This window comes from Sminthopsis crassicaudata, chromosome 2 (genome assembly GCF_048593235.1).
Source record: "Sminthopsis crassicaudata isolate SCR6 chromosome 2, ASM4859323v1, whole genome shotgun sequence".
In the NCBI taxonomy this organism is placed as follows: Eukaryota; Metazoa; Chordata; class Mammalia; order Dasyuromorphia; family Dasyuridae; genus Sminthopsis; species Sminthopsis crassicaudata.
Genome location: NC_133618.1, coordinates 198,894,374 through 199,038,552, shown reverse-complemented (window position 1 = coordinate 199,038,552; position 144,179 = coordinate 198,894,374).

Genomic DNA, 144,179 nt, shown 5'->3' with positions numbered 1-144,179 from the left:
TTTAAAGGAACTACTAATAGTTAGGAATCTATCTGCCAAGTAAAAATCAGAAATTATATGAGCAAAACTACAAAACAAATTTCACAGAAATGAAGTAAGCTCTAAGCAATTGGAAAAATATTAAATGCTCTAGGATAGGGTGAGCAAATATAATAAAGCTGGCAATACTCCTTAAATTAATCTACTTATTTAGGCCTATACCAATCACACTCCCAAAATAATTTTTAATGACCTAGAAAAAATAACAACCAAGTTCATATGGAAAAACAGAAGGTCAAATATTTCCAGGGAATTGATGTAAAAAAAAATCAAATGAAGGCGGCCTAGCTGTACCAGATCTAAAATTATATTAGAAAGCAGCAGTTACCAAAACCATTTGTTATTGGTTAAGAAATAGACTAGTTGATCAGTGGAATAGGTTAGCTTCAAGGGCAAAACAACTTTAATAATCTAGTGTTTGACAAACCCAAAGACCCCAGCTTTTGGGATAAGAACTCAATGTTTGACAAAAATTGCTGGGAAAATTGGAAATTAGTAGAGCAGAAACTTGGCATTGTCCCACACTTAACACTGTACACCAAGATAAGGTCAAAATGAGTTCATAAATTAGACATAAGGAACAAGTTTATAAATAAATTAGAATAATATAGGGTAGTTTCCTCAGACCTGTGGAAGAGGAAGGAATTGATGACCAAAAAGAACTAGACATCATTATTGATCACAAAATTGAAAATTTTGATTATATCAAATTGGAAAGTATTTGTACAAACAAAACCAATACAGACAAGATTAGAAGGGAAGCAGTAAATGGGAAAACATTTTTACAGTCAAAGGTTCTGATAAAGGCTTCATTTCCAAAATGTATAGAAAATTGATTCTAATTTATAAGAAATCAAGCCATTCTCTAATTGATAAATGTTCAAGGGATATGAACAGACAGTTCTCAGATGAAGAAATTGAAAATATTTCTAGCCATATGAAAAGATGTTCCAAGTCATTATTAATCAGAGAAATACAAATTAAGACAACTCTGAGATACCACTACCTGTCAGATTGGCTAAAATGATAGGGAAAGGTAGTTCAGAATATTGGAGTGGATGTGGGAAAACTACATTGATACATTGTTGGTGGAATTATGAATACATCCAGCCATTCTGGAGAGCAATTTGGAACTATGCTAAAAAAGTTATCAAATTGTACATACCCTTAGATCCAGCAGTGTTACTAGTGGGCTTATATGCCAAAGAGATATTTAAGAAGCAAAAAGGGACCAGTATATGCAAGAATTTTTTTGGCAACCCCCTTTGTAGTGGCCATAAATTAGAAACTTGAGTGGATGCTCATCAATTGGAGAATGGCTGAATAAATTGTGGTATATGCATATTATGGCTTATTAATTTTATAAAGGAAATGACCAGCAAGATGATTTCAGAAAGGCCTGGAGAGACTTACATGAATTGATTCTGAGTGAAATGACCATGACTGGGAGATCATTATATACTTTAACAACAATACTATATGATGATCAATTCTGATGGACATGGCCATCTTCAAATATGAGATGAACCTACTCAGTTCCAATAGAGCAGTAATGAACTGAACCAACTACGCCCAGTGAAAGAACTCTGAGAAATGAGTATGAATCACTACATAGAATTGCCAAGCCATGTACTTTTGTCTGCCTGCATTTTTGATTTCCTTCACAAGCTAATTGTACAGTATTTCAAAGTCCAATTCTTTTTGTACAGCAAAATAACTGTTGGAGCATTTATATATGTATTGTATTTAACTTATACTTCAACATATTTAACATGTACTGGTTAAACAGCCATCGGGGAAGGGGTAGGGAGAAGGAGGGGAAAAGTTGGAACAAAAGATTTTGCAGTTGTCAATGCTGAAACAATATCCATGCACATATCTTGTAAATGAAAACTATATTAAAGAAAATAAAATCCCTTTTGTGTTTAAAAAAAAAAAGTAATACTGAAATGTTTTGCTTTTTCTTTTTCCAGTTCATTTTATAAGTGAGGAAACAAAGGCCAGCAGGATTAGTTGATTTGCCTAGGGTAACAGAACAATAAAGTGACAAACTGGATGTTTTCAGTTTTCCTGATTCCAAGTCTGGTAAGCTATCCATTAGGCCACATTTCTGTCCATATTAATACTTTATTGACATTATTATTATTATTATTATTATTTGCATTCCTCATTGTCAAGCAATATCTGGCATATATTAGATGCTAAATAAATACTTGTGAATTGATTAATTTACAGATGTATTGGAAGAACAATTAAGCTGTGGTTAGAAATAAGCACTTATTATTCCATATTTTCTGTACAATGCTTGACTTAAAATGTTCTATCTCCTTGCCAAACCAATACAATATTCATTTTCAGAGTATGTAGCCTAATTGATTTTTGGTGTGGAAAAAAAAAACAGTCATTTTATGTATAGATTGGCATAATTGAGCATAATATCAGAATTTCTGATACTGATTAAAGTCCAATTGAAATCATAATCTGTATAAAGAAAATTGGAAAAATCTGTTCCCCCTTCTAATTTTTTAATTCAATAAACTTTTTAATAAGACTTTATTTATACTCATTTATGTGTATATATATATATATATATATATGTGTGTGTGTGTGTGTATATATGTATATATATGTATATATATAGTATAAATATGTATATATGTGTAATGGGTACACAAGATGGCTACTCATAGCAATGAGCTTCATATCTCTCATAAACAGCCTGTGTACAACTGCTAATTTTCTGAAGTGGTTCAAAAACTCCAAGTTGCTCTCAAATTGATAGAACAAAGACCCCATAGGATAATCATAAACACATAGTTATAGGCAAATTTTCTCAGAGTCCTAGGAATAATACTATTACCCATGAAAGTATCTCTCATCCAATCAATAGTCAGCATTAAATGTCTCAACAGATGTGCTTCCATGTAGTATAAAATTAGTGCTTCATAGTAAGGGCACTTATAGAATTTAAATATAGCAATGTTCTTAACATTAAAGTAAAGAAAATTTCAATAACATTTAAATAATTCATATACTAGGACAAACTAATAATAATAAATACTCTTATCTATAATCATAACTAATATTATCAATATGTGACAAACATCAGTGTTCTTACAGTGCAAATGACAGACTAATTGGAAACTATTTGCTGATATCATACTTTTTAAGACAAACCATGATGGAGCATAATATGTGTCCTGTGGAAAGAAAATTTAATTTCCTCCCATTGATGCATCAGCAATGTGTTCTAATTTAAAATTATTGTCCATATTATGTGATTTGTTTTAAATCATTGATTGATATTATTAATTGGTTATTGTTTTTGCGAGAACATAGACCATACACCTGTGGCAGAAAAGAAGAAAGTCATTCATGAAGAATCTTTTTTTCTTGCTAAGTTAGTTATAAACATTATAAAAATGAAACAATATTTTTGATTGAATTTTGAATAATATATATGTCTGTGTATATATACATATATATATATATTCATTTATCTGATGTACTGCTTGTCAATAGCCATTAGAGAAGTAAATATTTGATAAAAATTGTTTTAGGTTATATATGTACATCAATTTTAAAATATTTTATATATGTCATATTGGAAGAGGAACATTGGATCAAATGGGAAAATCCATCAGAAAAAAAAACAAAATAAAACAGAAGAAAAGAAGCTAAAAACAGTATGTTTTTTTTCTGCATTTAGTCTCCATTGTTTTCTCTTTAGATGTTTATTGGATTTGACTTGAATCACTGAATTCCTGAGAAGAGTTACATCTATCACACTTGATCATTTCCTTCCTTATTTATTTTAATTGTATCTATTTTTGCTTATGCTTGATATGAGATCAGATTGCTAGCCCTGTCTTTTTTTTTTTTTACTTCAGCTGAAGTATAATGGATTCTGCTTCAGCCTTTTGCTTTACTCTGAATGTATACTCTGGCTTTTAATCCAGTCTGTTGTGTGTTTTCCTTTTATGGGAGAGTTCATGCCATTCACATTCACAGATAAAATTACTGACTTTTTATTTCCTGCTATCTTGTTTTTCCACAGTTATACTTTTTTCTTTCCTTTCTCCCTTTCCTTCCTCCCCAATATTTTGCTTCTAGTCACTCCCTCCCTCAAACAGTTCTCCCCTTTTATATCCCCTCCTCCCTTTTTAAAATTACTTTCCCCTTATATTTCTGTTTTCCCTTCTTTCAGCCTCCACCTTTCCTTTTCCCTTTTCCCATTTACTTCCCTATAGGGTAAGACAAACTTCTCTGTGAAGGTAAATCTATCTGATATTCTATTTTTAGCCAAATCTGATGAGAGTAAGATTCACACAATGCTCATCCCCTCCCTTCCTGCCCTACATTGTCCTTTTTGTTTATTCATAGGTTGTAAGTCACCCATTTTAAGTTAATCTTCCTCTTTCAGTATAATCATTTTGCCCCTCCAATTTCTTTTATATATAATAACAATAAATTCAAATTATATTGGTACCTTCTAAATATACCCAGAACAGAGATGCAGATCTCTAGAGTTAAATATATTCTTTTTCCCCTAAAGGGATATAAGGTTTTTAACTCTTAAAAGAAAACTATGTTTTACCTTTTTATGTTTCTCTTGTGTTTTGCATTTGAAAATTACATTTCCTATTCAGCTTTTTTTTTTTTTTTTTTTTTTTAAATCTGGAAAAAAAAGTGAAATTCAACCGTTTCATTGAATGTCCATCTTTTCCCCTAAAATATAATACTCAATTTTGCTGGAAAGTTGATTCTAGGCAGCAATCCAAGTTCCTTTGCCTTTTGAAATGTCAGAGTCTTTGCCCTTCTAACCTTTAAATGGAAGCTACTATGTCCGGGGTAATCCTGATAGTGTCTCCTTGACATTTAAATTGTTTCCTTTTTGCTATTTGCAATATTTTTACCTTGATTTTAATTCTCAAATTTATCTTCTGCAACAAGATACTTGTATAATTATGTATGCATGTTAGATTAAATATATGTTTTACCAAATTTTACATATATTAAATTACTTTACATCAGGGGTATGGATGGGAGGAAGTGGGGAATTGGAACACAAGATTTTTGAAGGGTCAATTTTGAAAAATTAACCATGCATATATTTGGAAAATAAAAAGCTTTAATAAAAATATTCAAAATATTTCAAGTGAGGATTTAAATAGTAGATAATAGGCTAACAGAGAGACTTTGACAACTTTTTAGTTGGTAGAGGTCTTTGGTTCTTTAATTCTTTCATCCAGATGATTAAGGTTTCTATAAGTTCAGACTCTAGATAAATAAATTAATGAAGGCATGTATTGTATTTTTATTTCCATTTCTTGAAAAAATACTCTGATTTTGGAATAAATATTAAGTCCCACAATTTCCAAAAAAAAATATTTAGGAAATATTCTAGCATAGTCTGAATGCTAATGAATGTGTGCTTCACTGCTGCTTCTCAAATTGTTTTAAGCTTTAAAAAAGGAAATGTGTCAAGAATAGCACTGGCTCACTTTCCTTGTATCCTATTTTCAGGGCTTTGGGCAAACTGCTACTGATAATATGAAGGTTTTATCTGGATATTCTATAACTATTTTGGCTGTTACTAAGTTGTATCTGAAGAAAAGCAAGTCTCAGATTTCTTTATAGAATATAATTGTAACAAGATTATGAAAGAAAAGAGAGAGCTTTGAAAAAGGAAAGTCATTCCTTAAAGTTTGAGGATTTGGTAGCTTATGAAAGGAAGAAAGCTTAGGTTCAGAGGGTTATTAGAAAATTCTAAGAGGCCCTGCTGGCAAAACTTCTGTAGCACTATTAATACCCAGACTTCAGTGGGAAATATGAAATATGAAATAAGATTTAAGAGATCACTGATAGAGAGGGCAAAGGTCATTTGCAAAACTGACTTTAATTAAATTTGACATGTGGGCCTAATGTGAAGAAATCTAACATGTGGAGAGGTTCACAAATTGACTGTTTTTGTATCTGCAAGTAGACCCTCTTTTATAAAAAAAAAAAAAAAAAAAAAATTGAAAAGCACATATTAAATTGTCTTTTAACATTTCCAGTATTTGGGGTTTAATTTCTTTTCAGGACTTGAGTGATATTACAATCTTTTCTCAGGACCATTATTCTGCTGATATTTATGTGTTGTGTTGAAAAACAAAAGAAAGCCCAAAATACAAAACACTGGATTTGAAGTTAAAGAAGATAGATTTCCACTCTAGCTTTACTACCTGTTTTCTATGTGATCTTGTACAAATGATTTTTTGTTGGGGATTTTTGGGGGGTGGGTTTTTTTGAATGAAGTTCCTTATTTTCTTTAGACTCAGTTATTATTGATAATCTCATCTAACTTTAAATTTTATGATTATATAATCCCTATGTGATATGAAATATCAGCATAAAATTCACTAGCTTATAATCATTCATTGCTTATAATACTTCTCAGAATTTTGAACATCAAAGAATACACCTTTTTGTAGGAGTTTTTCTCTATATTTTCTGCTATTCTATACATATTTTTTTTTTCTGTCTCAATCTTTTTTTTTTTTTCCTAAAATACAGATCATTCCTCACAGAAATAGAATTAGGTGGGTCCGTGAGTGGATTATTGAACATGAGTTTTTAAACAGCTAAGTTCAAATCAGTTCATTGAAGGTGGTCTAGCTGTGCTCTAAAACTATAATATAAAGCAGCAATCATCAAAACCACTTGGTATTGGTTAAGAAATAGACTAGTTGATCAGTGGAATAGGTTAGGCTGACAGGACAAAATAGTCAATAACTATAGCAATCTAGTCTTTGACAAACCAAGATGTAAACTTTTGGGATAAGAATTAACTATTTGACAAAAAATGCTGGGAAAAGTAAAAATTAGTATGGCAGAAATTTGGCATGGACCCACACTTGACACTGCACAGCAAGATAAGATCAAATTGGGACCATGAATTAGGCATAAAAATGAGAATATAAATAAATTAGAGTAACATAGGATAGTTTACCTCTCAGACTTGTGGAGGAGGAATGAATTTTTTACCAAAGAAAAACTAGCAATCATTAGTAATCACAAAATAGAAAATTTTGATTATATCAAATTAAAATGTCTTTGTACAAACAAACTAATGCAAATAATATTAGAAGCGAAGCAAAAAACTGGGAAAACATTTTTACATTTAAAGGTTCTGATAAAGTTTGAGGTCCAAAATATATAGAGAATTGACTCTAATTTATAAGAAAACAACCGATTCTCCAATTGATAAATGGTCAAAGGATATGAACAGATACTTTTCAGATGATGAAATTGAAACTATACTCATATGAAAGGGTATTCCAAATCATTATGGATCAGATAAATGCAAATTAAGACAACTCTGACATACCACTACACTCCTGTCATATTGGCTAAGATGACAGGAATAAATAATGATGACGAAAAATATAACGATGAATATTGGAGGGGATGCGGTAAAACTGGGACACTGATGCAATTTTGGAGGAGTTATGAATGAATCCAACCATTCAGGAGAGAAATCTGAAATTATGCCCCAAAAAGTTATCAACTGTGCATATCCTTTGATCCAGCAGTGTTATTACTGCACATATATCCTAAAGAGATATAAAGAAGGGAAAGAGACCTGTGTGTGCCAAAATGTTTGTGGCAGCCCATTTCATTGTGGCTAGAAACTGGAAAATGAATAGATACCATCAATTGCAGAATGGTTGGGTAAATTGTAGTATATGAATGTTATGGGATAATATTGTTACATAAAAAATGGCAAGCAAGATGAATACAGAGAGGCTTGGAAAGACTTACATAAACTGATGCTGAGTGAAATGAGCAAAACCAGAAGATCATTATACATTTCAACAATAATACCCTATGAGGATGTATTCTGTTGGAAGTGGATATCTTCAACTAAGAGAAGATCTAATTCAGTTCCAATTGATCAATGATGGACAGAATCAGCTACATTCCTAGAAGGAACATGGGGAAATGAATGTGGACTACGTACATTTTTGTCTTTCCTCTCAGGTTATTTTTACCTTCTGAATCCAATTCTTCTTGTGAAACAAGAGAATTATATGGTTCTGCACATATATATTGTATCTAGGACATACTATAACATATTTAACATGTAAGACTGGCTGCCATCTAGGGTAGGGAATGGTTGGAGGGAAGGGAAAAGTTGGAATAGAAGTGAGTGCAAAGGATAATGTTGTAAAAAATTACTCATGCATATGTGCTGTAAATAAAATGTTATAATAAAAAAATTTTTAAAAAAAGATAATGATGAAAGTTTAAGGGGATGTGAGAAAACTGGGATACTGATACATTGTTGGTGGTATTGTGAACAGATCCAACCATTTTGGAGAGAAATTTGGAACTATCCTCAAAAAGTTATCAAACTGAGCATACCCTTTTATCCTGTAATCTTACTACTGGGCTTATATTATAAAGATATCTTAAAAAAGGGAAAGGGATCCATACATACGAAATGTTTGTGGCAGCCCTTTTTTAAGTGGCTAGAAACTGGAAATTGAATGGTTGCCCATCAATTGGAGAATGGTTGGGTAAATTAAGGTATATGAAAGCTATGGAATATTATTGCTCTGTAAGAAATGACCAGCAGGATGATGTCAGAAAGGCCTGGAGAGACTTAAATGAACTTATACTGAGTGAAATGAACAGGACCAGGAGATCATTACATTCTTTAACAACAATATTATATGATGACCAATACTGATGGATATAGCTCTGTTTAACAATGAGATTAATCAAATCAGTTCCAATTTTTCAGTAATGAAGAAAAGCAGCTACACTCAGTGAAATGCCTATGGGAAATGTATATGGACCAATGCATTTCTACTCTTGTTATTGTCTGCTTATATTTTTTTTCTTCTTAAGTTATTTTTACCTTATTTCTAAATCTGATTTTTCTTTTGCAGAAAGATAATTATATACATATGTATAAATTTGTTGCACGTAACATATGATTTAACATATTTAACATGGGTCTACATGCCATCTAGCAGAGGGGGTGAGGGAAGGAGGGGAAAAGTTACAACATTAGATTTTCCAAGGGTCAGTGCTGAAAAATGACACATGCATATGTCTTTTTTTTTTTCAGAATATATATGCATGAGTAATTTTTTTATAATATTATTCCTTGTATTAATTTCTCCAAATTATCCCCTCCCTCCCCTTGATGACAGGAAATCCCATACATTTTACATATGTTACAATATAACTTAGATACAATATATGTGTGTAAATACCATTTTCTTGTTGCATATTAAGTATTAGATTCCAAAGGTATAAGTAACCTGGGTAGATAGACAGTAGAGCTAACAATTTACATTCACTTCCCAGTGTTTCTTCTCTGGGTGTAGTTATTTCTGTCCATCATTGATCAACTGGAAGTGAGTTGGATCTTCTTTACATTGAAGATATCCACTTCCATCATAATATATTATATTAATAGATTCTGCTCCAAACTTTTACCATTACTCTGTATGTATCTCCCTGCTTTAAGTGAGTTTCCTGTAAACAACATATTGTAGGGTTCTGACTTTTGATCCATAATCTGGGGATAATATGATGGCAGGAAATACAGAATTAGTAATTTGAACTGTAAATGTGAATGGGATGAACTCTCCTATCATAAGGAGACAGATAGCAGACTGGGTAAAAAGTCCTACAATATGCTGTTTACAGGAAACACACTTAAAGCAGGGAGATACATAGAGAGTAAAGGTAAAAGGTTGGAGCAGAATCTATTATGCTTCAGGTAAAGCCAAAAAAGTAGGGGTAGCCATCCTTATCTCAGATTAAGCAAAAGCAGAAGTTGATCTAATTTAAAGACATAAGGAAGGAAACTGTATCCTGCTAAAAGATAGCATAAACAATGAAGCCATATCAATACTAAACATATATGCACCAAGTGGTATAGCATGTAACTTTCTAAAGGAAAAGTTAAGAGAGTTGCAAGAAGAAATAGACAGTAAAACTATAATATCAGGAGATCTCAAACTTGCACTCTCAGATTTAGAAAATCAAACCACAAAACAAACAAGAAAGAAATTTAAAAAAGTAAATAGAACATTAGAAAAACTAGGTATGATAGACCTTTGGAGAAAACTGAATGGCAATAGAAAGGAATATACTTTCTTCTCAGCATTTCATGGATCCTATACAAAAACTGACCATATATTAGGACATAAAGATCTCAAAATTAAATGCAGGACAGCAGAAATAATAAATGCCTTCTTCTCAGACCACAATGCAATAAAAACTACATTCAATAAGAAGTTAGGGCTAAATAGACCAAAAAGTAATTGGAAACTGAATAATATCATCTAAAAGAGTGACTGGGTGAAACAGCAAATTATAAAAACAATTAATAAGTTCACCCAATACAATGACAATGATGAGAGACATCAAAGGAAAATCTGTTGGATGCAGCTAAAGAGGTAATAAGGGGAAATATTATGTCTTTAGAGTCTTATTTGAACAAAATAGAGAAAGAGAAGGTTAATGAATTGGGCCTGCAACTTAAACCCCCCCCACCAAATTAAAAACCCCCAACCAAAAATCAAAGTTGAAATACTAAAATTAAAAGGAGAAATCAAAAATATTGAAAGTACAAAGTCTATTGAATTAATAAATAAAACCAAGAGTTGGTTTTATGAAAAAGCCAATAAAATAGATAAACCTTTGGTAAATCTGATCACAAAAAGGAAAGAGGAAAATCAAATTGTTATACTTACAAATGAAAAGGGCTTCTTTCTACCAATGAAGAGGAAATTAGAGAAATAATAAGGAGTTATTTTGCCCAACTTTATGCCAATAAATTTGATAACTTAAATAAAATGGATGATTTCCTCCAAAAATATAGGCTTCCTAGATTAACAGAGGAGGAGATAAATTGCTTAAATAGTCCCATTTCAGAAAAAGAAATAGAACAAGCTATTAACCATATCCCTAAGAAAAAATCCCTAGGACCACATGGACTTACATGTGAATGCTACCAAACATTTAAAGTACAACTAACTCCAATGCTATATAAACTGTTTGAAAAAATAGGGGATGAAGGAGTGCTACCAAACTCCTTTTATGACACAGACATGGTACTGAAACCTAAACCAGGTAGATCGAAAACTGAGAAAGAAAATTATAGACCAATTTCCTTAATGAATATTGATGCTAAAATCTTAAATAAGATATTAGCAGAAAATCATCCCCATGATAATACACAATGATCAAGTAGGATTTATACCAGGAATGCAGGGCTGGTTTAATATTAGGAAAACTATTAGTATAATTGACTATATTAATAATCAAATTAATAAAAACCATATGATACTCCCAATAGATGCAGAAAAAGCATTTGACAAAATACAACATCCATTTCTACTAAAAACACTTGAGAGTATAGGACTAAATGGACTATTCCTTAGAATAATCAGGAGCATATATTTACAACCATCAGTAAGCATAATATGCAATAGAAATAACCATCATTAAATATCATATGTAATGGTGATAAACTAGAACATTTCCTTGTAATATCAGGAGTGAAAAAAGGTTGCCCACTATCACCATTACTATTCAATATAGTACTAGAAACGCTGGCTTTGGCAATAAGAGCCAAGAAAGAGATTCAAGGAATTAGAGTAGGAAATGAGGAAATCAAACTTTCACTCTTTGAAGATTACATGATGGTATACTTAGAGAACCCCAAAGACTCTGCTAAAAAGCTATTAGAAATAATTCAGAACTTTAGCAAAGTTGCAGGATACAAAATAAATCCACATAAATCCTCAGCATTTTTATATATATTACCAACACAATCCAAGAGCAAGAGGTACAAAGAGAAATTCCATTCAAAATAACTGTCGATAGTATAAAATATTTGGGAATATATCTACCAAAGGAGAGTCAGGAATTATATGAGCAAAATTACAAAACACTTGCCACGAAAATAAAGTCAGATTTAAATAACTGGAAAGACATTCAGTGCTCTTGCTTAGGCCGAGTGAATATAATCAAGATGACAATACTCCCCAAACTAATCCATTTATTTAGTGCTATACCAATCCGACTCCCAAGAAATTATTTTAATGACCTAAAAAAAATAAGAAAAGAATTCATATGGAACAATAAAAGGTCGAGAATTTCAAGGGAAGAAATGAAAAAAAAAAAAAAAATAAATGAAGGTGGTCTAGCTGTACCTGATCTAGAATTATATTATACAGCAACAGTCACCAAAATCATTTCGTATTGACTAAGAAATAGACTAGTTGATCAGTGGCATAGGTTAGGTTCACAGGGCAAGATAGTGAATAAAAATAGCAATTTATTGTTTGACAAATCCAAAGATCCCAACTTTTGGGATAAGAATTTATTTGACAAAAACTCCTGGGAAAACTGGAAATTAGTATTTCAGAAATTAGGCATGGACGCACATTTAACACCACATACTAAGATAAGATCAAAATAGATCCAACATTTAGGCATAAAAACCAATATCATAAGCAAATTAGAGGAACATAGGATAGTTACCTCTCAGACTTGTGGAGGAGGAAGGAATTTGTGTCCAAAGGAAAATTAGAGATCATTATTGATCACAAAATAGAAAACTTTGATTATATCAAATTAAAAAGTTTTTGCACCAACAAAACTAATGGAAAGGAGATTAGAAGGGAAGTACCAAATTGGGAAACCATTTTTTACAGTTAAAGGTTCTGATAAAGGCCACATCTCTGAAATATACAGAGAATTGACTTTAATTTATAAGAAATCAAGCCATTCTCCAATTGATAAATGGTCAAATGATATGAACAGACAATTTTCATATGATGAAATTGAAACTATTTCCACTCATATGAGTGTTCCAAATCACTATTGATCAGAGAAATGCAAATTAAGACAACTCTGAGATATCATTACACAACTGTCAGATTGGCTAAGATGACACGAACAAATAATGATGAATGTTGGAGGGGATGTGGAAAAAATGGCACACTGATGCACTGTTGGTCGAGTTGTGAAAGATTCCAAAAATTCTGGAGAGCAATCTGGAATTATGCCTAAAAAATTATCAAACTGTGCATACCCTTTGATCCAGCAGTGCTACTACTGGGCTTATATCTCAAGGAAATACTAAAGAAGGGACAGGGACCTGTGTTTGCCAAAATGTTTTTGGCAGCCCTTTTTGTAGTGGCTATAAACTGGAAAATGAATGAATGCCCATCTATTGGAGAATAGTTAGGTAAATTATGGTATATGAATGTTATGGAATATTATTGTTCTGTAAGAAATGACCAATAGGAGGAATACAGAGAGGCTTGGAGTCACTTACATCAATTGATGTTGAGTGAAACGAGCAGAACTAGGAGATCATTATACACTTCAACAACGATACTGTATGAGGATGTATTCTGATGGAAGTGGATATTTTCATTTTAGAGAAGAGCTAATCCTATTCCAATTGATCAATGATTGACAGAATCAGCTATACCCAGAAAAGGAACACTGCTAAATGAGTTAAACTGTTAGCTTTTTTTTTTTTTTGTTTTTCTCCTTATGTTACTTCTTACCTTCCGAATCCAATTCTTCCTTTGCAACAACAACAACAACAACAACAACAACAACAACAAAATTCGGTTCTGCACATATATGTTGTACCTAGGATATGCTATAACATATTTAATATGTAGGGAAATGCCTGCCATCTAGGGCAGGGGCTGGAGGGAAGTAGGGGGAAATTCAGAACAGAAGGGAGTACAAGGGATAATGTTGTAAAAAAAAAGTTATAATTCTAAAATTAATTTTTAAAAAATGTATTTTAAAGCATGAATCATGAAAATAATTTGGAATTGGATAAAAAACAGAGCAGTGGTTTTTTCTATAATTTATTAGCTATGCAATCCACAGAATTAAACAATCACAGTATTCTAGTTTTGGATAAGCACAATTGATTCAGACTTTTAGCATGATAAATCCACTTTTGAAAAAATTTAATGATAATTGCCATTCAATTTGGCAGAGTATAGACTAACACATCATACTCTATAACACGATAACATAAAAATGGATACATGATTTTGACATATTAATATTATAAGCAATTTAAGGGAGCATGAAAAAATTCGCCAATCAGATCTATGGACAAGTGAAAATAATTTAAACAAAAAAGACATAAAGATCATAGGAATTATAATGGGTAATTTTAATTTATATTAAGTTAAATGCAATGTAATGCAAAATTCATATTGTAGTCAATATTGGAAGAACAGGAGACTACAGAATATTTATTACAAGTGTCTCTGGTAAAAGTCTTATTTCTCCAATATATAAAGAATGGAATTAAGTTCATATTCAAAGCATTCCCAATTGACACGTAGTCAAAGATGGGAATAAACAATTGTCAGAAGAACAAATCAAAGCTATCTCTAATCATATACAAATGCTGAAAACTCTTATTAGTTAGAGAAAAGCAAATTAAAACAAGTTTGAGATTAGCCAGTTTGATAAAAGGTAAATTAAATATGTTGAAGGGGATGTGGAAAAATTGGTATACAAATGCACTGTAGGAGTTATAAGCTATTTCAAATATTATGTAAAGCAATTTGAAACTATAGACAAAAAAACTTTAAAATTGTGCATATGCTTTGATTAAGAAATACCACTCATATCTAAGACTTCAATGTAAACAGAAAAGGATTTATATGCACAAAATATTTTAGCAGCTCTTTTTTAGTGGTGGCAAAGTTTGGAAAATGAGGGGATGTCCATAATATGGGAAATGACATGATTTTGACAGAATACTATTGTGCCATAAGAAATGATGCTTTCAGAAAATTCTGGGAAGATATACGGAATTATATGAAGTGAAATGAGTAGAACTAGAAGAACATTGTACACAGTAACAACACTATTGTAACCATGATCAATTGTTACTGTTAATTTAAGAAAATTATAAAGATCTTGTGAATAAAAATGCTTTCTACCACTAGAGAAAGGACTAATGGAAATAGGAAAGATGGAAGGATAATTAAAAAAAATGTTTTAAAGTTTGCCTTGCCTTTTTTGCAATATGTCTAATATGCAAATATATTTTGCATTATATCACATTTATAATTTGCATTTCATTTTTTACTTTCTCAAGAAGAGGAGGTATAAAATTGAAAACTCAAAATTTTAACAAAATGTCAAAATAAATAATTAATAAGGGACTTCAAAAATAAATGATATAAAAATAAAGCTATTACTCAAATTACTAAAGGAAAAAATACTATTCTCACAGATATTTTAGTCATTGTCTTACAGTTGGTATATGCCTTTTGAATATCTCCATCATCATAATAGCTTTTTATAAGTCATTACTTGTTTCTCTTATTCTTCTGACCTATTTCTTGACTTTAGATTTAGGATTAGTCTCTGCTTACTAGTGGAGAAAATTTCTGGCCTGTTTCGATTGCTGCTTTCTTTGGCTTGTGACTCCTCTTTACAATAGAATGCCACTTGTAGGTGTAGGTTTCCTCAGTCCCATACCTGGACCTGGGAGCATATGGCAAAACTGTAAGTTGGTTCCTGCTCCTTCATACTATGGCTTTAGTTACAGACTCCTTACACTATTGACACAAGAGCAGTCATGGGTTTTGGGCTATATATAATAAGGAGGAATATCAGAAGCAAGTAGCCACCATCTCGTCCTTGTTCCAATATGAGTAGAATTTCAATCACTGGTAGCTTCTGTCCTTATATATGATACATTTTGATCAATATGTATTCTTTATCCAATTGTTTGGTTTGGTTTGAATTATCCAGGACTCTCTCCCTCTCCCCTCTTTCTCCCATCCCTCTTCCTCTTTCCATATCTCTTCATTTTCTCTCTCCCTTTCCCCTCCACCTCTCCTTCTTCCTCTTCCTCTCTTCCCCCCCCTCTCTCTCTCTTTCTCTCTCTCTCTCTCTTTCTCTCTCTCTCTCTCTCTCTCTCTCTCTCTCTCTCTCTCTCTCTCTCTCTCTCTCTCTCTCTCTCTTTCTCTCTCTAACTCTGTGTGTATATTTATTGAGAGATTGATCTCTTATCACAGGATATGGATCTTAATGAGAAAACACAGCATAGTATTTCAATCAAATCAATGTCATACATAAAATGGAACATTCCTTGTCCCTCATCTATAAAGTATCTATATTACTCTTCAATTCTAGGTAGGAAATCCATCATTCATGACATTGGCTTTTGTTCTCTTGAGAGTTAGTTCCCTATAAAAATGCAATCACCTATCAAGTACCTATCTTTATAAAAATGAGATATATGTTCACTAAAGATGATTGTAAATCTATAATTTATTGTATTCAAAGTTCTGTAGGGCAATGATAAGTGAAGTTATTTTAATCCAGTTATTTTTTGCTTAAAGTTAGCATTCTATCAACTGTGCTACACTGCTTCACTTTCTGTTGAAAACTTCCTAACATTAATTATAAAAAAATATTTTATAGTGATGTTTCTCATGATATAATGTTAGGATTACTAAGTGAGAACTGAGGTTGTCTGGACAGTGACAAGGTGAGAATTCAGGTTTTCTGGACAATTACAAGGTGAGAACTCAGGTTGACTTGATAGAGGGGGCAAGCTCATTGGCTGGGGTGGTTCTTCCCAGAAGCCCTTGCATCAGCCCACACCCATTCTCTGGGAGGATAAAAGAGACAGCACTGGGCGCAGAGAGCAGATCGGCCTGGAGAAGGATAAGAGCTGGAGGAGATTCAGAGCCAGGATTCAAGAAGAAAGACTCTGAATTGCATCAGGCTTGACGGGGCTCTCTGCAGGAAGGGAAGTCACTTCTTTGGACAAGAGTTAACAGCAACTGCCTGGAGACAACGGTTCGTTACAGGAAGAAGAATCTGTTGGAGAGATTTGAGTAGACACAGCAGATCTCTTCCCAGAGAGCGATCCAGCAGCTTCTGGAGACGACAGCTCGCTACAATTGGCGTCCACACGTGGGGCAAGGACTTTTGCTTATCCTGACAAGAGGAGCTAGACCAGACCTTTGCAATTTGGCGCCTGAACAGGGACAGACACAGTCCTGATTCCAGTGGAAAAGCTTCCGATCTAGATCTCAGTCTCTCTGACCCAGAACCGTGAGTAAGGAGGAAACTTTGTTAAAGATTAAGTGAGCGTGCTAATAGATAAACAAGGAACTTAACTTGTTAAGGGCTAAACCAGGAATCTCTTATAGCTGAAATGGGGCAGATGTTAGCTATATTCAATCCCTGGACCTCAGCCGACTCAACTCCAGCCCCAGAAGCAACTTCAGCTCCACCCCCATTCAGGAGTGGTACTATAGAGAGGATAATCAAGATAATTGAGGAGCAGAGTTTACTTGTAACCTGGGTACAGATTGCTAAACTCTTGGCTGCATTAAGATGCACATCCCCTTGGTTCTTAGAGGAAGAAAAGATAGATGTAGATAAATGGAAGCTAGTGGGATATGAAATGAAAGAATTTCAAGCAAAAAATGGGCCTCGTTCAATTTCTGCAGAAGTATTTTATATCTACAACATAGTTCAATTAGCCTTAAACTATCAAGCAAGTTGTAGGAGAAGGAAAAGTTTTAAAAATGAACAGAGGAGGATGTGTGAGAAAAAAAGGAAAGATCAAGATCTTGCCCTAGAGCAAGAAGATTTAAATGAGGAATTATGGTATGATTCTCTTGAAGAAGTTTCAACTCTGCCTAGAGAACAGATTATTGACAGGCCCACATCAACCCCACCTTCAGAGGTGGAGGAAGGAGGAGGGGAAGAGGCAGAAACACAAACAGAATTGCCTTTGAAGCAGCCTAAGCCTATGACAAGATTAGAAAAAGCATTGGTTAAAGCTAAGAGAGAAGGACAGGATATAAGTGATTTTATACATGCATATCCTGTGATTGAAAATACTGACTCTGTAGGTAAAAAAAGGAGAAGATATGCACCTTTAGATTTGAATAAAATTAAGGATTTGAAAAAAGGTTGTACCCTTTATGGGGCTACATCAGCTTATGTCAAAATGTTACTAGATGGTTTGTCTTATGAAGTCCTAACCCCGAATGATTGGAAATCCATAGCAAGGATATGCCTGGAACCTGGAGAAAATTTATTATGGCTTTCGGAATTTCATGAATTATGTAAAATTCAAGTCAGATGCAATTTGGAAATAGGAGTTAACACACAATTCACTTTTGAGCACTTAGCTGGTGAAGGTCAATATGGAGAGAATTCGGAACAGATTAATTATACCATGACAATATATGAGCAAATTGCTAAGGCTGCAATAAAAGCTTGGGGTGTCCTTCCTGGACAGAAAGATCGTGGAGAGGCTTTCACTAAAATACAGCAAGGTCCCAATGAACATTTTGCAGATTTTGTGGGACGTTTGCAAACTGCTGTCAAAAGAACTATTGGAGAAAATTCAGCTACAGAAATAATGACCAGACATCTGGCTAAGGAAAATGCCAATGAGATTTGCAAAAGAATTATATGGGGATTAGACAAAGATGCTCCTTTAGAGGAGATCATAAGACGCTGTGCTACAGTGGGAACAAATGCTTTTTACACCCGGACAATGATGAATATGGAAAGACAGGGTCCCTCCTGGCAAGGGCCTTCTAGAGAAACTCGGCGATGTTTTCAATGTGGAAAAATTGGGCATCTAAGAGCTCAGTGTAGGTATGGAGATACAGTGAGAAGACAGGGTGAAAGAAGACCTAAAACCCCATGTCCAAAATGCAACAGAGGACTCCATTGGGCATCAGAGTGTAGAATAATTCAGGGAAATGGGATGAGGGGCCCAGGTCCAGGGCCCCAGGCAAAAAAGACTTGGGGCATGATGGCAGCTGATGTTACACCCAAAGAGCCTTTAGAAGGTCAGGACTCTGATTTGATCAACCAGCAGAAAAGCAATCACATGGCAGAAAGGGATTACCTTGATAAGTCAGTCAAAAGGCAATCGGATTGCAAAAATGGATTACACTTGGGGAGAATACAGGCCTTTTAAACCAACAGGGCTGTGTCCAGTGCAAACAACTCCAATGTAATTGTCAGATGATGAGAAGAGATTTAGAAAGTGGTAAATAGAAGGAAATTAGATAGGTTAACTGCCTGGGGGAGAGGGTTTGCTTGTATTTCTTCAGCAGGAGAAGGAATCAGATGGGTGCCAACGAGTCATATTCGCCTTGTCCATCAGAGAGAGACAGAAAAAGAGAAAGACCTCAAAATAAAGAAGAAGATCTAAGAAACATCTTACACCGAAAGAGCAGGAATCATTGGACTTCCTCACCCAAGATGAGACTAATGGACAATGGACTTATGGACATTTATAAATTTTCAATTTATGATTATTTGATTATGATTATGTTATATACTTCTAGCATGTGTTACATTACTATGTTACTATGTGCTTATGTAATTTATGTAATTATCTGTAGTACTTCCCATATTGATGGATTTATGTTTCAAGGTCATGACTGTCCTATGTTCTAAATCAAAAGAAAGGGGGAGATGTTAGGATTACTAAGTGAGAACTGAGGTTGTCTGGACAGTGACAAGGTGAGAATTCAGGTTTTCTGGACAATTACAAGGTGAGAACTCAGGTTGACTTGATAGAGGGGGCAAGCTCATTGGCTGGGGTGGTTCTTCCCAGAAGCCCTTGCATCAGCCCACGCCCATTCTCTGGGAGGATAAAAGAGACATCACTGGGCGCAGAGAGCAGATCGGCCTGGAGAAGGATAAGAGCTGGAGGAGATTCAGAGCCAGGATTCAAGAAGAAAGACTCTGAATTGCATCAGGCTTGACGGGGCTCTCTGCAGGAAGGGAAGTCACTTCTTTGGACAAGAGTTAACAGCAACTGCCTGGAGACAACGGTTCGTTACAGGAAGAAGAATCTGTTGGAGAGATTTGAGTAGACACAGCAGATCTCTTCCCAGAGAGCGATCCAGCAGCTTCTGGAGACGACAGCTCGCTACAATTGGCGTCCACACGTGGGGCAAGGACTTTTGCTTATCCTGACAAGAGGAGCTAGACCAGACCTTCGCAATATAACTTTTAAGTAATATAGTATGGTCTTAATGTATAGATATAAGATTACTATAAGGCCACTGATTCTGAAGTTAGATAATTGGCTTCAAATCAAATGGGTTATGCTTAAGTAATCTTTGGAATATTACTTACACTCCTTTGATCTCAAATTCCTGAATTAGAGAATAATTGAGTGGTGGCAATAAATGGACTCTAACATCTCTTCTACTCCTAAGTCTGTGTGATACAATGAACTTGTGACTTCAATGAATATATGTGTATGGTTATATATACATATATGCAAACATATGTAAACTATGTATATACATATGCATATACACATATATGAATCATCCACACATATTTATGCATATATTGTGTTTATGAATGGAAGTCAGTTTGTTTCTACCTTTTTCATAGCTTTCCTTAATAAGAAAGATTAAAGTTTGGAGATTAACTGGCAACTTCCTGTCTTTTTTTCTTGATGATTATATTTTCTAGCAACTTTTTGATTTATGAAAAATATTCTCAACTAAGTGAATTCCTTTTTGAAATATATTGAACATTACTTATTCAATTTTTTCCAAGCCATGTTTCTTGAAATAGTCATTTCAACTTCACCTTAAAAGTTTCATTTCTAATTTCCTAAGTAACACATTAAATTCTGATTTGTTAAGAGTCCAAATATAAAATTTCCTATGTAGAGATGAGAGTGAACTTTTACAGCAATGTAGAAAGATTGATACCATTTATGTTTTACTAATCATCCATTCTATTTTTTAAATGAGTAGAATTAATAGGTTGTTTATTATTAAGTGTAAATTAATTTTCAAAAATATAAAACTTTAAATAATGTGAAATGTTTTCTTTCCCTCAAATTGAAATTTAGCATTCCAGAATCTCTGTTCCCTGGGGACCAATAAGGATAAGCTTAATTTCTCACATAATAGCACTTCATGTAACTCAAGATATCTATCATGTCCCACCCTTCACTTATATTCTATTCTATAAATAAAATATTCCAGTTCTCCCAATATATCCTCACATGGAAAAGTCTTCAACTACCTCATTTTTGGCTGAATTTGTATATATTCACTCAAAATTTTCAATGTCTTAAATAAGACATATGCAGAGCAGAATGCAGCATTACAGATGCATTACGATCAGTACAAAACACAGCTCACTCCAATTTCACATTTTTATAGAAGTATTTATGTGCATTATCCTTTGCTTATCTGTGATCTGTATCACCTCAAGAGAATAAAAATTGTTGAACGTAAAACTATCTTAGTATTAGTTTTATACCCAATGACTCTCATAGTGAGTGACAAATCAAAATAGAAAATTGTTTTCAATTTATTTTACTGTTGCTTCTGGCTTATTTGTTCTTGTATGTTTAAGTTATTTTTTGTTTGTTAGTTTGTTCTTTGTCTCAATGCATGCTACAGTCATCTATGACAATCTTATTTTTGCTGCTTCTATCAATTGTTTTAATTGTGCTTCATTACACTAAAGCCTTGAGTAATTCATAGAATCATAGAATCTCACAGACAGAAAGAAAAATATAAGCCACTTAATATAACTATAATACTTTTTGACAATGACATCTCCATCCTCAGTTACACAGATTTCAAACTATAGTTGTCTTTGACTTTTCCTTCTAACTACTTCCTATCAATTGCTAAATCCTATTGATTCTATTGCAAATATTTCTCACATCTGCCTTCTTTTGACTATAAGTCCTCATCATGTCTTTCCTGGATTCTAATATAATTAATCATTTTTATCTTGGCTAAACACTTCATCCAACATCCTTTCTTTTGACCTGCACTTCCAAGTGATGCTAAAATCATCTTGCTCATAGATTTGACTATTTCATTTCCCTCTTTAAAAACCTTTGAAGATTCTCTATTGCTTATGGTACGTAAAATATATTCCTTTGTTGTTGTTCAATCAAATTTTAGTGGTTTGTGACTTTTCTTTTTTTGTATAGCTTTTTTATTTACAAGATATATGCATGGGTAATTTTTCAGCATTGACAATTGCAAAACCTTTTGCTCTTGTATGGGTTTACGCTGTTATCCCTGGGGTAACTTGTTCTGTTGATCAGAAGATGGGTCAATTACTGTTATTAATACACTTAGATAGGTTAGTCTAGGTTATTTCATTCAGAGGTTATTTTATGCTCTGAGGTCACTCCAACCAAAGACTAAAATCTCATGGCTTTATATGTTTTTGTTCCAATAGAGTAAATGAGAGTTTGTGTTGAGTTATGTGTCTTAAGCTCCAACTTTTCTCCTCCTTTCCCCCCACCCTTTCCCCAAGATGGCAAGTTGAACAATATATGTTAAATATGTGAAAGTATGAGTTAAATACAATATATGTATACATGTCCATACAGTTATTTTGCTTTACAAAAAGAATCAGACTTGGGAATAGTATACACTTAGCCTGTGAAGGAAATCAAAAATTCAGGTGGACAAAAACAGAGGGATTAGGAATTCTATGTAATAATTCATAGTCATCTCTCAGAGTTCTTTTGCTGGGTGTAGCTAGTCCAATTAATTACTGCTGTATTGGAACTGATTTGCTTCCTCTCATTGTTGATGAGAGCCACATCCATCAGAATTGATCATCATATAGTGTTGTTGTTGAAGTATATAATGATCTCCTGGTTCTGCTCATTTCATTCAGCATCAGTTCATGTAAGTCTCTCCAGGCCTTTCTGAAATCATCCTGCTGGTCATTTCTTACAGAACAATAATATTCCACAATATTCATATACCACAAATTATTCAGCCATTCTTCAATTGGTGGGTATCCACTCAGTTTACAGTTTCTGGACAGTACAAAGAGGGCTGCCACAAATATTCTTGTGCATAATGGTCCCTTTTCCTTCTTTAAAATCTCTTTAGGATATAAGCCCAGTAGTAACACTGCTGGATCAAAGGTTATTCTCATTTTGTAACTTTTGAGCATAGTGCCAAATCAATTAGTCTATTTCTTAGATGATACCAAATGGTTTTGGTAACCACTGCTTCATAATATGATTTTAGATCTGGTACAGGTAGGCCACCTTCAACAGAATTTTTTTCATTAATTCTCTTGAAATTCTTGAACATTTGCTTTTCCATATGACCTTTGTTGTTATTTTTTTCTAGGTCATTAAATATTTTTGGAAGCCTGATTGTTATAGCATTAAATAAAGAGATTAGATTAGTTAGCATTGTCATCTTTATTATATTTGCTCTCCCTATGCAAGAGCATTTAATATTTTCCCAATTGTTTAGTTCTGACTTTATTTGTATGGAAAGTGTTTTGTAGTTTTGTTCATATAGTTTCTGAATTTCCCTTGGCAGATAGATTCCTAGCTCTGTTATACTATCAGTACATACTTTAAATGGTATTTCTCTTTGAAATTCTAACTATTGGATTTTGTTAGTGATATGTAAGAATGCTGATGACTTATGTGGGTTTATTTTGTATTTTCCAACTTTGCTAAAGGTGAGTATTATTTCTAATAACTTTTTAGTAGAATCTCAGGGGTTCTCTAAGTATACCATCATATCATCAGCAAAGAGTGATCAATTGGTTTCCTTATTACCTACTCAATTTCCTGTAATCTCTTTCTGAACTCTTCTTGCCAAAGCTAGCATTTCTAATACAATATTGAATTGTAATGGTGATAATGGGCAACATTGTTTCACTCCTGATCTTATTTGGAATGGTTCCAGTTTATGCCCATTACATATGATGCTTGTTGATGTTTTTAAATAGCTGCTACTGATTATTTTAAGGAAAAGTCCATTTATTCCTATACTCTCAAGGGGTTTTAATAGGAATGGATGTTGGATTTTATCAAATGCTTTTTCTGCATCTATTGAGATGATCATATTTTTTTTTGTTAGTTTGGTTATTAATATAATCAAGTATACTAATAGTTTTAATAGTATTGGGCCAGCCCTGCATTCCTGGTATAAATCCTACTTGAACATGGTGTATTATACTGGATGTGATTTTCTGTAGTCTTTTTGCTAATATCTTATTTAAGATTTTAGCATCAATATTCATTAGGGATGGCCATGATGAGAGTGGATATGCAAGATATAAATCTTACCTGAATACTTTCTCACTTGCTCTTGAAGTTCCTTAAAAAGCTGATATATATTAGAAGTTACATATTTTATTTGGGCTATGGCAATTCTTCCTACCACACTTACTGAATAGGACAATTCAGGTATTATATTTATATCTCCTGGATAATAATTAAAAGCTAGCATGATTGCATACAATTCATTCTGCTGAGAGGATTGAAAAAAGAGTTCTGACTACTCTCCTTGTATTGAAGTCATGAAAATATATACTATAAATGTTATGTTTGGATGCATCTGTACAGAGAGTTGTTCCTTTAAGAGGAACCTTAGAAACATTTTCTCCAAAAATCCATTGCCAATTATGTAATAATTTAATGGCAACTTGCCTCTAAAATTTGGAGCTTTGGCCAACAAAATTTGCCAATCTTTCATAGCATACATTAATTTGTGCAATGGTATATAAAAGGTGTATATCTTTTCAGGTCTTATCCCAGATAATTGTACTAGTCCCTTAATGGCCTTTGATAAAATTCTAGCCAAAAGCACTAGGTAAGGAGTAAGGCTTTGTTCTGGTTGTTCTGGGAGGATTATCCACTTTATCACACTGTCTCCTTGATGAAGGATTGTTGTGGGTGCTTACTTTTAGGGAAAACAGATATTTCCAAGGGTTTTTGAGTTCCTCTTTCTACCGCATTAGATAAAGCCAGTTACTAGGGAACTTTTAAATTTAGCCCTTATATACCTTATTGTAATTACATTATTACTGATTATGTTTGAACTCAGCAAATCATTACATCACCATGCTAAGTATTAAGAATATATGTGAATTAGAGAACCATCTCATCAATTCCACTTACTTACTGGCTTGTTTCAAGTATACTTTTCCAGAGTCCCAATCCTCTTGACGCCTATATTTGGAGGTCAAAAAGTTTATTTAGCTCTGGTCTTTTCATCAGAAATGCATGGAATTCATCTGTTTCACTGAATGTCCATCTTCTTCCCTGGAAGGAGATGATCAATTCAGTGGGGTAGTTTATTCTTAGCATTCCAAGTCCCTTTGTCTTTTGGAATATCAGATTCCAGGTCCTTTGATACTTTAAGGTAGAAGCTTCTAGATCCTAAGTAATCCTTATTGTGGCTGCTCAGTATTTGAATTGTTTCTTTTCTGGCTGCTTCTAATATTTTTCCTTGGTCCAATAGTTCTGAAATTTAGCCACAACATTCTTTGGAGTTCTAATTTTGGGGTCTCTTTCAGAAGGCATTTGGTAAATTCTTTCAATGGCTGTTTTACCTTTTGATTCTAAGACATCAGAGCTATTGTCCTTGATGATTTCCTGAAAAATAGTTTCCGTGCTTTTTTTTTTTTTTTTTTTTTAATGGTTTTCAGGGAATACAATAATTCTTAGATTGTCTGTAATAGTTAAGTTTTCAGGTCACTTGTTTTCCCAAGTAGGTATTTTACATTTTTTCTATTATGTCATGTTTTTTGTTTTGCTTGAATGATTCTTGATGTCAAATCAAGTCATTCATTTCTGTTTGTTCAGTTCTGATTTTTAGTGAATTATTTTCTTCATTTACTTTTTTAAACTTCTTTTTGTATTTGTCCAATTGAGTTTTTAAAGGATTTGTTTTGTTCTATGGGATTTTTTCCATGTCACAATTTTTTAAAGTGTTATTTTCTTTTTCCATTTCACAGATTCTGTTCTCCAGAGTGTTATTTACCTTTTCCATTTCACTATTGTGTGTTTCAGGGAGTGTTTTTTTTTTTTTTTTTCCATTTTATCAAATCTTTCTTTTAGTGGGTTATATGCTTTTCCCAGACTCTCTTGTAAAGTTTTCATTTCCTTTCTTCATTTTTCTTGTAGCTCTCTTTTAACATCCTTTTAAAAATTTTTCTAAGAGAGCTTTGTGTGGTGGGGAGCAGGTTATATCTCTCTTTGTGGCTTCATCTGGAGACAATGTGCTTTTAGTCTCCTTAGAGTTTGAAATCTGTTCCTTTCTTTCACCATAGAAACTAGGTGTAGTTAGAGTTCTCTTTGCCTTTTAACTCATTTAAAACAATAGGATCTTCTATTAGGGCAAGGGAGATTAACCCCAGCTTTCTCTACAGGTAGTAACAAAGCAGCCATAGCTGTGCTGGGTCCATGCTGAGTCAGTCATGGTGCTGGGTGGCCAGTTCCTGTGAGATTCTGGTGTTTTGGGGTTCACGCTTTAACATTTTTTTGGTTGTGCTGTATCCTTTATAACTTCTCTGATGAACTACTGGCTTACAACCAGGGCAGAGTGGCCAACACTGGTATAGATTTTGCCACACATATTCTCTACAACACGGAGTCTGCACTGCATAGTGGAGACCACTTCCTTCCCTGGGACTACACAGCGTGCACTTACTTTAATGCTCTGCCTAACTGCACCTGGCCTCCTCCTGCGCCCAACAGATACAGACCATTTCTGGTGATCTTTAAAATTATCTTTGGTTGAAATTTGCTGTACTCCCAGTATTCATGGATTCTGCCAGTACAGAACTAATTCAGAGGCTGAATTTTGTAATTAGTGTGAGGGCAATAGGAGAAGAAACATGTGTCCTCTCTTCTATGGTGGCTCTACCACTTTCCCATAAAATTTTGAGAATAGATTTGAAGCAATAAGAAAAATCAGATTGATTTTGCCTTTATGTTGCAGGTTTATAGGACTGCAAAAAGTGAATGGAATATTATAAGAAATCTAACATTTTAATCAATGTGTCCACATTCTTTCTATCACTTTAAAAATTGTTAATTTTTATTTATTCTCAAATATTTCAAAATTATATATGAATTTTTCATTGTTTTATTAAATCTTTTGTATTTTCAAAACATATGATTGGATAATTTTTCAACATCAACCCTTGTAAAACCCTATGTTCCAATTTTCTCCCTTGCCCCACCCCACTAAATGTCAAGTAATCTAATATATGTTAAACATGGTAACAATACATATTAAATCCAACTTATGCATACATATTTACAATTATCTTGGTTCACAAGAAAAATCAAATTTAAAAAAATAAGAAAAGAAATAAAATGGAACAAATTCGGTGGCTACAGTTGTATTTCTGGGTGTAGATGCCTCTTTTCATCATAAAATCATTAGAACTGACGGGGAACATCTCACTGGTGAAAAGAGCCATATTCATCAGAATTGATCAACATATAATCTTGTTGCCTTATACATGGATCTCCTGGTTATACTCATTTCACTCAGCATCAGTTCATGTGAGTCTCTCCAGGCCTCTCTGACATCATTCTCCTAATCATTTTTGATAGAATAATAATGTCCCATAGCATTCATATACCATAATTTATTCATCCATTCTTCAATTGATGGGCATCCATTCAATTTCCAATTTCTTCCTACTACAAAAAGGGCTTCCACAGACAATTTTGCAAATATGCATCCCTTTTTCTCATTTAAGATCTCTTTGGCATATAAATCCAGAAGAAACACTGCTGGATTAAAGAGTGTGCACATTTTGTTACAGCATTGAGTGCAATCCCAAATTGTTCTCCAGAATTTTTAAATCACTTCACAAGTTTACCAACAATCCATTAGTGTCCCAATTTTCTCACATATTCTCCAACATTCATCATTATTTTTTTCCTATTATGTTAGCCAATCAGAAATGTGTGTAGTGGTACCTCAGAGTTGTCTTAATTTGTATTCTATGATCAGTAGTGATTTAGAGCACTTTAATATGACTAGAAATGGTTTCAGTTTCCTTAGCTGAAAATTGTCTGTTTATATCCTTTCAACAATTATCACTTTGAGAATGGCTTGAATTCTTAAAAATTTAAGTTAGTTCTTTCTATATATTAGAAATGAGGTCTTTCTCAGAATGTCTGAATGTAAAAATATTTTCTGAGTTTATTGTTTGTTTGCATTAGTTTTGTTTCTACAAAATTTTAAATTCATATAATCAAAATTATTGATTTTCGTTCATTAATAAATTCCTGTCCTTCTTTGGCCACAAATTCCTTCCTTCTCCACAGATCTGAAAAATAAACTATTTTTGTTCTGTTTTGCTTATAATATCACTCTTTATGTCTAAATTATGAACGCATTTTGATTCTTATCTTGATATATAATGTCAGGTGTGGGTTAATGCCTAGTTTCTGTCACATTTTCCCAGCAGTTTTTGAAATAGTGCATTTTTATTCCAAAACATAGGGTCTCTGGGTGTTTCAAAAACTAGATTTTTATAATCATTGATTATTTTGGCTATTTTGTAAGATAGATTTAGGTCTGGGAGAGCTTGGTCACCTTCAATTGAATTTTTCATTAATTCCCTTGAATTTTTGATATTATGTCTTTCCAGATGAACTTTGTTATTGTTGTTCTTGCTCTGTAAAAGAATTATTTGAGAGCATGTTTGGTTTGGCACTGAATAAATAGATTAATATAAGTATTATTGGAATTTTTATAATATTCACTCAGCCTACCCATGAGCAGTATTTTTCCAGCTAATTAGACCCGACAAATTCTTGGCAGATAGGCTCCCAAATATTTTATATTATCAAAAATTATTTTAAATGGAATTCCTCTTTGTATCTCTTGCTGTTGGACTTTGTTAGTAATATATAAAAATGCTGATGATTACTGTGGATGTACTTTATATCTGCAACTTTGTTAAAATTGTGAATTGTTTCAAATAGTTATTTTTACTTTTTGGTTATATTAAATCTTTTTTATTTGCAAAACATATGCATGGGTAATTGACATATGCATATATGACACTTGCAAAACTTTCCATTCCCAATTTTGCCCTCCTTCCCCCCCCTCCACCTCCCCCCCTAGATGGCATGTAGTCAAATACATGTCAAATATGTTAAAATATATGTTAAATCCAATATATGTATACATATTTATACAGTTGTCTTGCTGCACAAGAAAAATTGGAATAAGAAAAAAAAAAAACTGAGAAAGAAAAGAACATGTAAGCAAATATCAACAGAGAGTTTGAAAATGCTATGCTGTGAACAACACTCAGTTCCCACAATCCTATCTCTAGGTGAAGATGACTCTTTTCATCATTGAACAATTGTAACTGGTTTGAATCATCTCATTGTCTTGTTGCTATATTTAATGATTTCCAGGTTCTGCTCATTTCACTTAACATCAGTTCATGTAAATCTCTCCACGCCTCTCTGAAATCATCCTACTAGATGATAATATTCCAATACAATAATATTCCAAAATATTCATATACCAAAACTTATTCAGCCATTCTCTAAATGATGGGCTTCCATTCAGTTTCCAGTTTTTTGCTACAAAAAGGGCTGCCACAAATATTTTTGCCTATGTGAGGCCTTTTCCCTGCTTTAAGATCTCATTGGTGTATAAGCACAGAAGAAACACTGCTGGATCAAAGGGTATGCACAGTATGATTACATTTTGAGCATAGTTGCAAAATGTTCTTTAGAATGGTTGGATGTACTCACAGTCCCACCAACAATGTTTTAATGTCAAGGTTTTCCCACATTCCCTCCATCATTCATCATTACCCTTTCCTGTCATCTTATCCAATATAAGAGGTATATAGTAGTATCTTAAAGTTGTCTTAATTTGCATTTCTCTGACCAGTAGTGATTTGGAGCACCTTTTCATATAACTAGAGATAGTTTCAATTTCTTCATTTGAAAACTGTCTATTCATATCCTTTGACCATTTATCACTTGGGGAATGGCTTGAATTCTTATAAATTTGAGTCAATTATCTATTTATTTTACAAATGAACCTTTACCAAAACCTTTGAATGTAAAAATATTTTCCCAGTTTGTTGCTTCCCATCTAATCTATTTTGTAAGGGCTTATATGCTTTTCCATTTCATCAAGATTGTTTTAAGAGTTTTCTTCAGATAATTTCTGGTTGTCCTTTTCTGTACTCTTGCAAAGATCTCATTCCCTTCCCCCATTTCCTTCTAACTCTCCTTTAAGACCATTTTTGAATTCTTCAAAGAGAGCCTTGTGAAATGGGGAACAGCTAATATTACCTTTTGGGACTACTTCTGGAGTTGATTTGCCTTTTGAATCCTCAGGGTTCTTCTCTCCTCCATAAAAGCTGTCTATATAGTCAGTATTCTATTTGCTTTTTTGCTCATTTTTTTTAAAGGTTGAGGTATGTCCAGCCAAGATGGAGGCTTAGAGGCAGACAACTGCTTGAGCTCCTTGTTTTCTCTAAGAACTTACTTCATGACAAGCCTCAGACTTAATGCTTGACCCAGAAAGAAATCCACAAATAATCACCAAGAGAAGCCATCCTTGAAAGTCGCCAGAAAAGGTCTGTGTTTGCTCGGGGGAGGGGCAGACTGAGGGCAGGCAAGCCAGAGTGAGATAGATAGCACACACAGCTCAGACCAGAGGGGGGAGAGTAAGATCTCTGCCGTTTCTGTGAAAAGGCTTTTACCCCAGTGTGGATACTCCGTCTTGGCAGCAAGCTAGGATCAGTGGAGAGGGTGTCAAAACCAGAGGTGAAGATAAAAAGCCCTGAAAGCTAGTGTCTCTAAGAACCAGGCCACCCCCAACCACCACCTGGACTGACTCAGAGCGTTCTCAGAGCCTCAGAGCGCAGACTCAGTACAGTCATCACTGTCCTGTTAGTGGCTCTCTGCAGCCCTATTCCCAGTCTGTAGAGGAAGACCATTAACACTATCCAGCTCCATCCCCCCCCAAAAAAAAAAAAAAAAAACAGACCAATTGTTTCTCTTGTCAATTTGTTTTCTTCAATTCCTACTGTGACAAAATGAACAAAAAATTCAAAAGGGCTCTAACCATTGACAGCTTTTGTATGGAGAGAGAGCAGCCGTCAAACACTGAGGAGACTAAAAACAGACTGTCCCCAGAGGAATCCCCTAAGCTGGATATGAACTGCTCCTCAATACAAAAGAATCTCATAGAGGAAATCAAAAAGGCTCTCACAAGAGAGCTAGAAGAGAAATGGGAAAAGGAAAGAGAAACTTGGCAAGAGAGCCTGGAGAAGTCATCCCATGCATTTAAAGACAGAGTGGATAAAGAAATCAAATCATTGAGAAACAAGATTAGTGAGCTGGAAAAGGTAAACAACTCCAAGGAAAAGAGGATTAATGAGCTGGAAAAAGAAAACAGCTCTCTAAAAATAAAATGGATAAAATGGAAAAAAATTCCATAGAAGATAAAAACTCAATTGGACAATTAGAAAGAGATATAAAAAAAGTGAGGGAAGAAAATACATCATTGAAAATTAGAGTCAAATAAATAGAAATGAATGCTTCAAGGAGAAATTAAGAGGTAGTCAAGCAAAACCAGAGAAATGAAACAATTGAAAAGAATGTCAAGTACCTTACTAGAAAGAAAACAGACCTGGAAAACAGATCCAGGAGAGACAATTTGAGAATAATCAGACTCCCTGAAAAATATGAGGAAAAAAAGAGCTTAGACACCATTTTCAAGGAAAATATCAAAGAGAACTGCCCAGACGTTCTAGAAACAGAGGGTAAAATAGACATTGAAAAAATTCATCAATCACCTACTGAAAGGGACCCTAAAATCAAAATGCCAAGAAATATAGTGGCCAAGTTCAAGAACCATCAGACAAAGGAAAAGATATTGGAAGCTGCTAAAAAAAAACAATTCAGATATGGGGGATTCACAATAAGGATAACAAAGCAGCATCCACATTAAAAGAACTAAGGTCCAGGAACATGATATTCCTGAAAGGCTAAGGAACTTGGTATGCAGCCAAGAATGATTTACCCAGCAAAAATGAGCATCGTTTTCCAGGGAAGAAGATGGACAATTAACGAAATAAATGAATTCCATCTATTTTTGATGAAAAAACCAGACCTACATAAAATGTTTGATTTTCAAATACAGAACTCAAGAGATTTCTAAAAAGGTAAAAAGAAATCTTGAGAAATATACTTCTGCCAAAAAAAAAAAAAAAAAAAAAAAAAAGTAAAGAAAATATGTACAATCTGTCTTAGAAACTACAGGGGGAATGGAAATTATATCATAAAAAAAGTGTAAAGTGGTGGTACTACATCTCATGAAGAGGCAAAGGTAACCTATTATATCTGAGAGAAAGAAAGGAGGGAGATGACCATAGTGGGTATCAATAGATATATTCCACTTATGGTGAAACCTCTTCCACTTCATTGAAAAGTGAAAGGAAAGGGATAAGCTAAGGGAAAGGGAATACAGAAATTTTGAGCAAAAGGAGTAAAATAAGGGGAGGAACTTTAAGGTGGGGGAGGGATACTAAAAAGGGAGGGCTGGGAAAAGCAAGTGGTGTTCACAAGTTTAATACTGGGTAGGGGGGTAAGAGGGAAGGAAAGGGGAAAAGAATAAGCAGGGGTTAATAGGATGGCAAGCAATATAGAATTAGTCATTTTAACATAAATGTGAATGGGGCAAACTGCCTCATAAAGAGGAAGCAGTTAGCAGACTGGATTAAAAGTCAGAATCCTACTATATGTTGTTTACAGAAAACACATGTGAAACAGGGTGATACATTCAAACTAAAAGTAAAAGGGTGGAGCAGAATCTATTTTGCTTTAGGCAAAACCAAAAAAGCAGGAGTAGCCATCCTCATCTCAGATCAAGCAAAAACAAAAATTGATCTAATTAAAAGAGATAAGGAAGGGCATTATATCCTGCTAAAGGGCAGCATCAATAATGAAGCAGTATCAATATTAAACATATATGCACCAAGTGGTGCAGCATCTGAATATTTAAAAGAGAAATTAAGAGAGCTGCAAGAGGAAATAGATAGTAAAACTATAATAGTGGGAGACCTCAACTTTGCACTCTAAGAATTAGATAAATCAAACCACAAAATGAATAAGAAAGAAGTCAAAGAGGTAGATAGAATATTATAAAAGTTTGATATGATAGATCTTTGGCAAAAGCTAAATGGAGACAGAAAGGAGTATACTTTCTTCTCAGAAGTTCAGGGAACCTATACCAAAATTGATCATATACAAGGGCATAAAAACCTCAAAATCAAATGCAGTAAGGCAGAAATAGTAAATGCATCCTTGTCAGACCACAATGCAATCAAAATTATATTTAATAAAAGACCAGGGGAAAATAGACCAAAAAATAATTGGAAACTAAATAATCTCATACTAAAGAATGATTGGGTAAAACAGTAAATCAGAGACATAATTAATAACTTCACCCAAGAAATTGACAATAATGAGACATCATACCAAAATGTGTGGGATACAGCCAAAGCAGTAATAAGGGGAAGTTGTATATCTCTACAGGCCGATTTAGATAAAATAGAGAAAGAGAGGTCCAACGAATTGGGCTTACAACTAAAATTGCTAGAAAAGGAGCAAATTAAAAACCCCCAGACGAACAAAACACTTGAAATTCAAAAAAAAAAAGGTGAGATTAATAAAAATGAAAGTAAAAAAACTATTGAATTAATTAATAAAACTAAGAGTTGGTTCTATGAAAAAACCAACAAAATAGACCAACCCTTAGTAAACCTGATTAAAAAAAGGAAAGAGAAAAAGCAAATTGTTAGTCTTGAAAATGAAAAGGGAAAACTCACCACTAATGAAGAGGAAATTACAACAATCGTTGGGAGCTACTTTGCTCAACTTTATGCCGATAAATTAGATAACTTAAATGAAATGGAAGAATACCTTCAAAAATATAGCTTGCCCAGATTAACAGAGGAAGAAGTAAGTAGTCTAAATAGTCCCATCTCAGAAAAAGAAATACACCAAGCTATTAACCAACTTCCTAAGAAAAAGACCCCAGGACCAGATGGATTTACATGTGAATTCTACCAAACATTTAAAGAACAACTAACTCCAATGCTATATACACTATTTGAAAAAATAGTGATTGAAGGAGTCCTACTAAACTCCTTTTATGACACAGACATGGTACTGATACCTAAACCAGGTAATGCTTATTGTGTAACAAGAAAATGGTATTTACACACATGTATTGTATCTAGGTTATATTGTAACACATGTAAAAAGTATGGGATTGCCTGTCATCGGGGGGAGGGAGTAAAGGAAGGGGGGGGATAATTTGGAAAAATGAATACAAGGGATAATATTATAAAAAATATATAATAATAAAAAAAAAGAAAAATAGGAATTGAAGGAGTCCAACCAAATTCCTTTTATGACACAGACATGGTACTGATACCTAAACCAGGTAGATAAAAAACTGAAAAAGAAAACTATAGACCAATTTCCTTAATGAACATTGATGCTAAAATCTTAAAAAAGATATTAGCAAAAAGACTTCAGAAAATCATTTCCAGGAAAATACACTATGACCAAGTGGGATTTATACCAGGAATGCAGGGCTGGTTTAATATTAGGAAAACTATTAGTATAATTGATCATATTAATAATCAAATTAATAAAAACCAAATGATCATCTCAATAGATGCAGAAAAAGCATTTGATAAAATCTAACATATATTCCTACTAAAAACGCTTGAGAGTATAGGAATAAATGGACTATTCCTTAAAATAATAAGGAGCATATATTAAAAACCTTCAGTAAACATCATATGTAATGGCGATAAACTAGAACCTTTCCCTATAAGATCAGGAGTGAAACAAGTTTGCAGATTATCACCATTAGTTTTCAATATAGTACTAGAAACGCTAGCCTCGGCAATAAGAGCCGAGAAAGAGATTGAAGTAATTAGAGTAGGAAATGAGGAAATCAAATTATCACTTTTTGCAGATGACATGATGGTATACTTAGAGAACCCCAAAGACTCTGCTAAAATCTATTAGAAATAATGCAGAATTTTAGCAAGTTGCAGGATACAAAATAAATCCACATAAATCCTCAGCATTTTTACAAATTACTAACAAAATCCAAAAGCAAGAGAAACAAAGAGAAATTCCATTCAAAATAACAGTCGATAGTATAAAATATTTGAGAATATATCTACCAAAGGAGAGTCAGGAATTATATGAGCAAAATTACAAAACTCTTGCCACAAAAATAAAGTCAGATTTAAATAATTGGAAAGACATTCAGTGCTCTTGGATAGGACAAGCGAATATAATTAAGATGACAATACTCCCTAAACTAATCTATTTATTTAGTGCTATAACAATCAGACTTCCAGGAAACTATTTTAATAACCTAGAAAAAATAACAACAGAATTCATATGGAATAACAAAAGGTCGAGAATTTCAAGGGAAGTAATGAAAAAAAAAAATTAAGTGAAAGTGGTCTAGCTGTACCTGATCTAGAACTGTATTATAAAGCAACAGTCACCAAAACCATTTGGTATTGGCTAAGAAATAGACTAGTTGATCAGTGGCATATGTTAAGTTCACAGGGCAAGATAGTGAATAAAAATAGCAATCTAGTGTTTGACAAACCCAAAGATCCCAAATTTTGGGATAAGAATTCATTATTTGACAAAAACTGCTGGGAAAACTGGAAATTAGTATGGCAGAAACTAGGCATGGACCCACATTTAACAACACATATTAACATTCAATGATTAGATCAAAATGGGTCCAAGATTTAGGCATAAAGAACAAAATCGTAAATAAATTGGAGGAACATGGGATAGTTTACTTCTCAGACTTGTGGAGGAGGAATGAGTTTGTGTCCAAGGGAAAACTAGAGACCATTATTGATCACAAAATAGAAAATTTTGATTACACCAAATTAAAAAGTTTCTGCACAAAGAAAACTAATGCAAACAAGATTAGAAGGGAAGTAACAAATTGGGAAAACATTTTTTACAGTTAAAAGTTCTGATAAAAGTCTCATCTCCAAAATATACAGAGAATTGACTTTAATTTATAAGAAATCAAGCCATTCTCCAATTGATAAATGGTCAAAGGATATGAACAATTTTCAGATGATGAAATTAAAATTATTTCCACTCATATTAAAGAATGTTCCAAATCACTATTCATTAGATCAATGCAAATTAAGACAACTCTGAGATATCATTACACATTTGCCAGATTGGCTAAGATGACAGGAACATATAATGATATATGTTGGAGGGGCTGTGGGAAAACTGGGACACTAATACATTGCTGGTGGAGTTGCGAAAGAATCCAGCCATTCTGGAGAGCAATCTAAAATTATGTCCAAAGAGTTATCAAAATATGCATACCCTTTGACCCAGCCATACTACTACTGGGCTTATATCCCAAGGAAATACTAAAGAAGGGAAAGGGAGCTGTATATGCCAAAATGTTTGTGCCAGCCTTTTTCATAGTGGCTAGAAGCTGGAAGATGAATGGATGTCCATCAATTGGAGAATGGTTGGGTAAACTATGGTATATGAATGTTATGGAATATTATTGTTCTATAAGAAATGACCAACAGGAGTAAAACAGAGAGGCTTGGAGAGACTTACATCAACTGATGCTAAGTGAAAGGAGCAGAACCAGAAGATCATTATACACTTCAACAATGATACTGTACGAGGATGTATGCTGATGGAAGTGGATATCTTCAACATAGAGAAGAGCTAATCCAATTCCAATTGATCAACGATGGACAGAATCAGCTACATCCAGAAAAAGAACACTGGGAAATGAGTGTAAACTGTTATTTTTACCTTCTGAATCCAATTCTTCCTGTGCAACAAGAAATCCGGTTCTACGCACATATATTGTATCTAGAATATATTGTAATATATTTAACATGTATAAGACTGCCTGCCATCTGGGGGGAGGGGGTTGGGGGACAAAGGGAAACAATCTGAACAGAAGTAAGTGCAAGGGATAATGTTGTAAAAAATTACCCATGCATTTGTACTGTCAAAAAAAGTTATAATTATAAAATAAAAAAAAAAAAAGGTTGAGGTATGTTCTTAAGGCAAAGGGTGACACCTGCTTTAATTTGTCCTGGGACTAGTACAAATGACTGAATTATTATGATGAGTAGGTGTGGCCACATTCCAGGGTTCAGGGGCTCACAATTCTCCTTTTTATTTTTTCTGGGTGTATTATATCTAATCTGGTGAACCACTGATTTGTAACCAGTTACATAATAGCCTAAAAGTATCCCAGTAGATTCACCAGTGTCTGGACATTGCAACTGCCCTAGATTCCCACCACAGCTCTATGCCCCAGCCTCCTTCCATTGCAGTCTAGGCTTGGCAGCCACTCTACTTGCCTGAGCTGTTCTTTCTGAAAATCTTCCAAAGTATCTTCTTTGGTAAAGTTGTTGTACTGCAAGTATTTTTGGATTCTGTCACTCCAAAACCAGTTTACAGGCTTAATTTGCTGTTGGAGTGAAGCTTGGAGGAGCTCACATAGATAGGTGTCTGTTCTCCAACATCTTAACTATAAATGCACCTTTTTTTAAAAAAAAACTTTTTTTTTAAGTTTTTTTGGGGACTTCCAGCCAAGATAGGGGACTTCCGGCCAAGATGGTGGTGTGGAGGCAGACAGCTGCTTGTGTGTGTATCAATAGAAATATTTGATTTATGGTGAAAGTTCTTCCACTTCATTGAAAAGTGAGAGGGAAGGAGTAAGCTAAAGGGAAGTGAATACAGAAATTGTGAGGAAAAGGGGTAAAATAAGGAGAGGAACTTTAAGGTGGGGGGAGGATCCTAAAAAGGGAGGGCTGTGAAAAGCAAGTGGTGTTTACAAGTTTAATATGGGATAGGTGGGTAAGAGGGAAGGAAAGGGAAAAGCATAAGCAGGGGTTAATAGGATGGCAAGCAATATAGAATTAGTCATTTTAACATAAATGTGAATGGGGCAAACTGCCTCATAAAGAGGAAGCAGTTAGCAGATTGGATCATAAGTCAGAATCCTACTATATGTTGTTTACAGGAAACACATCTGAAACAGGGTGATACAATCAAAGTAAAAGTAAAAGTAAAAGGGTGGAGCAGAATCTACTATGCTTCAGACAAAGCCAAAAAAACAGGGGTAGCCATCTTCATCTCAGATCAAGCAAAAACAAAAATTGATCTAATTAAAAGAGATAAGGAAGGGCATTACATCCTGCTAAAGAGTAGCATCAATAATGAAGCAGTATCAATATTAAACATATATGCATAAAGTGGTGCAGCATCTAAATTCTTAAAAGAGAAATTAAGAGAGCTGCAAGAAGAAATAAACAGCAAAACTATAATAGTGGGAGACCTCAACCTTGCACTCTCAGAATTAGATAAAACAAACAACAAAATAAATAATAAAGAAGTCAAAGAGATAAATAGAATACTAGAAAAGTTTGATATGATAGATCTTTGGCGGAAGCTAAATGGAGAGAGAAAGGAGTATACTTTATTCTCTGCAGTTCATGGAAACTATACAAAAATTGACCATATACTAGGATATAAAATCCTCAAAATCAAATGCAGTAAGGCAGAAATAGTAAATGCATCCTTTTCAGACCACAAAGCAATCAAAATAACATTTAATAAAAAGCCAGGGGAAAATAGATCAAAAATAATTGGAAACTAAATAATCTCATACTAAAGAATGATTGGGTAAAACAGTAAATCATAGACATAATTAATAACTTCACCCAAGAAAATGAAAATAATGAGACATCATACCAAAATGTGTGGGATACAGCCAAAGCAGTAATAAGGGGAAGCTTTATATCTCTACAAGCCTACTTGCATAAAATAGAGAAAGAGAGGGCCAACGAATTAGGATTACAATTAAAATTGCTAGAAAAGGAACAAATTAAAAACCCCCAGACAAACACAAAACTTGAAATTCTAAAATTAACAGGTGAGATTAATAAAATTGAAAGTAAAAAAACTATTAAATTTATTAATAAAACTAAAAGTTAGTTCTATGAAAAAACCAACAAAATAGACAAACTCTTAGTAAACCTGATTAAAAAAAGGAAAGATAAAAAGCAAATTGTTAGTCTTGAAAATGAAAAGGGTGAACTCACCACTAATGAAGAGGAAATTAGAATAATAGTTAGGAGCTACTTTGCTCAACTTTATGCCAATAAATTAGATAACTTAAATGAAATGGAAGAATACCTTCAGAAATATAGCATGCCCAGATTAACAGAGGAAGAAGTAAGTAGTCTAAATAGTCCCATCTCAGAAAAAGAAATAGAACAAGCTATTAACAAACTTCCTAAGAAAAATTCCCCAGGACCAGATGGATTTACATGTGAATTCTACCAAACATTTAAAGAAAAACTAACTCCAATTCTATGTAAACTATTTGAAAAAATAGGGATTGAAGGAGTCCTTCCAAATTCCTTTTATAACACAGACATGGTACTGATGGCTAAACCAGGTAGATTGAAAACTGAGAAAGAAAACTATAGACCAATCTCCTTAATGAATATTGATGCTAAAATCTTAAATAAATATTAGCAAAAAGACTTCAGAAAATCATCCCCAGGGTAATACAGTATGATCAAGTAGCATTTATTCCAGGAATGCAGGGCTGGTTTAATATTAGGAAAACTATTAGTATAATTGACCATATTAATAATCAAATTAATAAAAACCATATGATCATCTGAATAGATGCAGAAAAAGCATTTGATAAAATCCAACATCCATTCCTACTAAAAACATTTTGAATACACCAAAGTAAAAAGTTTCTGCACAAACAAAACTAATGCAAACAAGATTAGAAGGGAAGTAACAAATTGGGAAAACATTTTTTACAGTTAAAGGTTCTGATAAAGGCTTCAACATAGAGAAGAGCTAATCCAATTCCAATTGATCAATGATGGACAGAATCAGCTACATCCAGAAAAGGAACACTGGGAAATGAGTAGAAACTGTGAGCTCTGTTTTGTTTTGTTTTATTTTGTTTTTCTTAGCAGATTATTTTTAGCTTCTGAATACAATTCTTCCTTTGCAACAACAACAGCAAAATTCAGTTCTGCACATATATATTGTACCTAGGATATATTATGAGATATTTAATATGTATGGGAACTGCCTGCCATCTAGGGGAGGGTGTGGAGGGAAGGAGGGGAAAATTTTGGAACAGAAGGGAGTACAACGGATAATGTTGTAAAAAAATTACCTATGAATATGTACTTTCAAAGAAAATGTTATAATTATAAAAATTAATAAATAAATAAATAAAATGTTTTAAAACTTTTTTTGAAAAGTTTTTAAACTTAAAACTTTTAAACTTTAAAACTTAAACTTTAAAATAACTTGTTTTCTTAACCTTTATTGTGGCACCTTGGTATTTGAATTGTTTTTTTTTTTTTTTTTTTTTTCCTGGCTACTTGTAATATTTTTTTCTTAGTCTGATAGTTCTGAAATTTGGCCACAATGTTCCATGGATTTTTTTTTTCAGAAGGTATTCAATGAATTCTTTTAATGCCTATTTTACCTTCTGTTTCTATTATCTCTGGGTAGTCCTTTTTGATGATTTCCTGTAAAATAGAATCTAGGCTCTTTTTTTTTTTTTTTTTTTTTTTTTTTTTTTTTCATCATAAATTTTGGGAAGTTCTATAATCTTCAAATTGTCTCTCCTAGATCTTTTTTCCAGGTTTGTCATTTTGGCGAGAAGATAGTTGACATTTTCCGCCAGATTTTCATTTGTTTGATTTTGATTGACTGATTCTTGGTGTCTCAATGAATCATTCATTTCTATTTCTTCAGTTTTGATTTTTAATGAGCTATTTTTTAATTAGCTTTTTTTACTTCTTTTTGTATGTGCCCAATTGAGTTTTTAAATGAGTTGTTTTGTCCTATGGATTTTTTTTTCCATTTCACTAAATTTGTTTTTTATTGAGTTTTTTTTTTTTTTTTTCTTTTTCCAATTCACAAATCCTACTTTATTGGAAATTCTTTATCTTTTCCAATTCACAGATCCTACTTTCCTGTGATTTCTTTATCTTTTCCAATTCCCTAATTCTGTTTCCTTGCACTTTCTGTGAATTCTTTACCTTTTCCAATTCACATTCCAGGACATTGTTATTCTCTTGAATAGCTTCTCTTTCCTTTATCCATTTTTCTTCTAATTCTCTCTTCAGATTTTTAGTAGTTTCTGTTAGGAGAGCATTATTTGAGTTATTGTCTGGATTCTCTCTTCAGATTTTTAATAGTTTCTGTTAGGAGAGCGTTATTTGTGTTATTGTCTGGAGGCTGTCTGCTATTAGTCTCCTTAGGGTTGAAAACATGTTCTTTTTCTGCATAGAAGCTGTCAATCATTTTCTTCATTTTTTACTTACTTTTTCAAAGCCTTCAGGGTCTACCTTCAGTGTTAGGAGGTTACCAGCTTCCTCTGCAGAGCAAGGATGGGTTTATGAACAGTATTGGTCCTCTCAATGAGCTGCAAGGAATGGCCGAGATGCAGGAGGGCTCTGGGAAGAGCTCCACATGGAAGTGAGTGTGCTTGGGTATCACACAGGGCTGTGTAAGTGCCCTGTGAGGAGCCCCACTGTGAAGATTAATGACCCCCTTGGAGCTAGAATTTAAGGAGCAAAGGTATCACTGCCCCCCACAAAAGCCAGCTTTGAGTATTTCCATTTGTCCTATCCCTCACTTCACTGTAAGTGTATCTGCCTGGGGAGCACAGTCAAGCTGGGGAAATTCCACTACCCCCGGCCAAGCTCCTCACTGTTCAGATGAGAGGCTGTTCTGGGCTGTGCCCTTGCTGTGTGTGACTGCCCCCCAACAAGAGCACCTCGCTGTAGAATGCCACAAAGAGCTGTGTTATTGTCTGAGCTGAGTTCACTTCTGGCCTTGGGTGGACACGGCTAGATCCTCTTGGGCTTTGGCATCCCTCAGGGTACCCACAACCCTAAGCTCCAACTTCTCTGCTGATCCACTACTCCACCACTGAAGCAAAGCAATTAGGCTATGGCAGGGAGCTCTATGTAAACCTTCCAATAGCAGAGGCCACCTTGCTCCTGTTTCTATCCATGCTCTGCTCTGGTCTACTCCTGCCACCTTTGGTAAAATCTTTTCTGGTGATATTCCTGATAATCTTTCGCTGGTAAGTTTTTGTATTTTCAATCTCTGTGGGTTTTACCAGTCAAACGCTGTTTTTGAGGCTGAATTAAATAGTTGGTAGAAAGGGAATTAGAGAGCTTAAAAAGTTCAGTCTGGCTTCTCCACCATCTTGGCTCTGCCCCCACAAATCCTAATTTCTTGGGAATTCTTTATCTTTTCCAATTCACAAATCCTACTTTCCAGGGATTTTTTAACCTTTTCCATTTCACAAATTCTGTTTCCCTACACTTCCTGTGAATTCTTTATCTCTTCCAATTCACAAGGCAAGGAAGTAACCAGCTTCCTCTGAACAGGGATAAGTATATGGATGGCAGCTGTCTTGTGAATGGGCTGCAAAGGTATGAGGGTGTTCTGGAAGAGACTTTCCTTCCCTACTGGAAGTGATTCAGAGCTGGTTAGCATGGGCTGGGCTGTGGAATGACACAGTGAAGAGCCCCCGCTGTGTGGCCTAGTGACTGCCTTGAAGCTAGAGGCTGAACAGTGAAAGTGTCAAAACTCCAGGCCAAAGCTCCCCTTGGGGCCATGGATATTAGCAGCTGACCAGTGAATAGCCCCAGCTCACAGACTGGAAGTGTCTCTGCCCTGGGAAGCACAGTCACTGCTGCAAAGTTTTGCAGCTGTGGAAATTCCACTGCTGAGCCCCGCACTGTGAAGATTAGAGGCTGCCCCGGGGCTGTGTCCCCTTTCTGTGCAGGTTCTTAACTGCCTCAAGGAAAATCCCTGTACAACAGAATGGGACTGTACAGCAGTGCAGTGATCTGTGCTATCATTTCCGGTTTTGGGGTAGCTATAGGCAGAATATAGTTTCTGGCATTTTTTAAAGTAGCTTCAATTTCTCTCAAGATGTGCTGTTTTGCAAGAAGAGTAGAGCAATCAGCCTATGCCAGAGTCATCTATTTCTGTAGCTTTTCTAACCTCAGAGGTCTCCCCAGCCCAATCTGCACAATATGCTAGTCTAGTTCTATCACTGTCCTTGCCAGTCTTTTCCCGCCCCTCAGGACAGACCTTTGCCAATGAAATTACAGATTCTCTTCCTCTGGTGAGTCATTGTACTTCTAATCTTTGTGAGTTTTACCAGCCTAGTGCTATTTTTGAGGCTGAATTAAATAGTTGGTAGTAAAAAGTCACATGTGGCTTCTCCACCATCTTCTAAGACATTTTATCTTATTAAAATCCAAATGAAGTCTTTGGTGGTCAATAATGAGTTCCAGTCCTATGTTATTCTAACTTTCTTATAATATCACTCTTTATGTCTAAATCATGAACACATTTTGACTTTATCTTGAGATTTGGTGTTCGGTATGGGTCAATGCCTAGTTTCTGCCATTCTAGTTTCAAATTTTCTCAGCAATTTTTTGTGAAATAGTGAGTTGTTCTCCCAAAAGCTGGGGTCTTTGGATTTGTCATACATTAAATTGTTCACTATATTTTCATGTGAACCTAACCTATTCCACTGATCAACTATTCTGTTTTTTAGCAAGTATCAAATGGTTTTGATGACTGCTGCTTTATAATATAGTTTTAGGTCTTGCCCAGCAAGGCCATCTTTATTAGATTTTTTTTTTCATTAATTCCCTTGAAATTCCTGACCTTTTGTTATTCCAGATGAAATCTGTCATTTTTTTTCTAAGTCTTTAAAACAATTTCTTGATTTCATTGGTATAGTACTACTTAAGTAGATTAATTTAGATAATATTGTCTTTTTTTTAATTTTATTCACTCAGACTACCCATGAGCACTTGATATTTTTCCAACCAATTAGATCTATTTGTTTGTGTGTGTGTGTGTGTGTGTGTGTGTGTGTGTGTGTGTGTGTGTGTAAAATATTTTGTAGTTATTTTTACATAGCTCTTGATTTTATCTGGGGACAGAGATTCCCAAATATTTTATATTGTCAACAGTTAATTTGAATGGAATTTTTTTCTGCTGAATTTTATTAGTAATGTATGAAATACTAAGGATTTATGTGTATTTATTTTGTATACTATAACTTTAATTGTTTGTACTAGTTTTTTAGTTGATTTTCTAGGGCTCTCTAAGTATACCATCATATCATCTGCAAAGAGTGATCATTTGGTTTCCTCATTTTGATCAGCTCAAATTCCTTTAATCTATTTTTCTTCTCTTATTGCTAAAGTTAACATTTGTAATACAATATTGAATAGCAATGGTGATAGTTGACAACTTTGTTTCACTCCTAACCTCATTGGAAATGGTTCTACTTTCTGCCCATTACATATGATATTTGTTAATGCTTTTACATAAATGCCAGTGATAATATGAAGATAAAATCCATTTATTCTTATACTAGTGTTTATAAGAAGAATGGGTTTTGGATTTTATCAAATATTTTTTCTGCATCTATTGAGATAATAATATAATTTTTGTTAGTTTGGTTATTGGTTTAATCAGTTATGGTAATAAATTTCCTAATACAGAATCAGCCATATATTCCCAGTATAAAACCTATTTGTTCATAATGCATTATCATGGAGATCACTTTCTGTAATCTTACTGTTATATTTTATTTAAGAATTTTACGTCAATATTTATTAGGGAATTAGTATATTTCCATTCTCTTTTTTCACCCTACCTGGCATGTCTATCAGCACTATAGCTGTGTCATAAAAGAAATTTAATAGGACTCCTTTTCCCATTTTTAAAAATAATTTATATAGTATTGAAATTAATTATTCTTTGAACGTTTGGTAGAATTCACATGTAAATACATCTGACCCTGGATATTTTTTCATAGGGATTTGATTAATAGTTTCTTCTATTTTTTAAATATTTTTTATTTTCTCTTTTATCTAAATATGATAAGAGTAAGATCCACACAATGTTCACCCCCCTCTTTTCTTTCACTCAAATATAATAGGTTTCCTTTGCTTCTTAGTGAAATGTAATTTCCCTCATTTTGCCTGCACTTTCCCCTTTTTTCTAGTTGCAACCAGGACTGAATAGCCAACATAGCTGTAGATTTTTCCCTGTAGGTACTCTGGCACATGGACCCTGCACAGCTCAGGTCTGTATTGACTACACTGCTATTTGTGCTCAGCCTGCTTGCACTTGATCTGACTCCCTACCTATTGATTGAAATAGACCTTTTCTGAAAATCTTCAAAATTATCTTTTTTCTGGTAATTTGTTACACTCCAAATATTTGTGGGTTCTGCTAGTCCAGATCTAATTCAGAGGCTTGCGATGTCTGGGATAGGTCTCTGGAGGACCTTGGGATCAGCTTGACTTCTTGGATTTAGTGGAAAAGTGAAGGAGTCAGGAGGGCCAAGTGGCTGGTCGAAGATGAGAGTCTGAAATCTGGCATCTTCTCTTATGTCTGTGGCTGAGAGCTTAGAGAGAGTTTTTTATGTTTGAGACTTCCTTTAAATACTCCAGTACAATTATGTCACTACTACACACTGAGCATGTGCAACCACATTGAGCAAGCACAACTTTAACACTCTACGCATGTGGAAAAAAAAATGTCTTTAGATTTACCTGCCTATATTCAGGAAGGTTTTGAAAATAAAAATAAAATAAATGATGTTTAATTGTATGTAATTTAACTAGATAGGAGTAAAGAATTGTGAAATAGTTAAAAGTTGAATTTATTTTGCTTCATTTTCCAAAGTTTCACTCTTTTCAGTGACTAATAGGGGATCAATTATAGATTGATAGATAGATGATAGATAGATACACATACACACACATATTCTTACTCTAGTAGTCATTAGTTTCTTCCAGTAATTAAAAATCTCTCTGACATATGTGTTTATCTACACCTAAGTACAAAGAACATAAGCTGGTATATGTAGCCTTCTTACAACCAACTGTTATTATCACCAGTGTGAAAGCCAGAAACTTGAGCTGCTCCTATAGCTAGAATTCCCTTGGGAATTAAAGAGTCATCAGCATGTTGTCCTAATAGCAATTCATGTCCCAATATGAAAAACTGCTTGGTTGGGCTTAAGCTTTTAAGATTCTTTGCCAAAACCCATGGGCCATCTGCATGGAAGTCTGTGACCAGTTGGGCTGGCCTGATTACAAAATTCTGTATGGCACTGATTTGTGCAACTACTTTGAATTTACACCATCACTTCTTTGAGTGAAAAGTCCTTTATATCATGATGTCCTGACAAATGTTTTTGTGTGAGAATTTTAATAATATATTTTAACAAACTGTCATAAGTTGTTAAACATATGTATATGCCTGTGTACAGTTGTACAAATTGGGAAACCAATAAATCCTTAAACAATGAATAAAAAGATGAAAGTTAAACAATCCTTTCCTCCACATAACTTAGAACCAAGGCAGTGGAGACAGTCTAAGAACTTTGGGGACTATATAAGAATGAGGCACAAATTATACCTTATTCCAATGGAGTTTACTGCTGCTTATAATGTTTTCCTTCCATATCTTGTTTTATGAAAGTAATTCACTTCATTGTGTATGGTATGCCTGTATATTTCATAAACACAATTAATAACAGAAGGCTTGTGGTGTGCTGTGCAAAATAGGGAAAGGAGTTTTACTAAAGGAGAAATAAAATGTCCCTTTCTAAGATACTGTATTCTCATGTAACTTTTTTTTCTATATCCTGTCTAATAAACTGAATATATTTTTCACAATTTCACAATGATTATTCTAATTATCATTTGTACTCTATGTTTCTTGAAACACATGTTACTGAAAACATATGTTAAACTACACAATGCTCATTTTAATGTATGCATTTCCTTTTTTCTCTTAATTTATGTTTACTTCTTTACTCTGAGTTAGTTTCAGTTCATAGTTCAGAAAAATCAACATGAATTAAACAAACCCAGCTGTTTGTGTTAAAATTCTAAACTTAAACAAATACAGATATAATTTTGTACCTCCTAGTTCTGATTTTTTTTTCTGGTAAAGGTCAAGAAGTAGCTTTATTGGCAATGCAAGTCATAGCAGACCAGAGCCATGTGGCTGACAATATTTTCTCTGTAGGCCAAGTAGTCTCTGATCATAAGCAATTTCATCTATGTATGTGTGTATGTATGTGAAGAGATAACTCATATATACATATATGAAATTACATAATAGGGTTAGCATTATTATCTAGTATACAGTAGTTTGTATTTTCATTGTATATCCATTATATATTTATTGTATATTGTATGTGTAATATATAATATAAGTTGCATATCCATCATATATCCATTATATATTCATTGTATATTCATATCTAGATACATAAGTTAAAATATAGTAAGTAAAGTGACAGGGGAAGACAAAGGAATCAGATACAACTGGTTAAACAGCTCTTGCCAATGGCATTATTTGATCTAGATCTTGAAGAAATTCTGTCAATCAACAAGTATTTATTAAATACCTATAGTGTACCAGGTATAAGCAAAGTGTCAGGGATCCAAAGAAACCCCCCAAATAATTCCTGATCTCAAGGATCTCCCAGTCTAAAGGGAAAATTACATACAAACAACTATATACAAATGACAGCCAGGACAAATAAAACATAATCAGAGGAAAGGCACAAGTGTTAGGGGAGATTGAAAAAGATTTTTTTGGGAAAATATAGGCTTTTATCAAAAACTTAAAGGAATTCAGGAAAGTCAAGAAGTTTATAAAGATGTGGAGATTGAAGAGAGAGAGAGAGAGAGAGAGAGAGAGAGAGAGAGAGAGAGAGAGAGAGAGAGAGAGAGAAGACTGAGAGACAGAGAGACAGAGACTGAAACACACAGAAAGACACAGAGACAGAGGGAGAATGTTGAATATTGTCACTGGAAACAAAACTAAAGAGAATTAGTAAGAGGACTAATGAAAAGGTGTACAGGACTGCAGATAGTGGGGGAACTCTGGGAAAATTATAAGACCTTTCAGCCCAGATGAAACCTGCTAATAATATCCAGTTTGGCTCCCCACTTCCCTTTGGTGCTCTCATCCTTCCTGAGAAGTCAAGGAGGGCATGACCACCTGTGTTCTACTTGAAGCAAGAGATACTTACAGGAAAGAGAGGAATTTACATATCAGTAACAGGGTGCTTATAGTGAACACTTGCACAGTGTGTTGTGGTGATGTAATGCTACTATAATTAGCACTTGTTCAGTGTGATGTGATGATGTAATAGTTCTCTAGTTGGTACATGCTGCAATTATGTAATCATACTAAGGTATTTAAGTGCTGAGAGGACTTTAAATAGAGACATTCCATCTTTGGCCATCCTTGTGAATCTCCTACCTCCTTCACTCCTCTACTAAGATTAAGGCTGGTCTGGAGATCCTCAAGAGAGCTAGTCTGGACACTACAGAAAGGGGGGGGGAGAAGGAGAGAGGCAGAGAGACAGAGACAGACAGAGAGAAAGAGACAGAGAGAAACAGAGAGACAGAGACAGATAGAGATAGAGAAACAGATGGAGACAGAGACAGACAGACAGAGAGGGGCGGGACAGAGTCAGAGATAGAGATAGAGAAAATGGTTCTAGACAGAGAGAACAGTCATTAAAAATGTGAGATGAGGCATACTTAGTTTCTTATATGAGGACTGCATACATGTAGAGCATGATGATAAGAATAAGGTGTAAGGTAGAAGACTACCACATAAAATTGCAAGGTTTTACTAAGACTGTATGGAGAAATGATGAAGGCAGCAGATTAGTTTGTCCAGAAAAGGAATTGAAGTCTTGAAGGCTGAGATGAAAAATGAGGATGAATAATGGGGTTTGGCAATGTAAGGGAAAGGTAAAATAAAAACTGATTTCCATGAGATAAGAGGATTTTAGAGTTCATAAAGTGATTGCAAGAACAAGTGTATGGCCATCTCTTTGTGGCTGAAGGCAGAGAAGGAAGTCATAGGAAATGAGCAGAATGAGGAATGGGAAATTTTAGATGTTTGATGGAGAATAACTTTGTATGCTGAAATTCCCTAGTAAAAGGACAGGACTTAGGTAAAACAGAAAGACTGAGACCTAGGGGCTGGAGTCATTGAGGAAAGAATAGCATCCCAAAAATTGTCAGAAAAAAGTCACCAGGTCTTTAAGGGGTACATAGACATTGAGTGAGGATAGAAATGTTACTGGAACACATGGAAAACAGGGAAGTGGCAAAGACAAGAGGGGAAGTGTAAGAGAAATAAGACCCAGCCCTCACAGTGGTTGGAAAGGGGAAGGGAATGAGCATTTATAGAGCACCAATGGGTGCCAACCTAAGCACTTCACAAATATGCTTTCATTCCATCCTCACAACTACCCTGGGAAGAAGGCATTATTAAGATCCCCATTTATAATTAAGGAAATTGAGACAGATACAGGTTGCATGACTTAAGAAACCTGATTAGGAAGTGTGGTCCCTTCTTGTACCGTGGGGTGGGGGAAGAGGTAGAAGATTTTGTCATGCAGATCTTTTCTCAATGACTCCAGCCCCTAGGTCTCAGTCTTTCCTTGAGTAAGATAGATTGAAGAGGAGAAAGATTCAAAAAAGGGAGATCAATCAGAAGATTATTATCATGACTCAATCAAAAGATTATGTGGCCCTAAATTATGATGGTGAGTATGTAAGGGAAGCCTTCATTCTAAAGGGAGAAGACAAGACACTAAAGAGCTAAAATATATGTGTATATTTGGGGGATGGTATGTATGCCATATTATGGTGGTAAAATACATAGAATCACATCCATAGAAGGAATAGAAATGAAGGATGGCTACCCTTTGCGCCTCTCCAAAATGAAGATTCCATAAGGAACTCACAAATGGGAGACATAGACTGCTGTGGATGATTCCTCAGGGTGAAGAGGCTCAACACTAAAGTTAGGTCCAGAGCAAAAAGAAATCAGAATCAAAGTGGCAAAGTCTAGAAAATCAGAAGCAGAAGCAATATCATGAAAAACCAGAGAGAATAAAGTTATCAAGGAAAAGAAGATGATCAATAATGACACAGGCTTCAGACTAATCAAGGGCAAGAGGCATGAGGAAAACATGTGGCATTAGATTTCTTCATTTCTTAACTTTGGGGGGGAAAAAAGCAATCTTGGTTAAATGATACAAGTCTCTAGAGAATGAAGGGAAAAGAAGTTGCAATACCATCACAGGCTGACCCATAAAATAGAGGTGAGATGCAGGACAAAAAGTTCTGGAAGGAAAAGAATTCATAAAGTTAGAATTTCTTGGAATTGGGACAGATATGGGTGCATTCTAAGGAAATAGGGAAGTTCCAGTTAACATTGGGGCAACCTGTGGGGAGCTGGTTGTAAGTCATTAGGACCATTTTCCTTCATGATTTCCTTAAAGATGATTTCTAAGCTCTTATTTTCATCATGATTTTTAAGAAGTCAAATAATTCTTAGATTGTCTCTTCTAGATCCAATTTCCATAATGAATATCAGCAAAACAGATAAAACAGCTGATCCAAGCAAGGATCCATGTCATTGGGTGCTGCAGAATCAAGATACTATCCTTATTGCATGTCTTTTTATTGCTAAATGAATTTATTTTATTGGATATTGTATGGTTCTTAATATTATATGTTGTGCCAATCTTGATCCTATATTGTTGGACTGAATTGAATTGGTTATATCTAACTCCTAAATATATTGTAGTTTTACTCCTCTCAAGGTATCAATTTCTTTACTATATTAAACAATCAGATTCTGTTAAGAAGTTCTGATTTATATTTCAACTTTCCTAGATACTGTTTTGAAGTTGGATTAGAGAAAGGAACTATGTAATGCATACTACTGTTTCATCATTAAATTGATCTGTAATATTGTGGTATGTGGAATCTTACTCCCTGCAAATAAGCACTTAAAAATTTACTTGAAAATTTAACATATTTGAGAACTTTTTTGAGATCATTCTCTATAGAGTCTATTTTGCTGAGAACTGATTCCTTCTTTAATCTATTAATCTATTTAATTTGTACCTTTTATTTTCCTCTCTTTTTTATTTCTGTCCTTTTATTTTGCCCATTTGTATACCCAACTCTATTTTTCCAAAATATATTATTAAATCCATTATTCTATATGAAAATTTTCTCGAGCATGTCCAACAGAAGAGGAAATACTTTAGTATCAGTTGTGTCTCCTTCTTTAATCTGGCATCCAAAACTCTAGGAGTATAAATTATAATCATATTCAGTATAAACCCAGATTTTCAGCAATGAGAATCCACTGGATCATAGATGATATTAGGCTATCATTTTTTTTTCCTCTTTCTTTTCTTGGACACAAAGTACAATATGAATACATGAAATTGTTTAAATATTTATTGAGCTTACAATTTCAGTTAGAACCTCATTTAGATTCTAATTGTGATACCTCTGATACAGAACTTTATACTACTTAACCTCTTATTTTGTCCCCTGAATATAATATAATCCAAGGCCCCCAAATTAAACTCTTAGTTTAAAAATACCATATTTGATATAATTCTCATTGTATCAACTACCAGTGCAATCACATAAACACCATTCATGTAATTATGTAAACACTTTATCTTTTAGCTCAATAAATGAGCTCCATATTTTAAAGCTATTATAAACCTGTTCTATAACATCCCTCCTTCTCTCCTTTAACTTTTCACCACTCATTTTAAAATATTTCCTATTAATTATTATGGAAAATGAAGATTATCCATAAGCTCCCTCTTCTCCCTTTCTCATTATCTCAAAATGCTTTGACATCAACTCCCATTATCCCCTACTTTATTCTAGTCTGATATTGCAATGGCCTAGTGACCAAGAATAACAAATTGCTCTAAGTCCTGTTCATTTTTTAAATTAATTAATCCCTGATTTATCATTAAATAACTGATTTGCTTAGTTCTTTACATTTATTGTCCCATTTGATCATTGCAGTAGCAATAGGCAAGTGTTACAGATATTATTTCTGTCATAAATGTTATAAAGGTATGGCTCAAAGAGGTTAAACTGTTTTTAAATAGACATAGTCAATATTATAGGTCATATTTGAATCTGACACTGTCACTTCTATACAGTGCTGTCTCCTTTTACATGATAGGAAAGCTAAATCAAAAAGCCACCAGAGTCAAAATTGCTCTCCTTACTTCAATGAGTGTCCTTCTCCTTCTGACTGCAATTTCATCTGTTAAATATATTCTACTGCCCTACATGATTTCCTCAACGGAGAGGGAGTAGGAGGAGAAAAGGAAGAATGATAGAAGAAAGAAGAGATTTATAATAATCTATACATAGTAGAATAGAGAATTATTCTATAGAGCTTTTAAAAATTAAAATGTACATATATTATCTTATGAATTATCCTCAGTGTTCATTCTGCTATTAGTCATTCCCAGTATTTCCTTTCGAATATTCTCCTTTATAAATATAGTAGAAGAATTAAAAAAGTTTAAAAAATAAATATAATATAGGACCCAAAGCAACAGAGAGTTCTTGGTCATAAGGACATCTTAACATCAGATTAGAATAATGTAGGGGAGAATGAAAGTTGTTGTCTAAGCATTTTGAGATACTGAAAAATGGAGAAGAGGGAACTTATGATTAGTCTTCATTTTCCACAGTAATTAATAGGAGATATTCTTAGGTGAGTGGTTAAAAAGTTCCAAGAGGGGAGGAGAAATGTCACAGAGACTTAAGGATAGAAGAATCTGTTCGGAATGGGGACCATGGAGTATGATGAAGTAAAAAAAAAAAAAAAAAAAAAAAAAAAAAAAAGCATTGCATAATTATATGAAAGGTGCATTTGAGATTGCATTAGTAGTTGACATATTAAGTACCTTAAGGAACAATCTCTAGGTTTATTTAGCAGTGCATAACAAGTGAAATAGCATTAACAGTTAGAATTTGGCAACGTATTCACTTTAGAAAGGAGATATGACGCATCAGAGTTGAACTGCTTAAAGAAAGGATTGAGATTGCTAAGGGAGGAAAAAAAAAAGGACACCAGAATAAGGTATTTGATCTGGGGAAAAAACTGAGGAGTTGAGGAACTAGAGGTCAAAGTGAGTATGAAAAATTAATCTAAGAGAGAAACAGAAGAATGAATTTATTGATATCTCTTGTTTTAAGAGGATTGTTGTTAAAAAAAAAAAAAAAGCCACAAATTACTATGTAACTCCAAATTTATTAGTGGGTAAGCTAGATAAATAGATAAGAGTGTTGCTCAATTAATGGAGATCAGTCTATTTACCTATCTCTGTGTGTCTTCTGCAACTTATATTACATTTCTCTGCGTTCAGTAGGGAGTTAGCAAATATTTCTACAATTGAATTTTTAAGAGTTGATTCTAGTTATCACCTTCTGGCCTGAGTATTGAAGATTTTTTTTCTTTATGCCTCTTTTCTTTGTTTTACTCTTCCTTTTTTTGCAGAAAATTTCTAAGAGATTATTCAGCAATGATAAGAAAAGTGGGGGTGGGGACACAGGTCTGTGTGGTATGAAAATCTATATAAAACAAATCATGGAAATGAAGAGTCCTTCAAAGGGTCAAGCATTATACATTCAAAAAGCTTTCAGTGGTGAGTCAGGAAGATTTGCTAGAATACTGTTAACATAAAACACTTATTCAGAATAAATCAGATTTATTAATATTAATGCCCCCCTTTTCTAGAAAGCTGACAATGCTTTACATAAAATCTCATTAATTCTCACAACTGTACTTTAAGGCAGTTATCAGGTATTTTTCCCCATTTAGCAGATTGGGAACCTGAAGCGATGAAAAGTAAATAACAAGTGTTACATGCTCAAAACCTAGTTGTTCTCATGCTCCCAAATCACCTTCCACATTATCTTATGTGATGGATATAAAATAAATTATAATCACAAACAATGTAATCTACTTTCATTCAGTATTACTACCATCTTCATTTTTGTTTGTCATTTGTTTATGAAAATGTTTGATGACATAATGAGGTAATGTCTTGATTTCCTAGTGAACTGGACTTCAGGGAGTCATAGTTGCACAGTTGTCAGCCTCATTTTCTCTTTCAGAGTCATTGAAATCCAGTAGCAAAATAATAGATAGTCTAGGAGACTGACTGAGGCCTAGGATGCAGTGCATCACCTTGGTGTCTTTGATTAAACTCTTAGTATTCCACATTGCCTTCTTCAGATGACATTATGACCAAAGAAAGAAATTGTTTCTATCTGCTCTTTCTATCAGATTGAAGTCTCCCCATGAATGAGGAAGACACACCCCTAATTCACTGAAGAGTTTGAAGCCCTTAAATCCACTCAACCTGTTTTAACCTTTCTGCCAAGAGATTTTTACCAAGGTATGACCACTGTGTATAATATAGGAGAGAAGTGGTTGAAATGTGAACATCAAAGATGAATAAAAATCCCTGAAAAGAGCTTGCCAAGTCCTTGCATTGGTGGTACAAGTTTTCCCTGAATATTCCATATACTCCTTATCACTACCAATATTATTTTAAGTAGGGGGCTTGGCAAATAGAATATTAGACCATTAACATCTCCATTTTCCCTTAAGCTGAAATAATACCTCTTATATAAAATTTTTCTAGCTGCTAGTGTCTCTACACTAGAAATACTATATTTATTTTGTATACATTTATTGCCTACATGTCTCTGGGTGCCTTATTTCCTCCTTAATATAAGTTTCTTGAGCAGGATTGTTTAATCTTTGCTTTAAAAAATCTTCAGTGTAAAACATATTTCCTAGCAAATATTAAGCAGTTACTAGATTTTTGCTATTTTGTTTTCTTGCTTAATCTATTGGACCCAATATAAGGAAAATATGGGCTCATATTTTGTAACTGCCAGGAGAGCACGTTACAAATGGCGCTCAACGTGGACGCATAAGGAATTATCAGGTTTTGAAAATATTTAATATTCAGAATTAAGATTCTGAAAGATCCGGTAGAAACGCCACTTAAGAGGGAAGACAGAGAAGCAATATGGACCCAGGTAACTCTGGGATCAGGCTCAAGGACACAGCTGAACATAATGCTTATATAAAGAGGTTAAAGAGCCAGATGGAAGATCTTTTAACAAAGATCACCACTGAAGAACAGCAGGAAGCTTGTAATCAAGCTCCGAGAAGGCTATCCCCACACTTATTAAATATAGCTCGGAGAGGGAGCAACCTAGAGCTAATGCGTATGTATGACAGTATAGAGTATAAAATGCCACAGCAAGAGTTGCTGGAATTGCAGGTTAAACTACAGATTGAGATAGAGAAAGAAGAAAAAGCTAGGTTACTACAGATAGAACAGGAAGAGTTCAAACCAGTGGCTGAAACTAAGGAAGGAAATAAAGGAACCACATGGACTAAAGGTGTAGAAATTCTTCTTAGCATTTTGTTGGTTTACCTAGTGCATTGTTGTTTTAAGGAATTTATCGATTACTCTTCCATTGAGAAGAAGTTTAGTTCTTTTTATGTGCAAAGCTCAGGTTTGATTTTAAATCAGCCTTTGGGGGATTTTCCAATTCTTCTTCCCTCTGCCTCACCTTCTTGGGCCAAGGGAGAAGGGGGAGGAGGAAAAGGAAGGGCGATAATATCATCAGCACTGCCCATTAATCCATTCAAAACTCCTGTGTCTTCATTTCAAAGGACAGGAGAGGGCTTTATGGCCCAAGGCAAAAAGGAATTGTGGGGTATTGACTATAATCAGAAAAGTTTTAAAAATACACTTCAGTTAATTTCTAAGAAACCTTACAGGGATAAGACCTTACAGTTAGAGAGAGTGGAGTTTTATACTTGTAAAACTGCTAGGATAGTCTTTGGAGAGTTGGAACTCCTCTTTTCTTACCTCGTGGATTTTCCACTTCCACAGGTGAGCTTGATTTCCCAACCCCCTACGGGTATTTATAAAACAGTGTTTATGTCTAGAATGGGTTGGAAAATTGCTGTTTTAATCACTAGAATAAATAGACAGTGTGTGATCTTTGACCCAGGAGGAAAAGTAATCAGATTTATTGATTCACACTACTGGAGTACAATTCGGTATCAGAAACTCAAACTTTGATTTTTAGGCAAAAGAATTCAGGGATATAGCCCAGTGTTCTTTTTTCATTAACTGTATGAGTGGATGTTTTAAGACCAATGGACATTATGGCTTCATTCCAATCTGGAGAAGCAGCTAGACATGTGATCAACCATTTTTCTATTGTATAAATTTCACATGCATTTAAGACAGCTTATGGATTGGCTTACAAATACTTTGCCTTTAGGTGTTTTTGCATTGAATTTGACTTTGCCCATTCCATTGGCATTTCTTATAATCCTATTAGTAAAGTCATTACTGCACAGACTATCCCCAAGATCTTCTCTTCTAAACAAGAGAAGGGAATTTTGGGATATGTGATTGCTTACAATTTTAAAATTTTGATTTTACATTTTTAAACATTTTTGATTTTACATCTTCAAAGTATTTTGATTTTACATTTTAAAGTTATTTTGGTTTTATATTATTAATCTATTTAGGTTTTACACTTTTAAATTATTTTGGTTTTACATTTTTAAATTCTTTGCCTTTTACCTTAGCAATGCACTTCAGGCATACACAGAAAGTGCAGCTAAGTGACAGACTGACTAACTTTTGTCTGACTTTTATTAATCTTTTTGACAACAACTTTGTTTCCACTGTGATGTGGAAAGGCCTGGATGGCATTTGGAAAGGCCTAAGTTGGGCCCTGGGTACATTCCTTCCTACGTGCAGATCCAGCAGCAGAGTTCATCCCCACCAGAGACATTTGTAACCTGGGGATCCAAAAGAAGGACCACACAACAGCCCAGAGGGACCAGCCAGATATCCGCAGCCTTTCAGACGATGATGGCAGCGATGCCCCTCCTGACCTTGACACCAGAGACACCAGACACAGTTCCAGTGTTGCAGCTAAAATGGACTGTTTTGGGTGATACGCAATATAAAGACTGTAAATGGACAATGGGCCTGCTTGCTTCTCCTGTGGCTACTTGCCATATTGTGGCCTGGGGAGAGGCTTTGCCCTATGCTTTCTATTGAAGGACTATGTTTTTAAATTAGTGGGTGAAAAACCAACACACCCACCTGCCATTGTTATTGAGACAATGTTATTGGACATGGCTTTGCTTATGTGCACCTGTGAAGCTAGAATTGTTCTAGGATTGTGAAAAGTGCAATTGAGAATTGTGATAAGCTAGAATTGTTCTAGGATTGTGACAAGTTCAACAGAAAATTGTAAGAAACTAGAATTGGTCTAGAATTGTGATAAATGTAACTAGAATTGTGACAACCTACCTCACTGATATTTGTTAACTAGAATTGTGATGTTTTACCTTGTTGACTTCCCACCTCAGTGTTGACATCCTACCTCATTGGCATCCAACCTCTTTGGCTTATTATCTTGAGTATGACTTTGATGAATGGGTTGAACACTTGGGCCACTGTTGAGACTGGTTCTTATTGTCATACTTCTGTTTACTGATCTGCTGCTTTGTACCTCCTTGGGCATAACACTCTGTCATCTCATGGATCAAGCGAACTATAGCTGGTGCTAAAAGTTTAGCTTGGTGAGATGTGCGGTTCCCGCAAAACAAGAGAAAGGGAATTGTAAGGAGCCTTTAAATGGGCTGCACCACAGCGAATCATTGAGGCCCAGAAGTAATTTCTATGGATATTAGGACTGCCCTTGGGTGGGATCCTGTCCATTTTGAGATAGCTTCATAATGGGTGACTCTCTTGCTGATTGGCTGTGTGTGTGACCTCACAGGCCCTATGTAAGCCCACTGCAGGCAGCAATCGCCCTCTTTAACCTGGCATTCTTCACCTTGGCTTCCTAGCCTGGGTGGCCAAGCCAAGATGGATAGCCAAAAGAGGTAAGGGTTTTGGTAGTGAACACATGGGTCTTCTGACCAGGTGTTCACTCGGGAACCAACAAGTCAGGGCATCAGTTAGGGCATTATGTGAGTAGGTATAATCAAGGCTTTTAAGATTACACGTGGTTGTTCTTGAGTGCGCTACAGGTTATTAAGCTATAGATTCAAGAGATTGTGGCCAGAGACCTTAGAAGGCCTCAGAGGAGGCGAGCCGGGCAGAGTTCACACTGCAAAGGACAGTGGTCAAAGGTACTCTGGTGGGTCTAGGACAGACTAGTAATTGTAACTGCCAGGAGAGCACATTACAATATTTCACTTTTGATAATTATTAGCTTTAATATAAATAAATCTTTTAATGTATTTTATCTACATGTTTCTGAGGGCTGCTAGGTGACTCAGGGTATACAGTGCTGGGCCTGGAGTCAGGAAGATTCATCTTATTAAGTTCAAATCTGGCCTCAGATCTGTGCTAGCTGTTTGACCTTGGGTAAGTCACTTAACTCTGAAAGTGTCATTTCCTTGTCAGTAAAATGAAATGGAGAAGGGACTGGGAAGCCATTTCAACATGTTTAATAAGAAAACTCCAAATTTGGCAACGAAGCATTAGACAAAATTGAATATCACTGAGAAAAAATGTTTCTCATCTTTGTTTTCAGGTACACAATATAAAAATATGTGTACATAAGAATATATTGTAATGTTCTCTTCTCTAAAATATGATGTCCTCCTAAAGCAGGTTTCATGGAGAGCTTCTGGAGGCAGCCTTATTTTCAGTTCAGTTTCAATAATCACCTCAAATGCAGCCAGGAGTAAAAGTCCAAATCCTTTATTTTCTCGTTCAAAGTCTAGAATCTTTTCCTGGGGCCCAGTTAGCTTTAGTTGAGGCCTATCTTTCTCCTTGGTTCTGAGAGCTCTCTCTGAATGTCTCCAGCCAGCATAAAGATGGAAGTTGGAATGAATCTTGACTCCTCCTCCCAGAGAGTGGGTTTGTGGGTTTCTGACTTGTGAATCTCTTGGAAATCCAAGAGTGGGCTTGTTCTTTGGAGGGCTAGTGAACTCCTCCTTATATATGCTCTCTAAATGTATGAATGTGTGAACTAATGTGTTAACTCCTTTAAAGGTATGAACTAAGTACATAAGCATTAGCACCTTGTTTCAAGTTCTGGCCCCTAACAATATATAAATAATTATATATATAAATGGAATAATTAAAGAGTAAAACAAAAATATTTACAGTGTCTTGAGGTTTTTCAGGTATTATGCTCAAAACAAACCGATAAGATTAATATTGATCACACCTATTCTACTGGTAAAAATATTAGTCTCAAAAGAAGTGAACAAATTTGCCCAGAGTTGCCCAGTAACTTTCGCTGCCTGAGATTTGAACACAGATTCAGTTTTTCAACTATATCAAGCTATCTCTATTGAATAATTTATTCATCTTCTCCATCTCATATATACAAAAGGGAATAGAGATGAAAGGAATTAGAGTAGTTGAGGAAACCAAATTCTCACTCTTTGCTGATGATATGATGATATACTTAGATAACCCCAGAGATTCTACTAAAAATCTGTTAGAAATAATACACAACTTTAGCAAAGTTGCAGGATACAAAATAAACCCACATAAGTCATCAGCATTCTTACATATCACTAACAAAATCAAACAGTTAGAGTTACAAAGAGCAATTCCATTTAAAGTAAGTAGTAATATTATAAAATATTTAAGTATCTATATGTCAAGGGAAAATCAGAAACTATATGAGTAAAACTACAAACCATTTTCCATACAAATAAAGTCAGATCTAACCAATTGGAAAAAAAAAATATTAAATGCTCTTGATTAGGGCAAGGAAATATAATAAAGGTGACAATACTACATAAACTAATCTATTTATTTAGCTCTATACCAATCGGACTTCCCAAAAATATTTTAATGACCTAGAAAAAATAACAACAAAGTTCATATGGAAAAACAAAATGTCAATAATTTCAAGGGAATTAATGAAAAAAAAAAATCAAATGAAGTTGGCCTCGCTGTACCAGATCTAAAATTATATTATAAAGCAGCAGTTACCAAAACCAATGGAATTGGCTAAGAAATAAACTAGTTGATCAGTGGCATAGGTTAGGTTCAAAGGACAAAACTGTAATGTTCTGTTTCTCTAGATAGTAATCGTTCTCTTGGGGACAGGTTCCTTGGGGAGCTTCCTTAGCTTTAGTTTCAGTTCAATAATTCCAAAATGCAGGCAGGAGTAGTCCAGATCCTCTATTGTGTCCTTCAAAATCCTAAATCTTTTCCCCGGTCCTGGTGATCTTTCAGTCTCTAGATCCCTCTGAATCCAAAGCATCCAGCCAGCACAAAGGTAGATGTGGGAATGAAATCTTGACTCTGCCTCCTAAAGTATGGGATTATGGGTTTCCCAGAATTCAGTCCTAGTTGTGAATCTCCCAGAAGTCCATGAGCAGGCTTTTCCTTTAGACTTGTGAATCTCCTGGACTTGCAAATCCACTGAATCCTGGCTCTGAATCTCCTCTAGCTTCCCTGAAGTTCTACTCTTGACTGTCTCCTACCTTCCAGAGAGTTGACTTTTATATTTTTCCAGAGAATGGGCTTGTGGGCACTGCTTAAAGGACCAATGAGCAAACTCTTTTAAAGGTGTAAACTCCTTTAAAGGTTTGAACTCCTTTAAAGGTGTGCACTCTGAACTAAAGAATTGTTAAGTAACATGCTAAATTAGACAACTGACTTAGCACCTTGTAAGAATCCTAACACAAAACAGTCAATAACTTTAATAATCTAGTTTTTGACAAATGCAAAGACCCTAGCTTTTGGGATAAGAACTCACTGTTTGACAAACATTGCTGGGAAGATTGGAAATCAGTATGGCAGAAACTAGGAATTGACCCACACTTAACCCCATACACCAAGATAAGGACAAAATGTGTTCATAACCTAGGCATAAAGAATAACATTATAAAGAAATTAGAAGAATATGTAACAGTTTACCTCTCAGACCTGTGGAAGAGGAAAGAATTTATGACCAAAGAAGAATTAGAGATCATTATTGATCACAGCATAGAAAATTTTGATTATATCAAATTGAAAAGTTTTTGTGCAAACAAAAATAATACAGACAAGATCAGAAGGGAAGTAATAAACTGAAAAGATTTTTACAGTCAAAGATTCTGATAAAGGCCTCATTTCCAAAATATATACAGAATTGATTCTAATTTGTAAGAAATCAAGCCATTCTCCAATTGATAAATGGTCAAAGGCTATGAACAGACAATTCTCAGATGAAGAAACTGAAACTATTTCTAACCATATGTAAAGATGCCCCAAGTCATTATTAATCAGAGAAATGCAAATTAAGACAACTCTGAGATACCATTACACACCTGTCAGATTGGCTAGGATGACAGGGAAAGATAATGTTGACTATTGGAGTGGATGTGGGAAAACTGGGACACTGATACATTGTTGGTGGAATTGTGAATATATCCAGCCATTCTGGAGAGCAATTTGGAACTTTGCTCAAAAAGTTATCAAACTGGGCATGCCCTTTAATCCAACAGTTTTACTACTGGGCTTATATCCCAAAGAGATTTTAAAGAAGGGAAACGGACCTTTATGTGCAAGAATGTTTGTGGCAGCCCTGTTTGTAGTGGCCAAAAATTGGAAACTGAGTGGAATCCCAATAAGTGTAGAATGGCTGAATAAATTGTGGTATATGAATATCATCCAATATTATTATTCTGTAAGAAATGAGCAGAAGGATGATATCAGAAAGGCTTGGGGAGGCTTACATGAACTGATGCTGAGTGAAAAAAGCAGGGCCAAGAGATCATTATATACTTTGACAACAATATTATATGATGATCAATTCTGATAGATGTGGTCCTCTTCAATAATGAAATGAACCAAATCAGTTCCAATAGAGCAATAATGAATTGAACCAGCTACACCCAGTGAAAAAACTCTGGGAGATGACTATGAACCACTACATAGAATTTCTAATCCCTCTATTTTTGTCCACCTGTGTTTTTTTTATTTTCTTCACAAAATAATTGTACACGACTTCAAAGTCTTATTCTTATTGTACAGCAAAATAACTGTTGAACATTTATACATATTTTATATTTAACTTATACATTAACATATTTAACATCTATTTGTCAACCTGCCATCTGGGGAAGGAGTGGGGGGATGGAGGGGAAAAGTTGGAGCAAAAGGCTTTGCAGTTGTCAATGCTGAAAAATTACCCATGCATATAACTTGTAAATAAAAAGATATAAAAAAAGAATAAAAGAAAACCAAAAAAAAAAAAAAGTGAATGTTTCAATCCTTCTAAAACTCAGTGTCCCTTAATGATGTTTCCTGGCAGATATTCCTTTCTCTCTCTCTCTCTCTCTCTCTCTCTCTCTCTCTCTCTCTCTCTCTCTCTCTCTCTCTCTCTCTTTCAGAGGCAATTGGTGTTAAGTGGTTTTCCCAGGGTCACAGAGGTCAGAAATGTTAAGTTTCTGAGACCAGACTTGAACTCAGGTCTTCCTGACTTCAGGGCTGGTGCTCTCTCCACTATACCACCTAGGTACGATAAGACTTTCCTCATTCTTGAAGATGAAAGATGATTTCCTAAAATTCCAGTTTATCTTTTTAAAATGAAAAACTTCTCAAGTAAATACAAGCCTCTTCTCCTATTGTGTAAGGAGCTGTACTGTTTGGGGTCCACAGCCATTGGATAGTAAGAAAGATTATTAAGAAAATCAGGTCATCACCCAGAAAAGCACATTTGAATAATATTTAAATTTCAGAGAAATCTATAACCTGGGAAGAATGCTAATCATTTCTCCATGCTTTGGGGAGAGTTAGCTGAAGTTATAAATATTTCCTCAGGATATATCATAGAAGACAATTCAGTTACTGATGAGGCATGAATGCCTCTAATGGCATATTCTGTAGGGTGATTTATTCTAATTGTTACATTGGGACCTGTTATTACACAGTGTCAGGATGGGTCACTGCATTAGAAAATTAAAGCTGATGTAAGGCATTCATTTTTAGCCTGTTTGTAAATTCACACATTTGGATTAAAGAGATGCTGACTATATAATTACTATTTGCAATACCCTCAGCATCTACAAACTTGTCTAATGACTGAAACTAGAGTTTAAAAAGGCAGAGTGGTGGCCAGAGTTTAACTGGACTCAAAGTTCTAAAGATTTGTTCTACCCTTCAAGCTACTAGAGTCAAAAGACTGGATAAAGATGTTTATCTCAAACAGAGATGCATTAGGCAGAGATTCCAGGAAAATAATCAATGACAAAATGTCTAGATAGGCATTAAAATCGTGTATGTTCTCCCTGCTTCAGACAGTGAGAAATCTATTTCTAAAGATATTGTTCCTTGAAAGAAAAGGATTATACATTTTCAAACCGAGAGATTTACTATGTTAAACCTCTTACTTATGGAAGAGAAAACAAAATAATGAGGACCTTGATTGAGCAAGATCAAGTATGTATAAAATAGCAGAGAAAGGATTCATACATACTCTATTTTTCTGACTCCAAACCCAGTAGTCTTTTTTTAAACCAAGCCACCACTGTCTCCTTTTTTTGATCCTTCACCCAAAAAAGAGTGCAGATTCTGGAAAGCAGATAATGTAGATATTTCACTGTTAAAAAAGAAGAAAATAATCTAACTTTTGAGAGTCTAAAGATGGGAATTTGTCAGCAACATTAAATCTAATCACTTTACAAAAAATAAGAAGTGAAATGTCAAAAAGCCTTAGCTGATATTATACATAATTTCCAGATTCAAAGGAAATTGTGTGCATGAAAATGAGGAACCAGGTGTCTGCCATATGGAGTCTTGCCACAGTTATCCAAATTATACCTACTTTGACAAAGTGCACTCTTTTTTCTGCGTTATTTTATGAGTAAAGCTATCAACTCTCAAAAGCAAGCTTTTAAGTATAGCTGTTGTGGCTGGAGATTCAATCACCAAGTGTGTATGTATGTGAGTGTGTGTGTGTGTGCACGTGAGTATGTTCACGTGTGCATGCATGAGTGCACATAAACTCATGTGCTGGGATTTCTATGCATAAGTGCTGAATGCTAAAACTCTGAATAGCAAAAGTGGTACTGTTGACTAAAGGCCTGATGTCATCTCTTTTCCAAAGTACCATTAGAGTACCTAATGGCTGCACTTAGTCTTATATGCTTTATTTAGGAAATGTTTATGTCACATTAGTTCATTATTTAGAAATGAATACATTGAGTATTATTTTCTTCAGTATCAAATTCCAATAAAAGTGTTATATTGTTGTTGTTATTTTCACTTTCATAGAAACAGATTGCCAGAGCTAGAACAACCTTTGCTATATAAATTATCAGAGCTACAAGGATCTTTGAACAAAGAACAGAGAAAATAAGAGTTGAAAAGTATATAATAAATAAATTAATGAATCAGTGACTCAAAATGTGTTTATTAAGTTCTTATGTACATCAAATATTGATAAAGTGCTGATACAAATGTGAACATAGCTCCTGTCTACAAGGAATTCCTGTTCTAAAAGGAGATGACACATATAGGAAAGTGACAGAATATGTATATTTTGGTTTGCAAAGTTACTGTGTTGTTGAGTGAAAACAGAGGATAATGGATCAGTACAAATTTTCTAGGAGGAATAGCAAGTGATTTAAAAACTAGAAAACAGACATCAGAATATTGGTGAAAGGCCAGAGAGTGTAGTGAAAGTGTGGTCCTAGATGTAGTAGGCAATCAAAAATTTTTTTTAAAAAATATCAGAGCTCTAGGGCAAAAATGTTCTTGTATCAGCACTTATCTCTGTGTTTGGCACTTAGTAGGCTCTTAATAATATTTACTGACTGGTGATGAAAAGATTGTTTCAGGAAATGGTGGGGCAATGCAAAGGATGAGGTGAGTTTCTGAGAAAATATCCATGTAAAATATGGCTCAGAATCTGTATAGCATATCAGAAGTGGTAAGAATGCTAGAATATGAACATTTTTTGCTTAGTTTTATTTTTTCCCTGAATCACAGAGTGTTAGAGCAAGAAGGTTCATCAGAGAATAAAACAGAAAATCTAACATGTAGGAGTTTAATTAATAAATACTTGCTGGTTGATTGATTGAAAGATAATTTGAACTTTGAGCCAAGATGGCAGAGACGATGCACACATCTACTTAAACTCCGTATATTCTCTCAGACTAGTTTGTTATATGACAACTCTCAGAATCAGTGCTTGATTGAAAAAAAAAATTACCAAGAGGAGATATCCATGAAATTTGCCAAAAAAGGTTTTTGCTCGTGTGTGGGGATGGTTTTAGATTAGGCACAAATTGAAGGCAGGCAGCAGCAACACAGCAGAGTAAAGCAGGCAGCTCACAGCTGAGCAGACTGGAGTGGGGTGTGGTGTGATCTCAGCTATTTCTGTGGGGAGAGCTTTAATACAGTGTTGGCTACATTGCCCTGGCAGCAAGCCAGTAGACAATCAGAGAAGCTAAAAACACAAGGGGTGAAAACTATAACCTTGAAAAGCTAGCATCTCTTGGCACCTATCCACACCCAACCACAGTGTCTCAGTACAAACATAGTGCAGCCATTACTACCCTGCTAGTGACTCTCTGCTGCCCCCACTACAGCCTGTAGAGGAAGGTTGGTAATGCCATCCAGGCCAACCCAAATTAAAAAAAAAAAACAAAAAAAACAGACATTTGTTTTTCTTGTTAGTTTGTTTTCTTTGACTCCTCTTTGACAAAATGAGCAAAACATTAAAGAGCACTCTAACTATTGATAGTTTCTATATGGATAGAGAGCAGACTTTAAACACTGAGGAGACTAAAAACAGACTTAAGACAAATCCCCAAAGGGGGATTTGATCTGGTCCTCTCATAGAAGAAATTTAAAAAGGCTTTCACAAGAGAGCAAGAAGAAAAATAGGAAAAGGAAAGGGAAAGTTGGCAAGAGAATCTGGATAAGACATCCCACATATTTAAAGATAGAGTACATAAAGAAATCAAATTCTTGGAAAACAGAATTAGTGAGTTGGAAAAAGAAAATAGCTCTTTAAAAATAAAATTGGTGAAATGGAAAAAAATCCATAGAACAAAATAACTCACTTAAAAACTCAATTGAACAATTAGAAAAATATATTTTTAAAAAGGGAGCGAAGAAAATAACTGATTATAAATCAGAATCAAACAAATGGAATTGAATGATTCAAGGAGATACCAAAAATCAGTCAAACAAAACCAAAAAAAATGAAACAATGGGGAAAAATGTCTAATACATTCTAGGGAAAATAACACACCTGGAAAATAGATCTAGGAGAGGTAATCTGAGAATTATTGGACTTCCTGAAAAATAACGATGGAAAAAAAAAAAAAAAAAAGCACAGACACTATTTTCCAGGAAATTGTCAAAGAGTACTGCCAAGATGTTATAGAAACAGCAGGTAAAATAGACATTGAAAGTATTAATTGATCACCTACTGAAAGGAATACTAAAATCAAAACTCTAAGAAATATAATTGCCAAATTCCAGAACTATCAGACAAAGGAAGAAATTCTGCAATTTCCTAGAAAAAATCAATTAAAATATAGAGAAGGCACGATAAAGATTACTCATGATTTAACAGCGTCCACATTAAAGGATCAAAGGGCTTGGAAGATGATATTCCTCTTTTTTTTGTTTTATTTTGTTTTTTTTTTTAATTTTTATAATTATAATATTTTCTTTGACAGTACATATGCATAGGTAAATTTTTTTTTTTTTTTTTTTTTTTTTACAAAATTATCCCTTGTACTTCCTTCAGTTCTGAGTTTTTCCCCTCCTTCCCTCCACCCCATCCCCTAGATGGCAGGCATTCCCATACATATTAAATATCTTATAGTATATCCTAGGTACAATATATATGTGCAGAACCGAATTTTGTTGTTGTTATTGTTGCAAAGGAAGAATTGTATTCACAAGGTAAAAATAATCTGGGAAGAAAAAACAAAACAAAACAAACAATGCTCATAGTTTACACTCATTTCCCAGTGTTCCTTTTCTGGATGTAGATGATTCTGTCCATCATTGATCAGTTGGAATTAGATTAGCTCTTCTCTATGTTGAAGATATCCACTCCCATCAGAATACATCCTCATACAGTATCATTGTTGAAGTGTATAATGATCCCCTAGTTCTGCTCGTTTCACTCAGCATCAGTTGATGTAAGTCTCTCCAAGCCTCTCTGTATAACTCCTGTTGGTCATTTCTTACAGAACAATAATATTCCATAACATTCATATACCCTAATTTACCAACCATTCTCCAATAGATGGACATCCATTCATTTTCCAGTTTCAAGCCACTATGAAAAGGGCTGCCACAAACATTTTGGCACATACAGGTCCCTTTCCCTTCTTTAGTATTTCCTTGGGATATAAGCCCAGTAGTAACACTGCTGGATCAAAGGGTATGCACATTTTGATAATTATTTGGGAATAATTCCAGATTGCTCTCCAGATTGGTTGGATTCTTTCACAACTCCACCAACAATGCATCAGTGTCCCAGTTTTCCCACAGCCCCTCCAACATTCATCATTATTTGTTCCTGCCATCTTATCCAATCTGACAGTTGTGTAATGATATCTCAGAGTTGTCTTAATTTGCATTTCTCTGATCAACAGTGATTTAGAACACTCTTTCATATGAGTGGAAATAGTTTTAATTTCATCCTCTGAAAATTGTCTATTCATATCATTTATCAATTGGAGAATCGCTTGATTTCTTATAAATTTAAGTCAATTTTCTGTATATTTTGGAGAATATCAGAACCTTTAACTGTAAAAATGTTTTCCCAATATGTTACTTCCCTTCTAATCTCGTTTGCATTAGTTTTGTTTGTGCAGAAACTTTTTAATTTGGTGTAATCAAAATGTTCTATTTTGTGATCAATAGTGGTCTCTAGTTCTCCCTTGGACACAAACTCCTTCCTCCTCCACAACTCCGAGAGGTAAACCATCCCATGTTCCTCCATTTTATTTATGATTTCATTCTTTATGCCTAAATCTTGGACCCATTTTGATCTTATCTTAGTATGGGTTGTTAAATGTGGGTCCATGCCTAGTTTCTGCCATATTAATTTCCAGTTTTCCCAGCAGTTTTTATCAAATAATGAATTTTTATCCCAAAATTTGGGATCTTTGGGTTTGTCAAACACTAGATTGCTATTTTTATTCACTATCTTGCCCTGTGAACCTAACATATGCCACTGATCAACTAGACTATTTCTTAACCAGTACCAAATGGTTTTGGTGACTGTTGCTTTATAATACAGTTCTAGATCAGGTACAACTAGACCAAAATCATCTAATTTTTTTTTTCATTACTTCCCTTGAAATTCTCGACCTTTTGTTGTTCCATATATAATTCTGTTGTTATTTTTTCTAGGTCATTAAAATAGTTTCTTGGGATTCTGATTGGTATAGGACTAAATACATAGATTAGTTTAGGGAGTATTGTCATCTTAATTATATTCGCTGGGCCTATGAAAGAGCACTGAATGTCTTTCCAATTATTTCAATCTGACTTTATTTTTTTGGCAAGTGTTTCGTAATTTTTCTCATATAATTCCTGACTATTCTTTGGTAGATGGATTTCCCAATATTTTATACTCTCAACATTTATTTGGAATGGAATTTATTTTTGCATCTCTTGTTGTTGGATTGTATTGTTAATGTATAAAATGCTGAAGATTTATGTGCATTTATTTTGTACCCTGCAACTTTGCTAAAATTCTGGATTATTTCTAATAGCTTTTGAGCAGAGTCTTTGGGGTTCTCCAAGTATACCATCATGTCATCTGCAAAGAGTGATAATTTGATTTCCTCATTTCCTACTCTAATTTCTTGAATCTCTTTCTCAGCTCTTATTGCCGAGGCTAACGTTTCTAGTACTATATTGAATAGTAATGGTGATAGTAGGCAATCTTGTTTCACTCCTGATCTTATAGGGAAAGGTTCTAGTTTATCGTCATTACATATGATGTTTACTGAAGATTTTAAATGTATGCTCATTATTATTTTAAGGAATAGTCCATTTATTCTTATACTCTCAAGCGTTTTTAGTAGGAATGGATGTTGGATTTTATCAAATGCTTTTTCTCCATCTATTCAGATGATCATATGTTTTTTATCAATTTGATTATTAATATGGTCAATTATACTAATAGTTATCCTAATATTAAACCAGCCCTACATTCGTGGTATAAAATCCCACTTGGTCATAGTGTATTATCCTGGGGATGATTTTCTGAATTGTTTTTGTTAATATCTTATTTAAGATTTTAGCATTAAAATTCATTCAGGAAATTGGTCTATAATTTTCTTTCTCAGTTTTCGATCTACCTGTTTTAGGTATCAGTACCATGTCTGTGTCATAAAAAGAATTTGGTTGGACTCCTTCAATCCCTAATTTTTCAAATAGTTTATATAGCACTGGAGTTAGTTGTTCTATAAATGTTTGGTAGAATTCACATGTAAATCCATCTGGTCTTCGGGATTTTTTCTTAGGAAGTTGGTTAATAGCTTTTTCTATTTCTTTTTCTGATATGGAACTATTTACACTACTTACTTCTTCCTCTGTTAATCTGGGCAAGCTATATTTTTGAAGATATTCTCCCATTTTATTTAAGTTATCAAATTTATTGGCATAAAGTTGAGAAAAGTAGCCTAACTATTGTTCTAATTTCCTCTTCTATTTTATGCAAGTAGGCTTGTAGAGGTATAAAGTTTCCCCTTATTACTGCTTTGGCTGTATCCCATACATTTTGATATGATGTCTCATTATTGTCATTTTTTTGGTGAAGATATTAATTATGTCTATGATTTGCTGTTTTACCCAATCATGCTTTAGAATGTGATTATTTAGTTTCCAATTATTTTTTGATCTATTTTCCCCTGGCTTTTTATTAAAAGTAATTTTCATTGCATTATAGTCTAAAAAGGATGCATTTACTATTTCTGCCTTACTGCATTTGATTTTGAGGTTTTTATGCCCTATTATATGTTCAGTTTTGGTATAGGTTCCCTGAACTGCTGAGAAGAAAGTATATTCCTTTCTCTCTCCATTTAGCTTTCGCCAAAGATCTATCATATCAAACTATTCTAGTATTCTATTTACCTCTTTAACTTCTTTCTTATTTATTTTGTGGTTTGATTTATCTAATTCTGAGAGTGCAAGGTTGAGATCTCCCACTATTTTAGTTTTACTGTCTATTTCTTCTTGAAGCTCTCTTAATTTCTTTTTTAAGAATTTAGATGCAGCACCACTTGGTCCACATATGTTTAATATTGATACTGCTTCATTATTGATGCTACTCTTTAGCAGGATATGATGCCCTTCCTTATCTCTTTTAATTAGATCAATTTTTGTTTTTGCTTGGTCTGAGATGAAGATGGCTACCCCTGCTTTTTTGGCTTTGTTGGAAGCATAGTAGATTCTGCTTCACCCTTTTACTTTTAGTTTGAATGTATCAGCCTGTTTCAGGTGTGTTTCCTGTAAACAACATATAGTATGCTTTAATCCAGTCTGCTAATGCTTCCTCTTTATGATGCAGTTTGCCCCATTCACATTTATTATTGGAATGACTAATTCTATATTACTTGCCATCCTGTTAACCCCTGCTTATGCTTTTCCCTTTTCCTTCCCTCTTACCCCCCCTATCCAGTATTAAACTTGTAAACACCACTTGATTTTCACAGCCCTCCCTTTTTAGTATCCCTCCCCCACCTTAAAGTTCCTCCCCTTATTTTACCCCTTTTCCTCACAATTTCTGTATTCCCTTCCCCTTAACTTACACCTTCCCTCTCACTTTTCAATGAAGTGGAAGAAGTTTCACCATAAATCAAATATGTCTATTGATACACACTATGTTCATCTCCCTCCTTTCTTTCTCTCAGATATAATAGGTTACCTTTGCCTCTTCATGAGATGTAGAACCACCACTTTACACTTTTTTATGATTTCCTTTCCATCTCTAGTGTCTAGGACAAATTATATATACATTCTTTACATATTTTTTTATGGCAGAAGTATAGTTCTCAAGATTTTGTTTTACCTTTTTAGAAATTTTTTGAGCTCTGTATTTGAAGATCAAACATTTTATGTTGTCGGTTTTTTTCATCAAGAATAGATGGAATTCATTTATTTCATTAAATGTCCATCTTCTTCTCTGGAAAACGATGCTCATTTTTGCTGGGTAAGTTATTCTTGGCTGCATTCTAAGTTCCTTAGTCTTTCAGAATATCATATTCCAGGCCCTTCATTCTTTTAATTTGGATGCTGCTAGATCCTGGATTATCTTTATTGTGGCTCCTCCATATCTGAATTGCTTTTTTCTAGCAGTTTCCTATATTTTTTCCTTTGTCTGATGGTTCTAGAACTTGGCCAATATATTTCTTGGCGTTTTAATTTTAGGGTCCCTTTCAGTAGGTGATCAATTAATTTTTTCAATGTCTATTTTACCCTCTATTTCCAAAATGTCTGGGCAGTTCTCTTTGATAATTTCCTCGAAAATAGTGTCCAAGTTCATTTTTTCCTCACATTTTTCAGGGAGTCCGATTATTCTCAAATTGTCTCTCCTGGATCTGTTTTCCAGGTCTGTTGTCTTTCTAATAAAGTACTTGACATTCTTTTCAATTGTTTCATTTCTCTGGTTTTGCTTGACTACCTCTTGGTTTCTCCTTGAGTCATTCATTTCTACTTGTTCGAGTCTAATTTTCAATGATGTATTTTCTTCAATCAATTTTTTTATATATTTTTGTAATTGTCCAATTGTGTTTTTAAGTGAGTTTTTTTCTTCTATGGAATTTTTTTTCCATTTTATCCATTTTATTTTTTAGAGAGCTGATTTCTTTATCCAGCTCACTAATCCTGTTTTCCTTGGAGTTGTTTGCCTTTTTTAATTCACTATTTTTATTTCTCAATGATTTGATCTCTTTATCCACTCCGGATAACTTCTCCAGGGTCTCTTTCCAAACTTCCCTTTCCTTTACTCATTTCTCTTCTACCTCTCTTTTGAGAGCCTTTTTGATTTCCTCTATGAGATTCTTTTGTGTTGAGAAGCAGTTCATATCCCCCTTAGGGGATTCCTCTGTGGACAGTCTGTTTTTAGTCTCCTCAGTATTTGAAGTCTGCTCTCTCTCCATACAGAAGCTGTCAATGATTAGAGCCCTTTTGAATTTTTTGTTCATTTTGTCAAGAGCAGAATGGAAGAAAACAAATTGACAAGAGAAACAATTGGTCTGTTTTGGGGGGAATGGGGGCTGGATGGTGTTAATGGGCTTCCTCTACAGATTGGGGGTAGGGCAGCAGAGAGCCACTAATAGGACAGCGATGGCTGCGTCTGTGCTCTGAGGGTCTGAGAACTTGGAGTCACTCCAGGTGGGGTTTGGGGGTGATGATGGCTTTCTGGGGTTTTATTCTTCACCTCCAGTGTTTACACCCTCTCCATTGCTCCTGGCTTGCTACCAAGATGGAGTATCCATACTGGGGTAAAAGCCTTTTTGCTGAAATGGCAGAGATCGAACCCCTCTGTCCTCCAGTTTGAACTGTGTGAGCTGCCTGTCTTGCTATGGCTTGCTTGCCCTCAGTCTGTGCCCAGTCTGTCCCACCCTCCCCCGAGCAAACACAGACCTTCTCTCGCGAATTTCAAGGATGTCATCTCTTGGTGATTATTTGTGGGTTTCTTTTCTGGTCAAGCATTAACTCTGAGGCTTGTCATGAAGTAAGTAAGTCCTGAGAGAAAACACAGAGCTCAAGCAGCTGTCTGCTTCTATGCCTTCATCTTGGCCGGAAGCTAGAAGATAATATTCCAAAAGTCTAAGGAACTTGATATGCAGCAAAAATAACTTACCCAGCCAAAATGAAAGAAGATTGACATTCAACAAAATAAGTGAATTTAATCTATTTTAGATGGGAAAAAAAAAGCTAAACAAAAAGTTTGATCTACTAATATAGAACTTAAGAGAAAGCTAAAAAAGTAAAAAAGAAATCTTAGGAACTATATTTCTGCAATAAAGATATATAAAGAAAACATGTATACTTCATTCTAGAAACTAGAGGTGGAAAGGAAATTGTACCCAGAAAAGGGTAAAGTAGGGGTACTACATCTTACAAAGATGCAAAGGAAACCTATTATATCTGAGAGAAAGAATGGAGGGGAATGAACATAGTGTGTATCTTACAGCCATCAGAATTGGCTTAAAGAGAAAAATATTAGACACACTGGTTTTATGGCGAATGTTCTCACCTCATTGAAAAGTAGGAGGGGAAAAGTGAAAAGGGAAGGAGTTAGCTGAGTGGAAGGGAATATAGAAATTGTGAGGAGAACTCTAAGTTGGGAGGAGGAATACTAAAAAGGGAGGGCTGTGAGAACAAAGTGGTGCTCATAATTTAATACTGGGAAGTGGAGAAGGGGGAAGGAAAGAATTAAAGCATAAGCAGAGGTTAACAAGATGTCAAGTAATACAGAATTGATAATTCTAATCATAAATGTGAATGGGGTAAACTCCCCCATAAAGAGGAAATGGTCAGCAGACAGGATTAAAAGCCAGAATCCTAGAATATGTTGTTTACAGGAAACACATTAGAAGCAGGAAGATATAGACATAGTAAAAGTAAAAGGTTGGAGCAGAACAAAAACAGGGGAGACATCTTGAACTAAGATCAAGCAAAAGTAAAAATCAATATAATTAAAAGAGATAAGGAAGGGTACTGTATCTTGCTAAAGAGTAGCATAAATAATGAAGCAATGTCAATATTAAACATATGTGCACCAAGTGGTGTCTCATTTAAATATTTATCAGAGAGATTAAGAGAGCTGCAAGAAGAAATAGATAGCAAAACTATAATAGTGAGAGATCTCAGCCTTGCACTCTCAGAATTAGGTAAATTAAACCACAAAATAAATAAGAAAGAAGTCAGAGGTAAATAGAATTCTAGTAAAGTTAGATAGGAGAGATCTTTGGAGAAAATTAAATGGAGACAGAAAGGAGTATACTTTCTTCTCAGTAGTGATGGAACTTATACAAAAATTGACCATATATTAGGACATAAAACCTCAAACTCAAATGCTGTAAGGCAGAAATAATAAATGCATCCTTTTCAGACCACAATGCAATGAAAATTACATTAAATAAAAAAGCAAGGGGAAAATAGACAGAAATAATTGGGAACTAAATAATCTCATGCTAAAGAATGATTGGGTGAAACAGCAAATCCTAGACATAATTAATACCTTCACCCAAGAAAATGACCATAATGAGGTATCACACTTTCAAAATGTGTGAGATGCAGCCAAAACAGTAATAAGGAGAAATTTTCTATTTCTAGAGACAAACTTGCATAAAATAGAGAAAGGGAAGGTCAATGAATTGGACTTGCAACTAAAACTGCTAAAAAAAGGAACAAATTAAAACCCCCCAGTTAAACACTAAACTTGAAATTCTAAAAATAAAAAGAGACATTAATAATATTGAAAGTAAAAAAAAACTAGTGAAATAATTAATAAAAATAAGAGTTGGTTCTATGAAAAAACAACAAAATAAATAAACCCTTAGGAAATCTGATTAAAAAATGAAGAAAATCAAATTGTTAGTCTTAAAAATGAAAATGGAGAACTCACCACTAATCAATAGGAAATTAGAGCAATAATAAGGAATTAAAATGCCCAACTTTATGCCAATAACTTCTGTAACTTAAGTAAAATGGAAGAATACTTTCAAAAATATAGGTTGCCCAGATTAACAGAGGGAAGAAGCAAATTGGTTAAACAGTCCAATCTTAGAAAAAGTACTAGAAAAAGCTATTAATCAACTCTCTAAAAGAAAATCCCTAGGACCAGATGGATTTCCATGTGAATTCTACCAAACATTTAAAGAACAATTAACTCATATGCTATATAAATTATTTGAAAAAATAGTGATTGAAGGAGTCCTACCAAATTCCTTTTATGACACAGACATGGTACTGATACCTAAACCAGGTAGGTTGAAAACGGAGAAAGAATATTATAAACCAATCTCCCTAATGAATATTGATGCTAAAATCTTAAAGAAAATATTAGCAAAAAGATTACAGAAAAATCATTCTCAGGATAATATACTATGACCAAGTAGGATTTATACCAGGAATGCAGGGCTGGTTCAATATTAGGAAAACTATTAACATAATTGACTATATCAATAACCAAATTATCAAAAACCATATGATCATCTCAATAGATGCAGAAAAAGCATTTGATAAACTCCGATATCCATTCTTAATAAAAATATTTGAGAGTATAGGAATAAATGGATTTTTCCTGAAAATAGTCAGAAGCATATATTTAAAACTGTCAGTGAGGATCATATGTAATGGGGATAAACTGGAACTATTCCCAGTAAGATACAGAGTGAAACAAAGTTGCCCACTATCACCATCACTATTCAATATTGTACTAGAAATGCTAGCCTCAGCAATAAGAGCTGACAAAGAGATTCAAGGAATTAGAGTAGGTAATGAGGAAATCAAACTATCACTCTTTGTAGATGACATGACAGTATACTTAGAGAACCCCAAAGACTCTGCTAAAAAACTCTTAGAAATAATTCACAACTTTAGCAAAGTTGCAGGATATAAAATAAATCTATATAAATCCTCAGCATTTTTATACATCACAAACAAAATCCAACACCAAGACATACAAGGAGAAATTCCATTCAAAATAACTGTCATTAGCATAAAATATTTGGGAATCTACCTACTAAAGGAAAGTCAGTAATTATATGAGCAAAATTACAAAACACTTTCCACACAAATAAAGTCAGATTTAAATAATTAGAAAAATATTAAATGCTCTTGGATAGGCTGAATCAATGTAAGTGCATAATACTCCCTAAACTAATCTATCCATTTAATGCTATAATAATCAGACTCCAAAGAAATTATTTAATGACCTATAAAAATAACAAGAAAATTCATATGGAAGAACAAAATGTCAAGAATTTCAATGGAATTACTGAAAAAAAAAAATCAATTGTAGGTGACCTAGCTGTACTTTATCTAAAACTATATTATAAAGCAATGGTCAACAAAAGTATTTTGTATTGGCTAAGAAATAGATTAGATGATCAATGGAATAGGTTAAGTTCACAGGAAAAATAGTAAATAACTATAGCAATCTGGTGTTTGACAAACCCAAGGATCCCAACTTTGGGGATAAGAATTCATAGTTTGATAAAAATTGCTGGGAAAACTGGAAATTAGTAGGGCAGAAATTAGGCATGGATCCATACTTAACACTGTAAACCAAGATAAGATCAAAATAGGTCCATGATTTAGGCATAAAGAATGAGATTATAAATAAATTAGGATAACATAGGATAGTTTACCTCTTAGACCTGTGGAAGTGGAAGGAATTTGTGACCAAACACAAACTAGAAAACATTATTGATCACAAAATAGAAAATGTCGATGTTATCAAATTAAAAACCCTTTGTACAAACAAAACTAATGCAAACAACATTAGAAGTGAAGCGACAAATTTGAAAAACATTTTCAAGTTAAAGTTTCTGATAAAGTTCTCCTTTCTAAAATATATAGAGAATTAACTCTAATTTAAAAGAAATCGAGTCATTCTCCAAATGATAAATGGCCAAAGGATATGAACAGACAATTTTCAAATGATGAAGTTGAAACTATTTCCACTCTTATGAAAGAGTGTTCCAAATCACTACTGATCAGAGAAATGCAAATTAAGACAAAGCTGAGATACCATTACTCACTCGTCAGATTGGCTAAGATGATAGGAAAAATTAATGATGAATATTGGAAGGGCTGTGGGAAAACTGGGACACTGATGCATTGTTGGTGGAATTTTGAATACATCCAGCCAATCTGGAAAGCAATTTGGAGCTATGCTCAAAAAGTTATCAAAGTGTAAATACCCTTTGATTCAGCAGTGTTACTACTGGGCTTATATCCCAAAGAAATTTTAAAGAAGGGAAAGAGACCTATATGTGCAAGAATGTTTGTGGCAGCCCTCTTTGTAGTGGCTAGCAATTGGAAACTGAGTGGTTGCCAATCAATTGGAGAATGGCTGAATAAATTTTGGTATATGAAAAGTATGGAATATTATTCATCTGTAAGAAATGACCAATAGGATGATTTCAGAAAGTCCTGCAGAGACTTACATAAAGTGATGCTGAGTGAAATGAGCAGGACCAAGATATCATTATATACTTCAATAACCATACTATATAATGATCAGTTCTGATGGATGTGGCCCTCTTCATAAATGAAATGAACCAAATCAGTTGCAATAGAGCAATAATGAACTCAACCAGCTTCACCCAGGAAAAGAACTCTGGGAGATTACTATGAACCACTACATAGAATTTCCAATCCCTCTATTTTTATTCCCATGCATTTATGATTTCCTTCACAGGCTAATTGTACACATTTCAAAATCCAATTTTTTTTTGTCCAGCAAAATAACTGTTTGGACATGTACACATATATTGTATTTATTTTATATTTTATATATTTAATATGTATTGGTCAACCTGCCTTCTCAGGGAGGGGGTGGGGGAAGTAGGGGGGAAATTGGAACAAAAGGTTTGGCAATTGCCAATGCTGTAAAATTAACCACATATATATCTGGTAAATAAAAACCTATAGTAATAAAAAAAAAACATATATGCACCAAATGTTATAGCATCTAAATTCCTAAAAGAGAAGTTAAGAGAGCTGCAAGAAGAAATAGACAGCAAAATTATAATAGTGGATGATCTCAACCTTGAGCTTCCAGAACTAGATAAATCAAACCACAAAATAAATAAGACAGAAGTTAAAGAGGTAAATTCAATACTAGAAAAGTAAGATTTGATGGATCATTGAAGAAAACAGAATGGAGACAGTAAGGAGTGCACTTTATTCGTGGCAGTTCACAAGACCTATTCAAAAACTGACCATATATTAGGACATAAAGACCTTAAATAAAATGCATGAAGGCAGAAATAATAAATGCATTATTTTAAGATTATGATGCAATAAAACTAAGTTCAACAAAATGCTGGGGAAATTAAACCAAAAAGTAATTGGAAACTAAATAATCTCATCCTAAAACAAGTAATGTGTGAAACATTAAATCATAGACACAATTAATAAATTCATGTAACAGAATAACTATAATAAATCGTGATACCAAATTTTTGGGATACAGCCAAAGTGATAATGAGTGGGAAAAAAAACTGTATCTCTGTAGGCTTATTTGTTCAAAATAGAGAAAGAGAAGATCAAGTAATTAGGTTGCAATTTAAAAAGGTAGAAAAAGAGTAAATTAAAAACCCTCAAACAACAAACTTGAAATTAAAAAAAAGGAGAGATTAATAAAATTGAAAGTAAAAAAAAAAAAAAAAGAAAAATTAAATTTTTTGAATTAATAAATAAAATTAAGAGAGGGTTTTAAATAAAAACAATAAAATAGTCAAACCTTTGATAAATTTGATTAGAACAAGGAAAGAGGGGACTTCCGGCCAAGATGGCGGCGTGGAGGCAGACAGATGCTTGAGCTCCTTGTTTTCTCTCAGAACTTACTTCATGACAAGCCTCAGAGTTAATGCTTGACCAGAAAAGAAACCCACAAATAATCACCAATAGAAGACATCCTTGAAATTCATCAGAGAAGGTCTCTGGGGGAGGGTGGGACAGACTGAGCCCAGACTGAGAGCAGGCAAGCCAGAGCAAGACAGACAGCTCACACAGCTCAGACCAGAGAGGGAATGGGTAAGATCTCTGCCGTTTCTGGGAAAAGGCTTTTACCCCACTTTGGATACTCTGTCATGGCAGCAAGCTACGAGCAGGGAGAGGGTGTAAAAACCGGAGGTGAGGATTAAAACCCCGGAAAGCTAGCGTCTTACAGAACCCGCCACCCCCAACCCCCACCGGGAGTGACTCAGCGAGTTCTCAGAGGCTCAGAGCATTCTCAGAGCCTCAGAGCTTAGACTCAGCACAGCCATCACTGTTCTGTTAGTGGCTCTCAGCTGCCCTACCCCCAGTCTGTAGAGGAAGCCCATTAACACCATCCAGCTCCATCCCCCCCAAAAACAGACCAATTGTTTCTCTTGTCAGTTTGTTTTCTTCCATTCCGCTCTTGACAAAATGAACAAAAAAGTCAAAAGGGCTCTAACCATTGACAGCTTCTGTGTGGAGAGAGAGCAGACTTCAAATACTGAGGAGACTAAAAACAGACTGTCCCCAGAGGAATCCCCTAAGGGGGATATGATCTGCTCTTCAACACAAAAGAATCTCATAGAAGATATCAAAAAAGTTCTCAGAAGAGAGCTAGAAGAGAAATGGGAAAAAGAAAGGGAAGCTTGGCAAGAGAGCCTGGAGAAGTCAGTCCACACATTTAAAGACAGAGCAAATAAAGAAAACAAATCATTGAGAAATAAAATCAGTGAATAAGAAAAAGCAAACAACTCCAAGGAAAACAGGATTAGTGATCTGGATAAAGAAATCAGCTCTCTAAAAAATAAAATAGATAAAATGGAAAAAAAAAAACTGAAAAGAAGATAAAAATACAATTGGACAATTACAAAAAGATATAAACAAAGTGAGTGAAGAAAATACATAATTGAAAATGAGACTCGAACAAGTAGAAAAGAATGACTCAAGGAGAAACCAAAAGGTAGTCAAGCAAAACCAGAGAAATGAAACAATTGAAAAGAATGTCAAGTAACTTATCAGAAAGACAACAGACCTGGAAAACAGATCCAGGAGAGACAATTTGAGAATAATCGGACTCCCTGAAAAATGTGAGGAAAAAAAGAGCTTGGACACTATTTTCGAGGAAATTATCAAAGAGAACTGCCCAGATATTTTGGAAACAGAGGGTAAAATAGACATTGAAAAAATTCATTGATCACCTACTGAAAGGGACCCTAAAATCCAAACACCAAGAAATATAGTGGCCAAGTTCAAGAACCATCAGACAAAGGGAAAGATATTGTAAGCTGCAAGAAAAAAGAAATTCAGATATGGAGTATCCACAATAAGGATAACCCAGGATCTAGCAGCACCTATATTAAAAGAACAAAGAGCCTGGAATATGGTATTCTGAAAGACTAAGGAACTTGGTATGCAGCCAAGAATAACTTACCCAGCAAGAATGAGCATAGTTTTCCAGGGAAGAAGATGGACATTTAACTAAATAAATGAATTCCACCTATTCTTGATGAAAAAACCAGACCTACATAAAATGTTTGATCTTCAAATACAGAAATCAAGAGATTTCTAAAAAGGTAAAAAGAAATCTTGAGAACTATACTTCTGCCAAAAAAAATATGAAAAGAACATATGTACAATTTGTCTTAGAAATTAGAGGTGGAAAGGAAATTATATCATAAAAAAAGTGTAAAGTGGTGGTTCTACATCTCATGAAGAGGCAAAGGTAACCTATTATATCTGAGAGAAAGAAAGGAGGGAGATGAACATAGTGTGTATCAATAGACATATTTGATTTATGGTGAAACTTCTTCCACTTCATAGAAAAGTGAAAGGGAAGGAGTAAGCTAAGTGGACTGGAATACAGAAATTGTGAGGAAAAGGGGTAAAATAAGGGGAGGAACTTTAACGTGGGGGAAGGATCCTAAAAAGGGAGGACTGTGAAAAGCAAGTGGTGTACACAAGTTTAATACTGGATAGGGGGGTAAGAGGGAAGGAAAGGGGAAAAGCATAAGCAGGGGTTAGAATTAGTTCTTCTAACCATAAATGTGAATGGGGCAAACTGCCTTATAAAGAGGAAGCAGTTAGCAGACTGGATTAAAAGTCAGAATCCTACTATATGTTGTTTACAGGAAACACACCTGAAACCAGGTGATATATTCAAACCTAAAGTAAAAGGGTGGAGCAGAATCTATTATGCTTCAGGCAAAACCAAAAAAGCAGGAGTAGCCATCCTCATCTCAGATCAAGCAAAAACAATAATTGATCTAATTAAAAGAGATAAGGAAGGGCATTATACCCTGCTAAAGGGTAGCATCAATAATGAAGCAGTATCAATATTAAAGATATATGCACCAAGTGGTGCAGCATCTAAATTCTTAAAAGAGAAATTAAGAGAGCTACAAGAAGAAATAGATAGCAAAACTATAATAGTGGGAGATCTCAACTTTGCACTCTCAGAATTAGATAAATCAAACCAACCACAAAATAAATAAGAAAGAAGTCAAAGAGGTAAATAGAATACTAGAAAATTTTGATATGATAGATCTTTGGCGAAAGCTAAATGGAGACAGAAAGGAATATACTTTCTTCTCAGCAGATCATGGAACCTATAGAAAAATTGATCATATACTAGGGCATAAAAACCTCAAAATCAAATGCAGTAAGGCAGAAATAGTAAATGTATCCTTTTCAGACCACAATGCAATCAAAATTACATTTAATAAAAAGCCAGGGGAAAATAGACCAAAAATAATTCGAAACTAAATGATCTTATACTAAAGAATGATTGGGTAAAACAGCAAATCATAGACATAATTAATAACTTCACCCAAGAAAATGACAATAATGAGACATCATACCAAAATGTGTGGGATACAGACAAAGCAGTAATAAGGGGAAGTTTTATATCTCTACAGGCCTACTTGCATAAAATACAGAAAAAGAGGGCCAATGAATTGGGCTTACAACTAAAATTACTAGAAAAGAAACAAATTAAAAACCACCAGACGAACACAAAACTTGAATTCAAAAAATAAAAGGTGAGATTAATAAAATTGAAAGTAAAAAAAAAAAAAAAAAAAAAAAAAAAAAAAAAAAACTACTGAATTAATTAATAAAACTAAGATTTGGTTCTATGAAAAAACCAGCAAAATAGACCAACCCTTAGTAAACCTGATTAAAAAAAGGAAAGAGAAAAAGCAAATTGTTAGTCTTGAAAATTAAAAGGTGAACTCACCACTAATGAAAAGGAAATTAGAACAATAGTTAGGAGCTACTTTGCTCAACTTTATGCCAATAAATTCGATAAATTAAATGAAATGGAAGAATACCTTCAAAAATATAGCTTACCCAGATTAACAGAGGAGACAGTAAGGAGTCTAAATAGTTCCATCTCAGAAAAAGAAATAGAACAAGCTATTAACCAACTTCCTAAGAAAAAAATCCCCAGGACCAGATGGATTTACATATGAATTCTACCAAACATTTAAAGAACAACTAACTCCAATTCTATGTAACCTATTTGAAAAAAATAGGGAATGAAGGAGTCCTACCAAATTCCTTTTATGACAGAGACATGGTACTGATACCTAAACCAGATAGGATGAAAACAGAGAAAGAAAATTATAGGCCAATCTCCCTAATGAATATTGATGCTAAAATCTTGAATAAAATACTAGCAAAAAGACTACAGAAAATCATCCCCAGGATAATACACTATGACCAAGTGGGATTTATACCAGGAATGCAGGGCTGGTTTAATATTAGGAAAACTATTAGTATATTTGATCATATTAATAATCAAATTAATAAAAACCATATGATCATCTCAATAGATGCAGAAAAAGCATTTGATAAAATCCAACATCCATTCCTACTAAAAACGCTTGAGAGTATAGGAATAAATGGACTATTCCTTAAAATAATAAGGCTCATATATTTAAAACATTCAGTAAACATCATTTGTAATGGAAATAAACTGGAACCTTTCCCAGTAAGATCAGGAGTGAAACAAGGTTGCCCACTATCACCGTTACTATTCAATATAGTAATAGAAACTTTAGCCTCGGCAATAAGAGCTGAGAAAGATATCCAAGGAATTAGAGTAGGAAGTGAGTAAATCAAATGATCATTTTTGCAGATGACATGATTTTATACTTAGAGAACCCCAAAGACTCTGCTAAAAAGCTATTAGAAATAATTCAGAATTTTACAAAGTTGCAGGATACAAAATACATCCACATAAATCCTCAGCATTTTTATACATTACCAACACAATCCAACAGCAAGAGATACAAAGAGAAATCCCATTCGAAATAATGGTCGATAGTATAAAATATTTGGGAATATATCTACCAAAGGAGAGTCAGGAATTATATGAGCAAAATTACAAAACACCTGCCACAAAAATAAAGTCAGATTTAAATAATTGGAAAGACATTCAGTGCTCTTTCATAGGCCGAGCAAATATAATAAAGATGACAAGACTCCCTAAACTAATCTATTTATTTAGTGCTATACCGAAGAAACTATTTTAATAACCTAGAAAAAAATAACAACAGAATTCATATGGAACAACAAAAGGTAGAGAATTTCAAGGGAAGTAATGAAAAAAAATTAAGTGAAGGTGGTCTAGCTGTACCTGATCTAGAACTGTATTATAAAGCAACAGTCACCAAAACCATTTGGTATTGGCTAAGAAATACAGTAGTTGATCAGTGGAATAGATTAGGCTCACAGGGCAAGATAGTGAATAAAAACAGCAATCTAGTGTTTGATAAACCCAAAGATCCCAAATCTTGGGATAAGAATTCATTATTTGACAAAAACTGCTGGGAAAACTGGAAATTAGTATGGCAGAAACTAGGCATGGACCCACATTTAACAACACATACATACTAAGATAAGATCAAAATGGGTCCAAGATTTAGGCATAAAGATTGAAATAAATAAATGGGAGGAGCATGGGATGGTTTACCTCTCAGACTTGTGGAGGAGGAAGGAGTATTTTGTTTGTTTGTTTGTTTGTTTGTTTGTTTTTTCTTTCTGTTCTTTATTTTTTTTATATTATCCCTTGTATTAATTTTTCAAATTAACCCCTCCCTCCCTCCACTCCCTCCCCCCGATGACAGGTAATCCCATACATTTTACATGTGTTACAATATAACCTAGATACAATATATGCGTGTAAATACACTTGTTGCACATTAAGTATTAGCTTACTAAGGTATAAATAACCTGGGTAGATAGACAGTAGTGCTAACAATTTACATTCACTTCCCAGTGTTCCTTCTCTGGGTGTAGTTATTTCTGTCCATCATTGATCAACTGCAAGTGAATTGAATCTTCTCTATGTTGAAGATATCCACTTCCATCAGAATACCTCTTCATACAGCATTGAAGTGTACAGCAATCTTCTGGTTCTGTTCATTTCACTCAGCATCAGTTGATGTAAGTCTCTCCCAACCTCTCTGTATTCCTCCTGCTGGTCATTTCTTACAGAGCAATAATATTCCATAACCTTCATATGCCATAATTTACCCAACCATTCTCCAACTGTTGGGCATCCATTCAACTTCCAGTTTCTAGCTACAACAAAAAGAGCTGCCACAAACATTTTGGCACATATAGGTCCCTTTTTGCTCTTTAGTATTTCTTTGGGATATAATCCCAACAGCAGCAATGCTGGGTCAAAGGGTATGCACAGTTTGATAACTTTTTGGACATAGTTCCAAATTGCTCTCCAGAATGGCTGGATTCTTTCACAACTCCACCAACAATGTATCAGTGTCGCAGTTTTCCAAATCCCCTCCAACATTGGATGAATACTTTCCAAACTATAGGTTGCCCACATTAATAAAGGGATAAATGATTTGCTTAAAATAGTCCCATTTTAGAAAAAGAAATAGAACAACCTATTAATCAACTCTCTAAGAAAAAATCTCCAGGATTAGATAGATTCTCATTTGAATTCTACCAAACATTTAAAGAACAATTAATTACAATACCATATAACCTATTTGAAAAAATAGGGAATGAAAGAGTCCTATCAAATTCCTTTAATGATACAGACATGGTATTGATACCTAAAACGGGCAGGACAAAAATAGAGAAAGAAAATTATCAATCTCCCTAATAAATATTGATGCAAAAATCTTAAATAAAATATTAATAAAGAGATTACAGATAACCATCCTCATAACAACACACTTCCATCAAGTGGAATTTATACCAGGAATGTAGGGCTGTTTGAATATTAGGAAAACTATTAGCATCATTGATTATATCAGTAACCAAATTAACAAAAATCATATAATCATCTCAATAGATGCATAACAAGCATTTGATAAAATCAAACAACTATTCCTATTAAAACCACTAGATAGTATAGAAATAAATGGACTTTTCCTTAAAATAGTAGCATCTATCTAAAATCATGAGTAAGCCTAATATGTAACGGATATAAACTGGAATCATTCCCAATTAGACCAGGATTAAAACAAGGTTGCCCACAATCACATTACTGTTCAATATTGTATTAGAAATGCTAGCTTTGGCAATAAGAGTTGAGAAAGAGATGAAAGGAATTAAAGTAGGAAATGAGGAAACCAAATTATTATTCTTTTCATATAGTAGTATAGGATGCTTAGAGAACCACTGAGAATCAGCTAAAAAGCTATTAGAAATAATCCACAAGTTGCAGTATACAAAATAAATCCACATAAATCATCAACATTTTTATACATCACTAACAAAATCCAAAAGCAAGAGATACAAAGAAGAATTACATTTAAAATAATGATCAGGGATATAAAATATTTGGGAATCTATGTACCAAGGGAAAAGAATTATATGAGGAAAAACTACAAAAGACTTTCCACACAAATAAAGTCAAATCTAAACAATTGGAAAGATATTAAGTGCTCTTGGATAGCTTGAGTCAATATAATAAAGATGACAATACTATCTAAACTAATTTATTTATTTATTGCTATACCAAATAGAATCCCAAGAAACTAGTTTACTGACCTAGAAAAAATAACAAACAAATTCATCTGGAAGAACAAAACTTCAAGAATTTTAAGGGAAGTAATGAAAAAAAAAAAAATCAAAGGGTGGCCTAGCTGTACCAGATCTAAAACTATATTATAAAGAAGCAGTCATCAAAACCATTTGGTGTTGGCTAAGAAATAGACTAGTTGATCAGTGGAAAAGATTAAGTTAAAAGGGCAAAACAGTCAATAAACTTAATAATCTAGTGTCTAATAAACCCAAAGACTCTAGCGTTTGGGATAAGAATTCACTGTTTGACAAAAACTGCTGGGAAAATAGGAAATTAGTATGGCAGAAACTAGACATTGACCCACACTTAACCCTGTATACCAAGATAAGGTCAAAATGGGTTCATAACCTAGGCATAAAGAATGAGATCATAAATAAATTAGAGGTACATAGGATAGTTTACCTCTCAGACCTATGGAAGAGGAAGGAATTTATGATCCAAGAAGAACTAGAGATCATTATGATCACAAAATAGAAAATTTTGTCTATATCAAATTGAAGTTTTTTGTACAAACAAAGCAAATGCACATAAAATTAGAAGGGAAACAATAAACTGAGAAAACATTTTTACAATTAAAGGTGCTGATAAAGGCCTCATTTCCAAAATATGTAGAGAATTGACTCTAATTCATAAGAAATCAATCCATCATCCAACTGATAAATGGTCAAAGGATACGAATAGACAATATTTGATGAAGAAATTGAAACTATTTCTAGTCATATGAAAAGGTGGTCCAAATTACTATTTGTCAGAGAAATGCAAAGAAGATAAATTCTGAGATACCACTATACATCTGTCAGATTGCCTAAGATGACAAGAAAAGATAATGTTGAATGTTGGGTGGGATGTGGGAAAACTGGCACACTGATGGTGGAACTGTGAATGGATTCAGTCATTTTGGAATGTCATTTGGAACTATGGTCAAAAATATATCAAAGTATGCATACCCTTTGATCCAACAGTGAGAAATTTGCAACTATTCCCAAAGGGCTATTACATTGTTCATATACTTTGATGTAGTAGTTTGTTTACTGGGCTTGTGTCCCAAAGAGATCATTAAAAAGACAAAGAACCCCATGTGCAAAAAAGTTTTTGTAAAGTCAAGGAACTAGAAACTGAATGGATGATCATTAGTTGGAGAATGGCTGACTAAGTTATGTTATATGAATGTTAGGGAATGTTATTTTTCTATAAGAAACAATTAGGATAATTTCATAGAGGCCTGGAAAAACTTATATGAACAGATGCTAAGTGAAGTGAGTAGATCCAGCAGAACATTTTACATAGTAACAACAAGATTATATGATGATTGATTCTGATGGACATGGTTCTTTTCAACAATGAGGTGATTCAGGCCAATTCCATGAGATTTCTAATGGAGTCTCTGTATTTAGAATGAGGATTGTGTGGACTGCATATTGATCACACCATAGTTCTTAATCTAGATAAGTGTTTGAATCTTGATTCTTCTTTTTGTGTATTGTTTTTCACAAATTTAAACTAGGCTTCAATTTAGTCTTCTGGAAAATGAGAGGGCAGGAATATATAATCCTACTGGCCTCTTTTCAAGTATAAATGTATTCACTTTTGATTATTTTACATGGTTTATATTCTCCTAAAAATACTACATTTTCTATAATTGGTCAATTTCCTTGATAAAATTTGATTTCAAGATCAAACTTACCAGTTCCTCCATATTGTCATATGAGGAAGTGCTCTTGAAGGCCTGACTCAGCTGCCACCTGTGTCATGAGACTTTTTCTCATCCCTCCATCATAGAATTTACTTCTTCATTTATATTTATATATATATATATGTACATATACACATATGTACATATATATATATATATATATACATATATATACATATTTAATCATTTACTAATTTTATATTTAATGTTACACTCCCTCAATCTTTCTACCCATTTACAATATTATGTTGTTGTTTTTTTTTTTTTTTGTGAACAAAGAATGTATCTTGTTTTATCTTCACTATGGTCAGAATCTTGCATGGTTTCCTTTGTTCATGGTAAACAATTTAGTAACTTTATTGAATTAGATTGAACATTATTGAAAAGAATAATAGTGGAAAGAACAAAAGCTCTGGAGTTAAAGCACTTCAACTCAAATCCCCCATCATATATTTACTACCTCTGTGACATTGGATACGTTTCAAACTCCCAGACATTAATTTTAACATTTGTAAAATAAGAGATTAGACTAGAAGTCATCTGATACTCTTTGACTTAATCTTTAATATAAATTGAAACACTAATAATAACAATTATGATCATTATCAATGTCATCATTAATCCTTTTTGATCCTACTTGTTTGGTCTAGTTCTCTTTTGAACTTCTGGATCAATAGTAAAAGGAAGCAATAATTGACCTAACTGCATAGAATTCATTTAAATACTTGAAAACATTTACCATATCTTCTTTGGGTGAAACATTTGCAGTTCCTTTGAGCAGTCATAATATGAATCATCATGCAAAACAGTTTTAAATACCTTTTTTTTGGACAAATATCTTCAGCTTGCCCAGGTTGAAGAATGACAATAATTGGTTCCCTATTTAAAGACTAATGCAGTCTTTAATATGACTATGAAGAATATAGTTGAAAAGATGTTTCCTCTGGTCAGTTTGTGTTTTGAATTTAACTGGAATGTACCTTTAAAACTTTCTAATCTTTTTTTTTTTTTTTTTTCTGGAGTCTTAGTAACAGTTTCTCATACTTCTCAGCTTCATAATACTATTCAATAACCCCAGAAAAACAGAGCAAAATTAATTATTACATTTTATTTAGTTCTATGCACAGGAGGTATCTTTGCATAGTGTTTGCTTCACCACTATTCCAAGAAAAACAAACAGAATCCTTGATGACTACAAAATTTTGGTTCTTTCAGAATCACCAGATTCCAAAATTTAAGGGAATGGAAGTAACATTTTGAACAATTTCTACATGAATTAAAAATGCATTTTGGTGGTACCATTAATTCCCTATTAGAACCCTTCCAGAGATAGCAAATATATTCACTACATCATAAAAGAGATCCCTCAAGATTTGAACTACTCTGTTAAATAATTCTTTCTCAGACTAAGCCACAATTATATTCTCCTCAACTTTGGCCTTTTGTTTCTCGTTCTCTTTACTGGCTAGTCAGAGTTTGTGTGTCAAGATCACATAGTCACCTTTCTAAAATATAAAGACAACATACAGGAATGGATAGCAAGCTAGCTGTAGAATTATGAAGATATACATTAAAGGACAATTTCTGATAGGTACTCATTATATTACATTAATTAAATCACTTCATTTTCCCACATCATAAACCACTCTCAAACATAAGATTTCTCAACCATTCTTGTGTGTTTAATAGACTTCTTTAACATTTTATTAGAGAATTTGGACCCATTTTTAGACAAAACTTTTTAAATATTTAGAACATAATGAATAAGATCACAATGGTAAACAATTGTTCTGAAATAGTTATGAGGAAAAAGGATGGATATGTTTAGAGGGCCCTAGATAGTGGGGAAACCCAGAGGGAACCTGCTGACAGTGTCTGGTTTGGCTCCCCATATTCCCTAAGGGCTCTGACCCTTTCTATGAAGTCAAGGAGGGCATGACCACCTGTGTTCTACTTGCAAGAAGGAATACTTACAGTAAATAGGAATTTACATATCAATAGCAGGGTGCTTATAATTAGCACTTTGTGTTGTGGTGGTGTGATGCTACTATAGTTAGCACCTGCTCAGTGTGATATGGTGATGTAATGGTTCTCTAGTTACCACCTGCTTAGTGTGTTGTAATGATATAATCATACTAAGGTATTTAAGCACTGAAAGGACTTGAAATAAGGGATCAGTCTGGTGGATCTCCTACCTTCTTCCCTCCTCCACTAAGACCAAGGACTCGGGCTGCTCCCAAGATCCTCCAGAGATCTACTCCAGACAGTATATTTTGGCACTCCAGCATGGGTGGGGTCTAGAAAGTATAGTATATTTTGGCACCCCAATTTGGGGGCTCTAGAAAGGACACTACACATATGTGTGTATGTATATGTATATATATATATATATATATATATATATGTATATATATATATATATATACATATATATGTATATATATATACATATATATATGTATATATATATATGTAAAATGTATATATATTATATACTCTATATAAATAAATACTATATTTAACTATAAGTTCTATCCATAGCAGGGATACATTGGTATAAAAGGATTTTTTTTTCTCATTGAGAATGACCTTAAATAAATAAAAATATATGCATTCCTCCCAAAATTGTTCTGTCACTATACTGCAACACTTTTTCCCTTTTTCTATATTTTATTTTCTATATACCATTTTCTAGATTACTTCAACTCAGTCACATACAAGATGACTCCAAGACACTTCACTATTCTAGATATAATTCATTACTGATTGGACTACTCCTTTGATTGTTGGACTTCACTTTACTTTTCACCTAGAAAATGAGTGGAGTTACCTATTGAGAAAATATTCCATGATATTCATTTTCCTCAGAGCCTTGAGACACTATTTTTTGGTAAGCAAGACTTGCTCCTGATCCAAAACCAAAGGACTGAAAAGCCAGAATATTGGTGGTCTGTTAAATCTCTGGATTTTGTTGAGGTTTTTCAGTTTTTTGACACACTGCACTCCTTGATAGCACATTGCCAAAAAAAATATACCCTGACAAATTTTAGGTTATTGTAGCCATTGATTACTTCTGGCTTCCAGTGGGTTTTTGCCTAGTGCAGATTGACACAGGCTGTGCTGACTTGGTAAAATAAATTCAAAGCTGGGACAGGCCTAAGGCATTTCTACAATATTACTGTCAAATTATTGAGTTCCCTAGGCAACTACATCAGGGAAGGGACATTAAGGATGAACTCAAGAGTTCTCTTTCCTCTACTCTACTCTCACTCTCTCTTCTCCCTTACTTTCCTCATTGCACTATTAGAAGTTCTTTAATTTTTCTGATCCTTGGAGCATTATGCTTTTACAGACAGAAAAAACTTTAGAGGTCATTGAATTCAATCCCATCATTTCACTGATGAAGAAAGTTAAGCTCAAATGAGTTAAGAGACTTCCCAAGTGTCATACAACTTATGTGTTATATGTAGAATTTGAATATGTGTTCTAACTCCAAATTCGGTTCCCTATGCACTATACCTTGTCTCTGCAACAACAGCATATGAGGAGATTAACATAAATGATCTCTGATGTTCCTTCTAGTTCTACCTCAACAAAAACTTCTTAAAATTATTCTAATTCATGTTAGTTTTTTTTGGTCATTTCTACTTGCTTTGAGTGATAATGTGCTTCGTTTTTTAAAATTTCCATATCAATATATTCCTCAAAACTCTCTCCTAAAAGAAACTTGTATGAAAAGCCAGTAGTTTCCCAAGTAAACTAGATTTAAAAATAAAATCATCCAATAATATCATCCATTGACAGATGTCATAACCAACTCCCACAATGGATGTAAGTATCAAAGCCTTATATGAATGATTCCATCACTATAGCAGGTTCAAGGGAATACTTTGAGTCAGTGAATCAATAGTGTCAGTAAATCAGTATTATGTAAACTAATGTCTGAATCTGAGTATGACTCCAAGGTACATTACATTTCTAAAAGCAAAATCAATATAATCACATGCGATTTCTCCACAAGAAAATTAAATTCAAAATTCAGTCTCTGATATAAAACATGTCTAAAAATGTAAAAAAAAAAGTCCCAACAAATTAAGCTGAAATGATCAATTACTGCCTGAAATCATTGATTTGAATCACACATAATTGTCTCAGTTGAATGAAGTTTCCATACGAAACAATTCAGTTTTAATAACAAGGCATTTTAAATGTCTTACAATTATAAAGGCCCAGCTGTGATTGTATTCACCCTTAAATGAGAATATAATCTTCAGTCTCAAGCAAAATACAATTCTGTTTATCCTATGTTGTTAAAATAGAAGCAAAGAAGAAATCTAGCAGAACCAATCCATATTGACAATTTAATGGAATGGAAAGCATCTTCATGGCCATTTGTGAGTTAAGAGCTATAATAACTAATCTATGACACAGGTGTATCTGCTCTGTCAATGAAGTTTATATAATGCAGATATTCTGCCTTCCTGAGAATGCAGAATATGCCAAGTGAATTGGCGTTCTTTATATAGATTTCACCAATTTTTTTTTATAGTAATCATTGTGTATTTGAAAAGATCATATTCTATGTGTAGACTACAATCTGTTTCACATCTGTGCCAATACACATCTGTGGCATTTGTAGTTTTCTTCCTAAAATCCTTGGTTCTAATTTCTGTGCTGTCAAATTATCTTCCTCTTATCTATAATCAAATTCATGGCCTTCACAAGGGCATGACAACTTCCTATTTCTCTTTCTTTTCCTTTTTCTTTTTCTTTTTTTTTTTTAATTATAGTTTTTGTTTTTGTTTTTTATTTACAAAATATATGCATGGGTTATTTTATAGCACTGACAATTTCCAAGCCTTTTCTTCCAATTATTCCCCTTCCTTCCCCCCACTCCCCTCCACCAGATGGTAGGTTGACCAATAAATGTTATATATGTTAAAGTATAAATTAAAAATAATATATGTATACATGTCCAAAGAGTTATTTTGCTGGACAAAAAGAATCAGACTTTAAAATAGTGTACAATTAGCCTGTGAATGAAATAAAAAATACAGGCAGACAAAAATAGGGGTATTGGGAATTCTATGTAATGGTTCATAGTCATCTCCAAGAGTTTTTTTGCTGGGCATGACTGGTTCAGTTTATAACTAGTCTATAGGAAGTGATTTGGATAGTTGAAGATGGCCATGTCCATCAGAATTGATCATATATAGTATTGTAGTTGAAGTATATAATGATATCCTGGTACTACTCATTTAACTCAGCATCAATTCATGTAAGTCTCTCCAGGCCTTTCTGAAATCATCCTGCTGGTCATTTCTTACAGAACAATAATATTCCATAATATTAATATACCACAATTTATTCAGCCGTTCTCCAATTGATAGGCATCCACTCAGTTTCCAGTTTCCGGCCACTACAAAGAGGGCTGCCACAAACATTATTGCACATACAAGTCCCTTTCCCTTCTTTAAAATAGGATATAATCCCAGTAGTAATACTGCTGGATCAAAGGGTATTCACAGTTTGATAACTTTTTGAGCATAGATCCAAATTGCTCTTCAGAATGGCTGGATGTATTCACAATTCCAAAAACAATCTATCAGTGTCCCTGTTTTCCCACATCTATTATCTTTCCCTGTCATTCTAGCCAATCTGACAGGTGGGTAGTCGTATCTCAGCATTGTTTTAATTTGCATTTCTATGATTAATAATGACTTGGAGCATCTTTTCATATGGCTAGAAATAGTTTCAAATTCTTCATCTGAGAAGGGTCTGTTCATATCATTTGACCATTTATCAATTGGACAATGGATTGATTTCTTATAAATTTGGGTCAATTTTCTATATATTTTGGAAATGAGGCCTTTATCAGAACCTTTGGTTGTAACAATGTTTTCCCAGTTTATTGCTTCTCTTTTAATCTTATCTGCATTAGTTTTGTTTTTACAAAATCTTTTCAATTGGATATAATCCAAGTTTTCTATTTTGTGATCAGTAATGATCCCTAGTTCTTCTTTGGTCATAAAGTTCTTCCTCTTCCACAGGTCTGAGAGATAAACTATCCTATATTCCTCTAATTTATTTATAATCTCATTCTTTATGCCTAGATCATGAATCCATTTTGACCTTCTCTAGGTATACAGTGTTAAGTGTGGGTCAATGCCTAGTTCCTGCCATACTATTTTCCAATTTTTTTTTCCAAACATTAAGTTCTTATCACAAAAGCTGGGGTCTTTGGGTTTGTAAAACACTAGATTATTAAAGTTATTGCCTTTTTTGTCCTTTGAACCAAACTTATCCCACTTATCAACTAGTCTATTTATTAGTCAATACCAAATAGTTTGGGTAACTGTTGCTTTATAATATAATATTAGATCTGGTACAGCTAGACCACATTCATTTTTTTTTTTCATTAATTCCCTTGAAATTCTTGACCTTTTTTTTCCATATAAAGTTTGTTGTTATTTTTTCTAGATCATTAAAATATATTTTAGGAGTCTGGTATAATGCTAAATAAATAGATTAGTTTAGGTAGAATTGTCATTTTTATTATATTATATTAGCTCGCCCTATCCAAGATCATTTTATATTTTTTCCCATTGGTTAGATCAGACTTAATTTCTGTGGAAAGTATTTTGTAGTTTCTGATTTTCCCTTAGCAGATAAATTCCTAAATATTTTATTCTACTGGGTAATTACTTTACATGGAATTTATCTTTGTAACTCTAACTGTTGGACTTTGTTGGTGATAGATATATAAGAATGCTGTTGACTTATGTGGGTTTATTTTGTATCCTGCAACTTTGCTAAAGGTGTGAATTATTTCTAGTAACTTTTTAGTAGAATCTCTGGGGTTCTCTAAATATACCATGATATCATCAGCAAAGAGTAATAATTTGGTTTCCTCATTACCTACTCTAATCATTTAATTTCTTTCTCAACTCTTATTGTCAAAGTTAGCATTTGTAATAAATTATTGAATGATAAAAGTCATAGTAGGCAACCTTGTTTCACTCCTGATCTTACTGGGAATGGTTGTAGTTTATCCCAATTACATAAAATGCTTACTGATTGTTTAAAATAGATGCTACTGATTGTTTTAAGGAAAAGTCCATTTATTCTTATACTCTCAAGTGTTTTTAAGAATTTTGCATTTTATCAAATGCTTTTTCTGCATCTATTGCAATGATGATAATTTTTTATTAATGTGGTTATTAATATGGTCAATTATATTAATAGTTTAAATAATATTGGACCAGCCCTGCATTCCTGGTATAAATCCTACTTGATCATGATGTATTATCATGGGGATGCTTTTTGATAGTCCTTTTGCTAATATCTTATTTAAGATTTTAGTATCAATATTCATTAGGGAGATTGTTCTATAATTTTCTTTCTCGGTTTTCAACCTATCTGATTTAGGTATCAGTGCCATGTCTGTGTCAAAAAAATGAATTTGGTAGAACTCCTTCATTCTCTATTTTTTTTCAAATAGTTTATATAACATTGGGGCTAATTATTCTTTAAATGTTTGGTATAATCACATGTAAATCCTTTTGGTCCTGGGGATTTTTTCTTAGGGAGTTGATTAATAACTTGTTCTATTTCTTTTTCTGAAATGGGAATATTTAGGCAATTTACTTCCTCCTCTGTTAATCAGGGAAGCCTATATTTTTGGAGGTAGTCTTCCATTTCACTTGGATTATCAAATGTATTGGCATAACATTGGGCAAAGTAGCTCCTTATTATTTCTCTAATTTCCTCTTCATTGGAGGAAAGTTCTCCCTTTTCATTATTAAGAATAATAATTTGATTTTCCTCTCTCATTTTTCTAATTAGATTTACCAGAGATTTATCTATTAGATTTACCAGAGATTTATCTATTTTATTGTTTTTTTTTCATAAAACCAACTCTTAGTTTTATTTATTAGTTCAATTATTTTTTTTTATTTTCAATGTTATTATTTTCTTTTTTAATTTTAGAATTTTAAGTTTAGTATTTGATTGGGGGTTTTTAATTTGATATTTTTCTAACTTTTTAAGTTGCAAGCCCAATTCATTGAACTTCTCTTTCTCTATTTTATTCAAGTAAGCCTCTAAAGCAGTGGTCCTCACACTTTTTTTAAATAGGGGGCCTGTTTACTGTCCCTCAGACTGTTGGAGGGCCAGACTATAGTAAAAACAAAACCTCACACTCTGTCTCCGCCCCTCAGCACATTTGTCATAACCTGGCAGGCTGCATAAATGTCCTCAGAAGGCCACATCTGGCCCATGGGCTTTAGTTTGAGAATACGTGCTCTAAAGATATAAAATTTCCTTTTATTAATGCTTTGGCAGCATCCCACAAATTTTATTTGATGTCTCATCATTGTCATTATCTTGAATGAATTTATTAATTGCGTCGATAATTTGCTGTTTCACCCAATCATGCTTTAAGATGAGATTATTTAATTTCCAATTACTTTTTAGCCTATGTACCCCTAACTTTTTGTTGAATGTAGCTTTTATTACATCATGATCTGAAAAGAAAGCATGTGCTATTTCTGCCTTCCTGCATTGAATTTTGAGGTCTTTATGTCCTAATATATGGTCAATTTTTGTATAGGTTTCGTGAACTGAACGTATACTCCTGTCTGACATCATTCAGTTTTTTTTTTCCCCCAACGTTCTATCATACCTATATTTTTTTTCCTAATATTCTATTTACCTCCTTAACTTCTTTCTTATTTGTTTTGTGGTTTGATTTATCTAATTCTGAGAGTGCAAGTTTGAGATCTCCCAATATTATTGTTTTGTTGTCTATTTCTTCTTGCAACTCTCTTAACTTTTCCTTTAAGAAGTTAGATGCTATAAAACTTGGTATTGATATTACTTTATTGTATATGCTATCCTTTATCAAGATATAATTTCCCTCCTTTTCTCTTTTAATTAGATCAATTTTTGATTTTGCTTGATCTGAGATAAGGATGGCTATCCCTGCTTTTTTGTCTTTACCTGAAGCATAGTAGTTTCTGCTCTAGCCTTTTACTTTTACTCTGTATGCATATCCCTGCTTTAAATGTGTTTCCTGCAAACAACATTGTAGGGTTAGGACTTTTGATCCATTCTGCTATCTACCTCCACTTAATTGGAAAGTTCATCCCATTCACATTTATGGTTAAAATGTATTTCCTGCCATCTTATTATCCTCATATTATGCTTTTCTTTTTCTTGCCCTCCCCAACCCTCTTTTCCAGTATTAAACGTATAGGCCCCACTTGTGTTACATCACTCACCCTCTTTAGTAACCCTTTCTTCCCCCTTTGAGTCTCTTCCCATTCTTGTACCCTTCCCTTATTACTCTTTTCCTTTTCCATTTTCCTCTCCCCTTTTTAAAGGAGGTGCGAGAAAATGCTCTGTAAAACAAATTTCTCAATTATTTTCTCTTTGAGACAACTCTGATGACAGTAAGATTCACACAATATTCCTCCCCCTCTCTAAATTTCCTCATATATGATAGGTTACCTTTGCCTCTTTGTGGGATGTATTTTCCCTCTTTTTATTCCCTCTTTCTCCTTTTTCTGACACTATTTTCTTTCTATTTCTACTCCCCTTGTTATATCAGTAAAATCAAATTACATATGTAGTTTTTATGTATATCCACAATAAAAATACAGTTCTCAAGAGTTCCTTTTACTTTTTTCTGCTTCTCTTGAATCCTATGGTGGGAGATCACATTTTTTGTTTAGATCTGATTTTTGCCTTAGAAACAATTGGGATTCATCTTTTTAATAAAAATGTCCATCTTCTTCCATTGACAAAAATGCTCAGCTTAGCTGGGTAGTTTATTCTTTGCTGCATTCCCAATTATTTTGCCTTTTGGAATATTAGATTCCAGGCCCTTCCGATCCTTTAATATGGAGGCAGACAGATCTTGAGTGATCCTTATTGTGGCACCATGGTATTTGAATTTTTTGTTTGTTTGTTTGTTTGTTTTCTGGCTTCTTGTAATATTTTTCCTTAGTCTGATAGTTTTGAAATTTGGCCACAATATTGCTTGGAGTTTTTCTTTTAGTGTCTCTTTCAGAAGATGTTTGATGAATTCTTTCAATGCCTACTTTAACTTCTGAATCTATTACATCTGGGCAGTTCTCTTTGATGATTTCCTGTAAAATAGTATCTAGGCTTTTATTTTCATCATAATTTTTGGGAAGTCCAATAATTCTCACATTATCTCTCCTAGATCTATTTTCCAAGTCTGTTGTTTTTCCTAGAAGATATATAATATTTTTCTTTAATTTTTCTTTTCTTTTTTTTTTTTTTTTGGTTTTGCTTGACTGATTCTTGATATCTCAATTAATCACTTTTTTATTTGTTCACTTATGATTAGTTTTTTTCTTTTTCTTTTTGTATATGTCCAATTGAATTTTAAAATCCGTTGTTTTTCTCTATGGATTTTTTTCCATTTCATTATTGTTTTTAGTGAGTTATTTTTTTTTCCAATTCACAAATTCTGTTTCCCTGTACTTCTTGGCAATTCTTTACTTTTTCCAATTCACATTTCAGGAAGTTGTTACTCTCTTGCATAGTTTCTCTTTCCTTTCCCCATTTTTCTTCTAACTCTCTTTTTGAGTTTTTTATTAGTCTCTTCTAGGAGAGAGTTCTTTGGGGTATTGTCTGGAGGCTGTTTACTATTAGTCTTCTTAGGGTTGAGAACCTGCTCTCTTTCTGTATAGAAACTATCAATTTGATCTTTTTTTAGTCATTTATAATAGCCTGTAGGGTCTGCCTTCAGGACAATGAGGTTACCAGCTTCCTCTGCAAAGCAGTGATAGGTACCAATTGCACCTATCACATAGGAGTGAGGTACAGGAGTGCACTGGGAAAGAATTCCCCACTGGAAGTAGTTTAGATTGTTGTGCTGTGGAAGTGCCCAGTGAAGAACTCCCCTGTGGAGATTAGATATTTCCCTAGGGCTAGAGACTGAGCAGTGAAAGTGTCACTGTCCCAAGTCAAAGCCTGCTGTGGGGCTGTGGGTATTAGCAGCTGACCAGAAAATAGCCCCTTGCAGATCAGAAGTGGCTCTACTCTGGAAGCACAGTCCAGGTGTGGAAGTACTATTGCCTCAGGCCGAGCTCCCCACTGTGCAGACTAAAGGCTGCCCCAGGCTGTGCCCCACTGCCATGCAGATTTGTAACTGTCCCGAGGAAAAGCTTGGTACTACAGAACGAGGCCATACAGCTCTGTACTGTTATCTTTGTTGAGTCACTTCTGCTTTTGGGTGGGTATAGCCAAGTCCTGTTAGGTTCTGGTGTTTTTTTAGAGTACCCTCTGCCTTTGGCTCTAATTTCTCTGCTGGTCTGCTGCTTTACAACCAAGACAAAGCAATCAGCCTATGCCAGAGTCATCTCTGTACTTGTTTCTAACCACAGAGGCCAATCCCTCCCCCTATCCACTCTGTTTGCTAGCCTCTCGCACCTCCCGATTTGTGCTGATCTGCTCTGGCCCCTTAGGAAAAACCTTTTCTGACGAACTTCCAGATTACTTTCTGCTGGTGAAAAACTTCTAGTTTTAGTGAATTTTTCCAGTCAAGCGCTATATTTTAGGCTGAATGTAACTATTGGTCATGAGGTATGAGAGGAACTTAGAAAGTAGATTGTGCCTTCTCTTCCATGTTGGCTCTGTCCCCTTCCCATTCTTTTTCTTAATGCTAGTTTCCTTTTGTTAACTCTTTCAGTTAAAACATAAATTATTGCAGAGTTTGAGTTGTACACTTATTTTGCTCCTCAAAGCTTAGCATCATGTATTAGATGCTATTTACTGTTATGATTTTTATTCATCTGTATCTCATGAAATTATGCTACCTTTATAAAGTTATATTTGATATATTCTCAATGAAGCCTTAATTAACTTGGCTAAAATCAATTATTATACAGCATTACCCTCAATCCTCAATTTTACTTATTCTATATTTTATAAATGATTAGGTATTAAAGTTTAAAGTATAAGAAAAATTCAGGAGGACTGTATTCTAATCTTTCTTTTCCTATTTTCTTGCTGAGTGGACATATTGCTTGATTTTTTTCCTCATCTCTGAAATAAGAGGGTATGTGCTAGATGTTGTTTCCTGACAGTCTTACATTCTGTGTTTACGCTATAACTTACTTAAATCTGTATGTGTCTTATGCTCACTCTTATAGAATAAGTTCAGAAGACAAGAATGGTTTAGATTTTCATCTCTCTATCTAACTAGTGCCAACCCTAGAGCTTAATAACTAAGAATTAATTCATAAATTTTGTTGATGTTGTTGTAGTTGAATTGCACAGACAAAAACAATTCTAGTATTTGAATGATAATTTCCAGATTTTATCATTTTGGGGAGGCCCATATTACCCTTTAAAGTAAGTTTTGAAATAAAAAACAAAACAAAACAAAACAAAAAAACAAACAAACAACAACAACAACAACAAAAAAAAACAGTCCTATTACAGCTTGGTAAAATGATTACTTTGAGAATAGAAATGCATTTCTCCTAAGTCTAGAATGATATTAGGTAGATAGTGTGATACCAGAAGGAAGAAATAGGGCTAGATAAATCTAAGACCCAACTTAAAATTTCAAGTTTTGAAGAACACTCTGACTTGAATATCATTGAATAATTAGGAAATAAATTGCAAATTATTCAGCAAAAGAAGGTAAGTAAAAATTCCCTAAAGATAATTCTGGGACTTACAGCCAAGATTGTGTAGAGGAGGCACACAGCTGCTTGAGCTCCATGTTTTCTCTCAGAATTTACTTCATGACAAACCTCAGAATTAATGCTTGCCCGGAGGAAAAAAACAAACAAACAAAAAAACCCAACAAAACACAAATAGTTGCCAACAGAAGACATTCGTGAAATTCACCAGAAAAGGTTTGTTTTTGTTCAGGGGAGGGGATGAACAGACTGGGCACAAACTGAGGGCAAGTAGAAGAGTGAGGCAGGTAGCTCACACTGCTCAGACCAGAGGGGGGAGGGGTGCGGGGTGCAATCTTTGCCGTTTCTATGGAATGACCTTTATTCCAGTAAGGTATTCCATCTTGGCAGCAAGCCAGGATCTGCAAAGAAGGTATAAACACCGGATGTAAAGAATAAAACCCCAGAAAGCTAGCTCTCAGTACCCAGCCAACCCAACCCCCACCCTGAGTGACTCAGCCTATTCTTGGAGCCTCAGAGCTCAGATGCAGGACAGCCATTGCTGAACTGTAGTGCCTCGCTGATGTTTCCTGCTGTTTGTAGAGGAAGTCTGGTAACACCATTCAGCCAAGGAGAAACCAAGAAGTAGTCAAGCAAAACCAGAAAAATTAAACGATACAAAAGAATGTCAAGTACTTTATTGGAAAGACAACAAGCCTGGAAAACAGATACAGGAGAGACAATTTAAGAATTATTGGAGTCCCTGAAAAAAAACAGCCTGGACACTATTTTCCAGGAAATTATTAAAGAGAACTGCCTAGACGTTTTGGAAACAGACGGTAAAATAGATATTGAAAAATGTCACCGATCACCTACTAGAAGGGACCCTAAAATCAAAATGCCAAGAAATATATTGGCCAATGTCAAGAACCATCAGATAAAAGAAAATATATTGGAAGCTGCTAGAAAAAATCAATTCATATATGGAGGAGCCACTATAAGGATAATCCAGGATCTAGCAGCATACACATTGAAAGAGTGAAGGGCCTGGAATATGATTTTCCAAAAGACTAAGAAACTTGCTATGCAGCCAAGAATAACTTACCCAGTAAAAATGAGCATCTCTTTCCAGGGAGGGAGATGGACATTTAACGAAATAAATGAATTCCATCTATTCTTGATGGAAAAACCAGATCTACACAAAAAGTTTGATCTTCAAATACAGAATTCAAGAGATTTCTAAAAAGGTAAAAAGAAATCTTGAGAACTATATTTATGCCATAAAATATGTAAAGAACACATGTATAATTTGTCCTAGAAACTAGAGGTGGAAAGGAAATTATATCATAAAAAAGAGTAAAGTGGGGGTACTATATCACATGAAGAGGTAAAGGTAACCTATTATATCTGAGAGAAAGAAAGGAGGGAGATGAACATAGTGTGTATTGATAGACATATTACATTTATGGTGAAACTCCATCCCCTTCATTGAAAAGTGGGAGGGAAGGAGTAAACTAAGGGGAAGACAAAAGAGAAATTGTGAGGAAAAGGGGTAAAATAGGGGGAGGAATTTTAAGGTGGGGAGGGATATGCTGTGAAGGGAGTGCTGTGAAAAGCAAGTAGGGCTTACAAGTTTAATACTGGGGAGTGGGGTAAGAGGGAAGTAAAGGAGAAAAATATAAGCAGGGGATAACAGAATGGCAATTAATATAGAATTAGTCATTCTAACCACATAGGTGAATGGGGCAAACTCCCTCATAAAGAGGAAGCAGTTAGCAGACTGGATTAAAAGTCAGAATCCTACTATATGTTGTTTACAGGAAACACAACCTGAAACAGGGTGATACATTCAAACTAAAAGTAAAAGGGTGGAGCAGAATCTGCTATGCTTCAGGTGAAGCCAAAAAAAGTAGTGGTAGCCATCCTGATCTCAGATGAAGCAAAAACAGAAATTGATCTAATTAAAAGAGATAAAGAAGGGCATTATATCTTGCTAAAGGGTAGCATAGATAATGAAGCAGTATCAATATTAAACATATACACCAAGTTGCTGCAGCATCTAAATTCTTTAAAGAGCAATTAATAGAGCTGCAAAAAGAAATAGACAGCAAAATTATAATAGTTGGTGATCTCAGCCTTGCCCTCTAAGATTTAGATAAAGCAAACCACAAAATAAATAAGAAGTCAAAGAGGTAAATAGAATACTAGAAAAGTTTGATATGATAGATCTTTGGCAAAAGCTAAATGGAGACAGAAAGGAGTACACTTTGTTCTCAGCAATTCATGGAACCTATACAAAAACTGATCATATACTAGGACATTAAAAAACTCAAAATCAAATGCAGTAAGGAAGAAATAGTAAATGCATCCTTTTCAGACCACAATGCAAAGAAAATTACATTTAATAAAAAGCCATGGGAAAATATACCAAAAAATAACTGTAAACTAAATGATCACATACTAAAGAATGACTGGGTCAAACAGCAAATCAAAAACATAATTAATAACTTCACCCAAGAAAATGACAATAATAAGATATCATACCAAAATGTGTGGGATACAGCCAAAGCAGTAATAAGGGGAAATTTTATATCTCTATAGGCCTACTTGCATAAAATAGAGAAAGAGAAGGTCAATGAATTGGGCTTACAAATAAAAATGCTAGAAAAGGAACAAATTGAAATGCCCCAGACAAACATGAAACATGAAATTCTAAAAATAAAAGGAGATATTAATAAAATTGAAAGTAAAACAAAAACCAAAAATACTATTGAATTAATTAATAAAACTAAGAATTTGTTCTATGAAAAAACCAACAAAATAGACAAACCCTTAGTAAATCTGATTTAAAAAAAAAAAAAAGGAAAGAGGAAAAGCAAATTGTTAGTCTTAATAATAACAAGGGAATCCTCACTACTAATGAAGAGGAAATTAGACCAATATTTAGAAGTTACTTTTTGCAACTTTATGCTAATAAATTCGATAACTTAAATTAAAAGGAAGAATATTTTCAAAAATATAGCTTGCCCAGATTAAAAGAAGAAGAAGTAAGTAGTCTAAATAGTCCAATTTCAGAAAAAGAAATAGAACAAGCTATTAACCAACTCCCTAAGAAAAAATCCCTAGGACCAGAAGGATTTACATGTGAATTCTACTAAACATTTAAAGAAAAATTAACTCCTATGGTATATAAACTATTTGAAAAAAAATAGGATTGAAGGAATCCTACCAAATTCCTTTTATGACAGAGACATGGTACTGATACCTAAACCAGATAGGATGAAAACAGAGAAAGAAAATTATAGGCCAATCTCCCTAATGAATATTGATGCTAAAATCTTGAATAAAATACTAGCAAAAAGACTACAGAAAATCATCCCCAGGATAATACACTATGACCAAGTGGGATTTATACCAGGAATGCAGGGCTGGTTCAATATTAGGAAAACTATTAGCATAATAGACTATATTACTAATGAAATTAACAAAAAACATATGATCATCTCAATAGATGCAGAAAAAGCATTTGATAAAATCCAACATCCATTCCTACTAAAAATGCTTGAGAGTATAAAAATAAATGGACTATTCCTTAAAATAATCAGAAGCATATATTTAAAACCATCTGTAAACATCTTAAGTAATGATGACAAACTGGAACCTTTCCCAGTAAGATCAGGAGTGAAACAAGGTTGCCCACTATCACTATTACTATTCAATATTGTACTAGAAATGCTAGTCTCGGCAATAAGAGCTGAGAAAGAGATTAAAGGAATTGGAGTAGGTAATGAGGAAATCAAGCCATCACTATTTGCAGATGATATGATGATATAATTAGAGAAACCCAAAGACTCTGCTAAAAAACTATTAGAAATAATTCATAATTTCCAGCATACAAAATAAACCCACATAAATCCTTAGTATTTATATACATTACCAACACATTTCAACAGTACGAGATACGAAGAGAAATTCCATTCAAAATAACTGTTGAGAGTATAAAATATTTGGGAATATATCTACTAATGGAAATTCAGGAATTATATGAGCAAAATTACAAAACACTTCCCACAAAAATAAAGTCAGATTTAAATAATTGGAAAGACATTCCAATGCTCTTGGTTAGGCCGTGCGAATATAATCAAAATGACAATACTCTCTAAACTATTCTATTTATTTAGTGCTATACCAATCACACTCCCAAGACAGTATTTTAATGACCTAGAAAAAATAACAACAAAATTCATAGTGAAGAACAAAAGATCGAAGCTTTCAATGGAATTATTGAAAAAAAAAAAACAAACAAACATATGAAGGTGGTCTAGCTGTACCTGATATAGAACTATATTAAAAAGCAGCAATCACCAAGACCATTTGGTATTGGCTAAGAAATAGACTAGTAGATCAGAGGAATAGGTTAGGTTCACAGGACAAGATAGTGAATAAAAATAGCATTCTAATGTTTCATGTTTGATAAACCCAAAGATCCTAACTTTTGGAATAAGAATTCATTATTTGACAAAAACTGCTGGGAAAACTGGAAATTAGTATGGCAGAAACTAGGCATGGACCCACACTTAACACCACATAGTAAGATAAGATCCAAATGGGTCCATGGTTTAGGCATAAAAAACAAGATAATAAATAAATTAGAGGAACATAGGATAGTTTACCTCTCAGACATGTGGAGGAAGAAAAAAAGTATGACCAAAGGAGAACTAGAGATCATTATTGATAACAAAATAGAAAATTTTGATTACATCAAATTAAAAAGCTTTTGTACAAACAAAACTAATATAAACAAGATTAGAAGGGAAATAACAAATTGGGAAAACATTTTTACAGTTAAAGGTTCTGATAAAGGCCTCATCTCCAAAATATACAGAAAATTGACTCTAATTTATAAGAAATCAAGCCATTCTCCATTTGATAAATGGTCCAAGTATATGAACAGATAATTTTTAGAGGATGAAATTGAAAATATTTCCACTCATATGAAAGAGTGTTCCAAAATCACTAGTTATCAGAGAAAGGCAAATTAACACAACTCTGAGATACCACTACATACCTGTCAGATTGGATAAGGTGACAGGAACAAATAAGGATGAATGTTGGAGGGGATGTGGGGAAACTGGGACACTAATACATTTCTGGTGGAGTTGCGAAAGAATCCAGCCATTCTGGAGAGCAATCTGGAATTATGCCCAAAAAGTTATCAAACTGTGCATACCCTTTGATCCAGTAGTGCTACTACTGGGCTTATATCCCAAGGAAATACTAAAGAAGGGAAAGGGACCTGTATGTGTCAAAATGTTTGTGGCAGCCCTTTTTGTAGTGGCTTGAAACTGGAAAATTAATGAATGCCCATCAATTGGAGAATTGTTGGGTAAAGTATGGTATATGAATGTTATAGAATATTATTGTTCTATAAGAATGACCAACAGTATGAATACAGAGAGGCTTGGAGAGACTTACATCAACTGATGCTGAGTGAAATAAGCAGAACTAGGGGATCATTATACACTTCAACAACAATACTGTATAAGGATGTATTCTTATGGAAATGGGTATCTTCAACATAGAGATGATCTATTTCAGTTCCAATTGATCAATGATGGATAGAATCAGCTATACCCAGAGAGGGAACACTGGGAAATGAGTGTAAACTGTTTGCATTTTTTTTCTTCCCAGGTTATTTTTATATTCTGAATCCAATTCTTCCTTTGCAACAACAACAACAACAAAATTCTATTCTGCACATATATATTGTATCTAGAATATACTATAACATATTTAATATGTATGGGAATGCCTTCCACCTAGGGGAAGGGGAGGAGGGAAGGAGGGGGAAATTTGGAACAGAAGGGAGTATAAGGCTTAATGTTGTAAAAAATTACCTATGCATATGTACTGTCAAAAATGTTATTATTATAAAATTAATTTTTTAAAAAATCTAAAATAAAAATTAAATTAAATTAAATTAAATTAAATTAAATTAAATTAAATTTAAAAAAAAAGATAAGTCTGGAATGTAGTAGGGGACCTAAAGAGACATTTACATAAAGTTGGTTTCCATAGATTCTGTTTTAAATATTAAAAAAAAATAGAAAGTCAATATAATGGAGGATCCTCATAGTAGCAATCTTTTCTCTCCATACTTTTTTGTATTATCAAGACCATACTGGAAGCAGCTTCAGGACTATACTAACAGTGATTCTAGATCATTTAATGATATGAATTGACAGATGAAGAACAGTTCCTAGTCTAAATATATGCTGCCACCACTTCTTCTCATTTAATAGATAAGAAAACTGAAGCTTAGAGAAGTTTAATAACAAAAACAAGATTGTAATGCAAATGAATATTATGCTTCCTTCAATGCATGAGTCAAGTTTCACCAACTAGCTGAGGCTTTTATAATGTGTTACAATTATTTACAATGTTATTATCTTACAGTTTTATTTTACTTTCATATATTTGGTATTTATGTCTGCAAATTTTAATTTGGTTGGGAGGAATATAAGTTCATTGATGAAAGGGACTTTTCTTAAATCTACAACATTCAGCCCATATCAGTGATGTTTTTAAAAAGTACATTAAACCACTTGAAGTACCAGAGCTGTTATTAAAATTGAGACCTTCTGAATTTAAATCCGATGCTTTTACCACTACACTACATTACTTCTTAACAAAACTCATTCATCCTATCTTGCCTTTTAAAGGTGAAAATTGTGGTATTACAATGTTATTAAAAAAAAAAAAAAGAAAAGAAACAATGAGAGGTCACTTTACCAAAAAGATGGAAGACCAGACACCTTTGATTTTCACAAAGTCTCAAACTTCTCCAAAAATAAAGCATGTATAGTCAAGGACATCAATAGCCTCAAATATTACAAAAAAATAAAAACAAAACAAAACAGTTAACAACAAAATTATGCTTTGATGCCTAACATGAGATCACTGTTTTCCATCACCTACCATGCTCCTATCCACAAGACAACACCAGTCTGACATGCAAGACTACACTGCCTATATCTTCTCCTTTCCAAGAAAAAGAAGCCAACATCAAAGTACAGAAAATTTGTGTGGTATAATGTTCTTTTCTAAATTATAATCATTCTTTAGGAGCAGGTTTCTTGAGTCAGCCTTAGTTCAGTTCAGTTTCAATAATCACTTCAAATGTAGTAAAGATCCTTTACTGCCTCTTTCCCAATCTTATCTCCTTCACCTGGGGCTGTGCTAGTTTTCTGGAGGCCTTTTGGATTTTGGTTTCAGTGTTCTCTTGCCACCACTTCTCTATCTTCCTTCTTTCTGCCAGACTTGTGAATCTTCTCAACTTGTGAACCTCCTTGACTGAATCATGGCTTTGAATCTCCTGAAGTCCCCAGCTAGCACAAAGGTAAAAGTTGGAATGAATCTGACTCCACCTCCGAGAGAGTGGGGTAGTGGGTTTCTGCAAATCTCCTTATTATTTCTCTAATTTCCTCTTCATTGGTGGAAAGATCCCCCTTTTTATTTTTAAGACTAACTATTTGATTATCCTCTTTCCTTTTTCTGATTAGATTTACCAAAGGTTTATCTATTTTATTGGCTTTTTCATAAAACCACCATTTAGTTTTATTTATTAATTCAATAGTTTTTTACTTTCAATATTATTGTTTTTTCCTTTTAATTTTAGAATTTCAAGTTTAGTTTTTGGTTGGGGGTTTGTAATTTAGTTTTTTTCTAGCTTTTTCAGTTGCAGGCCCAATGCATTGATCTTCTCTTAATCTATTTTATTCAAGTAAGCCTCTAAAGATATAAAATTTCCCCTTATTAAACCTTTATCTGCATCACACAAATTTTGGTATGTTGTCTCATCGTTGTCATTATCTTAGCTGAAATTATTAATCATTTCTATAATTTGTTGTTTAACGCAGTCATTCTTTTTTTTTAAATTTTATTTATAAATTTTTGACAGTAGAAATGAATGAGGAATTTTTATTTATAACATTATCCCTTGTATTCATTTTTCCACATTATCCCCTCCCTCCCTCTACTCGCTCTCCTTGATGACAGGCAATCCCATACATTTTACATGTGTTACAATATAACCTAGATACAATATACGTGTGTAACTACCATTTTCTTGTTGCACATTAAGTATTGGATTCCAAAGGTATAAGTAACCTGGGTAAATAGAGAGTAATGCTAACAATTTACATTCACTTCCCAGTGTAACTTCTCTGGGTGTAGCTCTTTGTGTCCATCATTGATCAACTGGAAGTGAGTTTGATCTTCTTTATGTTGGAGATATCCACTTCCATCAGAATACATCTTCATACAACATTGAAGTGTACAGCAATCTTCTAGTTCTATTCATTTCACTCAGCATCAGTTGATGCAAGTCTCTCCACATACAGGTCCCTTTCCCCTCCTCAGTATTTCTTTGGGAAATAAGCCCAATAGCAGCAATGCTGGATCAAAGGACATGCACAGTTTGATAACATTTTGGGCACAGTTCCAAATTGCTCTTCAAAATGGTTGGATTCTTTCACAGCTCCACCAACAAAGTATTAGTGTCTCAGTTTTCCCACATCCCCTCCAACATTCATCATTATTTGTTCCCGTCATCTTATCCAATCTGACAGGTGTGGAGTGTTATTTCAAAGTTGTCTTAATTTGCATTTCTCTGATCAGTAGTGATTTGGAACACTCTTTCATATGAGTGGAAATAGTTTCAATTTAATCATCTGATAATTGCCTGTTCATATCCTTTGACCATATATCAATTGGAGAATGGTTTGATTTCTTATAAATTAGGGTCAGTTCTCTATATATTTTGTAAATGAGACCTTTATTAGAACTTTTAACTTTAAAAATAATGATCTCGATAGAGCAGGGGGCGGAGCCAAGATGGCGGAGAAGAAACACACGACTCTGTGAACGTCCTCACTCCCTCACAACCAATTAGATAAATTAAGTCTCAAAATAAGCCCAGGACTGATAGATACCACAAGGACTGGAAGCACGACTTACCAGCTGAAGAGAATCTGGAGTTTCAACAGACAAGGTCAGTCCCCAGGGGAGGAAGAAGAGAGGCCAGCACAGACGGCTGGGTGCTCGCATACTGCGCCCATTGCGCTGGGAAGGGCTCTGGGATCAGAGAAGCCACTGAGGTAAAGGAATCTGGCACAGGCTGTTAGCTCTTCTCTGCTAATTATTTAGCAGTTCAGAAGAGAAAGCCAAAATATTTAAAACTCAGATTAGATTTTCCCCGGACCCTGGAGGTGACTCAGCAGATCTCGGCACCAGGGGGTGTGGCCTCAACTTCCACCTGAGAATAGTTAAGAGATTGACAAGTGGGTGGATACGGCCCAAGGCAACACACACTGCCTAGCTTAGCTGGAGGGAGTGGAACTCAGCTCCAGGAAGTCCCAGAGAAGCGGAACCTTTGAACTAGGGACCGCGGTTTCTGGCAGACACTTCCAGTTTGAGCACAGGGGCTTTTCACATCACCTGCTGCAGAAATCCACGCCCCACCCGGACACATAGGCTGGGCTTTGTGCTGTCTTTACTATTCAACTCCCTGGAGCACAGCAGTGCTAATCACCTCTGAGGCACTTCCAGGGAGGGGGTGGGGAACTCTCTCCCAGAGCTCTCTCTAAGCTCAGGCGGAGGAGCCGCTGCATCCATCCGGTCTGGGAGGAAGCTGGTAAAGAAGTAAATAAATAATTTCCTACCCCAGGGACAGACCCGAAAAGATTTTTTAAATATGAGCAAAAAAGCCAGAAAAACTATAGATTCCTTCTATACAGAGAAAGAGCGGGTATCCAACCCCGAGGAAGTTAACAGCAGAGAGACAGCAGATAACAACCTAAAGGGGAACGATTCCTGCCCCCCATCACATAACTCTCTCCTAGAAGAAACTCTTAAAAAATTAAGGGAGTTTGAAGAAAAATGGGGAAAGGAAGGGAAGCTATGATAGAGAATAACAACGTCCTGAAATTGGAGTTGGAAAAAATAAAGAATTCACAGGAGATGCAGGGAAACAAAATTTATGAATTAGAAAAGGTTAAAAAAACACAGGAAAGTAGGATTTCTGAATTGGAAAAGATAAAAAAGTCTCAAGAAAATAGAATTTCTGAATTGGAAAAAGAAAATAATTCTCAAAAAAATTAGGGAAATGGAAAAAAATTCAATAGAGCAAAATAATTCATTTAAAAATGAAATTGGGCATTTACAAAAAGAACTAAAAACTGTGAAAGAAGAAAATAACTCCTTAAAAGTCAAGATGGAACAAATAGAAATGAATGATTCACAGGGAACCCAAGAATCAGTCAAACAAAACAAAAAAAATGAGAAGCTGGAGAACAACGTCAAATACTTACTGGGAAAATCTATAGACCTGGAAAATAGATCTAGGAGAGATAATCTGCGGATTATTGGACTTCCAAAAAACTATGACCAAAAAAAGAGTCTAGATTCTATTTTACAGGAAATTATCAAAGAGAACTGTCCAGAGATAATAGAAACAGAAGGGAAAGTAGATGTGGAAAGAATTCATTGAACTCCTTCTGAAATAGACCCTAAAAAAAGAACACCACGGAATATTGTGGCTAAGCTGCAGAATTACCACACAAAGGAGAAAATCCTGCAAGCAGCTAGAAAAAAACAATTTAAATACCAAGGTGCCACAATAAGGGTCACCCAAGATCTGGCTGCCTCCACATTAAAAGATAGAAGGGCCTGGAACCTGATATTCCGTAAGGCAAAAGATCAAGGACTGAAACCAAGAATGAACTACCCAGCTAAGTTTAGCATCTTTTTCCATGGAAGAAGATGGTCATTCAATGAAACAGAGGAATTCTATATGTTTCTAAGAAAAAAACCAGACTTAAACAAAAAATTTGATCTACATCCACAAGAATGAAGAGAAACAGAAAAAGGTACAAAGAACCCTGGAGAACTGTAACTCTGTTGTGGGTATATAAAAAGTACTCAAGGATAATTTGATTTTACTGATATAAAAGAAAAAAAGGGGGTGTAGTAAAGGGAAGGAGGTCGGTTCAGAAAAAGGGGAAGGAATGATAAAAAGAGGGAAACTACATCCCAGGAAGAGGCATAGAAAATACACCATATCTGAGAGAACTTAGTGAGGGGGAGAATCATTGTGTGAATCTTACTCTCATAAGGAGAGGCTCAAAGAGTAAATAATTAACATATTTGTTTTTTAGAGAATTTTCTCTCACCTCATTAAAAGGGGGGAGAGGAAAAGGGAAAAGGAAAAGGAGAATAAGTGAAGTGACTTGGAGGGAGGGGGGAGGGATCCTAAAAAAAAAAAAAAAAAAAAAGGGAGGGTTGCACGTCACAAGGGAGGTCTGTAAATAAAATATCGGGGAGGAGGATCACGGGGGTCAAGGGAAAAAAGCATAATCTGGGGATAATATGATGGCAGGAAATACAGAATTAGTAATTTTAACTGTAAATGTAAATGGGATGAACGATCCCATCAAACGGAGACGGATAGCAGATTGGATCAAAAAGCAGAACCCTACAATATGTTGTCTACAGGAAACACACTTAAAGCAGGGAGATACATACAGAGTAAAGGTAAAAGGTTGGAACAGACCCTATTATGCTTCAGGTAAAGCCAAAAAAGCAGGGGTAGCTATCCTTATCTCAGATCAAGCAAAAGCAGAAGTAGATCTCCTTAAAAAAGATAAGAAAGGAAACTATATCCTGCTGAAAGGTAGCATAAATAATGAAGCCATATCAATACTAAACATATATGCACCAAGTTGTATAGCATCTAACTTTCTAAAGGAAAAGTTAAGAGAACTGCAAGAAGAAATAGACAGTAAAACTATAATAGTGGGAGATCTCAACCTTGCACTCTCAGATTTAGAAAAATCAAACCACAAAACAAACAAGAAAGAAATTAAAAAAGTAAGTAGAACATTAGAAAAACTAGGTATGATAGACCTTTGGAGAAAACTGAATGGCAATAGAAAGGAATATACTTTCTTCTCAGCAGTTCATGGATCCTATACAAAAATATACCATATATTAGGACATAAAGATCTCAAAATTAAATGTAGGAAGGCAGAAATAATAAATGCCTTCTTCTCAGATCACAATGCAATAAAAGCTACATTCAGTAAAAAGTTAGGGGTAAATAGACCAAAAAGTAATTGGAAACTGAATAATCTCATCTTAAAGAATGACTGGGTGAAAGAGCAAATTATAGAAACAATTAACAATTTCACCCAAGATAATGACAATGATGAGACATCATATCAAAATCTTTGGGATGCAGCTAAAGCAGTAATAAGGGGAAATTTTATATCTTTAGAGGCTTATTTGACTAAAATAGAGAAAGAGAAGATTAACGAATTGGGCTTGCAACTTAAAAGGCTAGAAAAAGACCAAATTATAAACCCCCAACCAAAAATTAAACTTGAAATACAAAAATTAAAAGGAGAAATCAATAATATTGAAAGTAAAAAAAAAAAAAACTATTGAATTAATAAATAAAACCAAGAGTTGGTTTTATGAAAAAGCCAATAAAATAGATAAACTTTTGGTAAATCTGATCAAAAAAAAGAAAGAGGAAAATCAAATTGATAGTCTTACAAATGAAAAGGGGGATCTTTCCACCAATGAAGAGGTAATTAGAGAAATAATAAGGAGTTACTTTGCCCAACTTTATGCCAATAAATTTGATAACTGAAGTGAAATGGATGACTTCCTCCAAAAATATAGGCTCCCTAGATTAACAGAGGAGGAGATAAATTGCTTAAATAGTCCCATTTCAGAAAAAGAAATAGAACAAGCTATTAATCAACTCCCCAGGAAAAAATCCCCAGGGACAGATGGATTCACATGTGAATTCTACCAAACATTTAAAGAACAATTAGCCCCAATGTTATATAAATTATTTGAAAAAATATGGGATGAAAGAGTCCTACCAAACTCCTTTTATGACACAGACATGGTAGTGATACCTAAACCAGGTAGATCGAAAACTGAGAAAGAAAATTATAGACCAATCTCCTTAATGAATATTGATGCTAAAATCTTAAATAAGATATTAGCAAAAAGACTTCAGAAAATCATTTCCAGGATAATACACTATGATCAAGTAGGATTTATTCCAGGAATGCAGGGCTGTTTTAATATTAGGAAAACTATTAATATAACTGACCATATTAATAATCAAATTACTAAGAACCATATGATCATCTCAATAGATGCAGAAAAAGCATTTGACAAAATCCAACATCCGTTCCTACTAAAAACTCTTGAGAGTATAGGAATAAATGGACTATTCCTTAGAATAATCAGGAGCATATATTTAAGACCTTCAGTAAGCATAATATGCAATAGAAATAAACTGCAACCTTTCCCAGTAAGATCAGGAGTGAAACAAGTTTGCCCACTATCACCATTACTATTCAATATAGTACTAGAAACGCTAGCCTCTGCAATAAGAGCCAAGAAAGATATTCAAGGAATTAGAGTAGGAAATGAGGAAATTAAACTATCACTCTTTGCAGATGACATGATGGTATACTTAGAGAACCCCAAAGACTCTGCTAAAAAGCTACTAGAAATAATTCAAAATTTCAGCAAAGTGGCAGGATACAAAATAAATCCACATAAATCCTCGGCATTTTTATATATCACTAACAAAATGCAACAGCAAGAGATACAAAGAGAAATTCCATTCCAAACAAATGTGGAGAGTATAAAATATTTGGGAATCCATCTACCAAAGAAATGTAGGAATTATATGAGAAAAATTACAAAACACTTGCCACAAAAATAAAATCAGATTTAAATAATTGTAAAGACATTCAGTGCTCTTGGATAGGCCGAGCGAATATAATAAAGATGACAATACTCCCCAAAGTAATCTATTTATTTATTGCTATACCAATCAGACTCCCAAGAAACTATTTCAATGACCTAGAAAAAATAACAACAAAATTCATATGGAAGAATAAAAGGTCGAGAATTGCAAGGGAACTAATGAAAAAAAACTCAGAGGAAGGTGGTCTAAGTGTACCTGATCTAAAGCTATATTATATAGCAGCAGTCACCAAAACCATTTGGTATTGGCTAAGAAATAGACCGGTTGATCAGTGGAACAGATTAGATACAAAGGACAAAAAAGGGTACATATATAGCAAACTAATCTTTGACAAACCCAAAGATACCAACATTAGGGATAAAAATTCATTATTCGGAAAAAACTGTTGGGAAAACTGGAAATTAGTATGGCAGAAATTAGATATGGATCTACACTTAACACCATATACCAAGATAAGATCAAAATGGGTGCATAATTTAGGCATAAAGAGGGAGATAATAAATAGATTAGAGGAACAGAGGATAATCTACCTCTCAGACTTGTGGAGGAGGAAGGAATTTATGACCAGAGGAGAACTAGAGATCATTATTGATCACAAAATAGAAGATTTTGATTACATCAAACTAAAAAGTTTCTGTATAAATAATACTAATGCAAACAAGATTAGAAGGGAAGTAACAAATTGGGAAAATATTTTTAAAAACAAAGGTTCTGACAAAGGTCTCATTCCCAAAATATATAGAGAACTGACCCTAATTTATAAGAAACCGAACCATTCTCCAATTGATAAATGGTCAAAGGATATGAACAGACAATTCTCAGAGGAAGAAATTGAAACTATATCCACTCACATGAAAGAGTGTTCCAAATCACTACTGATCAGAGAAATGCAAATTAAGACCACTCTGAGATACCACTACACACCTGTCAGATTGGCTAAGATGACAGGAACAAATAATGATGAATGTTTGAGGGGATGTGGGGAAACTGGGACACTAATACATTGCTGGTGGAGTTGTGAAAGAATCCAACCATTCTGGAGAGCAATCAGGAATTATGCCCAAAAAGTTATCAAACTGTGCATACCCTTTGACCCAGCAGCGCTACTACTGGGATTATATCCCAAAGAAATACTAAAGAGTGGAAAGAGACATATATGTGCCAAAATGTTTGTGGCAGCTCTTTTTGTTGTAGCTAGAAACTGGAAGATGAATGGATGTCCATCAGTTGGAGAATGGTTGACTAAATTGTGGTATATGAAGGTTATGGAATATTATTGCTCTGTAAGAAATGACCAGCAGGAGGAATACAGAGAGGCCTGGAGAGACTTAAATCAACTGATGCTGAGTGAAATGAGCAGAACCAGAAGATCACTGTACACTTCAACAACAATACTGTATGAGGATGTATTCTGATGGAAGTAGAAATCTTCAACATAAAGAAGATCAACTCACTTCCAGTTGATCAATGATGGACAGAGGTAGCTACACCCAGAGAAGAAACACTGGGAAGTGAATGTAAATTGTTAGCACTAATATCTGTCTGCCCAGGTTGCATGTACCTTCGGATTCTAATGTTTATTGTGCAACAAGAAAATGATATTCACACACATGTATTGTACCTAGACTATATTGTAACACATGTAAAATGTATGGGATTGCCTGTCATCGGGGGGAGGGAATAGAGGGAGGGGGGGATAATTTGGAAAAATGAATACAAGGGATAATATTATATATATATATATATATATATATATATATATATATATATATAATAAAAAATTTAAAAAAAAAGAAAAAAAAGAAAATTTCCTGCTAGACTTAAGAGCAAAAAAAAAAAAAAAAAGATCTCTAGTTCTCCTCTGGTAAAAAAAAAAAAAAAAAAAAAAAAAAAAAAAAAAATTCCTTCCTCCTCCACAGGTCTGAAGGTAGACTATTCTCTGTTCCTCTAATCTATTTATGATCACATTCTTTATGCCTAAATCATGGACCCATTTTGATCTTATCTTGGTATATGGTGTTAAGTGTGGATCCATATCTAATTTCTGCCATACTAATTACCAGTTTTCCCAACAATTTTTCCCAAATAATGAATTTTTATCCCTAATGTTGGTATCTTTGGGTTTGTCAAAGACTAGATTGCTATAGATGTACCCTTTTTTGTCCTTTGTATCTAATCTGTTCCACTGATCGACTGGTCTATTTCTTTTTTTTTTTTTTTTTAGAGAATTATTTTCTTTTTCCAATTCAGAAATCCTATTTTCTTGAGACTTTTTACTCTTTTTCAATTCAGAAAACCTACTTTCTTGAGAATATTTTATCTTTTCCACTTCATATATCCTACTTTCCTGTGATTTTTTAATCTTTTCTAATTCACAAATATTGTTTCCCTCCATCTCCTGTCAATTCTTTATTTTTTCCATCTCAAATTTCAGAATGTTGTTATTCTCTATCATAACTTCTCTTTCCCTTCACGTTTTTCTTCAAACTCTCTTAACTTTTTAGTAGTCTTTTCTAGGAGAGAGTTATTGTTCCCCTTTAGGCTGTTATCTGCTGACTCTCTGCTATTTACTTCCTTGGGTTTGGATATCCACTCTTTCTCTGTGTTGAAGGAATCAATGGTTCTCTTTAGCTTTTTACTCATATTTTAAAAAATCTTTTAAGGTCAGTTCTTGGGGTAAGAAATTATTTATTTCTTTCTTTGCCATCTTCCTCCCAGACCAGATGGATGCAGCAGCTCCTGTGCCTGAGCTAAGAGAGAGAGCTCTGGGAGAGAGTTCCCCTCCCCTTCTCTGGAAGTGCTTCAAGGGTGATTAATATGACTGCACCTGTGAGGGTTGCCCAGTGAAGGACCCCGCTGTGTGTCCTAGAGATTTTCCTGAGGTTTAAGACTGAACAGTAAAGGCGACACAATGCCCAGCCAATGCATCCTGTGTGGCGCGGATATCAGCAGCTGATGTGAAAAGACCCTGTGCTTAAACAGGAAGTGTCTGTCCAGAAACTGCGGTCCCTATTTCAAAGGTTCCGCTTCTGTGGGACTTCTGTGGCTGAGTTTCACAGCCTCCAGCCAAGCCAGGCATTATGTGACTTATATGTTGCCTTGGGCTGTGTCCCCACTTTTCAAGCTCTTAATTACCTAAAGGTGAAGCCCCAGGCAGCAGAAGGCGGTTTTCACAGCTGTGCCTAGATCTGTTAGGTCACTTCCAGATTGGGCTGGTTCTAGTATCTGGCTGTCTATTTTTAAGTGGCTTGATTACCCTTCTGAACTGTTGTTTTATAAGCAGAGAAGAGCTAACAGCCTATGCCAGATTCTTCTATCTCAGTGGTTTCTCTGATCCCAGAGTTCTCCCCAGCTTGATCAGCACAGTGTTCTAGCACCTAAACCTGGCTACCCCTGCATTTTTTATTTCACCTGAAGCATAATAGATTCTGCTCCAGCCTTTTTTTACCTTTATTCTTTACATATCTCCCTGCTTTAAATCTGTTTCCTGTAAACAACATATTGTAGGGTTCTGACTTTTGATACAGTCTGCTATTCGCCTCTGTTTAATGAGAGGGTTGATAGCATTCACATTTACAGTTAAACTTACTAATTCTGTATTTCCTGCCATCATATTATCCCCTGATTATTCTTTTTTTCCTCTTGTCCCCCCTGAACCCCTTCTCCAGTACTGAATTTATATACTCCACTTATGACACACAGCTTTCTCTTTTTAGTATCCCTCCCCCCTCCTTTTAAGTCCCTTCCCCTTTCTTGTACCCCTCCCTTATTCCTCTTTTCCTGTTCCCTTTTCCTCTTCCCCAGTATAATGAGGTGAGAGAGAATTCTCTGAAAATCAAATATGTCAATTATTTACTCTTTGAGTCTACTCTGATGAGAGTAAGATTCACACAATGTTTCTCCCCCTCTCTAAATTCCCTCAAATGTGGAAAATTGTCTTTGCTTCTACCTGGGATGTAGTTTCCCTCTTTTTATCTCTCCTTTCCCATATTCTGATACTATCCCCTTCCCTTTACTACTTCCCTTTTTATGTTATATCAATAAAATCAAATTATCCATGTGGACTTTCTATATATTCACAATGGAAATACACTTCTCAAGAGTTCTTTTTACCTTTATCTGCTTCTCTTGAGTCTTATGGTTGTAGATCAACTTTTTTGTTTAAGTCTATTTTTTTTTTTTTCTTAGAAACAAATGGAATTCCTCTGTTTCATTAAATGTCCATCTTCTTCTATAGAATAAAATGCGAAACTTATATGGGTAGTTTAATCTTGATTTCATGCTTAGTTCTTTTGCCTTTTGGAATATCAGGTTCCAGGCCCTGCTATCCTTTAATGTGGAGGCCACCAGATCTTGAGTGCCCCTTATTGTGGCACCTTGATATTTGAATTGTTTTTTTTTTTTTTTTTTTTTTTTTTTTTTCTAGCTGCTTGCAATATTTTTCCTTAGTTTGGTTGTTCTGCAGCTTAGCTACAATATTCCGTGGAGTTCTATTTTTAGGGTCTTTTTCAGAAGGTGTTGCGATGAATTCTTTCAACGCCTATTTTCCCTTCTGTTTCAATTATCTCTGGACAGTTCTCTTTGATGATTTCCTGTAAAATAGAATTTAGGCTCTTTTTATCATCATAAATTTTGGGAAGTCCAATGATCCTCAGATTATCTCTCCTAGATCTATTTTCCAGGTTTATAGATTTTCCCAGTAAATATTTGACGTTATTCTCTAGATTTTCATTTTTTTTGTTTGTTTTGTTTTGTTTTGTTTGACTGATTCTTGGTTTCTGAATGAATCATTCATTCATATTTGTTCAGTCCTGATTTTTAATCAGTTATTTTCTTCATTCACATTTTTTATTTCTTTTTGAAATTGAGTTTTTAAATGAATTATTTTGCTCTATTGAATTTTTTTCCATTTCACTATATTTTTTTTTGAGTTATTTTCTTTTTGCAAATCACAAATCCTGCTTTTTTGGGAATTTTTTATCTTTTCCAATTCAGAAATCCTACTTTCCTGTATTTTTTTAACCTTTTCTAATTTACAAATTTTGTTTCCCTGCTCCTCCTGTGAATTCTTTATTTTTTCCAACTCAAATTTCAGGACATTGATATTCTCTATCATAGCTTCTCTTTCCTTTCCCCATTTTTCTTCAAACTCTTTTATTTTTTAATAGTCTCTTCTAGGAGAGAGTTATGAGAATGGGGGGTAGGTATCATTCCCCTTTAAGGTGTTATCTGGAGACTGTCTGCTGTTAGCCTCCTTGGGGTTGGATGCCTGTTCTTTCTATGTATAGAATGTGTCAATCATTCTCTTCAGTTTCTTACTCATTGTTACTTGTTACATTGTACACTTCAATGTGGTATGAAGATGTATTCTGATGGAAGTGGATATCTCCAACATAAAGAAGATCCAACTCACTTCCAGTTGATCAATGATGGACAGAAACAACTACACCCAGAGAAGGAACACTGGGAAGTGAATGTGAATAGTTAGCACTACTGTCTATCTACCCAGGTTATTTATACCTTTGGAATCTAATACTTAATGTGCAAATAGAAAATATTATTTACGTACATATATTGTATCTAGGTTATATTGTAACACGTGTGAAATGTATGTGATTGCCGGTCATCAAGGGGAGGGTGTAGAGGGAAGGAGATGATAATTTGGAAAAATGAATACAAGGGATAATGTTATTAAAAAATTACTCATGCATATATATTGTCAAAAATTTATAAATACAATTTTAAAAAATCTTATCAGCATTAGTTTTGTTTGTACAAAAAACTTTATAATTTGATATAATCAGTTTTCTACTTTATGATCAATAATGATCTCTACTTCTTCTTTGGATGTAAATTCATTTCTCTCCACAGGTCTGATAAGTAAACTATCTTACTTTCCTCCAATTTATTTATAATCTCATTCTTTATTCCTAGGTCATGAACCCATTTTGACCTGACCTTGGTATGGGTCAATGACTAGTTTTTGACATATTAATTTCTAATTTACCCAGCAATTTTTGTCAAACATTGAGGAACAGAAATTTTGTAAGGGTCAATGTTGAAAAAAGTCCATGCAAATATTTTGTAAACAAAAATATTTAATAAAATTTAAAAAGAACAAAGAACAAAGAAAAGAGGTATTCCATCAAGGTAGATGGGATTTTTTAACTAGAATTGAATAGCCAGAAAAAGTAACTAATGAATACCACTGCGAAGTATAAAGAATGAGGGAAAAGGAGTCATTGGGAAGAGGGCCACTTTAAAAAATGATTAATCAAGAGCAACTAAAGACTCTACTATTTTAAAAATGAAGAAAAAACATTTATGTATGGGGAAAGGAAAAGTATGTGTCTGTCAGGGGATGGTTGTTAATATTTTATACAACTGTCTTCCAATATAAAACAAATGCTGTACACTGGCATGCCTTACAACAAATTCTAACTCTTTTTACTCAAAGAAAATGGTAACTGAGTTTTAATAATGGCCATGCTTCCCTCTTGCAAATCAAATAAATTTCCTGGGCTCTGGTTTTTTTTTTTTTTTTTTTTTTTTTTTTTTTTTTTTTTTTTGTTTTGTTTTGTTTTGTTTTGTTTTGTTTTGTTTTGTTTTTTTGTTTTGTTTTGTTTTTCATGAAATAAAAGGAGTGAATAAGATGACCTATAAGTTCCCTTCAATTTCTTTCATTTTTATTTATAAGATTATCCCTTGTATTCATTTTTCCAAATTATCCCCCCTCCCTCCCCCCAATGACAGGTAATCCCATACATTTTACATGTGTTACAATATAACCTAGATACAATATATGTGTGGAAATACCATTTTCTTGTGGCACATTAAGTATTAGATTCTGAAGGTATAAGTAACCTGGGTAGATAAACAGTAGTGCTAACAATTTACATTCACTTCCCAGTGTTCCTTCTCTGGGTTTAGTTATTTCTGTCCATCATTGATCAACTGGCAGTGAGTTAGATCTTCTTTATGTTGAAGATATCCACTTCCATCAGAATACCTCTTCATACAGCATTGAAGTGTACAGCGATCTTCTGGTTCTGCTCATTTCACTCAGCATCAGTTGATGCAAGTCTCTCCAAGCCTCTCTGTATTCCTCCTGCTGGTCATTTCTTACAGAGGAATAATATTCCATAATGTCCATATACCATAATTTACCCAATCATTCTCCAATTGATGGACATCTATTCATCTTCCAATTTCTAGCTACAAGAAAAAGAGCTGCCACAAACATTCTGGCACATACAGGTCCCTTTCTGCTCTTTAGTATTTCCTTGGGATATAATCCCAATAGCAGCAATGCTGGGTGAAAGGGTATGCACAGCCCGATAATTTTTTGGGCATAGCTCCAAATTGCTCTCCAGAATGGCTGGATTCTTTCACAACTCCACCAACAATATATCAGTGTCCTGGTTTTCCCACATCCCCTCCAACATTCGTCATTATTTGTTCCTGTCATCTTAACCAATCTGACAGGTGTGTAGTGGTATCTCAGAGTTGTCTTAATTTGCATTTCTCTGATCAGTAGTGATTTGGAACACTCTTTCATATGAGTGGAAATAGTTTCAATTTCATCATCTGAGAATTGTCTGTTCATATCCTTCAATCATTTATCAATTGGAGAATGGTTTGATTTCTTATAAATTAGGGTCAGTTCTCTATATATTTTGGAAATGAGACCTTTGTCAGAACCTTTACTTTTAAAAATATTTTCCCAATTTATTATTTCCCTTCTAATCTTGTTTGCATTAGTATTGTTTGTACAGAAACTTTTTAGTTTGATGTAATCAAAATCTTCTATTTTGTGATCAATAATGATCTCTAGTTCTCCTCTGGTCATAAATTCCTTCCTCCTCCATAAGTCTGAGACGTAGACTATTTTCTGTTTCTCTAATCTATTTATGATCTCATTCTTTATGCCTAAATCATGGACCCATTTTGATCTTATCTTGGTATATGGTGTTAAGTGTGGATCCATATGCAATTTCTGCCATACTAATTTCCTGTTTTCCCAACAGTTTTTTTCCAAATAATGAGTTTTTGTCCCTAATGTTGGTATCTTTGGGTTTGTCAAAGATTCAATTGCTATAGATGTACTCTTTTTTGTCCTTTGTATCTAATCTGCTCCACTGATCTACTGTTCTATTTCTTAGCCAATACCAAATGGTTTTGGTGACTGCTTCTATATAATATAGCTTTAGATCAGGTACGCTTAGACCTTCCTCTGACTTTTTTTTTTTTTTTTTTCATTAGTTCCCTTGCAATTCTCGACCTTTTATTCTTCCATATGAATTTTGTTGTTATTTTTTCTACATCATTAAAATAGTTTCTTGGGAGTAAAATAGATTAGTTTGGGGAGTATTGTCATCTTTTTTATATTTGCTCGGCCTATCCAAGAGCACTGAATGTCTTTCCAATTATTTAAATCTGACTTTATTTTTGTGGCAAGTGTTTTGTAATTTTTCTCACATAATTCCTTACTATTCTTTGGTAGATGGATTCCCAAATACTTTATACTCTAAACATTTGTTTGGAATGGAATTTCTCTTTGTATCTCTTGCTGTTGCATTTTGTTGGTGATATATGAAAATGCTGAGGATTTATGTGGATTTATTTTGTCCCCAGCAACTTTGCTAAAATTTTGAATTATTTCTAACATCTTTTTAGCAAAGTATTTGGGGTTGTCTAAGTATACCATCATGTTATCTGCAAAGAGTCATAGTTTGATTTCCTCATTACCCACTCTGATTCCTTGAATCTCTTTCTTGGCTCTTATTGCCGAGGCTAGCATTTCTAGTACTATATTGAATAGTAATGGTGATAGTGGGCAACCTTGTTTCACTCCTGATCTTACTGGGAAAGGTTGCAGTTTATTTCTATTGCATATTATGCTTACTGAAGGTCTTAAATATATGCTCCTGATTATTCTAAGGAATAGCCCATTTATTCCTATACTCTCAAGAGTTTTTAGTAGGAATGGGTATTGGATTTTGTCAAATGCTTTTTCTATATCTATTGAGATGATCATATGGTTTTTATTAATTTGATTATTAATATGGTCAATTATACTAATAGTTTTCCTAATATTAAACCAGCCCTGCATTCCTGGTATAAATCCCACTTGACCATAGTGTATTATCCTGGGGATGATTTTCTGAAATCTTTTTGATAATATCTTATTTAAGATTTTAGCATCAATATTCATTAAGGAAATTGGTCTATAATTTTGTTTCTTAGTTTTTGATGGATCAGATTTAGGTATCAGTACCATGTCTGTGTCATAAAAGGAGTTTGGTAGGACTTCTTCATCCCCTATTTTTTCAAATATATATAGCATTGGGGCTAATTGTTCTTTAAATTTTTCGTAGAATTCGTATGTAAATCCATCTGGTCCTGGGTATTTTTTCCTGGGGAGTTGATTAATAGCTCGTTCTATTTCTTTTTCTGAAATGGGACTATTTAAGCAATTTATCTCATCCTCTGTTAATCTAGAAAGCCTATATTTTTGGAGGAAGACATCCATTTCCCTTAAGTTATCAAATTTATTGGCGTAAAGTTGGGCAATGTAACTCCTTATTATTTCTCTAATTTCCTCTTCATTGGTGGAAAGATCCCCCTTTTCATTTGTAAGACTAACAATTTGATTTTCCTCTTTCTTTTTTCTGATCAGATTTACCAAAGGTTTATCTATTTTATTGGCTTTTTCATAAAACCAACTCTTGGTTTTATTTATTAATTCTATAGCTTTTACTTTCAAAATTATTGATTTCTCCTTTTAATTTTTGTATTTCAAACTTAATTTTTGGTTGGGGGAGTTCCCTTCAATTTCCAAAATATAATCTTATGAGGCTAATATTTTGTAAATTGGTTTTAAATGTGTGTGTGTGTGTGTGTGTGTGTGTGTGTGTGTGTATATATATATATATATATGTATATATATATATATATACATATATATATATATATATATATATATATATATATATGGTACTCCTCTGTTTATGCCTCTTATAGTGATGATGGTGGTGGTCAAATTTCTCAGCTCATGAAAGGACCGTTTCTACTGGCAGATAAACAAAAATTACAATAAACTATCTCATTTTTCTCTGTGTCCTTTTTTATAGGATTTTTTTTAAACTTTTCTTCCAGGAAATTTATCACAAAAGTAAATGGAAAGCCAGCTAAGAGGAATATTGGATTCAAAGAGAAATCCTAGTCATTTTAGTTATTTTTTTTTTCTTCCCTAAATTGCTTAGGGGACTATAAAGTGATTTACTTGTTGCAGGGACTCTATTCCATTTTCTTAAATGATCTCTATATTCAGCAAAATTTTGTGGAGAGGGCAAAAGAAAAAGATTGAAAAGTTATTGGCACTTTTTGATAATTCTAGTCATGTAAATCTCATACATCATGCAGGAAAGTAGCTGGCTATCATTGTGTATAGATTTTCTTTACTGAAAAATGTTTCAAATGATTAAGAAATATGAAAGATGAAAAGGAAATAGCATAGAATTAAGTCTTTTGTTGTGCTTTTATGGAAAGTGTTTTATAATTATATTTGCATTTCTACAAAATTCATGACATAGAGGTGAATATGATTCTTAGAGGCTCAGTTACTAGAATGTAAGACCTGTCAGTTCCTTTCAAAAATGAAATGCATCAAAAATAGGCCCCAGATTTTTAAGCCAATATGGCTGCCTATTCTAAGACAGATCAGGCTCCTACTTCACACACCTACTTCAGCAAAAATACAAAAGTATTACTAAAGTGAATAATGAAAAAAATCCCAAGAGAAACTAGTATTTGCGATTTTTTTTCAAACCTAGAATTACAAAAACAAAAACAGATGGAGAAAATGTAGAGTCTACCATCCAAGATGAATCATCACAACAACAAGGAGTCTCTAAACAGAGACAAAGAAAAACATAGAAATATCTAACCTCTATTGTGTGACTAGAAGCAGCCACAGTAGAAAGCTGCCCCAAGATAGTCACCAGAGTGGTCAGAATCCCAATGTAAAGAACTTAGAAGCTATCACATATGACCATAATCAGTGATATGTGAGAATTAAAATGAAATGGTTTAAATGTCCAGAGGCTCTAAAATTTCTTCCATTCTTTCTTGAGGTCCTAAAAATACCCTGAAAATCTGCCATTCTGATCCTCATTCTGAATCTCCTTTGGAATTAATCCCAAGAAGTCATCCTTTGTTTCTTTATAACCTACCAATGTTTAAAAATACAGAAAGTGTTTTAAATGTTTTGTTGAAATGTATTGATTTTGATTTTTTTCTTGTCACTAATTTTGAGCAACCTTTCAGTTCCAATCTGAGAATAAAACTATATAAAAAATCAGGCCTGCCCATAGCTTTTAACTGAATGAAGTTAAAACTATATTTTGTTTACTGATGTCTCTTTTAGCATATTGATTTATATCAATAAATAGCAAGCACTTACTATGGCATGGGCTTGTTGAAGTGAAAAATGTAGAAGTAGTAACATATCCAGAAAATTGACAATGCTCTATTTGTTCTTACTGTTCATGTTATAGTGCAGTAAATGTTGCTAAATTGAACACGACATGTTCAGATTGGAAATACTTACCAGCATTCAGACTAGGTTGTATATCACCATCATTTCTTGTCTACTAGCTCAACCTTTTAAATGAATAAATGCCTCTTTTTGGTGGAGTGTGGGAGAGGTGGAAATGGACACATGATTTCACTAATATGAGTGACTTGATGTAGAAACGTCCTCTACTGAAGATGAATAACCATTTATCTTTAGGTTAGAATCTTAAGAGAGGTGAATTGGTCTTTATCACAGAGCTCCTAATGATTTAAATCTACATATTCCTGATCCCAAGATTAACACTCTATCCATAATATAATCAAGCAAAAACAATAAATTTTAAAGAATCTAATTTTAAATCATAGTGATAGGGGGAAAAACAACTTTATATCAGGAAATATCTGCATGGCATCAGAAATGATCAGTGTGATAAAAACAAAGAAATATGAATATACTTTTATGAAATTATTTAGTATCATCTCACACATTGCCAATTGTCTGCAAGATATTTCTGACAGGATTTTTCAACATGTGAAACACATGTCCAGAATGGAATTTAATTATCTTTCTTCTCAAATCTTTTCCCAATTTGTTACTTCCCTTCTAATATTATTTGCATTAATATTGTTTGTACAGAAACTTTTTAGTTTGATGTAATCAAAATTTTCTATTTTATGATCGATAATGATCTATAGTTCTCCTCTGGTCATAAATTCCTTCCTCCTCCACAGGTCTGAGAGGTACACTATTCTTTGTTCCTCTAATCTGTTTATGATCTCATTCTTTATGCCTAAATCATGGACCCATTTTGATCTTACCTTGGTATATGGTGTTAAGTGTGGATCCATATCTAATTTCTGCCATACTAATTTCCAATTTTCCCAACAGTTTTTTTCAAATAATGAATTTTTATCCCAAATGTTGGTATCTTTGGGTTTTTCAAACACTAGGATGCTATAGATGTATCCTTTTTTGTCCTAATCTGCTCCACTGATCTACCATTCTATTTCTTAGCCAATACCAAATGGTTTTGACTACTGCTGCTACATAATATAGCTTTAAATCAGGTACACCTAGACCACCTTCATCTGATTTTTTTTTCATTATTTTCCTTGAAATTCACGACCTTTTGTTCTTCCATACTAATTTTCTTATTATTTTTTCTATGTCATTACAATAGTTTCTTGGGAGTCTGATTGGTATAGCACTAAATAAATAGATTAGTGGAGTATTGTCATCGTTATTATATTCACTCGGCCTGTCCAAGAGCACTAGATGCCTTTCCAGTTATTTAAATCTGACTTTATTTTTGTGGCAAGTGTTTCATAATTTTGGTCATCTAATTTTTGACTTTTCTTTGGTAGATGGATTCCCAAATATTTTATACTCTCAACATTTGTTTGGATTGGAATTTCTCTTTGTATCTCTTGCTGTTGCATATTGTTGGTGATGTATATAAATGCTGAAGATTTATGTGGATTTATTTTATATCTAGCAACTTTGCTAAAGTTGTGAATTATTTCTAATATATTTTTTTAGAATCTCTGGGGTTTTCTATGTGTACCATCATATCATCTGCAAAGCATGACAGTTTGATTTCCTCATTACCTACTCTTATTCCTTTAATCTCCTTTTCTAGTTGATGATAATTCTCTCCTATTTGGTTCAATGGAATTTTTGGGCAAAATCCATCCTCTTCTTTATATATAAAGCTGATCGAAGGATTCTTAACATGAATTCTATACAGTGGAATGAGTGAATGTGCAGGCAATATTATCAGTTATTTCCTTTGGGAAAATCCATTCCTTTGGATTCTTGTTCCTCTCTATTTCCCATTCTATTGAGTCTGTGTTCCTGATGTTTCCTTTTCAATTGGGAACTTTATAGTTGATGATAATTCTCTCCTATTTGGTTCAATGGAGCATTTTGGGCAAAATCCATCCTCTTCTGTATATCTAAAGCTGATCAAAGGATTCTTAACAGGAATCCTATACAGTGAATGAGTGAATGTGCAGGCAATAGTTCAAATGCTTAAAAAACAAATTTAGTGAAATGGAAAAAATCCATAGAGCAAAACAACTCATTTAAAAAATGCAATTGGACACATACAAAAAGAAGTAAGAAAAGCTAATGAAGAAAATAACTCATTAAAAATCAAGATCAAACAAATAGAAATGAATGATTCACTGAGAAACCAAGAATCAGTCAAGCAAAGCCAAAAAATGAAAATCTGGAGAAAAATGTCTGCTGTCTACTAGCCAAAACTACAGACCTGGAAAATAGATCTAGGAGAAACAATCTGAGGATTATTGTACTTCCCAAAAATTATGATGAAAAAAAAGAGCCTAGATACTATTTTACAGGAAATTATCAAAGAAAACTGTCCAGAGATAATAGAAACAGAAGGGAAAATAAGCATTGAAAGAATTCATCAAACGCCTTCTGAAAAAAGACCCTTAAAAACAAAAACAAAAACAAAAAGAAAAAAACAAACAAACAAACAAACAAAAAAAAAACTCCATGGAACATTGTGGCCAAATTTCAGAACTATCAGACTAAGGGAAAAAAATTACAAGAAACCTGGAAAAGCAATTCAAATGCCAACATGCCACAATAAGGCTTACTCAAGATCTGGCTACTTCTACATTAAAGGATCAAAGGGCCTGGAATCCAATATTCCAAAAGGCAAAAGGACTTGGAATGAAGCCAATAATAAACTACCCAGCTAAGTTGAACATTTTCTTTCATGGAAGAAGATGGACACTTAATAAAACAGATGAATTCTATATGTTTCTAAGGAAAAAAAATAGATCTAAACAAAAAATTTGATCTCCAATCATAGGACTCAAGAGAAGCAGAAAAAGGTAAAAGTAACTCTTGAGAGCTGTACTCCTTTTGTGGATATACATTAAGACTACATGTATAATTTGATTTTAAAGATATAATAAAAAAGGGGGGAAGTAGAAATGGAAAGAGGATAGTGTCAGAAAAAGGGGAAAGAGGAGACAAAAGGAGGGAAACTACATCCCACAAAGAGGCAAAGAAAACCTAACATATCTGAAGGAATTTAGAAAGGGGGAAGAACATTGTGTGAACCTTACTCCCATCAGAATTGGCTCAAAGAGAAAATAATTAACAGATTCGTTTTATAAAAACATTATTTCTCACCTCATTAAAAAAACAGAGATAAAAAGGGAAAAGAAAAAGAGCAATAAGGAAAGGGAACAAGAAAGGGAAAGGGATTTAAGGGGAGGAGGGAGGGATACTAAAGAGGGAGGGCTGTGTGACGCAAGTGGGGCTCATAAGTTTAATACTTGGGAAGGGGTTCAGGGGGGTAAGGGAAAAATAATCAGGGGATATTTCGATGGCAGGATATACAGCATTAGTAATTTTAATTGTAAATGTGAATGGGACGAACTCTCCCATTAAGCAGAGATGGATAGCAGACTGGATCAAATGTCAGAACCCTAAAATATATTGTTTATAGGAAACACATTTAAATCAGGGAGATACATACAGAGTAAAGGTAAAAGGCTGGAGCAGAATCTATTATGCTTCAAGTGAAGTCAAAAAAGCAGGGGTAGCCATCCTTATCTCAGAATAAGCAAAAGCAAAAATTGATCTAATCAAAAGATATGAGGGAGGAAAATATATCTTGCTAAAGGGTAGCATAGGCAATAAAGCAATTTCTATACTAAATATATATGCACCAAGTGGTATAGCATCTAATTTCCTAAAGGAGAATTTAAGAGAGTTGCAAGAAGAAATAGACAACAAAACTATAATAATGGGAGATCTCAACCTTGCACTCTCAGATAGATAAACCAAACCACAAAACAAATAAGAAAGAAATTAAAGAGGTAAATCAAATATTAGGAAAATTAGGTGTGATAGATTTTTGGAGAAAACTGAAAGGAGTTTACTTTCTTCTCAGCAGTTCATGGAACCTAACAAAATATTGACTATATATTAAAGCATAAAGATCTCAAAATTAAATGTAGGAAGGCAGAAATAGTAAAGGCTTTCTTTTCATTTTTTTTCCTGAGGCTGGGATTAAGTGACTTGCCCAGGGTCATACATTGAGGAAGTGTTAAGTGTCTGAGAACAGATTTGAACTCGGGTTCCTCCTGAATTCAGGGCTGATGCTCTATCCTGTGCCACCTAGATACCCCAAAGGCTTTATTTTCAGATCATGATCCAATAAAAACTACATTCAACAAAAGTTAGGGGTAAATAGACCAAAAAGTATTGGAAACTAAATAATCTCATCTTAAAGAATGATTGGGTGAAACAGCAAATTATAGACACAATTAATAACTTCACTCAAGATAATGAAAATGATGAGACATCACACCAAAATTGGTGGGATACAGCTAAAGCGGTAATAAGGGGAAAATTTATATCTTTGGAGGCTTACTTGAAGAAAATAGAGAAAGAGAAGATCAATGAATTGGGCTTACAACTTAAAAAGCTTGAAAAAGACCAAATTAAAACCACTAATCAAATACTAAACTTGAAATTCTAAAATTAAAAGAAGTTCATAATATTGAAAGAAAAAATACTATTGGACTAATAAATAAAACTAAGAGTTGGTTTTATGAAAAAAAGTAGATAAACCTTTGATAAATCTGATTAGAAAAAGGAGAGAGGAAAATCAAATTTTTAGTTTTAAAAATGAAAATGGGGAACTGTCCACCAATGAGGAGGAAATTAGAGAAATAATGAGATACTTTGCCCAAATTTATGCCAATAATTTTGATAACCTAAGTGAAATGTAGGACTACCTCCAAAAACATAGGCTTCCCAGATTAACAGACGAGGAAGTAAATTGCTAAATAGTCCCATTTCAGAAAAAGAAATAGAGCAAGCTATTAATGAACTCCCTAAGAAAAATTCTCCAGGAACATTTGGATTCACAGGTGAATTCTACCAAACATTCAAATTTCCTCCAATGTTATATAAACTATTTGAAAAAATAGGGATTGAAAGAATCCTACCAAATTCATTTTGTGACACAGACATGATACTCATACCCAAACCAAAGAGGTTGAAAACCAAGCAAGAAAATTATAGACCCATCTCCCTAATGAATATTGATGCTAAAATCTTAAATAAGATATTAAAATAAAGACTACAGAGAATTATCTCTGCAGATAGAGATAATACATCATGATCAAGTAGCATATATACCAGGAAAGCAGGGCTGTTTCAATATTAGGAAAACTATCAATATAATTGGCCATATTAATAATCAAGTTAACAAAAATCATATGATCATATCAATAGAAGCAGAAAAAGCATTTGATAAAATACAACATCGATTCCTATTAAAAAAAAAAACACAACTTGAGAGTATAAGAATAAATTGACTTTTCCTTAAAATAATCAGTAGCATCTATTTAAAACCATCAAAAAGCATCATATGTAATGGGGAAAAATTGCAACCATTCCCATTAAGATCACAGATGAAACAAGGTTGTTCACTATCACCATAATTATTCAATATTATATTAGAAAGTCTATCTTTGCCAATAACAGTGGAGAAAGAGATCAGATGAATTAGAATAGGTAATGAGGAAACCAAATTATCACTCTTTGCTGATGATATGATGATATACATATAGAACCCAGAGATTCTACTAAAAAGCTATTAGAAATAATTCATACTTTTAGCAAAGTTGCAGGATACAAAATGAAACCACATAATTCATCAGCATTCTTATATGTCATTAACAAAATCCAACAGTGAGAGCTACAGAGAGAAATTCCATTTAAAGTAAATACCATTAGTATAACACATTTAGGTATCTATCTGCCAAGGGAAAATCAGAAATTATATGAGCAAAACTAAAAAAATACTCTACACACAAATTAAGTCTGCTCTAACCAAGTGGAAAAATATTACATGCTCTTGGATAGGGTGAGCAAATATAATAAAGATGACAATGCTACCTAAACTAATCTATTTATATAGTGCTATACTAATCAGACTTCCAAAAAGCTATTTCAATGACCTATGAAAAATAACAATTAAGTTCTTATGGAAAAATCAAAAGATTAATAATTTCAAGGGAATTAATGAAAAAAAAATCAAATGAATGAGGCCTACCTGTATCAGATCTAAAAATTATATTATAAAACCATTTGGTATTGGCTAAGTAATAGACTAGTTGATCAGTAGAATAGGTTAGGTCCACAGGACAAAATAATCAATAACTCTAATAACTTAGTGGTTGACAAATGCAAGTGCCCTATCCTTTGGGATAAGAACTCAAAGTTTGACAAAAATTGCTGGGAAAATTGGAAATCAATATGGCAGAAACTAGGCATTGACCCACAATTAACACCGTACACCAAGGTCAGGTCAAAATGGGTTCATGACCTAGGAATAAAGAATGAGATTATAAATAAATTAGGGGAACATAGGATAGTTTACCTCTCAGACCTGTGGAAGAGGAACAAATTTATATTCAAAGAAGAACTAGAGATCATTACTGAACACAAAATAGAAAACTTAGATTATATCAAAATGAAAAGTTTTTGTACAAACAAAACCAATGCAGATAAGATTAGAAGGGAAACAATAAACTGGGAAAACATTTTTTACAGTCAAAGGTTCAGATAAAGGCCTCATTTCCAAAATATAGAGAATTGACTCTAATATATAAGAAATCAAGCCAATCTCCAATTGATAAATGGTCAAAGGATAAGAACAGACAATTCTTGGATAAGGAATTTGAAAGTATTTCTAGTCATATGAAAAGATGCTCCAAATCATTATTAAACAGAGAAATGCAAATTAAAACAACTCTGAGATACTACTACACACTTGTCAGATTGGCTAGAGTGACAGAGAAAGATAATGCAGAATGTTGGAGGGAAGGTGGGAAAACAGGGACACTGATACATTGTTGGTGGAACTGTGAATACATTCAGCCATTCTGGAGAGCAATTTGGTACTATGCTCAAAAAGTTATCAAACTGTACATACCCAGCAGTGTTACTACTGGGTTTGTATCCAAAAGAGATCTTAAAGAAGGGAAAGGGACCTCTATGTGCAAGAATGTTTGTGGCAACCCCCTTTGTGGTGGCCAGAAACTGGAAACTATGTGGATGCCCATCAATTGGAGATTTGCTGAATAAATTGTAGTATATGACTATTATGAAATATTATTTTTTCTGTAAGAAATGACCAGCAGGATTATTTCAGAAAGGCCTGGAGAAACTTACATGAACTGATGCTGAGTGAAATGAGCAGGACCAGGAAATCGTTGTATACTTCAAAAACAATACTATATGATGATTAATTCTACTAGATGTGGCCCTCTTCAACAATGAGATGAACCAAATCAGTTCAAACAGAGCTATAATAATGAACTGAACCAGCTACACCCAGCAAAAGAACTATAGGAGATGATTATGAACCATTACATAGAATTCTCAATCCCTCTAATTTTGTCCACCTGCATTTTGGATTTCCTTCACAGCCTGAATGTACACTATTTCAAAGTCTGATTCTTTCTGTACCGCAAAACAACTGTTTGGTCATGTATACATATATTGTATTTAATTTGTGCTGTAACATATTTAACATGTATTGGTCAACCTGGGGGGTGGGGAAGAGAGGGAAAAATTGGAACAAAGGGTTTGGCAATTTTCAATGTTGTAAAATTACCCATGCATATATCTGGTAAATAAAAACTATTCAAATAAATACATATGTGGATATTTGCAAAAAAAAAAAGTAAATAAAAGATATATATAGGTTTTTACATTTTGATTTTTCAATAGGAAATACAGGATTACAAAAAAAAAGCATACAATGTTTTGTAGAACCCAGTACTCATGCCTGAAAAGGCACTTTGTTCATTTCCCACCAGAATATTTTAAGTGCATTTTTATGTAAGTGAATTTACAGGATTGTGAAAGGACTGAAGTCTATGCAATATTATGATTAGATGAGGAAAAGGGGAGATATTTTTGCTTAGAAAAGAGAAGACCAGGAGAAAGCTTTAAAGTATCTTAAAGTAGCTGAAGGGCTGCTATGTGGAAAGGGAATAATTTCTGTACTGTTTGGTGCCAGCAGAAAACGCTAAGAACAATGAGTCTGAGTTGGAAAAGGATAAATTTAATCTTACTGTAAGAAAACAAAACAAAAGCAAAACATCACAACAAATCTTCTTCAAAATAAAAGGCACCTTGAAAGGAAATAGGCTTTCTCAGAGCAAGGCAAATGGTTATCCTTCAGCAAAGGCTAGTTAACTATTTATCTTTTCTGTTTTTAAAGGGATTACTTAGGTAGGGCTTGATACCCTATGAAATCTCTTCCAACCCTAAAATTTTGTGATTTTGTCTTTTGGCACATCAACCTCTGGATTTGCAGGTAAGAAAAACAAGCTTTATGCAGAAAAAGCATTTGATAAAATCCAACATCCATTCCTACTAAAAATGCTTGAGAGTATAGGAATAAATGGACTATTCCTTAAAATAATAAAGAGCATATATTTAAAACCTTCAGTAAAAATCATTTGTAATGGCGATAAACTAGAACCTTTCCCTTTAAGATCAGAAGTGAAAGAAGGTTGCCCACTATCACCATTACTATTCAATATAGTACTAGAAACTCTAGCCTCGGCAATAAGAGCCAAGAAAGAGATTCAAGGAATTAGAGTAGGAAATGAGGAAATCAAATTATCACTTTTCACAGATGACATGATGGTATACTTAGAGAACCCCAAAGACTCTGCTAAAATCTATTAGAAATAATTCAGATTTTTTGAAAACATAGGGGATGAAGGAGTCCTACCAAATTCCTTTTATGACACAGACATGGTACTGATACCTAAACCAGATAGATTGAAAACTGAGAAAGAAAACTATAGACCAATTTCCTTAATGAACATTGATGCTAAAATCTTAAATAAGATATTAGCAAAAAGACTTCAGAAAATCATCCCCAGAATAATACACTATGACCAAGTGGGATTTATACCAGGAATGCAGGGCTGGTTTAATATTAGGAAAACTATTAGTATAATTGACCATATTAATAATCAAATTAATAAAAACCATAGGATCATCTCAATAGATGCAGAAAAAGCATTTGATAAAATCCAACATCCATTCCTATTAAAACTCTTATGAGTATAGGAATAAATGGACTATTCCTTAAAATAATAAAGAGCATACCTTCAGTAAACATCATTTGTAATGGTGATAAACTAGAACCTTTCCCTTTAAGATCAGGAGTGAAACAAGGTTGTCCACTATCACCATTACCATTCAATATAGTACTAGAAATTCTAGCCTCGGCAATGAGAGCCGAGAAAGAGATTCAAGGAATTAGAGTAGGAAAAGAGGAAATCAAATTATCACTCTTTGCAGATGACATGATGGTATACTTAGAGAACCCCAAAGACTCTGCTAAAAAGCTATTAGAAATAATTCAGAGTTTTAGCAAAGTTGCAGGATACAAAATAAATCCACATGAATCCTCAACAATTTTATACATTACCAACACAATCCAACAGCAAGAGATACAAAGAGATATTCCATTCAAAATAATGGTCGATAGTATAAAATATTGGGGAATATATCTACAAAAGGATAGTCAGAAATTATATGAGCAAAATTACAAAACACTTGCCACAAAAATAAAGTCAGACTTAAATAATTGGAAAGACATTCAGTGTTCTTGGATAGGCCGAGCAAATATAATTAAGATGACAATACTCCCTAAACTAATCTATTTATTTAGTGCTATACCAATCAGACTCCCAAGAAACTATTTTAGTGACCTAGAAAAAATAACAACGGAATTCATATGGAAGAACAAAAGGTCGAGAATTTCAAAAGAAGTAATGAAAAAAAAAAATGAAGGTAGTCTATATTTACCTGATCTAGAACTGCATTATAAAGCAACAGTCACCAAAACCATTCGGTATTGGCTAAGAAATACAGTAGTTGATCAGTGGAATAGATTAGGCTCACAGGGCAAGATAGTGAATGAAAATAGCAATCTAGTGTTTGATAAACCCAACGATACCAAATCTTGGGATAAGAATTCATTATTTGACAAAAACTGCTGGGAAAACTGGAAATTAGTATGGCAGAAACTAGGCATGGACCCACATTTAACACCACATACTAAGATAAGATCAAAATGGGTCCAAGATATAGGCATAAAGAACGAAATAATAAATAAATTGGAGGAACATGGGATGGTTTACCTCTCTGACTTGTGGAAGAGGAAGGAGTTTGTGTCCAAGGGAGAACTAGAGACCATTATTGATCACAAAATGGAAAATTTTGATTACACCAAATTAAAAAGTTTCTGCACAAACAAAACTAATGCAAACGACATTGGAAGGGAAGTAACAAATTGCAAAAATATTTTTTACAGTTAAAGGCTCTGATAAAGGCCTCATCTCCAAAATATACAGAGAATTGACTTTAATTTATAAGAAATCAAGCCATTCTCCAATTGATAAATGGTCAAAGGATATGAACAGACAATTTTCAGATAATGAAACTAAAACTATTTCCACTCATATGAAAGAGTTTTCCAAATCACTATTGATCAGAGAAATGCAAATTAAGAGAAGTCTAAGATATCATTACAAACCTGTCAGATTGGCTAAGATGACAGGAACTAATAACGATGAATGTTGGAGGGGCTGTGGGAAAACTGGGACACTGCTGCATTGTTGGGGAGTTGTGAAAGAATCCAACCATTCTGGAGAACAATCTGGAATTATGCCCAAAAAGTTATCAAAATGTGCATACCCTTTGACCCAGCAGTGCAACTACTGGGCTTATATCCCAAGGAAATAGTAAGGAAGGGAAAGGGACATGTATGTGCCAAAATGTTTGTGGGAGCCCTTTTCATAGTGGCTAGAAACTGGAAAATGAATGGATGTCCATCAATTGGAGAATGGTTGGGTAAATTATGGTATATGAAGGTTATGGAATATTATTGTTCTGTAAGAAATGACCAGCAGGAGGAATACAGAGAGGCTTGAAGAGACTTGCATGAACTGATGCTGAGTGAAACGAGTAGAACTAGGGGATCATTATACACTTCAACAATGATACTGTATGAGGATGTATTCTGATGGAAGTGGATATCTTCAACATAGAGAAGAGCTAATCCAATTCCAATTGATCAATGATTGACAGAATCATCTACACCCAGAAAAGGAACACTGGGAAATGAGTGTAAACTGAGAGCATTGTTGTTTGTTTGTTTGTTTGTTTGTTTCGTTTTGATTTGTTTCTCTTCCCAGATTATTTTTACCTTGCGAATACAATCCTTCCTTTGCAACAACAACAACAGCAAAATTCGGTTCTGCACCTATATTATACCTAGGATATACTATAAGATATTTAATATGTATGGGAATGCCTGCCATCTAGGGGAGGGGGTGGAGGGAAGGAGGGGAAAAACTCGGAACAGAAGGGAGTACAAGGGATAATGTTGTAAAAAAAAATTACCTATGCATATATACTGTCAAAGAAAATGTTAGAATTATAATAAAAAAGAAGATTAATGATAGTTCAGTATAAAATAGATGATGCTGGCATTTTTGATTTTTAACCAAGCTCTAAGTGCTCCATATCATCTTTTTCGGGTGCCATTATGGCTATTAGAACAAATTTTTCATGAGATGACTCTGTCCAATTCCAATAATTTTGTGATTAAGAAAGCCAGAGAGGGGACTGTGGGAACTGAGTTGGTTTCACAACATAGCATTTTGACTCTTTTTGTTGTTGTTTGCTTACATTTTGTTTTCTTTCTAATTTTTTCCTTTGTTGATCTGATTTTTCTTGTGAAGCAAGAGAATTGTATAAATACATGCACATTTATTGCATTTAACACATGTTTTAACATGTTTAACATATACTGGATTACTTGCCATCTAGGTAAGGGTATGGGGGGAAGGAGGGGAAAATTTTGAAAACAAGGCTTTGCAGGGGACAATGCTGAAAAATTATCCATGCATATGTTTTGAAAATAAAATAGCTTTAGTTAAAATAAGAACAAATTCTTCTCTGGGCCATTCTACTGGAGGAAGTTTTCCCATGAAAAATTAGGGAAGATGATTTTGAAGTTGATCAGTTATTCTCAACTTGGACTCTCTGCTGAAATATTTTACAGGGTGTATTCTCTATACATGCTACAACTTCCTAGAGTCACAGCTAAGAGTTTGGGGGATCAGGTATACACCAAAGTAAAAAGCAGCTATGGATACTATGGAATTATTTCCCAAAGAATTTATGAAGAAGGAGAAAGAACCCATATGTGCAAAAATGTTTGTAGTAGCTTTTTGTAATGAAATAAATTTGAAAAATGAGTAGATGTGCATCAACTGTGGAATGGATGAATAGATCATGGTATATGAAAGTAATGAAATATTATTGGTCTATAAAATGATGAACCAACTTATTTTTGAAAGATCTGGAAATATTTATACTAACTGATGCTGAATGAAACAAGTAGAACCAGGAATATGTTGCACATATCAATAACAAAAAAAAAAAAAAAAAAAAAAAAACAAAACAGAAATCACAGGATAATCTCAATAGATGCTTAAAAAGGTTTTGAGAAATACAGTAACCATACCTATTACAAACATTAGAGAGCATGGGGATGAATGGAATTTTCCTTAACATAATAAGACATAACTTATAAGTTGCATAACCAATGCAACAGCATGCATTAATGGAGAGAAGATGGACAAATTACTAATAAGATCTGGGGTGAAACAAGGATTCCCATTATCACCACTATTATTCAATATTGTACTAGAAATGTTAGCCTTAGCAATAAGAAAATAAAAATATATTAAAATATATTAAAGGAATTAGAATAGGCAATTAAGAGATTCTACCATTCTTTGCAGATGATATCATGATATATTTAGAGAATTCTAGATAATCATCCATTAAGTTATTAGAAACAATTTACAGTTTTAACAAAATTTCAGTTTATAAAATAAAAAACACACAAATGGTTTTCAGCATGTCTATATATTACTGACAAAGCCAATTAGCAGGAGATAGAATGAGAAATCCCTTTAAAATTATTGTAGACAAAAGAAACTACTTGAGGGTCTACCTGCCAAGACAAACCCAAAAACTATATGAACACAATTACAGAAAAGTTCTCACACAAAAAACGTCAGATTTGAACAACTGGAAAAATATTAATTAGTAGGATGAGCTAATCTAAGAAAAATGACAATTCTGCCTAAATTGGTCTATTTGTTCAATGACATAACAAACTGCGGAAATTGTTTTATATAAGAAGGAAAAATAATAACACAATTAATCTCAAAGAACAAAAGATGAAGAATATTTCATGAATTAATGAAAAAAATTATAAAGGATGCTGAATTAGTAGTATCAGACCTAAAACTGTATTATAAATCAGCTTTGGGACTGGCTCAAAAGGAGAGTGATTGATCAATGGAATGGATTAAGTACATATGATACAATAATCAAAGCCTATAGTAATCTAGTAATCTAGTATATTTTGAATATCCAAACTCCAACTTTGAGGATAAAAATTCACTATTTCACAGAAAAATTCTAATAAAACTAGAAAAATGTATGTCAGATTCTCAGCACAGATCTACATACCATATCCCGTATCAAAATAAGGTCAAAATGGGTATAGGATTTGGGCATAAAGGGTGATACCCATAAGTAAATTAGGGAAGCAAGAGATAATTTGTGTATCAATTATTAGAGAAGGGAGAAATTTATGAGCAAAGAAGAACTAGAGAATATTGGGAAATGCAAAATGGACAACTTTGATTACATTATTATGTTAAAATTTTTGTACATATAAAACCAACAGAAACAAGATTAAAAGGGAAGTTGGGGGGATTTCAAAGCCAGAGTTTTTGATAAAGTTTTCATTTCTAAAACATCTAATGAACAGTGTCAAATTTATAAAAATACAAGTGATTTCCCAGTTGATAAATAGTCAAAATATATGAAGAGACAATTTCCAAATGATGAAATTAAAGCCATCTATAGTCATATGAAGAAAATGCTCAAAATCATTATTAACTAGAGAAATGCAAATTAAAAAAAAAAAAACTCTGAGGTACCACCTCACACCTCCCAGAATGGCTAAGATGATAGGAGAAGGTAATGATAAATGTTGGAGGGGAGGTGGGAAAATGGGAACAATGAATTAATATACTTTGATGGTGGAGCTAGGAAATGCTCTAACCACTCTGAAGTGCAATTTGGAATTATGCCCAAAAAGCTATAAAGCTGTATGTCCTTTGACCCATCAGTGCTACTACTTGGTCTGTTGTCTCAAGGAAATCATAAAGGATTTCATTTATGCAAAAATGTTTGTATTAGCTCTTTTTGTAGTAGTAAAGATTTGGAAAATGAGTAGATGTCCATCAATTGGGGAATGGCTGAACAAGCTGTGGTATATGAAGATAAGGGAATTTTTATAGTTCTATTAAAAATGATGAACAAGATGATTTTACATACACTTGGAAAGATATACATGATGATGCTGAGCAAAACAAACAGAATCAGTAATACATAGTACCAAGTAATAGCAGGATTGTGAGATGATCAATTATAAATTTAGTTCTCAGTACTTCAGCAATCTAAAGACTTTCGACAGAATATACAGGTGCATCAAGAAAAAAAAATCTTAAGGAGTCAATGTAAATCAATACATACTATGTTCACTTATTTTTTTTTCTATTTTTTATCTCTCCTATGGGTTTTCCATTTGCTGTGTTTTCTCTCCCAACATGATTCATAAAGCAATGTGTATTAAAACTAAATCAATTATTAAGAAAAAGAAAGAAAATATAGAATTGGCATTGTCAGCACTTTGCTTAGTGAACTTTCATGACTCCTTATCAATTTCAGGATTAAACATAAACTGCTGTACTCACTATTTAAGGGACTCTCCGGCTATTTCCATTTTCTTATGTTTTACTTCCCTCCAATAATCTGGCTATATTTGCCCACTTAAAATACCTGAAATGTGACTCACTATTTCCCATCTCCATGTCTGTGAAAACCTGTATTACTCTACCCCTTAATATTTATCTCATCGTTTGCACAGTTTTCTTTGAGAATCAGCTCAACTCCCCCATTCTATACCTCTAAAAGAGTTCTTTCCCAGATCCCCTAATAATTGCTAGTAATATATATATATATATATATATATATATATATATATATATATATATATATATATATATATATATATGGAGTATTCAGGAAAAGGACTAGCACTTCCAGTATGAGAACTTGATGAGCCATTTGCAAGGTTGTTTATGGAATATTGGTATTCACCTTTCATTCAGCTCTCACCTGCCACTCTCAGGCTCCCAGAAGTTGTAGTATGCACAGTGCCCACACAAATAATACTGTCTAGACAGAGAGGTTAAACCAGGTTGAAGATAATCAGAAAGTCTCAAACCTATGGCTCAGTTATGGAGATATCTACCCCAAACATGTGAATCCTTCTTCCCATGGAAAGATAAATAAGAACATTTCTTTTTTTCCAACAGCCAGGAAGGCAACTGAAGCAGGTGCTGTGGAATGATTAAAACTTAGTCAGACATTGAAGATGTCAAGGTCATCCACAGCATACTGGGTCACTGCCATGAGTTTTAAGTTTTGTGTTTCCACTGAACTTTAAAAACTCTGTAGGAATGAGGTTGATGACTGTGCAATTCTGCCTTACTTAAATCCAATTCATGTGCAAATCAAGATATCATCTCATGAAATCTTTGTTTCTTTTTGAAAAAAAAAAAGATGAACAATAAGGAATTACCATACTCCTCCTGATATATAAATATATATACATTTTTGCATATATACAGACTTTTTTGCAATTCCCTTGACTATTGTAATACCTGACATATACTAAAACCTTATTAAATGCTGGTTGCCTATTTGGAATACTTACTAGCTATGTGATCTTAGTGAAATCTTATCCCTCTAAACCTAAGTTTTAACCTTTTGTATTAAAAGAGGCCAGTCATCATATTTGTGTCCCATATTAAACATATGGGAAAATTCAACATTCTATAAATATAAATAAGAATCCATGCTTTGTGGCAAATTGAGTATGCTCAAGAGTTAAGCCTAAGCAAACATAGTAATACAGTTAAGATATGCAGTATTTGGAAGTAAAAGACCAAAAGCCAATTTTAAGTTTTGCTGCTTACTTGTGATGAAGAACTCAGTAAACTTTTTATTTGCCCTTGGTCACAGAGGAGGATTGCAGTGGGGATTTTATCCTAGTTTAGTGATTCCACATCTGGCACATTTTCAACTGTATCACACTAAAACCTATGATTTCTCCATATTTTTCTTCTCATGGTTTTCTTTCATTTCTTTTCATATTCCCTCATTCCACTTTACCATTGAGAAACAACCTATGCATCTTATCATAATGAAAATTGACAGGCTGTGTTCCCAAAAGTTGATGCATATCAACTATCTTTGGTGTGCTTCTAGTTAAATAGAAAGAAAAAGAAATATGGATGTGAAGTAACAGGGACTTCAAGAGTTTTCCATTTTTCTTCTGTTTTCCCAATGCTGCTTTCATTGTTATTTTTCTTCATCCTCTAATGTTTTAGAAAAGAAACTTGTAAACTTTAGCTAGAAGTCCACGGGGGTCTAACCTCTATTTAGTACTCTGAAATAAAACTTGAACAAATGATTCCATTTCTCTTTTCATTTGTTTCATCTGCCTCATGTGTCAAATGAATAGCTAATACTGGACTGTATCCACATTGTCTTTAAAAATACCAACTCAATGATCCCATACTTTTGTCATGAAAATAATGAAATGCCAAGAGTTTGATAAACTTGGGGCTGGGGGAAGAATGAGGAGTGAAGGGAAGTGTTTCAAAATTACAAAATTGTCCTTTCCCCAGGCTTTGTGTTCCTATAGCTTGTATTTGTCTCTTAAAGATTTTCAGGCATTACATAAACTGGTGCTTCAAAGTAGATATTAATGATCAAATTGCACAACTGTCCACATTCACACCTGTAAACCAGATGTTAGAAATATACAGTTGCAGCCACAGTGGTTCGCACATCACTACCAAGCTGTAAGTCAGTAATTCATTATACTGCTGATTTTTTAAGAGTAAGATAATAATAGAAAATCTTTCAACAGCTGTCAGAGAGGCAGGAACAACACACCACTGCTAGACTGTGTTAAAGGTATTCACGCCTTAATGCTCTGGATCTGTGCCAGCAAGACTTACATCATTGCTTTAACTGTGCTGTTTCTGAAGTCTCATTATTAAAATAATGTGATTTAAAACTCATTAGTACACATTTTAAAAGCCAGAATAACAAAGCTGTCAGGTAGCAGCAGCAGCCTAAACTACAAGACCTTTTGCATACTGCAGCAACATGGTGAATTAGGAAAGTGACTCATACAACCATGTGCCTGCCCTGGAGGGAGGATTGCAGAGCTTGATCACAGTCCATGTCATCCCAGGAGAAGGGAGATGACCAGAAGTCCATGTTATGGATAGTATTAATGAAATCATTTTTCTTTATTTTATACCTCTAAAGGGAATTGTAATGAAATATTGCTCTTGGTAACTCTCCAAAATGATAGATAGCAGATTTTTAAAAGTCATGTTTCTTTCCATAATTAAAAAGGATTCCGTGTGTGTGTGTGTGTGTGTGTGTGTGTGTGTGTGTGTGTGTGTGCTTGTATGTGGTAATAAATGATAAATATATAGAATTCAGAGAAGTACAGAAAGACTTAGCTGAAGTGATGTGAAGTATGTTGAAACAGGAAAGCAAAAAATACAATGACTAAATATAAATTTTTAAAAGAAACTGAATTCTCTAAAATGATAACCATATTTTCAGAGAAGAATTGTGTAACACACAATTTTCCTTCATTGTGGAAATTGGGTAAAGAAATATTGCAAATATTGCCAGATATTTTTAAATTCTGTACTTGAATCTAGAGGAATCATGGTTTATTCCTGGACCTGCTTCTTACTACCTACTGGGTGATCTTGGACAAGTTATTAAAAATGAATGTTAGAACTGAAGCACATCTTGCAAATAATTAAGGCTAATCCATTGTTTTACAGATGACGAAGCAGACTAAAAAAATAGTTAAGGATTAGGTTTAAAAATTTCTCTCTAGCCTAGGACTTTATTGCCCAACAGTCAACTGCTATTCTATCTTATCTAACAAAATGCTATCATCCTCTATTACACTCCAGAAGAAACCCAGACAAAGTTGCCATTGTTTCCCTGGGAAAATGGCTACTGTGGCCTGAGCTTCAGCCAGGAACTGCAATTGCAGCATCCCTACTTCCTTGACTATTTTGTTCTGAGTATTTACAACAATACTATCATTTTTTAATTGTCAGGCAGTTAGGAGCTTACACTAATACCACACTGTCTTTGGTAATGTATGCACACACACATACACAAACACACACACACACACACACACACACACACAAAGACACATGTACCTTTAGATACTTACGTGCTAAACTTCTCATTTTGAGATTATTGCCCCATTTGCATTCAGAAATTGTATTTGTAGACCTTCTTGCCCTAGATTTAATTGACCTAGACTTATTT